The sequence below is a fragment of the Lycorma delicatula genome, chromosome 8 (assembly GCF_047948215.1).
Source record: "Lycorma delicatula isolate Av1 chromosome 8, ASM4794821v1, whole genome shotgun sequence".
NCBI classification, from domain to species: domain Eukaryota; kingdom Metazoa; phylum Arthropoda; class Insecta; order Hemiptera; family Fulgoridae; genus Lycorma; species Lycorma delicatula.
In genome coordinates, this window is record NC_134462.1 from 17,149,432 (window position 1) to 17,269,046 (window position 119,615).

At 29.0% G+C, this 119,615-nt stretch overlaps 1 pseudogene; it reads left to right on the plus strand.

Annotated features, from left to right (window-relative positions):
* Positions 1-5,704: 5,704 nt before the first annotated feature.
* Positions 5,705-102,102, plus strand: LOC142328993 (mediator of RNA polymerase II transcription subunit 27-like; annotated as a pseudogene).
* Positions 102,103-119,615: the final 17,513 nt, after the last annotated feature.

Consider the following 119,615-nt stretch of genomic DNA (forward strand, 5'->3'; position numbering starts at 1 on the left):
AGGTGATACACACAATAGGCATAGATTTACAAATAACTTATACAGTTCACTACTACTGAGAAAAATCATAAAATATCCTTTATCGGCAGGACATAAGTCAGTTAAATTTATCAAATGAATTTACTTCAGAGTAAATATTAATAATAAAAATTGAATAATTCACTCAACGGAGTAAATGATAGATTTGCATAAAATTCATGAAATAATTTATTTAATTTAATAGAATTTACAACTACACATACAATACATTTGGCTACCTCTGTTATAACTATTGAATTTTGCAGACCGTGATTATTAGTTTGCAGAATCATTATAATAACATCCATATTATACGAGTATATGCAGTTTTACCCATCATGCCTGATAAAGGTATTCTTTATAGATTGGTGGTGTACGTATGTCTTTTTGTCATACCGATATGGATCTTGAAGTGCAAAACTCTCAGTTTCCATTTCCTGAGCAAACATTCTTTAATAACAAACTTGTTCATTAATATTTTTAAGTGAATGGACAAGTGACTTGCAAAACTAAAAATGAATCTTTGAGCATGAACCTGCAGTCACAAATTAAGTTTTTCCGGTCACAAGTTTTCCAGTCTGAGGTAGCGAAAGTTTCCTGATATATTAAAAAGTATAAATGTCGGTGTCAAGTATATCTTTAAAGAAGTATGTTTTACTTCTACTTCCAGTCGGCTGGTTGATTAGATATAAACCGGTTTTTATTATAGTATAATTAATTTTTTTATACGTTAAATTTATTTATAGTTATTTTCAATAATTGTATCTTTTTATTTTAAAAATAAATTAATAAAAATAGAAATATAGTTTCCCTAAGTCCATTTATCCCGTAAGTTGTAAAATTTACGAGTAAAAAGTAAATAAAAAATTGGAGTATAATTTATACTTTACTTAACGTATTTGCTGTTTACAAGTGTAAAAAAATCAATATCGATCGTAAATTTTGATTTCAGGTAGATATAAATACAAAAATAAAAATACGTAACTAATTTCCTAATTTTTTAAAAGAATTAGCCGCTTTTTTATATATTATTCTCAAAATAAAAATCGATAACTTTCAATGCGCGTAAATACATAGATATCCTTATTAACGGACAAATTTAACCGAAGAAATAACCAAATTTTCTTTTTATGTCGCGTTAAACAGTTTCTGCTTTTAAATTTCACTTATATAATTTCTGATTCTACAGAAAGTTTTTTCCTCTCTGAAAAATTCAAATATTGAACCGCCGATGAAGTCTGATTTAGGGAAAACAAATGGTTGTCTGAGAGCTCTATTTATTGTTTTGTAATTTTTTGTATTCTTTATTACTTAAGATGATATTTGAGAAACCTAAAAAGGATAAAACCTAAAAGGATTTAATGCTCAAAATGTTTATAGCTTGCAATTGGTACTGGCATTATTGGAATCTAAGACTCTGAATTCATTAAAAAACATAATTAACGATGCAGGATGTAGTATAAAATACATGTTTATTTATTTATTTATTTTATATTTATTTATGTTATAAATTTATATATATATATATATATTGTTTATTTAGATGTAGAAACTACAGAATAGTATAAAAACTCTTTTATAAATTTTCCAAAAATTGCACTTTATTTTATGTAAAATATAGCTATTTCAGAAACGAGGACATGTAGCTTCTAAAATGGAGTATCAGGTTTTATTTTAATCTTTACATTTTAGGATCCGACTAGTTCATCTAGACTAAAAATACATCTATATGTATGTACACATACGCGTGTGTTATACTGCTTTTGCCTTAAACCTCAGGTAGACCAAACCGATTTTCTTTAAATTCGGCTCATATATTTCTATACACGGGACACTGATCGCATTAATTATTTTTTATAATTTGTTCAGTCGACGGGAGATGTCCTGAAAGACAAACTTTGATTTTCTTCACAGGAATTTTAGAGAAAACTTTATTAATGCTAATTTTTTACTAACAATGTATGTAAAATAAGCCAAAAATAAAACTCCACCTCTTAAAATTGAGGTATATGTTTTTTATTCTTCAGCTCTATCTTCGGTTTAAATATTTATACTTACGTTATATGAAGTATTCTTCATGTATATTACTATCGATAAACGTCTACAACCCGGATCTAAAAAGTCGAAAAGGTTTTTGGAAAATTCTCTTTTTCTTTTTTAACCTCTATCGAAGAGGTTGTAAATTTAGAGAAAACTTTACTTAAGCAAATCGAGACACACTCGCATATATGCGAAAAATAAATTAAACTTCTAGCATTCAGGAACTACATTCTCCGCGCGTACGATAAGTTTAAACCTCTGGGGATTTTGTAAATTGGAAAACAGAATTTAGTACATTATACATTTAAAGTAAAGTTTCACGAGGAGACAGCGTTAAAGAGATGAGTACCGGTTTGAACTATTTAATTAATACTTTGACAAAATCGTATAGTATATACAAAAACTGTTCTATCCTATATTCTCTGAATTTTAAGTAAATATCGGTAAAAGTAAAAAATAAAATTTGATTTAAATAAAAATAATTAATAAAAATTTGCTTCGTAAACAACCGGTCGAGTAAATTAAATAAAATGTTAAAAAAATTATTTTAATTTTATTGTAAAATATTATTGTATAATAACCAAAGAAGTAGTAATTAATAATCGCGGCAAAATATATTTAATCGGTGTAAATGTATAATCACGTGTTTTGGAATAAGTTGTCAAACTTTTTTCTTTACATTTTGTGTTTGACGAGTCAGAAATTACGGTGTACTTGTCGCATAACATCTGATGATACATTGACTTCTTTGCTTCGTTGACCAAAATTTTACTTACTGTAACAATATTTTAGTACCAATCGATCTATAAAAAGAGAGAAAATGAAACTAAATTTTGTAGTAATTATACGATAAAATTAAAATAAATTACGAATGTTAAAAACCTTTAATAAGAAAACTTATACCTGTAATATATAAGTTTTAAACCGGTCTTACGTACTTTTTTCTTACCAAATCGATTTAACTATTCGGTTTTCCATTAAACAATTGTTTTATTTAGATTAATATTTTAGAAATTTTTTAATACGATTCATAGTTAATTTCTTTTTATTAGTATTTTTAACAGCCGTATAATCATTTTAATATAATGTAATAAAAGTGCATTCTTACAAGAAAGTTGAGAGGGATTAAATAACAGCCGATTAAAAAAGATTAGAAGATGTATATATTTATTAATGTGAATATCAATCGTTACATTTCATTGTACCTCTGTTTTTGTTTTCGACATTATGGACTACGTTATTTTAACCGATTCACTTTTTTCTCCACAGCTCCCTCGTAATTTCCCTGATATATATGCGATATGATGTTTTTCAGTTCCTTTGTTTTTTATTCCGATAAAAATGTCGCGATGGCAAAGTACAAACTTGTTGCAAATTTTCTCGCGACATTTTTGTACAAAGTAATTAATGCCGAAGTTAAGTTACAAAGTTAAGTTAATACCGAGTTTATACTTTGGCATAAAATGTAAATTATTTATTTATTAAATACTTTTTCTCTTTTTTACATTTTAATTTTCTCGTAACGGTACCGCGTAAAAAAGTACAAAAATTAAAGTTATATTTATAATGTAATTTAATTATTATTATAAAAAATATCTTATAAGATGTATTCCTAAGCTGAAAATCGTGAAAAATGTATTAAGTGCGGTGAGACGCGACGAATTTCACCGGTTACGTCAGTTATGCCAGATTTTATCATCATCGTAATGTATGTCAAATATTCAAAGAAAGATTTCGAAAAAAATCTAATTTTTTATATTTTTTTAGGAAGGGGATAAACTCACCCCTAGATATAAAGTCTATAAAAAAAATCGGGTGGAGCTGAGTCGGGGCGTACGGCAGTTGCTTTAATGTGAAACATTACATATATATATAACCTTGGATGAAGTTCCTCCGAGCTACAGACCGACCGATGGGAGAGCCACCGTCGTACCTTTTGAATAAAACTGAAAGACTCCAATGGAAAATTTTAGTCCCTTCGTTTGGCCAACTCTACAAATAAATTAGTCGGTCTGTATGTCAGCGAGTCGCTTTTAGTGTATCGGATCGAAACAAAAACGAGGAGACATCGATTGCGTACTAAATTTAATTTTAACATGAAACAGACGCTAAATGTTACACGATATTTATTTCGATTAATATTCGACGACAATTTTGTTCAACATCGGTGTGTGATACGAGAAGTAAAAAGCATAAGGTATAATAAGCAGCGGTAGAGATGCTCGCGCCGTCGGCGTCGTTCACTGAGCGCGCCGTGTCGGCTTTGCGACGTTCCCGAAACAGTTTCACTTTCTCAGTACCGGACACTGGGGTACATGTGCGCGGCCCAAGGGAAAGGTTCCCTTTCCAACGATATGCGTAATTTATATTTCCGACTGGCTTTTGCGAGGGCTGAGGCTGACATATTGAATTTTTGTACTTTTTACACGTTAATATTGTCAAAAATACACTTATTATTACATAAATCGATCTATCTCGAAAAACTCTAAACGCAGACACACGAATCACCGCGCTATCACATCTAAATCGTCAGCTACACCGAATGGAAATGAGCGAGAGCGCCAGTTTTGGCTGTTCTGCGCTGTGCCCCCTTCCCGCCAACCCGCTCGCCAGTAACGCAAACTCAAATTCGTATCGGCGAGCTGACCGTGTAAGTTATAAAATGACAACGCACGAGACAAATAGTTAGGGAGTTATTAAGGCAGGACGATATAGAACTTTTCGTTACGCTACAAATTTCTGTTCTGGTACCCGTATGTTTCATTGTGATTTTAAAGATGTTTCGCGTCAAAAACGCCAAAATATTGTATAAATATATAAAAAATATCAAAATCGATCCGACTGTTAACGCCAAAACTCAGTTTCAGTCACACGACTTTGTGAAAACCTTTTTCTGAACATCTAAGACGAATTTTTAAATGAAAATATAGGCGAGTAAATACAAAATAAAAATTTATTACGTTAATATATATAATTTTTCTTTTTTGAGATGACGGGCACCGACTACTTTGATCATGTTGTCCTATGAAAACGGAATATTGTAGAGTATGAAAAATACTGTGCCCGGCCGGGATTCGATTCAAACCTGGGACTTTCGAGTGAAAGGCTGTAACCCTACCGCACCGCTACGGAGATCAGCAAAAGTTATTTAGAATATAAAATAATTTTTTTTATTCTAAATACGTCAGTTATAAAAAATACAACGATAAAGATTTATTCAAAATAAACAATCGGAAATTTATTAAATTAACTATTTTATGTTTTAACCGCTAATTATTTTTTTCTTAAAAGAGGTCTAGTTTATCCCAGCAGTTATTCTGTCCAGTTGTAAAGAACACGAGTCGGTATACAAGTCAGGTTGACGGTGTAATTAATGCGTAAAAATTATTGCGGTAATTAAACATTAAAATATCCTCGTTAACAAATTATGCGATTATATCGTTAACATTTTTAATATGTAATAAAGTAAATAATTCTATAAAATAGCAAACAAAATCGTATTATCAACTAAACGTAACTATGTATAATTAATACCCTTATGAAGTAACAACGTTATTCACTCTACGTGTGTCTGCATTTGTTAACTGTATTTCGTTCTTTCAAATCCCGCTATGAACGCTGTTGTTTTCGTGATTACTCTGCAATTTTCGGGTCGGTAGACGTCTAGTACTGCGTACGTTTTAATTTCAACTCTCGATGAGTGTAGTCGGTTTTTATTAATGTGTTTGTGCTTTGATATGAACGCACACGTTATGAATCTATCGTATTGTAAGTATATATTTATTTTATATTTGTTAAATAAAATTAATCTATTTATCGATAATAGATTAAATATGCTTTATTTGTAATCGTACATTTCTTTTTAATTTGTCGTATGAATTTTCTTATATTCTATATTAAACTATAAAGAATAGCGGGCAATTTAGTAGACGTTTAGACATATTTAATTACGTGAAAAACGTTAAAATAATTACGTATCTTTCTTTGTCTTATTTATTTAATTTCTTAACGTTTGAAATTTTTATTTTAAAAATCATCTTCGAGTAGAATATTTATTTCGATATAACGTTAATAACACCCGTTCAAAACTGACAAATGCCGTCTTCTGTTTTGCAGAAACTTTTAAAATAACATTTATACATGTAGATTTAAAATTTATCGTCAGCAGAGATTTTTATTACGTTATATCAAAACGATGTCTAGTCATTTTAAAGTAAAAATGATTCTACAAATCGGCGGTTATTTGTTTAACATAAATTCACATATTAACAACACCCCTTCAACGATTGTTTTATTTGTTAGGCACCAAGCGGTGGCGGCTCGCGTATAGGCACTGTGGAACTGCAGCACCCATATTTCTTCTTGATATCAATAACAGTTAATAAAACGAGTCCTTTTTTCTTTATACTTTTACAATATATAATCCTTAAGCTTAATGTCAGTAGTCATTCCCCCCGGTTTATAAAAAAAAAAAAAATACAAATTCCCAAAACGTCAAAACCAAAAATACAAAAAAGGCTTACTTGTTAAAAAAAAGAGTAGCGAAGCGGTTTCCTCAATACCTTCTTTTCAGAATTACACGAACAATTAATATCATCGTACCTTTTTTCTTTCTTTTTCCTGTTTAGCCTCCGGTAACTACCGTTTAGATAATACTTCAGAGGATGATATGTATGAGTGTGAATGAAGTGTAGTCTTGTACATTCTCAGTTCGACTATACCTGAGATGTGTGGTTAATTGAAACCCAACCACCAAAGAACACCGGTATCCACGAACTAGTATTCAAGTCCGTGTAAAAATACCTGGCTTTACTAGGACTTGAACGCTGGAACTCTCTACTTCCAAATCAGCTGATTTGGGAAGACGCGTTCACCACTAGACCAACCCGGTGGGTTATATCATCGTACCTAGCTAATTTAAATCGAATATGACACTTCCCCTGTGAAATAATTTATATTTTACCCTACTAAATTACTCGACGCATAATTACAATCTTAACGAGTAACTTACGTCAAAAATACGGTATATTCTAAATTGCATCTAAATCGGAGGCGAATCCATAATTCTATATAATTTATCGATGAGAAATTATACCCCAAAATAATTGTTTATAACCGGCGATACTCGTGTCAGTCTTCAATGAGGTTTCTTTCGATTATTAAACTATCGCGTGAATTAAATATCAGACATATTATCCGATAATAATAATACAGTTACCGTCATAGATTTACCCTTGAATCTAATCCGGTAAAAACATCGTAAGAACAATCATTTACGTCGGGCCAACTGTTTTTGATTTTTAATAGACGTTTATACAGAATGTCCTTAAAAGGTGAAGCCGAACTCTAGAAAGCGATTCTACTTAACATACTGAAGAAAAAATGTCCACTGAACGTAGATCCAAAAACGCATATTTTTCTGTACGTCCGCAATTTTGTATTTTTGAAGAAAAAAATTATTTTTCAAGAACGGTTGGAGATAACGAAGTAAAATTTTGTACTTTATTTTAAACTGATATTTTTTAACAGGAAAAAAAATAACGATATTCTTCGTTGATAAATTTAAAAATGGCGGTCGTTTCAATTTTTTAATCTTAAATATCTTAGGATTTATTAGATTTACCAAATTGTATTGTATTATAAGAATCGTGATGCATTTTTTTTGTGAACAAAACAACCTAGTCGTAAAATCCGACGACAAACAACAGAGTTATTCCAAAACGTAGGCCTAAATTGATAAGGCAGCATATTGTTTTTTTTTTATTATCGTGACTCACCCGATAACTAAATCAATTTTTCTAATTAAAATTACTAAAATTAACAATTTTAATCGTAAACCACGATAATAAATCGGTAAAAAAAAAACAAAATTGAAAAAGGTGAAAGGGGAAAACGGGAGAAGGAAATTGAAAGAAAAAGGGGAAAACGGAAAGGAAGTAAGGAAAAGCGAAATGGGGGAATGAAAGGGAAAGATTAAATTTTGTTAAGTTCCGTAATCTGATATTTATGGTATATAACATAACATTTTGTCGATAAAATATTTTTAATCATAATTTTCAGCTAAACCACAGTTTTTTTTTTATGAGAATAATTCAATTTTTTTTTTTAACAAAATCGTTATTATTTTACTTTTTCAAATTGCAAAACAAAATCGAAGCCAAAAAAGATTTTATAAAAAATTTCATTTAAAATCTAAAACTAAATTGCTCGTTTCGATTACTAGATATCAAATTTAATAACGTATTAATTGTCAACCTCTATGGCCGAGTAGGTAGAATATTGGCAATCGATGCGGAGGTCCCGGTTTCGAATCCCGGACAGGCAGGTCATCTTTTCATACGCCACCAATTTCCACCGGTTAATGACCATAGCTGTTGATGCCTGTTCGTTCATTAGATATATATATATATATATATACACATATAAAATAGTATTTACGTACGATAAAACTAATAAATATCAGTATTGTACGTTCCGACAAGTACTGTTTTATTTTTACATTTTTTATTTTGTTTATTTTTACATTTTTTTTTATTTACGTAGTGTACTGGTGAGGATTGTTTAGTAATTAAAATTACAATCTAGGTTTAGATACCAAGATCGGTTTTTTTTTTTTAAGTAATCTTGTCACCTAATTTATTTCAATAACCAATTTTACTTAATTTTTACATTCCCGGTTATAGCGATATATGTTGCTAGACCGGCTGCAGCTGTAACCGGTATACAGATCGTTAAAAAAAATTCGAATAAAACTGGTCTTTTTTAAGGTTTGGGCGTTAAGGAGATATTTAAAAAAAATTTAACAAAAATAAATAGATTTAAATAAATTGCAAATAATCTGCAAAAAAAAATAATCTGCCAAGTCCAAAAAATCTGTTTTTGAAAGAATGACGTTTGTGCGTGCGTGCGTACGTTTGTATTTACGTTGGACTGTATTTGGTCTTAATATGGATCCCGTAAACCGATTTTCTTCATAATCGGGAGATAAATACTACCTTTAGTGTGGATGGGTTTGGAAAGAATCAATTAAACTTTTGCAAAAAATTGGAAAAAGGGACAGGGGTTGTTCGACCGAAATATAATTTCAAATATTTACTGGGGAGCCCACCGGGCTGGTCTAGTGGTTAACTCGTCATCGCAAATCAACCGATTTCGAAGTCGATAGTTTTAAGATTCAAATCCTAGTAAAGGCGGTTACTTTTATGCGGGTTTGAATAATAGATCGTGGATGCCGGTATTCTTTGGTGTTCGGGTTTCAATTAACCACACATCTCAGGAACAGTCGAACTGAGAATGTACAAGACTACACTTCATTTACACTGATACATATCATCCTCATTCATCCTCTGAAGAATTATCTAAACGGTAGTTACCGGAGGCTAAACAGGAAAAAGAAAAGAAAAAGGTGGCGCTGGCGTCGAGATATTTCGAAAAATTGTATTTACGGTTAGTTTGCCTCGTATTCAGAATACGTGTTACTTACACGGAAAGAATTATCTCAGCAAAAAATGAACCCGCTAGATGGGACTGGGGTTGAGATATCTAGAAAAAATATATTTACGGACCGATTTGGTTCGTATTCAAATTTTGAATATTAGTTACGTGAAAAGAAATATTTTTGCAAAAACTATACCCGCTAGGTGCGGCCGGTGTCGGGATATTTACGAAACAAACAAACAAATATACAAACAAACCTTTTTATTCTATATATATATAAAAGGCATATTCGTATTTGTGTCCGCTAAAGACCAAAAAACGATTTGGACCGATGGACCGATTTACGCGCGGGCAAAAGGGAAAAAGAGGTAAATGGAAAACGGGGAAAAGGTGGAAAGAAAAATGGGAGAGGGAGAAGGGTGAAAGGGAGAAGTTGGATAGGGAAAAGGGGAAGGAGAATAAGTAAAAGGTAAAATTTGTGAACTTCAGTTTTTTAATTTTTTTACAATCATATATATATATGTAGTAATAGCGAAGCATTGCCGAGTCTGCTAGTTTACATTATAAAACAACATATCGTTATACATTCGTAATCAATGCTCTGCAAAAACTACTGAAGATAAATTGATGAAAATTTGTACACGTTATACTTATGGTGTAAATGCAGACGATGTAAGGAGTTTTCAAATTCCCGGTTTAAAGGGTTATAATAAAGTCACAATTTTCGGCAAAAAATTCAGAAATCACTTAACGATAATAAACGTATTTAATCGTATGAGCTTTACAACACTTAATAAAAGTAGCCTTAAAAAAAGGCCCAGATTTCTGGAAGTTAAATGTAATCAGCAATTCATCATATAGTCTGACGCCATGATCTTTTTTAATAACCCGAAATGACCTGTCGATCTGCAGAAATTTCACGTATGTTTCTGGTAAATAATGAATTTTATTCCTGATAAATCTTTGTGTTTTAATTTTTTTTTCTTTCGTCGTTTTTTAAAATAATGAATTTAACTTTAAATCGATCTCAATCTTTAACGATTAAGTTTTTGTTTGTCGGTACTTTTATTTATTTAAGTACTTTAATTTTTTTTAAATAGTTTTAATTTTTTAATTCCCGTTTTAGAGATAATATATAAAGCGGCTCATATACGCACAAAATTTTTTTTTTCTGTAAAAGGGAAATAAAGGTTTATTCATTTATTCATTACTTAATCGAATTGATTTTACTGTGTGTAATCCTCGTAGGAATATTTAAAACCGGTTTCTTGATTTTTCAAAATTTTATCTTGAAAGGAGTAAAGAAAGGAAAAACATTTTGAACAATTATTGTAAATTTTCCCCGTTTCCGACTATACTAAAGAGATATTTTCTAGATTTCCACTTAGAAATATTTTGCAGATAATTTTTTCCTTTTTTTTAACCTCCGAATCCACCGTTAGGTATCGCTTCAGAGAATGAGATAAATGATTTATAGCGCGTGTAAAAATGCCATTCCTGACCGGGATTCGAATCCAGGACCTCCGGATGAAAGGCCGAGACGCTACTATTCGCGCCATAGAGGCCGGTTAAATAAATATCAGATAAATATCTAAAAACCGTTTTCGTTTTTTTTTTAATTTCATTTTTTAATTTTCGTAATTTTTTAATGAAAAGTTACCTTATGTAAGTCACACATATAGAGTGATATTAAAGTATGAAAATGGCTTCATATTTCAAAACTAAGGAATACTAGAACGGAGAAAAAAGGGTTGGCCATTAATTCCAACAATAATTGTTTTAAAATTTGTTATCGGATGTAATTTGAGTTATAACGGGGTGTTTCATTTCGTTTTATTACTACCGCGAATTTTCTATTTTTGCACATTTGATCGCTTACAACTTGAAAACGAAGGCATTTATCGTAGAACGGTTTTCACCGTAGTTTCTCTATAGTATTCCATCGTATTTAAAGAAAACAAAAGCTTATTCAATTTAGCAGATCCAAGATGGGGAAAAAATTTTCAACACACTATAGAGAAGTAATTTTGTAACTATTTAGATGCACACTTCTTTCTTGTATTCTTCAGTTTTTAAATTTACTGTACTTTAATATTACTCTTTTTAAGATATGTATCTTACAAATATTAATATTTTCTTTTTTTTATGATCATATTGTTATTATGATTTCGCGTACAAAAAAGCTACCAAATCACAGACCTGAAACCCTCAGACGGTTACCCGTGTGAAACTTGATCTGGGATGCTCAAACAATATTATTTAAACATTAAAAGGACAGGTATCAATTGCAAAGGGGCTGAATAAATATTACCGATAACCAGAATAATTAAAACGTTGAGGTTTTAACTTCAGATACAGAATTTCACACTGCTGTATTCATTCGAGGAGACAGGCTAGTCATCCTTAAAACTGTTACATAAGCGTAAATAAATGTCACTCGCTTGTAACAAACAGAACTATCCTAAAATACGTACTAGTTGAGTCTCAATTCAGACTATACATAAAAAATAGAAATTAAATTTCTTCTCTGATGGGAAGTTAAACGACGCTGTGAAGTTATGGTTGAAATTATTAAAAAATAGTAACTTAAGACGAGACCTGGTACTATATTATGTAATCGATTGTTTTATTTCATTTTAAAAAAATAATTAAAATGTTGATTATCAATTATTATTTGGTTAGCTCTTAAAAAAAAAAATTGAAAAATAAACAGTTATTTTAAATTAAGGCGCTGAAATAAATAATTTCCTGATTCAAAATGAGTTTATCGACCTAATACATTTTTAGTACTATAATGAAGCTTCTGATGATAAATTGTTTTATATATTTTCATTATCTGGAATTTATTTTTTAAGAGCGGGTAAAAATCTAACGTACCTATGAATTTATGTGATCGCGTATTGTATATAATACATATTAAGAATTTCAAAATAACCATTTTATTGAGATATTGCAAATTAATAAGCGCTGCACTTCTCTTATACTATAAAAAGTTTATGGTGCTCATACAGAGTCGCTTCTAATCGTGTTATACCCTATATGAAATTCATAAAACGAAATTTTTTCATTAATTAAAAACATGTGCAGCACGCCGACACACATCCAACACATAAATACACACACCCGCGCGCGTGCACACACACACACACACACACACACACACACACACACACACACACACACACACACCACGTATCTAAGTCATGCTTGTCATCCAAATAAATATTTTAGATGTCTTTTTTTTAAAAACAGCTGATCTAAAGGCATTTTTCCCCTTATTCTATGGGTATAATCTTAAAATACATGACGAAAGTCCTATTTTCATTTTTAGTTTTGAAGTTTTTTAATGTTGAATGTTTACAGGTTTTAAAGAAATCGAATTGAAATATACACAATCCAGCCATCATTCAGATAATAATGAGATGAAAATGTCTAGTGTCCTCATTTTTTTTTTCTACTTTTGTATAAAAGAAAAATTTCAAATATTTCAGAACAGTTTTGGAAAAAAAAATTAATTATTTAGAGTGTTGATTTTGACTATGCTTCTCTTTTAACGAAAATAAAAAATTGAGTTTCTCTGAAAGATTGAATTCGAGTACTAAATGTGAATTTATCTGCGGATTTGAAATTGAGTTTGAAAATAAAACGAAACAAATTAATTTGAAGTAAGCATTGTAATGAATTAATTATTACGATTAGGGAAATAACATATCAGAAATTGCAAATTGTTATTTTTTATTTATTTTAAAAGGAAAACTCCAGAGGATGGATAAAGTAAAGTTGACAATAAAAATATGATAGAAGAAAATCGAGCAATCTAGAAGAAAAGAGGTCTCTTGTGTAAAATATTAATCTAGGTAACGGAAAGATATTTAAAAATATATATCTTTCTGCAGTTATTTTAATGGTAACAGAACATGAAAAATAAAATGAAAAACTATTTGAAAATGGAGTTACTAGACGATGTTGAAAATTAGATAGCTGTAATATATATGAAATAAAGAGGTTTAAGAAATGATAAATAGAAGAGATTATTTAATTGAGAAAATTATGTTCTCTTGTACAACATAATGCTTTCGCATAAAGTAATGAAAACGGTTAAATAGGCTACAATTCTTATTTGTCTAATTAGCGGTTATAGGATTTTTTTTTCTCTGTTCAACCCGCCCACCCATGGCCGTCCGGCCATGGGTTGGCGGGTTACGCTTTACCAGCATAACTCGGCCCTGGGAGGGAGTGCCACTGCCTCTAACCGACACTAATAGCCGTCGTTTCGAGGAGCTCGTTCCATTGGTTCTGCCCATCAGCCTGGTGACCGCTGCCACCGTCCTTCTCGCATTGTTAACAGCCTTGATCACGTGAGCCGAGAATGACCTCCTACTGTCGAGCCAGATCCCTAAATACTTGGCCTTAGTCACAGGGGCAGTATCAGTATCTTCTACCGCCGAGTGTTATCGGTCGCATGTGACGACGTCCTGCCACCACAATTAATATCGTCTTCTCCACTGCTAAACGGAGCTTCCTTTCTCGTAACCAGTCGTACACCAGCCGCATTACCTCTGGCCATAACCTCCTCTTCCGTCTTCCCAGTAACGACCAGGGATAGATTATCTGCGAACCCACAGGGTATATACCCTCGGTACTGCAGTCTGAGGAGTCATACGCCACATTCCAGAGAATAGGTGCAAGGACAGAGCCCTGGGGTACTCCAGCTTGCATAGTAACCTCCACATTAGAAAGTCCTATTTAAAATTAAATTACGGTAATTAGTACCTGCAATATTATTTAATCGGTACAAGATTTATTAAATTCTGTTTTTTATATATTTCTTAATCGAGAAGATAATTTTATATTTCTATTTTGAACTTTTACGTATCAGAATAAAGGATAATTAATTATTAAATGAATCGCAATTAAAATAATAGTATAAATCCCAATTACTGAAAAATACACATGTATTAACTAATCAAACAAAACCGTAAATCTTATTTCATCCGCTAAACTATTACATTTTTGTAAATAGTTGAAATATTAATTATATTTTCAATAACGTACGAGAATTAATTTTATCATGAAGAGTAAATGATTACTTTACTATCACTTTGATAAGCTCGTCTTACACAGGAAACTCCTACAAAATATACGCATATTTTTTTTTTAATTCAAGCGGAATATTGAGTTTGGTAAGAAGTGTAAAATTATTTTGCAAATTTCAATATTTTATGTTTTCAGAATCATAAGGTAATAGTTTTTTTATTTTCAGAACCATCGTTAGGTATTACTTCAGAGGATGAGAAAATGACAATTTTTTAGCGTGTGAAAATGCCATGCCTGACCGGGATACGAACCCGGGACCTCCGGATGAAAGGCCGAGACGCTAGCATTCGCGCCACGGAGGCCGGCAATAGTATTAATTTGAAATTAAATAAATTTACTCTATTTCTAGCTTCTTTAAATTTACTTGTGAATGGATTTAATATTATTCTTCTGTGCATGCGATGACGTATATTATTAAAAAAAAAGCGATACTTATTATGAAAGAGTAGACTTGTAAAACTTAAAGAAAGTTATGTACATGAGTAAAACACGTTTTTGTTCGATTACCAAATTTTCCTTCAAAGGATTATATGACACTTTTTTTACTTGAATGAAGGCACTTAACTTTTATTTCTTGTTAAAATATTAAACTGATGATATCAGTTTAAAGTGTGTTTAGACTTCCTTCATTATCACATTCAGTGGTGAACACTTGCAGACGCATGCTGTATGCACATATACAACATGCTGATCACGCACATACGCGTAGTTGTACAGCGGTTTTTGTATCTCTATTAGTGGGTATCAGCATGTTGCTGTTGCATGATGCACTAAAATATGCACTCATATTTTAGTGCATCAGAAACGTTTATATTTTGTTCCAAAGCAATTCGTTCCTAGTTACATCAAACCGACCTTTTTTGATTGAATTTTAAATTTACGTGAACTTTCATCACTTTTGAAAGAGGAATAATTTGTAATATATAAATTTATTTGAATTTCAGTTAGTATTGGTTAGATATTGTGTTTTGCTGTATAATTATATGTAGATATTGTTATTTTCATTTAAAATTAATACTTTTTGGCAATTAAATATCCTTTATAATAAAATGTAGGTTGCGAAAAATATTATTAATTTTATTATTATTATTCTTTTAAATAAAAACGTTTAACTATACATTGTATAACATCATATATTGTATTACGTGTTTAAAACATAAACTTTACTTGTTTGTCAGATTTATTCTAAAACGTTCGAGGAATTTACGTAAAAAATAATTATCAGCTCGTAAATAAGTCAGATGACTGATAAAATCAAATGAAAATAAACTAAATTAATCTAACTGACAAAAGTAAAATAAAAAAATTCTAAATTAATTACTTATATTCGGAATATTTTGATCATTTATTACTCGTAAATTTAACTCAGACCTATTATAAGTAAACTCCACAAACACGGATCTCTTTTTCTACAAAACAAAGAAATAAATTATTATCTAATTTACAACTAGAAAATTATTTTATATAAATTGCCAGCATGAATAAATAAGAAACTTACGAATAAGCTCAACAACGCGTGAGTGTTCAGCATGGACGGCATAAATCCAGTGCTTTTTCGTTTCCCTTGCGCACCACGCACTAATGCGTGATTTTTATTCCGATACAAATATGAATGTTGATCGCTAGTATACTTAAGTAAGTTAAAAACATAGAAATAATTCAGCGTGAAGTGTTAATACACCGATGAAATGCCATCAGTCGTGTTATCTCGTAAAGATTCTATTAACAAAAATTATATAACCTAAAATGTTATTATTAAATTAAGTGTAATATTTCGTGAAAGCGATTATTTCAAATAATTTAATGTAAACATTGTAAATGTTGATCTTTAAAATTAATTTAATTATGAAAATAATATTAATATAAGTATTATACATATACTTAGTGTGTGTGTGTGTGTGTGTGTGTGTGTGTGTGTGTGTGTGTGTGTGTGTGCGTGTGTGTGTGTGTGTGTGTGTGTGTGTGTGTGTGTGCGTGTGTGTGTGTGTGTGTGTGTGTGTGTGTGTGTGTGTGTGTGTGTGTGTGTGTACAAACACACACAATTTGGTTACCCGTAGTTTAAATGTATATAACTACTACTTAAGATTTTTAAAAAAATTATTTCTCGTAAAATCTTGATATAAGCAAAATTAGAAACGATGTTATCCGGTGTAAAGGTTTTGCATATTTAAATGAAACTGACAAAAACACGTACTATTATTTACCCGATGTCTATTTTATTTGATATTTATCTAAAATTATCACGACTTGAAACGCTTCTTATTTTTTTAAAAATTCGTCTGAACTCCAACCCTTTTCTTTATTTTCTACCGTTGTTGCTTATTGTAGAACGAAAAAGATTTCCACGTAAAAAAATCCAAACAAGATTTGTATCGTTTTGCCAAATGTATCGACTCGATTGTTATAAAACATACGTACAAACAATAAATTGTTTATTCCTTCTTATGTAGAGGTTTTTAATTTTTTTTTTATAACTTATCATAGAGTTTTTTTAAAACAGTTTACTTACTTTTTCTATAATTTAGTAACATTCATTTCCAAAACTCTATACTGATGAAAAAAAGCCTTCCGGGCTGGTCTAGTAGTTAACTCGTCATCGCAAAACAGCTGATCTCAAAGTTTATAATCCTAAGGTTCAAATCCTAGTAAAGGTTGTTACTTTTATACGGATTTGAATACTAGATCGTGGATACCGGTGTTCTTTGGCGGTTGAGATTCAATTAACCAAAAATCTTAGGAATGGTCGCTTCGAGACTGTATAAGACCACACTTCATTTACATTCATACATATGTATGTATGTAAATGACTTCTTTGAAGTAATACCTTACGGCTGTTCTGGAAGCTAAACAAAAAAAGAAAAGAGAGACTGATGAAAAAATTTACGTTCTTATAATTTGTGAATAGTCTTCTCCTATTTAAAAGAGACAGTATATATAATTCGTTTTTTTCTCAGCAAAAAGTATACTAATTTGTTGTTTTACTCTCAATTTATTTTTACAAGTGTAACACATATACAGCATATATATATATATATATATATATATATATACATATATACATATATATATATATATATATACATATATACATATATATGTATGCTATATGCTGTATGCTGTATGTATATGCTATATGTATCTATATGCTGTAAATGTATGTATATATATGTATATATACATATACATTTATACATATACATTACCTGAGATACAAGAGACCCAATCAGATAATACTTTCTCGTTTGTTTACAACAAATTCAGTTCCTATGTTGTACTGCTGAATATGACCTGATTTTTCCATATTTGACAAGTTATTACGAAGTAATAAAATTTATTATGAAGTACGGAAATGCACTTCGCATAAGACATTTTGTTAAGATTATCAGAGGAGATAGTCAGAGATTATATCAGAGAATGAGATTTGTTTTGAGGAATGACTTCCTGTATCACCTTACCCATATTAATTTGGTTACAGCATCTAAGAGACAAACAATAAAAATACGTTTAAAAATTGCTACAACTTATTACATAAATAACTTCTTTTAGTAAAAATCTGATGTGGACACCACCTTGTACGCCTATTAAATTACATATACACATTTTTTACTGCACTTCATTTAAACTAATTTCATTTTGAAAGAAACGGTGCTAACCGTTTAAATTGATGGTATATGATGAATCGTCTCAAAAGTGTAATAAAAAAATTAATTACGTATTTTTCTATTTTTTTTTAATCTTTGTAGATTTATCGATTTGCTTTTTTTTTCTAACAATTTAATATTACTGTTCTTTAAACGTTTAGATTATTATGAAATAAACATTACCAGTTTGTTTATATAAAAAATATCTTTTGTATGAATTCTGTTTTATTCTGATGTATTTTGGGTTAGTTGTATCGTGTACTTTGAAGAAAGTTAAGCATATAATATTTGTTTTTGTTTATTTATAGTCCGGCTTTATATTCATATTATTAAGGGGATTCCTTTATTTGTATTTTGCAACTAAAAATACTTATTCGTAATTTTGAGAATGCCTTACCTCAATTCAAATCGGTAGCATATTTTCTTGAGACTGGTTTAAAGAGAAGGGCATTTAATGTTCATCGATTCAAAACAAAACATTTTTTGTATCTTGAACAGGATAATATCTATCAATTTTTTTTTTGGCGTAAGATAATCTCATATACAACAAAAATATTTTTGTTCTAGGAGCAGTTGATAAAACATCGTTTTATTAATGTTTATTTTTAAATTAAAAAATCTTTTTAAACTGTTTCACTATTGAGCGATATTATTTAAAAGATAGGCCGATAAAATATTAAATTTCCGCCATTTTGATAAGATTGTCTTAACCCGAAATTACACATTTTTTTAGTTACCCTCACCTATTAAGGCCCTCTGGGATGGTTGACTTGAGTCTATTTCATAATGAAAACAAAAAATTCTGAAGTAGGAGCATTTACTAAATTTTAATTTTTTTTATGCTGAAATGCTGTAAAGTTATTTTAGGATCGTCACAGTTAATTAACACTGTATAAAATAGTATATTAATGACTGAAATTATCATTTTCTATACATTTCTTTAAAACACAGAACTGAATTAAATTAGCCAGCTAATTACATTTTCTTTTAGTCGGTCCACCCGTCTTGGGTAGCCCGGCTCCTACGGTGGGGAAAACAGGAACGGACATAGTCGGGCCTGGTAACCCTACTCTGGAAGTTACGAGGCAGGCGTTAATAGTTAAGATCCGGCTGGCTTATTACAGTAAAAGGATACTCCTACGGATTGTGGAATCCGATTCGGTGAGAGGGGAAAAAATGGTTTAATACAATTTTTGATGTGGACTACTATTTTTTTTGGATGATCATTTGAACTTACTTTTTCACAGGATCCGTATTGGAACACTTTATGATTTTTTATCAAACAAATATTTCAAAGTTTTGGTTAAGGGAAATTGGATATTAGCCTTTTTTTTATATTGTTTTTTTAATGTAAACTGTAAGATTTTATTAAAAACAATTAAATTGTCCTAAAAAAATCTCTCAGTTCTTTAAATTTCATTTTAATTTTAAATCGTTATTTAAATGTTGGTTAAAAAGAAACAAATTTAAATTGAATTTTTGCTAAATATACAATTTTAGGAAAAGCATTTAAAAGCTAGCAGTTAATTTTTTGATAAAATCTTTACATAATTCTCTTTCAGAATATATGCTACAATTTATATTTTCATACAGACACATATATATATATATATATATTTATGCATAGGAGGTATTTTATATGTTAAATTTGAACAAGAGTTTATGCGTTTCATTGAAACAAAACTCAGACGGTTACAAACTAATCCGTAAAACATTTAACTTACATTTGTATGCGGTGAGGGGAAAGATTTTATACGATTTTTTTATATAAAAAATCTTAAATAAATGAACTACTTTTACAGATATTATACATTAGGTGGTAGTATACGTAGATATTATACAATTTTAAGTACTTCATCAATGTAATAATAAGATGTACGTTTTGTAGCAACGAAGAACCGCCATAGTTTACGTAGAAAAAGAGTATCGATTATTCATTATTCCAAATTGTAATTGTTTTACAACATCAATACATCTTCCCGAGTCAACGATATGATTAGCTGCTTACTGTCGCCATAAACGAATATCCTACTGCTGTATTCAGTCAATCTTTTGAACTTCCGCTTGGCAGTGATCAACAAATTTCTGATAATACATTGCGTATTTTATTTACTCTTACATTTTTTTTACAAAGTGTTCGTAATTTAATATATTAAATTTTTTATCGTACATTGTTTTCTAGAATTTTAAAATTTTATTGAAGGTGAGAAAATTAAATTTGTTTGTTCATAATGATTTAATATTGGAAATCAACTACTAAATCAGCGTTTTTTTTTTTTGGTTTTTTTTTATAGGTCAGTCATTTGTTAAATTAAATATAAGTATTTTGAAACAATTTTTTTTCCTTTTATTGAATTTTTATCTAGTATCTTTTTTAACGTACCCAGCTTTAATATTAGCGCTGTGAAATAGATCTATTAATCTTTTAGTAATATCTAATTTGTATCAGCGTTATTGATAATAAACTGTGGCTTATTGAATAGTACATAAAGTTTTGAAAAAGTGTGATAATAAATTAGCACTATTACTTTCTTAGGTCATCTCATTTATACAAGATTCAACTTATTCTGTTGGTTTGAATTAGTCGTATATCTACTCGTACTAGGAATATTATAATATCTATCAATTTTTTTTTTTTTAGCGATGCGCTGCCCGCTAAAATTTGATTAATGTTGTATTAGTATTTTATTGACATTAGTATTTTTGTAATAAATTTACGTGGACAATCCTTCATGAAAACCCGTTATTTGAAGAAAATCGGCTTGGTCAATCAATCCTGAGATGTAAGAGCAAAAGCAATGCGACAGATGTATTTGTGCACGCACGCACACACACACATTTTATATATATATATATATATATACACACACACACACAAAACCCATATATATATATATATATATATATATATATATATGGGGTTTTTTGGGGGGTGTTGAACGTAAACGTAAAGATTTTCAAACAACCCAACACCCCATTTTTGACATGATCACCATATTTTCGCCATTAACATAGCTATTTTAGCTATATTCGCCGAGAAAGTAATGAGTTTTCAGATTATTTTTTGACACCTATAAATATGAATCACGTAGATAGATTTAGAAAATTTAAATTTTAACTTTTCTTTGCTTTAAATATTTAAGAATGTGCAAACTTTGTTAAAAACAATAGCCGTTTATTCTTAAAAAAAAATATTAATATCCAATACCATAAAATCAAACAACACAATACTGTTTTCGTATGACTAAACAGAATACTTTCGCTTTCGAGGAAGAGCGTTATTATGCTTCCGTTGCAATTTTTAATAAACTAACGACCCGTTTAAAAAGATCTCTTAAATTTATTTAATATAATGTTAAAAAAAATTATTTTATAGAAATCATATGAATTTGTCGATGACTCATTAAATAATTAAAACAGTCATTAAGTAATTTTCTGCAATTCCGTTTATATTAAGAGACACTGAAACCGTTAATTTTGTCGTGCTGTAGCACACGTAGTCATTCCTAACGTAATCTGTTCAGTCTATTCGTATGTTTCGATAATAATAAAAAATGTATTTATTTACATTTCCTACCGTGAAAATAAATTAATTTATAAAATAAACAATATGATAATTACATGTAATTCTCCGATTATATCATATTTCAGATATTCCAGGTCTTCGTAATTATACTGTATTCAAAATTAGTAGGTGTTTTAATTTACAAGAGTAAATTAAAACACATGCTAACTTCTCTAATCTCATTCTCAATCCAGTCAAGTATCATATTCCCGAATTTTTTTTTTTTACTTTATAAAGCTTTATTTATCATTTGTGGTATTTAAGCATCTTTATATCTTTCTGTACCACATATGACAAGTTGGGATATAAATCAACCTGCAAAATCTAATCCTTGTTTTTATTTCTATTTATATTCCTTTATGATTTTTATCACTTATAAGTCGTATCTTTATTCTTTTTGTTCACGCTGTATTCAAGAATATATCACTTTTTCGTTATTTCTTACTTACAGGGTGGTTATGAAGTTATTTTGACTGAAATTCAAAATTCAAAATTTTTTCAAGTTAATTAATCGTGTTTTAATATACTAGTTGTATTTATTTTTTTATTACAATATTCTAAATTATTTATTTTAGATATTCAAATATAAATCCATGATAAAGATATACATTTTTTATCAATCTGGATCGTAACTGAAAATTACGGAACCTAAGACTTGTATCAGAATCGGTGGTTTTGGATGTGACCTATCTGCGCACCCGTTGTCTTTGAGTCCCCGCAAGGAATAAATTGCGTGCTGTTAATATACATGACCTTACTAATAATTCCGTATTTCTTTGGATAATCGATTCTAGAATGTTAATGTTTAGAAAAAGTTTTTTTTTTATACTACCAAACTGAAATAAAATCCTGGTGTCTAAGATATATTTTAAATTTGAGGATTTTGTTAGCTCAGGTATACTAACTTATTAGAGAAATTCTAAGCAAGTTTCTGTACTTAAACTAAAAAAGATTGCTTCATTTTCTTTTATAGAAACATTAACGGTCGCAAGGGCTTTAATCTAAATAATTCGTATACGAAAATACTGAAGTCAAAACTAAGTAATAAATTTCAACTTTTCGGTGAATTAGAAAAAGTATTCTTGACAGCAAGGACAAAAATAATTTATCGAGACAAAAATTATAATGGGTAAAGATACATAATTTGTTATAGGCGGTGTACGCATAACTGGTGCGCATATGGGGTTTACTGTTTAAAAAATTCTCCAAAATGCTTTGAATTTTTTTCAAAATAATTTCATTTTATTAGAGTGAGGTAAATTAGTTTTACGTTTCCTCTGTTGCATATAACCTGACGCAAGATTTTGTGCATTGTGTAAAAGGTTTCTTTCATTTCCAATATTACATTTGTTTAGTTACTCTATTATAGTTTGATGAATTATTCCTAAAATTAGTATTACTTTTTTATGGTTTGAGGTATTCAATCTATTTCTAATTTCTTGCCAGAGCCATTAAAACCAGTCGCACATCTTGTTTAAATTCAATTTCATATCTCTGTTCGCGATATTTTTTTAACAACCGAATTAAAGTTAGTTTTATATATCGATTTCAACTGATTATAATTCCTTAGTCAGTCTACCGATAACCCAATTAAAAATATATATACTCGTCTATACACGAGTATTATTTATTTTAAAATTTACAGAAAACTCTGTTCTTTGCTCATAGTATCTTTATTAACTTAACCTTTTCCCATCACAATGCTCCGCGCTTCTTAGCGCTCCGCAAAAATAGTTGGTATCTGATTGCCTCTCTTCATAGTCTTATGCTACCCTCTTGTGAAAAAATGTTCAAAAAATTACAGTATATTAACGAGATTTAACAGATTCTGACAAAAAAAAAACCTTACGATTGGATATTTTTTATGCCTGTAACAACAAAAAAATTGAAACCTTATAAAAATTACGATAATTTAATTGCAGAATTTTTTTTGCGCATTTCTACCGCGTTTTTTATTAGCGAATTTTTTTTTTATTTTTTTTATGTTTATGAAATATAGTTTGCTGATTAAAAAAAAAAAATACTTTCAAGCAAATCGGTTGAAAGTTGGGCAAAATATGATGAAAAACCCGTGTCATAAATTACAGATTAATTAGCATATCAGTTTCGAGAAATTTTTATAGTTATTTATTTTTTCTTAGCGTTACATATAATGTAAAATTTATTTTAAAAATTATAAGACTTCCTTAGAGCATTTATTACGTAAAAAAACTTTTTTACAACAGAGTATTGCTGTTACACGCCACGGGTTGGGGGGGGGGGGGTCAATAGAGTTCATGAAACGCATAATAATTACCCCAGTAATTACAAGCTATTCGGTACAAACAACAGGTATTTTTTATGTTACTATGTATATAAAATCGTAATATATATTATATATATATATAATATATAAAATAAGAAATTACGAGCGCGCACTAGTTTTTACACCAACATATAAATCGCAATATGGGAGATTCCCCAAAAAAAACAAAAGAATGAAATAGATGACAAATAATAAATAACCTAAACAAATAAAATGAAGTAATAAATTTATAAATAAAAAGCTCTTACTAAACAAATAAAATGAAGTAATAAATTTATAAATAAAAAGCTCTTACCCCTAGTTGGTGTTATTTTGGCGTGTGTGATACACGAGAAAGCATCCGTCTATACAGAGTGGTACCTCACAAGCCACACACCTCCAGACTGATCTTACGCGAATGCCGTTTGCCGAGCACACAACGCATTGTCTAAAACTGTTTGTTCCCTCACGTTTAGGAAAATGTCTTGCTTCACAACTTTCAAGACGTAAAAATTCACGATTTCTTACATAAGATCCTCGTGCAGAAAATCTCGTAGGAGATGATGAAACAAGCCCTTTCAAAACCTCATTTCGAAACCATCAGAATGATTGGTTCTTCTCCATCTTATTGCCGTATTATTTATTATTTATTGTAAGCCGTATAAGCATTGACAAGGAGCATATCAAAAATGTGGAAAAAGAGCATATCAAAAATGTGGAAAAAAAGTTTTTTCGTCCATTCTGTCATGCGCCTATGTAAGTAATAGCTTGAAGACAGAAGATCAGATTGATCAACAGCCCCCATATAATTATTGTAATCTACAATCATTACAGGTCTCACGACATTTTCTGTACCGTGAATTGTTACACTGTATTTACCCTCTTCAGCAGGCCCATGAATAGAAGACAGAAGTGTTACCATTCGCTTGTCATTGAATAGAATACAAGATATTCCATCCAGTGTCGTACGACAGGCTAACCGGTGTCTGGTCAAACCTAATTGTTTACGTCTGTTTCGTGTGAATTCAGCTGGCATTCCAGCACGATTGGATCGAGCTGTTCCACAAGCTAGAATTCCCACATCTTTCAGTCGTCGATATAATTGCAGGGATGAAAAAAAATTTTCCATATACAAATGATATCCACAATTTGCATAACCTGCAATTAGATTGATAACTGTACGTTCAGTAATTGTTTCGTTTACATTTTGTTCCTCTCGTTGTCTCCCGAGATATACATTCATATCGAATGTGTACCCAGAATTATCGAAAAGTCTGTAAACCTTTATCCCAAAGCGCTTTCGTTTACTAGGTATATACTGCCGAAACAAGACTCTACCCTTGTAGGCGCATAAAACCTCATCAACTACAATTTGTTGTCGTGGATTACAGAGTTCACGAGATTTCTGACGAGCAATTTAAAATATTTCGCGTACTCTCCAGAGACGGTCATAGTTACCAGTTTGCATTTCTGATTCTATCGGTGGATCCTGGTTAGTGAAGTGTAAATACTTCAAAATATGAAGAAAGACAGTTCTCGGTAATGTATTCCCAAACCAAGCGAAATGGGAAACCTCGTCAGTCGACCAGTATTCTTGTAAAGTGGGTCTTACAGTATGACCCATTTCCAGGATGATTGCAAAGAAACGTTTCATCTGGTCAAGACTAACGTCACCTTGAATTCTGTCCTTAGGTAATGGTCTATCAGGTCTACGGCTTTGAAAATACAAATTAGTTTGTGATGTTACTTTTTCAAGGATAGCCCCAAAAAACAACATAGATACGGCAAACGGCGTCTGCCCATGAATACGGGGATCAGGAATATATTCAGGCACATTCTGTAAATTCCTACCACGCTTCTTAGGCCGACCTCTCTTATGAGGAGCGGATTTAGCCAAAAGGTCGGGATTCTTTACAAATGCACCTGGTTCCGGACCCGTAAAAGGCAAACTGTTTAGTGTGTCATATTTACACCTATCAGTACAAACTAACCAGGGATTTCCAAGAACCGGCAAACGACCTTTCAACTCGTAACCTTCGTCATCTGTAACTGTTTCGTCATTTTGGGCCCGGTCAGTTGGATTTTCTTGTAACTCCGCCGTGTCAAGTTCCTCATCTTGGAGAGGAAAATCAACAGCTGGTTGCATTTCAACATCCAACTGCACTGGAGAACGATAATGGATTTCATGAAATATATTACCGTTTCCTTCAGCATGTGGATGTAGAACTGAACCGGCTACATTTATTTTTTTGTTCCGTATCAGTATCACTAATCGAATGACCTGGATCATCATCGTCGCTACTAAAATTCAGGAGATGCGGTTCCGAAAAATCGATACTCCTAATTTCAGTATTTTTGATGTCGTCCAAGCCCTCAAGGTCGTCACTGTCATTTTCGTCATAATCTGAAAGTCCTTCGTCAAGAGCAAACCTAATCTGTTCGTCATTCATTGTCTCGATAAAAGAAAAATTACGGCAAATAAAAAAAAAATCACAAATTTAAAAAAAAACGCCCAATATGTGAAAAAAATCGCACTGAATAAAAAAAACCAATGTAATTTTGAAAAAAAATAATGAAATAATATATTACCAACGGAACGCCAGTTAGTTTGCGATAGTAAGTTACTTACTGCAATTCACTCGTACTCACTCACACAATAAAGTAACATATGTTAGTATAAATTAAAGAGATAAAGAAAACTACGTTTTATAAAAATCCCCACCACTTAAAAGGCTATTCAGATTGACGAAAAACCATTTTTACTGTATACTGTTATTCATTACGAATCGGTATGCATTTGATTGATGCCGATATCTTTTGTCAGAAAAGATTTATTAGGCCTCAAATAAAAGTGACACATTTATGACCACAAATTTCTTTTTATTTTGTGTGTGCTGTATAACATAATTTATTATGTGTTTCAATACATCGTTATTTTGCTAATATAATAAGCTATTTTTGTAACTAATAAATAAATCCGTAACCCTCATAGCAATTATAATACACTAGTCACACACACACACACACACAAGCACATTTGTGAGAAAAAAATGGTCATATTCTTTCTTATCCAAATAAAACATTTTACTTCGTATAACCATAGTTCAAATTGTATAATAAAACTGATTCCTTTATGAATATAAAAAAAAAATAACCGACTTAGATCCCACATAAAATGATTTTGTAACAGCGTTTTCAAACTGTCACCGCACAGAGCCATTTTACTGGCTTCCTGATCTGAAAAGGTTTTAATTTATTAAAAATTAGCTTTAATATATAGAATAATTAGATTATTAACCCGTTTTTTTTGTACTTGTATCATGTCTCTGTGATGTTGCATTACAAGAACGTTTATTTTATTTACTGGTATCATCGTTTGTAAAATGATTCGCATTTACGAGGATCGTTCGGAAAGTTTCCGGCTGACAGAAATGGCGCGAGTATGACCAAATATGATATGATATTTATCAAGTATGATCCTTTACACAAAGTGCTGCGAACTTTCACAGGCGTATATTTAGTTGCTTATTAGTGGCAAACGAGTAATGAAAATAACTTTTGATATTTTCTGAAGAATGGATGAAATTGATGTTCGACCGGGTAGAAGTACTTAGTTTTAAAAAGTTTTAACCCCGATGGACATACAAAAAGACTTAGATTTTACTTTAAAGAATTCTTCACCTTTGCTTTCCACTGAAAAAGTGGGCTGCTAAATATAAACGCGGTCTTAAATCCATTCAAGATTATGAAATCTCAGGTCGCCCAAAAACAAATTCTACGACCGAAGAAATTGTCACAAAACTCCAGAAATACCGTATTAAATGTTCCTTGTCGGAAGGTACGTGAACTTCTGATATTATAAATATCTCGGTGCCGGTCTCCGTGGTGCGATTGGTAGCGTCTCGGATTTTCATCTGGAGGTCCCGGGTTCGAATCTCGGTCAGGCGTGGCATTTTCACACACGCTACAAATCATTCATTTCATCCTCTGAAGCAATATCTAGCGGTGGTCCCAGATGTTAAACAAAAAAAGAAAAAATATATATCTCAGTAGATCGTGTCCACTACATTTTACACGATTTTTCGGATATAAAATGCTTTCCGCTGGATGAATGCCGCGAAGAAACTCATTTAAATGAGTTTAAAACCGTGGCTACAGTTTATTTTTGGGATTCTCGTGGTGTAGTATTCTCTGAAAAAAGGTACAGAGAAGGAAGCAAGTGTGCACCAGATGTACATATATATATATTAACTCCTTTATGCGAACATTAGAATTTAGTAAGGAAAATAATGAACCTTTTAAAATGGAATTAAAAAAATGTGAATTTTGCAGTTTTAAAACTGAATCACAGTTAGTTATGGCACATCATCTAGAAACTCCACATATGCGTAATTATGTGTATCGTTGCAATTTCTGTACATTAGAAGTTCGAAGTCCTCATGATATATTATTTCATATGGAATTAGAACATAATGTAAGAGGAAGATTAGAACGTGCACCAGCATTTCATCAGTGTCCTAGTTGTCCGTTTGAAGATAACCAAAAAGGAAAACTTACGAGGCATTTGCTGTCTTGTGCCAAAAAATATAGACCAGAAAGAAATCAGGTAACGTTTATAACTTTTTGTTTGATTATATAATTAACCATTTTGTTATGCAAAATTTTAGTACATTGTCTTATGCAGGTTAACGTTCAAAGACCTAATAATGCCAAAAGGAATGTTATGTTTGATGCATTTGCTATTATACAAACATTTTCAGATTTATTTTATTCCAATGTTCATGAAAATATGTATCAAAGCATTCATATCAATAAACCAAGTCTTTTTATACCCTGTAAAAAGCAATTGAAAAGTAGGAGATATATATATACATTTCCAATATATATATTGTCATTAGAGTATGAAGAGTTAATTTAGATGATATCAAAAAACCTACCGGGTTGGTCTAGTTGTGAACGCGGCTTCCCAAATCAACTGATTTGCTAGAGTTCCAGCGTTCAAGTCCTAATAAAGTCAGTTATTTTTACACAGATTTGAATACTAGATCGTGGATACCAGTGTTCTTTGGTGGTTGGGTTTCAATTAACCACACATCTCAGGAATGGTCGAACTGAGACTGTACAAGACTACACTTCATTCACACTCATACATATCAACCTCATTCATCCTCTGAAGTGTTATCTGAAAGGTAATTACCGGTGGCTAAACAGGAAAAAGAAAAAAGATTATATCAAAAAAGTAAAATAAAATTATATTACTTTGAAATTAAATTAATAAATACAGTTTACATTATGTTGTCTGTGTGAATTTTTTGGTCGTGTGTTTTCTGCATTGGTTTGTTGGTCAAGAACTTTTCATTTCAGTTTGTGTTCTACAATTCACAGTATTTTGAATGTAATCTGTAAATTTCTTTAAGGTAGAATTTCACGTAACGGAAACAGTTTTTCCAATTGAATTAGTCGTAGATAATATTATTTTTATTATTTAGCATTACTGGGCCAGTTATAGTAGAATATGTTAATATTTTACAAAAAATGAAACTGCTGAGCAGTGAACATTTAATAAAGATATCTTTCCTTAATGGTACATTCTTATTTTATGTCGGTGAACTTGTTTTCAAGGTGCATTCTTACTTATTTTAACAGAACAAAACTTTCTGGTTGTGTTGATTATGATTGAAACTCTGGTTTTGTACTGTTTCAAAGAATTTTCTTTGCCATTTTTTTTTTTAATCTTTGCAGCAAAAAACCAACATTTAATTATTTTAAATTACAAAATTTTTTTTGATATGTTTGCAATTACTAGTATGCTGCTTATGACAAAGTGAATATAGTACAAAACTGACTGCTTAAAATTTATTCTATTAAAATAAATTTTGTATAATGAATAAATAAAATTCTTTTTATAAATTAAAAAGAAAATCATGTGATATCTGATGTCTGAATTCTCTGGATTGATAATATCTTGTCTGTAAGGGTTTCATGAAAAGTAATATTTTGAATGTTCTTAAGTCTACTTTATATCCATCCAATGATACTACAGAGATAGGAAAAGAATTTTGATTTTATTCAATAAAATTTAAATTGTTAAATTTTCTCTGATTACTTTTTTCTTATTTTTCCTTTTTACTTTATATCAATTTGGAATTAACTGTAAATCACAAATATATGTCAAAATTAATTTTCAATGAGTTTAAAAGAGGAGAAGTGCTTTATAAATTAAATTTAAACTATTGTGCTGTTTGAATCAATTACCTTGCTAATAGAACATTCAATTCAGAGAGTTTGTAAGTCATTGTTAACATCCAGCTTTACAAACCAGTACTTGGAAATTTAATTGTAGTTTATTTAATGACTTATTCTATTTTAATGTTTAATTGTTTAATAAATAAATTATATATATAAAACATTATGCAAAAATATAAACTTAAGTTATTTGTAAATTATGAAAAAATACAAACAATAGTGAATGGGCACTGAAGTATAAAAATTTTTGTAATTAATGTAAAAAAAAAAATCAAAATTTTCTATGTGATTGAGTAAACTTGTTTGGCCTGAAACAGTATAAAAAATAGGTATATTAAGTTAACTGAGCTGGCTACATTATTTAACATTATGCTATTTATTCATAACACTCCGAAAGGATGAGAAATTTATGAATATTAATTTTAAAATTAAAATTTTGATATAGTTGACAGTTGACTATTTTTTTTTAATTATAACTTTTATTCCAAAATGTAAACAGCTCTGGGGATTTTATACTTTTTTAAAAACAATTTCCAATCAAAAAAAAATTAATTTTAATGTTTCCTTACGATCTTCAGTCTTTCTAATTTATTAAAAAAGGTCAAATTTAATTCTACCATTTTTTTTTAATATTTTGGCCAAATGATCTATAAATTTTAATAATAAAAGTTAGTTTACTTACTTCATATTGTTTTGTTCATAGTTACTTACTTATAAATAATCTCTTATTAATTAATCCTGAAATCTCTTTACAAGTACTTTTAATTTGGCTCTCCACTTGTTAAGTTCTTAATAATTAACATTTTTCAGTTAGGAAATAATGCAGTCTGTCTTGTATAATTTTAATTAACGTTATATATGTGATGTCCTCAAACTGTTAATTGATGTGAATCAGTTATACTTATTTCTTGAATCTCTGTGCAGCCATTTTACAGTTACTGATCAAACATGTGTTACATGTACAAACCTACTTGTACATGTTTTAAATTGCCAGTCATATTATAATCTATTTATAAACATTTTGCTATATCATGAGCATCATGTTTATAAATTTAAAAGTTAAACTTTATAAATTTAATAGTTTTAAACTTAAAAGTTTAAAACTATTTAAACATTAAGCTGGTGTTATATTTCATGGACACATTTCTTCTAGAGACCTAATAAAGCCCAGGTATATGCGGAATAGTTATATAATAATAAAATACTAATCTGTTACTTAAATTAATGATGTATCTTATTAATTTTCTGCTTGTAGTAAGTTTTGGAGCTGGGCTTGGATTTAAATTTGATTTAGTTGACAGAATGGTGAACTAAACTTATTTAGATGAAACTGATGACCAGTTTTCTCTTTTTAAATAGACCACACACATTTTTTTTTCATGTGTCATTTCTAATTTAATTATTTATTACACAGTATTTATTTTCAAAAACACTACATTTTTTTATATTACATGTAATTTGATTTTTTTTTTTGAGATTGAAACATAATACAGGTGGGCCAGATAAAACTAGCCCCAGGAAATAAAAATAAAAATGAAAAGCAGAATGTAATATTAAATTTCTTACATTTAATGATTCTCGATTACAGTGCTTTTGAAAAAGAAATGTTTATAATGTTGCGATGTAATTTTGTTCAAAATGATCACCACCACCCTTTATACAAAGTTCAGGCGTGGTGAATCATGTTCAGAAAAACTTTATGCAATTCTGCAACTGAAATCATGGGGCAGTCTCTTGTTGTATGCATTCTTTCAATGTCGCTTGGTTGTACACTATCCCTTTCAGAATGGCCTGGAGGTAAAAATCGCACGGTTATAAGTCTGGAGATTGGGGTGGGCACAAGTCCTTACTGATTGTTCTATCTTCATGGAATCGTAGTGGATTCAAGTGAGAGAACAATCAGAAGTGTGGCAAGTCACTCCGTTTTATTGAAAGTATTCATAAGAAAGTTCTGGAGTCAAATTAATTGTAAATTCTTTGTACAGTTATAAATAAACGTCTGTATTAACAGTCTCCTTAAAGAATATTGGTCCGATGATCTGGTTTCTAGAAGTTGGAAACCAAACATCAATTTTTAAATCGTGGATGTTTCTGATGGGTTTTGTATAGTCCATTACTCTGTACTCTGAGAATTAACATAGTCTGATAAATCGAACCATGCTTCATCTGTTGAAATGAAGAGAAAAGTATCAAGGAATCCTTCACTAGTATTCTGTAAGAGCCAATGGCAGTAATTTACTTGTTTACCCCTATCATGTTGTTTTAATTCATGCACAACACTTACATGATAGGCTTTCGTATGTAAACTATGCAATATTTGCTGACATGTTGTTTCAAGCCAAACAAACACCTGTTTGTTGGGCTCATCGTCGTATTGCCTTGTGAGGACTCTTTCCAGTACAGTTTGTTACATCAGCAACAATTTTCAGAGTTTGAACAGTTGGTTCCTTCAATCTCTTGGTATTGGTAACAGAGCCGGTTTTTCGCCACTTTTTCACTAAATCTAATTGTTGATTTTGCAGGAACATTATTTTTAGCATATGCCCATGAAACCTTTCACGAACCAAATTTATTGAAGTTGTGCAAACATATTCCTCCACAGTGAAAACATGCTGTTCAGTTGATTACAACATGACATGCAAACACTACAGACTTGCTGAATGGGAAGGAAAGGCTAGATAGGTTTTGTGCTTATGAGTGAGTCAGTGACCTTCAACTAATTTGCATGTGCGACAAACATACCATCTTCTGACACACTATGTGTCAGATGGTTGAATCTGGTTTTATATGGTCCACCTGATGTTTAAAATCGTGTAATGCATATGAAATGTACATTTGTTATATTGTTATAGCAAGTTACACTTTGTTTATCATAAATTCAACTAAAAAAAAAAAAATATAATAATTTACTATAGCATATAAATTGATTTTGCATGACAATTAAAGATTCTATTATTATAATTTTGGCAAATAATGTATAATAACAATTAAGACAATGTAATTATTCATGCAGTAAAAGCAACTGTACTGTTCTTTATGGGACATAACTCCAGCATACCTCATGACATGTGTCATGAAATGACAACAGTGCCCTCATCTAGATAAAAATACAGTTTGTAACATTATATGAGGTGAAACTGATAATCCTTTCATCAGTTTTAAGGCAAAGAAGGAATCCCTTTCTAGAAAATAGATTTTCACAGATTATAGAAAACACACTTTTATTTTGTAGATTTCTCTCTCTTCACTTGAAAGTATTTTCTCCAACTTATACTGGTTTTTATCTTTTCATGAATGTTACTAATATGATTTCTGAGGGAGAAAATTGTATAAATAATTTATGGTAAGAAGTTGGACAAGTTTCCATTTCTGTTTTTACTAAAACTAAAATTATCTCTTATTTTAAAAAAATTTACATTTTGTCTTTTGAAGCTGGCCTGTATAACAGAATAGTAGTCTACTTACCTAATGTAAAAATGCATATGCTCACTTAGTTCATCTGCACACTATTTTCAGCCGGTTACCTGTTGACCATATCTTTTTTATTTCAGGAATGGTATATAGGCCCAGGTTCAAATTCTCAGCCACAAGTTTTAGTTCCTACATCGTATCAGATTGCTGGCAACCATATATATCAGGTATGTCTGGTAGATTTGCATGTAAAATATTATTTGTGTATTCATCTAGTAGTCAGCTATTTGATTTGCATTATCAAATTGTAATTTTTTTTTTGTGTATGTCATCTTAGTATTAGTATTTTAGTCTTGTATTACATATTATATTTTTTAAATTTATATTTAAGTAATAAGTTTTAATTATTAGAATTAATTTTACACTTGAATTCACTTTTCAATTTCACACCACTTCATGTTGCTGTTTTTAACACTGGTGTTGGTTAACATCTTTTGGCAGACTTATGTGAATGTGTGTGTGTATATATGTGTGCGTGTGCTTGTGTGATTATATTTATTTGAGTGTTTCCACTAAAGGATACATTTTATATTTTTTTAAATTTATTACTGTTGTATTTATGAAATTTAATATTTTTTTACAATATATCATCTAGTAAAATTTCACAGCATGCTGTGCTTAAATTTATTATTCTTCTAATTGTAATTGTTTATTTAATGCAATTATCAGCCACCTATAAATTGGCAAGTGATAAGCTTCATTTGATATTTAGGCCTAATTATTTACTTTCAGCTTTATATAATATTACTACGTATAAGCTAGCTTTTTCGTTTTTGAAATTGAAAGGAGTGTTAAATTATATTGTGATCTAAATTTTACATGGAACTACTTCAATTCCAAAACTGGTTTTTTAATAGTATTAGATAAATTGTAGAAGTATGGTTTTCTTCTTTCTTTTGATTCAGCTAGTTATATCTTTTTGTCATGTTTTGAATTTTTAATAATTTATAATCCAGGATGTCCATAAAAAATCTTTTATTTATTATAAAAAATGTATTACATTATCCACAATTATGATTCTTCTACTGTAAGATATGATATGTAAAACTTTAATTTTTTGTTGGTATGAAATTTACAAGCCTGTGTTCTATTAGTAGGACATACAATGTCTAGTGACAATACAACTCTTGGAGAATACAATGTAGCACATCAGCATCAATGTTGGTGAATACAAGGATGATTTTCACTTTCAAATCTTACATATCAGCAACCTGATACACATAAAGAGAATTCTTGACAAAACTTCATATAAATAAGTCATAGGGTGATAGGATTGGAGATCTTGATGACCAGGCTATAAAACCATTACAAACAATCCACCAATTAAGATATCTGTTGTTCAAAAATTCATGAAAGAATATAGTCCATAGTCCAGTAAGACTCAAAAATTCATTAAAGGATATATAGCCCAATGTAGCATGGCATACATATTGCTGGAGGATGATATTAGGTTGTAAATGTTGTAGTTGAAGAGAGGCAAAACTTCCTAAGTATCTTAGTGCTCAGTTTGTTCATGAAAGAAAAATGGGCCGAACATTCTGTTCTTTTCATTCTTTTAGCTGCCTTTAATGTGTTCAACATTGAACGACAGGTTATCCAAGCCTGAAATTTTGACATTTTTTTTATTTACGTTTCCTGAATAATGAAAAGTAGCTACATCGAAAGCATCAATTTTATTAGGACAATTATCTTCCAAACAATCACACATTGTTAAAGCAGAAGTCTTATGAACAATCTTTTTGTGTAATTGCTTGCACGAGGTTAGTTAAATACTCGTTTTTAAACATTTCTTAACATGCTATTAACAGTTGAATGAGGAATGTTTAATTCAGGTACTGCTTGTCGTGTTTACTTGTCCAGGCTGTGAGTAAATGCCAGTAGCACTTATAAAACACTTTTGTCTGATAGCACTTGGCCACCCATAACCTTTCTTGTATTCAACACATGAAAACTTAAACTTTTCATACCACACACAAATGTGTGATATCACATACAAAGTGACAGTTGTGATCTGATATATCGACTTACGTTAAACTGCTGTCTCCAATTTTGTTTTATGAACCTTTCAACGCACTGTACTTTCTCTTGAGCATTAATGGCTCCTAGTGAGTGAAATTAACATATTTCTATTCAGGCTACAAGGCAGTAACCATACTTCACTTCAAGCAGACTGTCATCTGTGAAATTTTTTTATTATTTTTCTCAAATATAACTTGTCCTTAATCCTGTGATTTATATTTAAATTGTTATTAATATTAATGGATCTTTTATGGACATCCTGCATTTTATACGTTGTTTTTAAAATGCTTAGCTATTTATTATTACCCAGAACAATTAGTTATTGTTATTAACCAAACCAAATCTAAATCTATTAGGTGTACTTTAATTTAATGAAAATGATTTCAACTATTTCTATATTAATCATCAACACATCAGAGATGATAGTGTTCTAACAGAAATTATACTGGTGGTTTCTTTTGTCAGGATGTAATATTGGATGTATGTAATCAAACCATTTGTTTGATTTAATTTGTCTATTTATTTATTATGTTGGTATTATGTATTTCTGCTTGATATACTTTAAATATGGGTCTTTTTGTGTTTATTTAAAATACCTAGGATACAGCATTGTTAATTTACTTCTGTAAGATAGTTTGCCAGTGCCTACCCTACATTACAGGAGTTTTGTTTTAAATGTATTTTTTAATTTGAAGCTACTTCGCGGTTTTAATATATAGAACTTATGCAGTTGGAGTGTGTTTTAATTGACATTTTTAGTTTGGTGAGAATTCTGGATAATTTTTTTTTTCCACTGAATTCAGCTTTTGTATTTTGTTTGAGAGTGAATTAATAGTTATTATTTTATGTATTTGTATATTTTAGGTATTTTTAAGTTATATTTTATTCTTCTTCAGATCATATAGTTGTGTTGGTTAGTGTGTAATATTTATTCTGGAAAAATAAAACCCCTAACGTAAGGTTAGGCTAATTGGTTTAACATTTTTTGAATATGTCTTGTCATTTTTTTTTCCTTTATATTTGGTGACTTTTTTGTTCTGGTAAGCACAAGAACTTTCTTTCTGGTCATGTCTTGTTTATAACAGAAAGAAGAGTATTAATTTGTTGCTTCATCTATAAGTTTTCCTAGTACTGCTAGAATGTCTGTGCAAGTTGAATGTCTTTATTAAGGACTGTATGATGTATATAGGTATATAATATTTACTACTCAATATCTCGTATATTATCAGCTTAACAAACAAACTAATGTAGTATGTTTGCCATGGGATGGTTGTCATATTTTATAACTGTCATTCTTTTTTCAGATATAACTTTGACTTGTGTTCCGTCACCTTCAACTGTTCAGTTTAGCATGTTAGTCATTTAGCTCTGAAGTTTAATCTGTAATATACTGTGCCTAAATACTTAAAAAAAAATTGATTTTTTATTAAGTTGACATATAACCTGTTAGTCAACAAATCAGTGGTATTGTATATTGTTTTATGGGTATGTTTGTTAGTATGTTAATGTTTTATATACTGGAAAAAGATTTTTGTTACTATGTCTGGGAAAGGAGAGCCTATAGGAAGAGCATCAGGTTTTGTACAATTGTTGTTATTGAATGTAATTTAATTTTGTTTTTTGATGTTAATACATTTATTTGTGAAATGGGTCCATTTGGTTGATTATTATGTTGAGTTTCTTAATTCAAGAGTAGATTAATTAGTGTTTCATATATTTGTAATGCTTGTGTACAGGTTTCGTCAAATGATACAATGTAAGTTGTAAGATATATTGATTTTTATTTTATTTATGAAGTTTGCTATTTTACATATTTTCTGATTGTTTTGTTTACTCAATAATGTGTAGTATATATTAAATACAATTCATTTTTACATACTTTGTTATGTCTCTGACTAAGAATAATTAATTCAGCTAAAACTTAACTACAACAGTAACAATAGCATCAATGATGACTATGAAATTATTTAAAAATGCTGACAAAAAAAAATTGCATAGTGGATTTTTTTTGGGAGGTAAAATGTATTGTAAAATCAGATTGTCTCTGTGACATGATTATTATTTTGATTCTGGTGTCAGAAGGTTGGGGAACTTTTGCTCCATTTACTTTCTTGTTTTTAGGCTCAGGTTATAGTTTCATTGATTTTATTGTATAAATTATATACTTATTTTTATTAAATTAAGTAATTCAACGTGTAACACTTTAACAGCGTTTTTGTCAAAAGAGGGAAAAAAATGAAATTATGCGTATTGCTTCGCAGTTCAATTTTTTATAAGATGGGAGTTTATTTGCAGTATAATTTAACCAACACAGTTTTGAAGATTAAAGTGAAATGTTGCTGATTTTAAATCTCAGAAAATACAAAGAAAAAAATTTTAATTAACCATTTTTTAAATTACAAAATTTTAGTAATATGTGAGAATTTTGTAAAAGCATTTTCAGTTTGTAATACAAGTAATAATGTAGTAGAAAATGTGATTTTTCTTTCAATACGTTTCTATTTAGATGAAAAGAACAACGGTATTTCTGTTTACTGTTCTCAGTGATTCTCTATTTTCCACATTTTTTTCCATTTTCCAGCGTAATTGAAAGTTTTTCTTTTGTGGTAACTACCTTCCAACAGATTTTAATTAAGTTCTCCATTTTTCTCAGCTCTGAGCATCCATTTCTTTACAATCACTTCCCTTCCTAATCTCTGTAAGCAACCCAATCATTCTTCCACCCTTTCAGTTCTCTTTTTCCTTTATCATTCTTCCCTGAAGACAATTTCTATATAGGATGTACTCCAACATAGGTGGGTTTCATTTTCCTTAAGTAATCCTTCTCTCTTATTCCAAAATATTCCTCTTTTTTATCAAATTGTGGAAATGTATTACTGGTATAATTAAAAGTTCTGAGTATTTTATTATGCCTAAAAATCTGAATGAAGACCATTAAATGTTTTCATTATATACTTGCTGTCAGGGCCTGAGCTTTTAGGCTCATTTCTACACTATCACCCTTTCTGACCCCCCTCTGTTTATATTTTAAAATTGTGCAGTAGATAAAATTCACATTAACAAATATATAAAACTTTACAGTAATGAATTAATTTCAGTTCTATAATTCATTTGTACTTCTTAGGATAATTTTTATAGTAATGTTAATATTTTCATTTTTAACATTCCAGCACGCATTTAAATTCATATTTGTGTTTCTGATCTCGTCATTTTATCAGTTGCACATTCAAATGTTGCTAGTTGATTGAAATTAACATTTGCAGTATGCATTTAAGAGATACATTGTTTCATTACATGTATAAAGTTTAAAGTTTGTAAGTCATTCTTTGAAAAGTTAAAACATTAAAATTAAAGTATATCTTTGTTTAAATTTCAAGTTGAAGTTTGATTTGAAATTACAGTAATTGGTTTAGAAAAATTACTGGATAAAGTTTCAAATTTCTATAAGTTTCAAATTAAATAAGATCTCCATCTGTTGGAATTTAAAGTCAAGGACTTATAAACTGTTGCAAATATTTTATCTTTACTATTATTGATTAAGCTTTTTCTTTTTTTTTAATAAAAGCAATGTTTAATAAATGCTAAATTATTCTTCTGAAAGTTCACTGATTTTTTCCCCGATTTTCTTGGCTTCAGTGATTTTTTCTCCCGTTTTTTTTAATTTTTTGTTTGTTTTCTTTAATATGTTATTCCCTTCATTCGTTGTATTAATTTTAGTTAGTTTTTAGGATAAGTTGGATTTATTAGTTTTTGAGTTGTAATTGGAAAACAAATTACTCAGTTTATGAAAATAAAATCAGTGTAATTCATATTTATCTTAGACTGGTTTAAAAAATGTAATTAAAACATGTTTCACTCTTACATAATTAAAAAACTAACAATTTAATATAATTAATACAGATTAGGAATAATATAAACATATATGAAACCTGTGTGCAATCTATAAGAAGAAAATTAGGAACTGTAATATATTTTCTTTGTGGTTTATAAAACCTCTCTGTAATGATATCCTTTAGACCAGAAAATATTGTTTCACTAGTTTATTTTAAAATGAGGTTTGATTCTGTTTTGAAATAATTTGTATTTTATTTTACATTTAATAATACAGTAAACTGGAAATAAGCTTTCAAAACAAAATAAATTATGTGAAATAACTTAAAAACTAAACTAAAATAAATAATTTAAAAAAATAAACATTCTTGGTTCTAACAGTTATTACTTTTAAAATGGTCTATAAATTGAAAACTTTTAATTAATTGATTAACATCCGAATGTGTTGAGAAAAACAAGAAAAGACTACTTATTATAGTTAATTGGGCATATTTTTAGAATTTCTGCATATTTTACATGGGTGGGTGTAGAAGAATAATTTCTTCCAAAAAAAGTTTCTCCTCCTCTAAGAAGGAAAATTTCTATGAACTGAAATTGGAAATTTAATGGAAAACTGTGAAGTTGACCATAAAAATACCCTTTGCTTTTTTACCATTACTCAGAAGCAAGTTACTAAAGCTTCAGTCCACTATAACAAATATATTATACATCTAGTATAATTTGTTTTCAAGTGTTGATGGGGAGTGAGTAGGAAAGCAGGAAGTCATATGATGAGCATGACTCCTAAAAAAATATAAATGTATTTTTTAATAGCTCAGTTCCTTAATCTATTTCTGTAATTTGATGTCAATTTCTAATTCAGATAAATTGTTGAGCTGTAGTATAACTAAATAGTCACACTTTATAAATGTTTAATTTAGTTTACACCATACTTATTTCCTAATATTTTATGTAGACATTTGACCATTAAAATATATGTATGTTTTTTTCTTTTCTTTGAACTTTGTTCTAATGACAAAACTTTATTCATGGTTTAATCACATTATTGTAGGATGGACTATAATTTTACAGTGCTGTATTTATACAAGTGTAGTTAAAGTGATGAAAATTTGTAGTTTTAGAAGATTTTTGTTATAATAATAAAGGTGTTTGTAATTGTAGAGTTATTGTGTTATGTTTAGTACATAATTCTTTACTTTTGTGAATCAATACATCATTGACAAAGAGGGATATCAATTTGAATGCTTGCAGCTATACACTTCTTTGACGTAAATGTTATAAGTTGTACCGAGTGAAGTGGTTATCATCGGTCTAATCTACTACACTATTATTTTGTGAAAAGTGTAATTGCTAATCTGATCAGTGATTAATTTTCCTTATATACAAGCTGTGTTTTTTAAAGAAAAAAGTCAGTTTTGAAACAAAAACAAAACTGATGAAAAATATGAACAAACATTATTACATTTATTATTTTTCTACATAGATGCCTTCAACTTCTACACAATTTTCATAGCCTTTCATTTCTCTTCAAGAGATTCCATCTCCAGCATCTTAAATGACACAGTAATGCCATTTTCCAACTCGTCATCATTTTCAAATCTTTGTGATCATTTGTGTCTTGTGTGTAGCTTTGCAAGCTACTGTTTAAGAAATAGTCGCTGGGAGCTAAGTCAGGACTATAATGTGGATGATTGAAGATTTTTCCTACAATACTTTTCCAAGCACTCTTTTATAGCACTTAAGATTTTTAATGCTTTGCAATACATATCTGCATTCGCAGTATTTCCATGATCGCTAAATTCAACAAAAAAGACACTCCTTTTGTTTTAAGAACATTATCCATAAGCTTCTTTATCAAACATTCTTATTTGAACTTCTTTGGTTCAGATGAATGCTGCCATTGCATTGACTGTTGCTTTGTCTTGACATTCAAATATGAAATCCAAGTTTCATCTCCAATAACAATGTGATCAAACAATTCATCATTTTCATTTTTATGCCACAAAAATCATACAGTGTGGCAAGATGTTTATTTCCTTGTGTTTGTCAATTAACATTTTCGGCATCCATCTTGCTCACAATTTTTTGTAGCTTAATTTGTCACTCAAAACTAAATAAATCAAAGATCATGATACATGAAAGACAAATGTGGTTTGATGAAGCCACCGGTTTTCTGAAACATTTTTGATCAACTTTTTTAGTCAAATAATCACATCATCAACAACCTGCTGCTATGTTCATCATTAACATAACATTCACCCTTCTTGAAGTGAATGTTACCACTGCCTCACTTTAGCATCACCCATAATATTTGGCCTATAAATAACCCAAATTTGCCTGTGAATTTCAGCTACAGAATTGTTTTTTTACCATCGAAAATTAGATTACTCGTTGTACTTCACACTTGGCAAGAACACAAATTTGATGACAATTAACAACTAACAGCAAAATGACTAACTATTGATGATAACAGTTGATTTGATTGAAATAACTGAGCTATGCAGGCGCCATTTGTTTACATCTCTTAAATTCAAAATGAACCTCGGTTTAAAAAAAATCATGGTTCCTATTTTTAACATGTTTGATAAAGCCCATAGTTGTAAAGACTTGACGGATCCTACCTGCTTTTATATTCACAAGTCTGTTATATTTGGGTATTTCCCATTTGTTTGGCTGTGGAGGAGGATTAGGGTATGTTATTAATGGTTTTTCTTATAATACTTCTAATAGTAGTGAAAGTTGATATTTTTCACCATCTTTTTTTATTTAGAATTTCACTTCAGTTCTTATTAAATATGGCATTTATTTGTATTGGTTTCATTTCCTCTTTCTTATTATTTCAATTGTCAAAATCTCATAATGATGAAAAAATTATCACAACTGATTCATTGTTACAATCTGGATTTCCTGTTATCTGTTATTTAATGTGTTACAACTTGATAATACAAGTAAGTGGTATGTAGGTTTTTTAATATTCTGTATGAATTTTATTTCTTTTGTGTTAAGGAGCTTTCTAATTTTTTTTAATTAAGGAAGTATTATTTTTGTTTATCAAGTGTATTATACCTTTTTATCCCTGTGGCAGGAAATAATTATGTACATTCTTATTGAATAGAAAGGATCAGTTAAAGTTTTTTTCTTTTTTATTCACTGTAATTACTTTATCTGACTTAAAGTTTATAATTATTTTTTGAGTAATAGATAATTCTTTATTTATAGATAGCTTTTTATGCATAGAATATTCAAAATATAAAAAAATATACATTTAAATAAAAACATATAAATTTATTATATTGCATTCTATATTTCATAAAGTACTCTCATTGAAGCAGCAAGAAAGTTTTTATGCATTACTATAATAGTTCAAATGTAACATCTTGAAATAAATTTTCTAAATGTATGAGTTGTTTTTTTTTTATTAATTCTTGAAAATGAATTCTTTGTGTTACTCTACAGCTGTTAGATTACATCTTACACATCCATTTATAACTGTACATTCCTTCAAAAAAGTGTGTTTTACGTGTTATCTTAAATAAAGAAAATTCAGTACACAGGTAAATGCATTACACTAAAAAAAGAGAGAATAATTTTATAACTATTTATTTGGAGTGTATCAAATCATATAAAGGTTGTTATGTTGTATTGTTGCACAATATCGTAGTTGGATCAGTGTAGTATTGGGTACTTTATTGTATGTCCCTTCCAGTTTTGGTATGTGATATTATTTTACACAGTCATTGTGTTTCCTAATTTATGGAAGTAGTGTATCGTAGTTAATCTTCAGCTTATGTCTCACTTTTTGGCACAGGATCTGGAAAATTGTATTAAACTAATTGAACAGGTGTATGTTTTTTTTAATATTATGTTCCTAAAGTGTGATATTCTAAATGTTCCCTGCATTCCTAAAATGTTGCTTTCTCTATTGTAAAAAACCATTGAAGTAGACACCACCTCTGTGATCGCTTATATGTAATGGCAGTTTAGAACGCATATCATATTTAAATGAATTGTTAATTTTCACCTCTTTACAGACCTTGTGAAATTATGTAATACTGGTTCATCAAGTTTACTTCAGCTTATGTGTGCTGTAATAAAGAACTGTAATACGTTTTTATACCTGTTGTTCCATTCTGTTTGTAATTATTTTCATATCATCTGTGTGGCAATTGCTGATCATTTGCATATCATATTTGTCTTTTAATCTTAGATTGAACAATATTGTTTTACTTACTAAAAAATTGCTGCCTTTTCTTTAGTCTGGTTACCTTCAGTGCAGGTGAAATATACTTTTGCTTTTTGATGATTATAACTATGCTTGCAATCTTCATTGCTTTTAGAGCCGACCTAACATAACACTAGTAAGAAAAAAATAAAATCAGTCAAGGTATGTCCTAACCTGCAAGTTTATTCAACAGGGGAAAACTAAGTTTAAAGACCATTGTCTTTTGATAGAAAGACTGTATCCTTCATCTAGTAGAGTTTGGTTTACTTTCTTAGGTTGATATGACTTAAATTTAGTCAAAATTTTATTCAGGAAAGGATGTATACACCTATCTTTTTTACAGTAATTGTCATTCGAATGAAACATTAACGATATTGAAAGGAACCTGCCTTTTTGGAAAACATTGGAACAAAATGCACACCTAAACTGAAAATTTCTTGAATGTTTGGTTTTAAACTTATTAACATATGAAGTATACTAGCCAACAACTTCTGCAGCTCTAATAAAATGACTATCGTCTGTTTAATGAATTAGGTTTAGGGGTTAGGTTGTTTGTGCCCTGAGACAGGCTCTTTTATTCCTTTCATATAGTTTTTTTCATTTCTTCATAATCATTATTGTATGAATAAAGTATGTGAACGTACTCATTTCTGTGTTAGTTTGATCTAGATTGCAAGCTTATATTGGCCCATTCAAGCCTGAAAGAATGGTACAGTGAGTTCTAAATTGATTTCCGTTCACTGATATGAATCTCATTCAGAGGCTACTGCATTTTGTTCCACTACTAGTGCCCTCATCAGAATCAACAATACCACTGCCATTACATACAAAAATAATGCAACAGCAGTATTTTTGTAGTTCATCAGTTGTGTTGTATAGTTTGTTTATTACAAACTAATATTTTTGGACAACTTGAAAGAAAATTCAAAGCAAAAAACTGCTTCATTTCAGCATGTAAAGAAGTGTTATTGAATTAAAGAAAGAAATATTATTAGCAAATGCATTCAGTCACATTGACTTTTAGGAAGTCCTTAGTTTGTTTACAAAATTTAAACTTTACTTAGAATTCATCAACACGACTAATATGAAATAAATATAAATTCCTTTCAAAAGTTGGGATAAAAAATAAAGTAGAGTATACTGTTCAGTTACTCATTCATTTTCCTGATGTGAAATATGGTTCACGGTCGTCCATATTATTAACACATCACTTTCATATAAATCACAAATTCAATCATCTATTGTTTCATAGATTATTATAAAATTTTAAATCTATTTTTATCAAGAGAAGATTAGATTATGAAAAATGAAACTGTATCAATACAAACAAGAAGAAATTTTACTAAGTAATAATATAACAATTTTATTCATTACATCTGTGACTGCTACTAAAAGATTATGTTTTTAAAAGAAACTGAGCAATCTAACAGCAAAAAGGCACTCTAAAATAGTTAAATAACTGTTATTATTTACAAATGATATTATAAGTAGTACTGTTAATGGAAAATTGGCTTTTTATATTAGGTTGTGCACAAAAATCCCCCCAAGTCTGTCTTTCATAATTTCATTATATATGGTGCAAAGTGTCAATTACTTTACTGTAGATAACTTCATTTACTTAAAAATGTTGTATTTAATAATGCTTTTATATTTTATTTACTTTATAACAATTAAGTTGGTAAAATTCCTTAGATCAAGATCATGCCATATGTTAGGCTGATAAAAAAAATTTGTATAAGGATGAAGCAGTTTTTGATTGAAAAATGTTTTACTGTATTGAAGAATTCCTTTTCTTCTCAAATCATAACTTAATTATTTTATAATTTACAAAACTTTTGATTTCCTCATTACCAGATGTGTAAATATGAAACCTGAATTTGCCCATAGATGGCCGTAGCTGTCACTGTAGTTAACGTCAAACCGCATCATTGTGCCATTTTCTTTCTTTGACAACTGACAAAGATTTTCAACTCGCAACAATACAAGATTCATACAGCAGCATAGTTTTAATTAGCGTTGAACATGTCGAGTTTTGTACGTACAAACTACAGTTTGCAGACATCACTGATTTTCTGTTACCATTTAAAGAAAGCAGCTGCAAAATTTCTTAGAATGCTTGTGTCGAAGCTTACGGCGAGCATGCTCTTGGTAAATCATAGTTTTGAGTGGTAGAAAAAAAATTCAAAAGTGGCAATTTTGACATGAGAAATAAAGAATGTGGAAGACCACTGAAAAAGTTTGAAGACAGCAAATTGCAAGCATTGTTGGATGAAGTTGACGCTCAAATGCAACAACAACTCGCAGATCAGTTAAATATACACAAGAAGCCATCTCTGTATGTTTTAAAGCCATGGGAAAGATCCAAAAGGTGGGGAAATGGGCTCCACATGAACTGAATGAAACACAGTAAGAAAACTGAAAAACCACTTGCGAAATACTGCTTGTTAACTACAAGAGAAAATCATTTCTCTATCGAATTGTGACAGGTGATGAAAAGTGGATATAAAATGACCAGAATATAAAAAAAAAGGCAACAAAGTGATTTTGCTTCATGATATGCACCATCGCACACAACAAAACTGGTCAAGGAAACGATTGAGTCATTCAGTTGGGAAATAGTTTCACATGCTGCTTACTCACCAGACTTGGCTTCATCCAACTACTATTTATTTGCATTGATGGGACATGCATTTGCTGAACAGCGCTTCACTTCTTATGAAAATGTACGAAATTGGCTCAAGAACTGGTTTGCCTCAAAAGAGCAACAGTTTTTCTGAGTGTATTTTTTCATAACAGTTTTAGTGTATTTTCTGTATAAAAATTCCAGTTTTCATATTTACACATCTGGTAGGTTTAGGAAATAAGGATCAGATTTAAATTTAATTCTAGACTATATATAGAACTGAATCACTAGGGGGTGGTATTAAAGTACAGATGTACATTAAATGGTTTAATAGCAGTAGGCAACATGGCATGCAGAAAATTGACATAACCATTCTCAAGAATAACAAGCATCACATTATTATCAGGCTTTCTAAGGAAATTGGTGAGTAGGTTCCTATTATCATATTCACTGAACTAAATATATGATTGCATATTGGTACAGAAAGCCAACCAAAATGAAAGGGGAAATTCAACCCTGCCAATGGTGATACTGTTCATTACAGGGACTGGCTGAACAATGAACGTCAGAGAAAGTTATTCTGGTTAGTGCTTCTAGTACCTCAGGTGCTTTGCATGCATTAGTCATTACAGTGACTTGGGCAGATCGTATAAAGCAAGAAATAACATGTACCTTCATTCTGTTTTCATCACAGTCATTACAATGACTTGGGATAGATAGTGTAAAGCTACAAATATATACCTCCATTTTGTTCTGAAACAGTGTGTTTTAATATAACTGCCTTCAACTCTGCTGTTATACAGAATTTAATTGTGCTTAGAATCCAGTTTTTAGAATATATCTCATCATACATAATTTCTTTATTTACTTATTAGATTAGATTGAAAATGATAAAAAAAAAATTGCATCATTGGTTTTACTTATAAAAAGTTTGTTCAGTTAAGCCAACTCATCCAACATTTGGAATTTTTCATTTATCATAAAGCAGTACTGATAAAAATGTTCATAAATAAACTTATAATCTATTTATAATTAATGCCTACATACCTTGTATAGTTACAACAGGGATTAATTGACGTAAGTTTAAGTTCTTAATCTTTTAATTTTATGTTATTCCTTTATAACTCCAGTTTGAGGAGGACCAAAATTCTTTAAAAATCATAAGTTTCACTAATTTATCTGTTTAGGTGTTGACTTAAATTATAGTTGCTTATTCATTTCTATTTTAAATTGCTGATTTTTATTGTTTTCATTTATTTTGATAATTTTTTTAATGGATTGTTATAGTGAGTTCAGAATTGTTTTGTACAAGTCACTTTTATCAGTGTTTTTTCAACGGCATCAAAAAATGTGATGTACTTAAAATTTAAGATATAAATTTTTTCTATTTAAAAAATTCCCTGTGGTTAATAACAAAAAAATAAAATTATATTAAAAGTATATGAACAGTTTTATGCCAGTTTACGTGTTGAAATTAAGCGATTAAGACAGATGTTATGGTCAATTGAAGGTAGGGATTTTTTTTCGTGGTTTAAATTTATACTGTAGCTATTAGATTACAGTTACATATGTAATCATAATTTTTTATTAGAATTTGATCTATCAATAATGTATATTAATGATTTTGGCATGTTATTTTCTATGTGAAAATTATATTTCAAAAACATTAATAAGGTAAAATTTTCTGGTTGTAGATTGATAATGACTGAAAATTTCTTTCCCAATAAAATTAATACAGTATTGTTGTCTTCTTCCTCTGTTATTAATTGAAAGTGTGTGTGTGTGTGTGTGTGTGTGTGTACACATATATATTTACTTATTGTGCTGCTATTTATTTTTAAATACCTTATAGATTCTTCATTCCTATTTGTTTATTTATTTATTAGGATTTTGTTTTCAGTGTGTTGTATAAAAGTTTTTGTTCAAAACTTTACCTTTTTTTTTGTATAAAAATTATAATTGGATAGCTCTATTTGTCGTATAAAATTGTTTTTAACTAGAGTACTAATTTTGACTTCACATAGAATTGGTTACATGTGGAAATATTATTTTATAGAAATTAAAATGTTATTGTTAACGGAGTGTATTTTAAATTGAGTAATGGTGAAGTCAAATTTGTTTTCTTTAAGTGGTTGACAACACCTTGTATGTATTTCTGTCATGTGGAACTAAAAATCTTTTTTTTTTGTGAATTTATAATTTTCAAATCCCTTTTACTAAAAAGTGTAAAAAAAATTATGTAATAAATTAAAAAAAGATAAATAGTGGTCTAAATTTCCTCGCATATTGTTTTGGCAATAGAATCACAAGAAAGGAGATACAATTCTGTACATGTATTTCTGTATCCTATGACCATAGTCTTGAGGCCATATACCGGGTGTGTAAATATGAAACTGGAATTTTTATATAGAAAATACTCGTTTATTGTATGAAAATGATGGACAATATTTTGAATTAAACATTTTTTATTGCTAGTTATACATTTTTCCCATCTCTCTTGATAATTTATGAATGCCACGCCAAAAAAACTGTTGCTCTTTTGAGGTAAACAAGTCATCGAGCAATTTTCATAAGAAGTGAAGCACTGCTCAGCAAGTGCGTGTCCTATCGATGAAAATAAATATTAGTTGGATGGAGCCAAGTCTGTCGAGTAAGCCACATGCGAATGTATTTCCCAACTGGATGCCTCAATCGTTTTCTTGACCAGTTTTGCTGTGTGTGATGGTGCATTATCATAAGTAAAATCACTTTCTGTTGCCTTTTTTGATATTCTGGTTGTTTTTCACGTGATGCTTGATTCAAATCGATCATTTGTTGTCAGTAGCATTCAGTATTAACGGTTTCACTGGTTTTATCAACTCATAATTAAATCATACCCTTCTGATCCCACCAAACACAGAGCATTGTCTTCTTTCCATAGCGATTTAGCCTTGAAATCAATGTCGATGGTTGTTTGCCTGGAGTTACCCATTATCTTTTACGTTAGATTCTCAAAATATATCCACTTTTCATCACCTGCCACAATTCGATGAAGAAATGACTTTCTTTTGTACCTTGCAAGCAGCGTTTCACAAGTGGTTTTTTGGTTTTCTTGCTGTGTTTCATTCAGTTCATGTTGAACCCATTTTCCCATCTTCTGGATCTTTCCCATGGCTTTCAAATGTATGGAGACAGCTTCTCGTGTTACATTTAATTGATCTGTGAGTTGATGTTGTGTTTTAGCATCATCATCATCCAACAACTCTTGGATTTTGCTGTCTTCAAACTTTTTCGGTGATTTTCCACATTTTTCGTTTCTTACATCAAAATCGCCACTTTTGAATTTTTTTAAACCACGCAAAGCACTATGATTTACCAAGAGCATCCTCACCATAAACTTTGACAATTTGATGCAATTTTGTAGCAGTTTCAATTCAACAGCAGAAAATTAGTGCTGTCTGCAAATTGTAGTTTGTAGGTACAATACTTGACATGTTCAACGCTAATTAAAAGTATGCTGCTGTATAAAACCTGTATTGTTATGAATTGAAAATATTTGTCAGCTGTAAAAGAAAGAAAATGGTGCCAATAATGATGCGGTTTGACGGTAATTATATTGATAGCTAGGGCCATCTGTGGGCAAATTCCGGCTTCATATTTACACACCTGGTACATATAAATACTATGATTTCCCTTCATTATTATTTAGTAATACAGAAGAAGTACCCTTTTAGACGATTATATAATACTAAATAATTTTAGTGAGCAACTGAAACATTTTTTAAAGGTATTAAAAATGTTTAATTAAAGGAAAATGAAATCATATTTAATGAATTGGTGGCCGTAAATCACAATAAATAATGCTGGAAGTGAAAACCTTGACTTCATGTATTTCTTTTTATATATATAAAATACACACTTGCACGTGATATATAATCATATATATAAATGTGCAAGTTTATGGATTTGTTTGTTTGCAACAGCATCATATAAACGGATCGGTTGCTTTCAAATTTTCAGGATTATTTGTGTTATCCCAGGGAAGGTTTTAAGCCATAGATTGAGGCCCTAGTCCCCTTGGAGATTAAGATATTAAAGATTTACATTAAAGAAAAAAAAATTATTCTGTTATATTTCTGTTGCCATGGTAACAGAAGTGTAATGAAGTAAAAGGATTAATTTTTTTTTCTTTAATGAATATCTGTAAAATTCTCACAACCATGACAATAAAAATGCATCAGGGATCCAGAGGCGGAGCCCTCTGGCTAGATGGTCAGGCAAGCAAAGCAAACCCTGACCAGCTAGGATTTATATATATATAAATGAAGTCACCTGCATTCAACTGTGATGTAATTTTAATTTAGCCCAAGTTTTATATGTATACGTTTATAAATAATCATTAAAAAAAAAAAAATGAATAGGAAGTTCATTTTCATTGCTTTATGAAAAGTTTATGCCTTTTATTTGTACTATCATATATAGGGATATCAGTTCATTTTGAATGCAATAATTATTAAAAATGTTATTATTGTTGGTTTACGACTGTGTTTTTATTTTTGTATGAATATTATTGATAATAATATTTATATTATTATACAAAATAGAAAAACATATTGGATGTTGTTTATTTATTATTGTATAGGTGGTGGGTAATCAAGGGGCCCAGGGGCAGGTGCCCATGGTAGGGGGGGGCACCACGACTTGCCTTTGTGCCCCCATCCTCAGCCCCGTCACCCATGCCCACGCCTGTAGCCCTAGTGCCGAACATTGCGGCCAACTCTAATTCCATCACAATTCAGGTATCGCCTGCTACCTGAGCTGCATGCTTTTATATCTTTTTCTTCTGTATTAAAATTAACCTGTGTGTCTTAATCACTTCTTTAAATACAGTTTTTTTTGTTTTTTTTTTTATAAAAATTAGTTAAATTTTTGAGGAATAACTTCTCAACCTTTAAGTAACATTTTTTATGTTATAGGTAATATGTTTTTAACCCTTACCATAAACTTATTGTTCTGCATCATACCACTTACACATAGTTTACTTGTTTTAAGTTTTTTATTAGTGAAATTTTGTTGCATGTTTAGGTAATGGTAATTGTAATTTATTATTATAACCTCTTTTATTAATTAGATTATATTGTCATTGCATGGATTGTGAAAATGTCAGATTTTTTGTTATTTTGAATATTTTCCATTAACAGGCAGAATTTCTAAAACCTTGTAAAAAATGCAAGCCGTGCAATCACCATAAAAAGATGATCCCTTCCATAATTCTGTAACCACTTCTTTAAATTTATTTTTACCTTTACTCCCACTTTTAATGACATTGATTTATCTTTTCTGGCACAGAGGTCAACAAATTGGTTGTGTTATATATATAGAGGATAATAAAAGTAATTATGTAAATTATGAAATATTGAACTATTGTAAATTATAGTTTGTATAAATATTGTATTATAGTTGGTATGAAAATAATTATACAAAAATCCTTAAAACTTCATATAAATTAAAAAAGCTATCTTTAAACTGACTCCAGGACCTCTTTTTCTGTTTTTTTCCGATACCACTGTAATTTGTTTCACAAATGATACATTTTTTATGTTGTAAACTAGTTAAAATAAATATATAAGTTAATAATATATAAAGTTTTGTTAAAAGTAACAAAATAAATTTAAAAATTAATATTTGTAAAATAAAGATTAGACGAATTGAAAATAAATTTAGAAAAGTTAAACAAATTTAAGCTGGTGATTGCACTATTGAACTTCACAAGATGCACAATTCAAAGTCAACTAAAAGTGATGCACTTAATGTAAAAGATATTGTTTATTAATGGAAAAGTGCATTATTTAAGAATGCATTAATTATTTACAAATACTGTTTGTTTGGATATATTGTTTTTGTTAAGATGTTTGTTTTTATGTTAAAGCATACAGTGTAAGAATTTGGTTGGTATGCATTTGTGTTTACAATATATTCTCAATATTTTTGTGATGTTAAAATATTAGATTTTTTTTATGTTTGTTCCTTTATTTAGTGGGATTATGGATTCTTAAAGCTTGTTGCATAAAATAAATTAAGGTTAGATGTTAGAACCTAAATATCTGTTAGGTTTTCAGGTTTAAATGTTGGAGGGGAGATATTGAAATTAGAATACATGGAATAATAAATAGAAATGTAAGATGTACCAGATATATCAAAATTAAATGATTAATGCAGAGTAGAAGAAAGGAATGGCAAAGTGCATCGGATTGGTGAAATGATATTATGAACAGAAATTTGCAATTTTAGTTGCCAAAGTTTAACATATTTTAATTTTATATTTCCATGTTAGAAACCAAATAATGGTGTATATATATATATATATAAATCAAAGATTTGTTTTTAGTTTGATAAAAAAAAAATTGAATCTTATCTTGTGTATTAGTTGTAACAGATTATCTTTATTATGCGATTTTTTTTCAAGTTTTGAATTTTTAGAAAATGTTATGTCATTTACCTGTGGTTTTGTAGTTTGATATGAAAAAATTTGTGATGCGATGTGAAGAAAATGTTAGGAAAGGAAATTTTGTTTGTTTTTACGTATACATTCATTTAAATTTGGATTAATTCCTCACCTGATAACCCAGATTTGACAGAATAGTACAGGGTAACACTTAGGTTTTATTAATTTGGCTTCAGTATTGCAGTGTATTATGTTCTCAGTCCTTTTCCAATAGTGGGTTATGTCTTGCCAAAAGAGTGACTTTTAATAATTAAGTAGTTACCCTTTTGTAAATTATCAGGTGTAATCCTTCGTTATTACATATTCTTTATTACCCGGGTGGTACATGCAAGTTCTAATTGTAATAGGACAATAATTTTTGCCGTGTTAATTGTTTTAGCTATCAAAATGTTAAATATAGCATTTATACAGGCATAAAAATAGTTATAAATTTTTCAGTAGTACTGGAATAGAACAAATTGTTGAACTTGTTGTATTCTGTTTATAATGGGAGGTGTATAATGTATATGGGTAATAGGTATGGTTGAGGGTAAAATATTTTTGACTGAAAATTATACCAATATTTCTACTAGAAGGTGATCACTGGCAATGTTCTAAGGAGAGATTTAATAACAATCTGAACATATGCATTAGTACGTCAAACCATACATTATTTTATCTTGCTGATACTTTTGATCGATTGCCAAGTTACTTTAAATAATTTTTTACTTTTGTTAAGGATAGTAATTTAGGAAGTATTACATTATTTTGGTATTACTATTTTTCTTGTATATGTGTATATGAGTACATGTATAGTTGAAGATATCACTATGTGAATTTTGATAAGTTTTTTGCATTAAGTTCTTCTGGTTATTGTTATGTACACGATTACAAACCTTTCAGTGCGTAACAGAAAATTGATCTGATTGCATAAACTGTACACATGTTAATATGCGCCTACTAGATTGGCTCTGGCACAAGGAGCCTGTTATCATGCATAATTATTATATCATGTTAAAAAGTCTAATAATATAGACTAATTATTACTGACCTAATGTGAAGGTTTTACTAGAATAAAGCTGCTGAAAGTAGTTGTAGAATAATGATTATGAAGTTTCTAATTTGGAAAACAAACAGCTATGAAGTAAAAAGGTTATATAATTCTATTAATAATAAAAAACTGTTCTGATGTAAATTTTTTGTTTAAAAATTTTTTAGCATCAAGTAAACAAAAATGTTGCTGTTTATTATATGTAAGGATTAATTAATAATACAAATATATAAACTCTGTATAGAATGATTTTGTTTTATTTATTGAAACGCATTTAAATTTGGTAACCGTGGCATAAACTTAAAACATGTTTTTTAAATGTATGGCACTAAAAGTTAAGAAAATGTTTATTTCTATAATATAAAAAATATGGTGTGAATAAAATGTTATTTTTTTATAGTAGTCTTTTTTTTAAATTATTGATAGGTCGTAATTTAATGATAACTTAACCAGTACCAGTAATCTAATACAATTTTTATTCAAAAATGCTTGTAAAACTTATTCAAACAGATTTTAATGAATGATCTACATCTTTTTTGAAGAATTCATTTTTATTTTATATTTGTTATTTTTGTAAACACTATTGAAGAAAAAATACATCGTAGCAACATTTCTTCAGTGAAATAGCCTGTTTTTGTAGCAACAAAAGTTTATTATTTAGTGTGGTTAACCAACAGCTGTGATATCTCTTCTGATAATTTTCTTGAAATTGTGTGAGAATGACCTGTCACTGTAGTTACTTCAAGTGATGTCAACTTTCTCAGGACTTTGCAGATCAGTACTCACACTTTGTGTTGTTGAGACTTTGATGTACATGGTGCAGCTGGTTGGAAAAAATGGACCTGCACATCGTCATTTTCGAGGCTAATATCTACCGCTTCTATCCACCAATGATCATCATACACACAAGCAAAAGAGTCTTTTTCCTTAAGTGAAAGTGGTACAATACTTGACGCAGGATGGTCTTCATAGTTCTTGGAGTATGAAATAAAGTAACAACTTATAATGCATTCTGACAGGAACATACTTGTGGTAGATTCTAGTACCAACACCTCTTTCATAGCAGTCAAAACGTTTTTAGAGTTTCTGAAATCTTAGCTATCTGATCTGATTTAATCAAAAAATACTGATGTTTTTCAGCTTGTGGTTACAAAATGAATACATTTCATCAGCATTTAGTATTTGACTGATTTTGGTCTTCACATTCGTATAGTTCTTTGTTCTGCTGAGAAAAAATACTTTTGAAACGGTTAACACAAAAAAAACTTTCCAGGAACTAAATTAATATTTGGAAAAATGTGTTTTTTAAAGAGCTTGGTTTAATGTTATTTGTCATAAGTTTTTCTTAACACTTTTTTTTTATGAGTTCTCAAAGGGTCACAACAGAACTGTCCATACAGGTAACTGAATTTTGACAAAAATGTTTTTCATGATATTTACAAACACTAGTGACATCTGAATTAACATGTAAAAAAAATAAGTTGTTGGTTTTCATTACTAAATTCAGAAATTTTAATGAGTTCATTTGGCACTGAACCATACACTATTTTATGACATTCTTCATTCACATAAATTCCTATGGAACATTGTTTTATGTGAAATTACTTGAAAGTAATGTAAAAATTTAACTGATTTTAAAATGTGCAAATATAATATTAAGTAAAACTTATTTATTTAATAAATACTTCCAAACACAGGATAAAATTTGGGACACTGTAAAGATATGAACAGGTCACTGACTAATGTCAGACTGACCAGTTTGTAATTGCAAAGCTAAATGATGCAAAAAGCATAAATGAGCATGTTAGAAAATTAATTTTCCTGACATCTGGGAAATGACTAAAAGCGCATGTTATAACATGAACACTGCAGTTGAATTGTTGAAATTGTCAAGAAGACAAGAACCCCCCATTGGAGCGCTTATTTAGTGAGTCGAAATGGTATCGTATCACTTTTAACAGGTTTTTTGAGAGGTTATAACTTTTTTATTAGTACAATACACAAGAAAGGTTTTTATTTGCCATAAACATCTACAAAAACACTGCAAGTTGTACAAATTTGAGATTTTTATCACCAGGCCCATCAGAGTCATTTGAAGCAAAAGTTTGAATTTTTAAAAAAATTAGTTTTCAAAAATTTAAGGGTAAGTATATCACCATTCATACTACTTATGGTAAAACTACTAACACATACCTACATATAAAATAATAATTCAAACTGTATATGCCATCCCTGCCTCTTGAAAAAATTTCACTGTTTTACTTGTTCAACTTTATTGGTAATTTTCTCATAGAAAGAAGAGAGATAGGTAAATAAACAACTAAACCAATCTTTTACCTTGAGAGAAGATATGATTAAATTGCTTTTTGTTTCATCCTTCCAGGACCAATAGTTTTTTACATATGATTTTTTCCGTAAACCCTTACAATCATATAAAAAGGTGTGTGCACCATAACAAAAATGGCCGCCACAGGTAAACTCCTTAAAAAAAATAGTTTTAAGGTTTTGAGACATATAAGAAAAACAAATGGGTAAGTTTTCAATTTTTTTAAATTTGTCAAGCAACCACCCTTGGGTCACTTCAAATGGATTGACTGACCCAAACTTTTATTATATGTATAAAAACTAATATATGTGTGTATAAAATTAAATAAGTTAAGGTGGTCAAAGGTTTAATAAATTATTTTTACCTGATACCTACAGTGTTCAAAAATGCAAATTTGAACTCTTACTGTACATTTTCTGTAATTATAAGTTGTAATACTGTGTTTACTGTTCATAAAAATATGTATGGATATTTAATTGTTTGACTACATAATGTGTGTCAAAAGGAAAGATTTGGACTCTGGTTTCACTCAGTAGTAGGAACTTCAGTCAGTAGGATTATTGTACTGGAAATAAAACAGAGATTCTAGGTTCATTCATAGTCAAAGTTCCCTTTTCCCTAACCAAAATACGCTAAGCTTCAGCTGTACAAGCTATGGCATTCTTTGCATGAATTTTCCAGAGTTCAAGCTGCATTATAGAAGCTAAAATAGGGATAAGGAATCAAAAATATGGATAAAAGAGAATTTGAAGAATGGACCTGCAGAAAATCCACAGCATAAAATAAATAGCCTCACTTGGGGAGTGTTTCCCAAAGCTCTCCCTGAGCTGTAGGAGTAACTATTTTTTCTAAAATCTCTGAAGAGATCAGAGGGAGGGCCTTTTTATGCAGAATGGTGCAGCAAATAATTGATTGTTGACAAACTTTAATATATGTTGTAAGATAAATTGTTTCTTCCTCAGAAATTTTTGACCCACTTTAAATAAAGGTTAGGCTTCAAAATGAATAAACCATAGTGCCTGGAGGAACAATTTCAAGCTCTTAACCCATTGTGTGCCAGTGCAGTAAGTATTTGCGCAGCAGCTGGGCCTTGTTCAAGGTCATGCTGCCTGTCAGTGTGGAGCTGTAACACTGGCATATAAGCAAAGTAAATATATTTTTGTTTAAATAAACTTTTTATTTAATTATGAACCAGTAATAATGTATGTTTAATAAAACAAAAAAGAAATATTTTACAATTTTTTATAATTATTTCCACACACACACTTATATATGTATATTTTTTTTTTATACTTAAAAACATTAAATTTTATAAAATAAATTAAAATAACTCTTAAATCTTTTAAGTCTATAATTAACACAAAAAATAATTAATGTAAGTATAATGATAATGATAGATACAATATAAAAAATTTTTTAAATATGTACATACAAATATCTAAGTAAAAAGATATGTAACGAGTAATAATATTGAAAAAAATTATTCACAGTGTTTATTTTCTAATCAACATGGTATTTATTAAAACATAATGCCCATAGAGCAGGCTTATTTGGACACTGAGGACAGTAATAAATACTTAAAATCTGTTTCCCATGCTGTGAACAATATCGACATCTCCTACATGAAATTTCTCCCTTTCCATTTCTTTTTTCAATTTTCTTCTTTTCATGGTCTGTTAGATTCTTCAGTATCGGGACTTTTTGACGTTCAGGAATCTCAAATGAACTTGTTATAATAGCCATTCTAAAATCATAAAAATTAAGGTTTCGTCCTATGGTGTATCTGTAGTGAAGGTAAAATGAATTTAGTAACTATTTGAAATATATGTAAGACTAACATTTTTTTATATCACCTCAAACTTTTTCATTCACACCAGCAGTACATTATTTGTTCTTGAAAGTCTACCCCACCCATGTAATTATTATATTCTTTTGTTGCAAGTGGTTTCAAAATATTACCTTGATTAGTATGTACTTTGAACAAAACAAATTTGTGTTCAGAAGAGATCATTAGAAAATCTTATATATCCCACCTTTTCCCTACACAAATTCTTGTGGTAGAATATTTATAATTGATTTGTGCTTTGCATAATTTTGATTCAATTACAGTTTTTGGAAGGCCAGTTCTATTCATTTGTAATGTACCTGTACAATACGTACCTAATTGCAGTAGATTTTATCCAAACATATGCTATTATTATAATAATAATCTAAATAAAGGGAATGTCCTCTATTTAATTTTCTTCCATTAAATTTGTTACAACTTTTTCTGCATGTTATTTTCCTCCTAAAGCAGTATAATTTGCACCAGCATACACAAGAAGTTTATGCCATTCCAGTAGGTTCTGACAGCAAATATAATTTCACTCTGTATTTACGACACTTATTTTTAATATATTGCCTATATAAAATAAGATGACCACGCCAAAGCATTATGCTTTCATCAATACATAATTGTTTGCCTGGGTAATATGCTTTTCATTGTGTTGTTGAAGTGGTCAATGACAGGTCTAATTTTATATAAACTGTCTTAATATTGCCATCGTTATATGAAACTTGGAGGCATCGCAACAATAAATAAAACCAGTTTCTGCTCATCGACTTACTAAATATAGGTATACTGAAATGTGGTGACTGTTTCCAATAATCACTATTAATTTTAACATTCCCCATATGAAAAATAGTGCCCAAAAATGTTTTTAGTTCTTCTGGGTTACCAGTTTCCATACAGTAGTAATTCTTGAATGTTCAGTAGTTACACCTGCAGAAAAAAACATGGATTCAGCATAGAGTTTGGTTTCTTGCACAGTTAGGTCTAAAAATTTGTCTCAGAAAAATAAATTTAAGAAATCAATTGGTTCTATTGTTGGTAGCAGACTGAAAACTTGGGACAGCTGAAAAATGTATTATTCTTAAATTTTCTGTATCACTTCTTCATTCACTACCACAGTTCAAAGAATTATAATTAGAAGCTAATCCGAGTAGTATGACATTCATACAAAGAATGTGAAATATAAATTGCTTTCCAATTGTGAAAAAACCAAATAATTTATCCAGATCATCATCACTCCACCAAATCATTGAGGATTTGTGATATTTCTTTATCTGAAACTCGGTCAGATGAAGAGCGAGTGCTTGAGGGACCAGGATGCTGATCCATTATAACAATATTTTACACAAATAAATTCACTAAATATTAAAATGTATTTAGAAAAACATTACATGCAAGATGGTTAAACATATAAAACTTAATTATTTATTAAAAACAGTGAAACTACTATGTAAAAACAGGCACAATAGGAGGCGATTGTAAACAAAAATCATTCAAGAATGATATGGACAAAATGGAGTCTGATTTAGTAACCAGGATAATAAACGCATTCTGTAAACTATAATGAATGGTCACTGGTATAATGAAAAATATCTGAGACAGGCTGCTCTCTGGAGAGATGATAGAAAAACATCTGTCTAATGTATAAGTACCGATACGCTGGCCGCTAACATAAGCAGATGGATGTATCGGAGCCGTCAAGTTGACATGCAGTGGGTTAAAGAAACAACTTTGCCAATCCAGGTCATTTAATTTTTAGAGATGTACTGAACTTAAAAAAAATGTTCAGCTGAATTTTCCTTGAAGAGTGTAAAAAGTAGACATTCTGAAGAATGAAAGAAATCAGAATGTTAAAAAATAATTTATTTTAGGTCAACCTAATTCTGCACAGAAAAGATAGGATTGAAAGGAAACCCTGATTAAAATTCCATATTGTGTAATGAAAAAATAAAAATATGAAGAAAAAAAAAGAACTTGAACAAATAGATTTTTAAAATAGCAGCTTTTTTAATGTAGAAATTTGTACCATGTGTGTTGTAACACTAATAAATAAATTTAGTTTTAATTTGCTCACTTTTTAGGTCTTTTAAATAATGAACAGAGGATTAAATTAATGTTGAAGCATGTTTTTAAAGTAAGATCCGTTTTGGGGGGGGGGGATGAAAAATGTGAACAAACTTTGTTATGTACGGATAAAAACTACATTTATTTAATACTTTTCTGTATAACTTCTGTCGATAAATTTTTCTTTTGTGTTTCACTAGCTTCTTCAATCCCTCTTGAAGAAATGCTGCTGCCAGTAACTTAAGCAACAGTAACTTCATTTTTCAATTCATTGTCATCACCAAACCTTTGGAATGCATGCTACACTTGTTAAGGAGAAGAAGTCAGGGTTATTGGGTGGGTGGTTAAAGATTTTCCAACAAAATATTTCCAGTACCCTTACTGTCTGATTTACCATGTGTGGCCCCTAGACATTGTCATGAAAAAAAAACAAAATCCTGTTGGATATTATTACACTTCGTTTGTTTTTTATGGCCCTTACTCAGATTTTTAACATTTCTTAATACATATTGGCATTCTCGGTAGTCCTGCAATCACTAAATTTGACTAGCAAGATACCCTTTTTGTCTCAAAAAAACAGTAGTTATAAGCTTCTTTAACAAACATTCTTGTGTGAACTTATGTAGGATATCAGTGCCGCAATCACATTAACCGCTGCTTTGTCTCAACATTCAAATATTAAAACCAGGTTTTATATTTGGTAGTAATATGATCAAACAATTCATCACCTTCATTTTCAAAATCATATATTGTAGCAAAATGTTTTTTATTGTTTGTTAACATACTTTGCACCCATCTGGAACACAATTTTTTATTGCCCAATTTTTTAGTTGAAACTTTATAAATCAAAGACAATTGTAACAGTGAAGTGCGCCTGTTTTCTCAATTTTTGTTGTCTACTTTTTCAATCCAATCATCACTAAAGGGACCAGGTGGTGCTATGTTCTTCAACATATATGTTCATTCACCCTTCTTGAAACAGATGACACACAACTCTTACTTTAACAATACTCGTTATATTCAGGTTCTAAACGTCACAAATTTGACTGTGAATTTCAGCTGCTGAATTATATTTTGTCATCAATACTTCACATTTGACAGAGTAATATAAACAACATAATGGCTAAACTTTTGATGCTAACAACTGACTATTGATAGAAATAACTGAGCTATTCAACCGTCATCTGCTCATATTGCATATATAGCTGGCAAATTCAAAACGGATGTTACTTTTTTAAAAAATACAACTCCATGAACATAATTTCTGTAGGCCTATTGTCACTGTTTCATTTTACTTGTTAATTAATCACCATTATCAATTTTGTTTTATTGTATGTAACATTTTATCAAGTAATTGTGGCTAATCTATTTCATGAATTATGACTTTTCGTGATCAACCATCATAATTAAAAAAACCAACAGAGGTTACAAAATACTCTTCAGTAGTAAGTAATTTATAATAGAGAAAATGAATGAGATTTAGTGTACAAGTCGATCTCTGTGGGAGAGTGGTAGTGTCTCGACCTTTCATTGGAGGTCACAGGTTTGAATCCCAGTCAGGCATGGCATTTTTTATACGCTATAAAATTCCATATTCATATCTGACAGGCAAGCTTAAAGTTTGTGGTTTGTGTGATAATATCATCAAGCAAAAAAAAAAAAAAATAGCATTTATTACATGGGTGGTTTGCAAGAAATATACTTTTTTTAGGTTTGATTTTCCATTCTGTTTTATTTTTCTATATTACTTTTTTTTCACTCTACTATTTTTTTATTTTTCTTTATTTAGGGGGATTCATTATTGAAACCTTTGAAGATCAATGATGAGATTACTATCATTCCACAACCTCCTCGCAGCTCGAAAACAAAATCTGGACCTACTACAAGAACATCGTCGTCCAGTGGTAGTAGTGGAGGAAGTAGTGGCAGCAATAACAGTAATAAAGGAAAGGTATGTATTTAAATTTAATTTTATTTATTAATCTAAATCGATTAGTAAAACCAAAATTCTACATAATTGAAGTTAGCAAAAGAATAATAAAATTTCACTTTTATTAAAAACTTTTATGGCCCCTGTCCATGATTCGCTGATATTCTTGGTTATTCCCCCATTTAATTCCTTTTCACGCTTTGTATTTTTATTTTACTGCTGTTTATATTCATCTGTTTTATAATTCCTCATAAAAGTCTGACACCCCAAAAAAAGAGATTATCTGTCTCTTAAAGTATTTGATAAATGCTTTCACTTAAAATTTACCTTTATTTAATATTAGTAATAAGTTAGACTAAAAAATGCATTCAGCATTCAGCAATGTATTAAAAACTATTTTAAAAAAGAAGACATAAGATTCAGTTGGAAGAGAAAAAGATACAGTTTGTTTCAGTTAGAAGAGAAAAGTTAGGGATTTATAATTCTTATTAAAGATTAGTAAAACAATAAAAAATTTGTGTCACATAACACTTGTCAGTAAACAAATAGTTTTGCAGCAAAATTTGTAGCGAATTTAATTCTGGAAATCTATCTAATAACATCAACTAAACATGATGAAGAGTTTGAGGAATTTTAACTATTATTAAAAATAAAGACACAAACGTAACACTAAGATTTTATATTATAATTTTAAACCAAAACAAAAATAATTCAAAATATCTAGAAACAAAATCTATTATTAGAAATAAATAAATAAAAATGTGTAACTAGCTTAATATTACAATAATTTTTCAAAATACCCTCCATTATTATACATTAACCACTTTATTTAAAATTCCTTCGATGGCTTTTAAAGCATTGGGACTGCTTGAATAATTTCAACTGTGTTGAAAATTCTTGTTCCTAATTCTTTTTAGATTACTTTTTGTTCATATACTGACAATTTCATAGGACCAGGACCTCTGCATATATAATTTATTGATTCTTTCATCAATTGACCTTGGATTTTAACTGAGCTGCCTTGCACAATCCAGTTGTTCATAAATTCTACATTCAAATTTCGTAACTTAACAAAAATTAAGAGGACCCTGTCATGTTGAAATATATTTCTTGGCTTGTTAGTATAGAAACATCTAAAAGAGGTGGAAAATTATTTACTAAGATATTTAAATATACATTTCCTGAAAACAATCTTCAAAAATAAAATGGTCCAATAATATGTTCATCAATAATACTAAGCAAATTCTGATGTAAAATCTGTGTTGAAAATTCAAACAATCATTTGGATTTTTGAAACTCCATTGATGATTATTTTGCTGATTATTAATACCATCTGTTGAAAAAAATTTCCTTATTGGTCAATAAAATATAACCTATTTTGTGAGGTTGTTTTAATGTAAAGACCGATTTAGTGATTTAATTTTTGGTGCATCAGAAAGCCTCCAGGTAGTAAATTTTAGATCTGCGAGTTGTGCAGGTTGAGATTTTTTAAAAATATTCACCATACTGTGTCACACGGCAAACTGGTGCAGTTTGTTTGAAATTCATCTATTCTTGAGCCCTGGACTTTGTTGAGCTAGCCGAATTTTGTTCTGTTCTTCATCTACATAACATTGTTATTGGCATTCAACAGAACAAACATGATGGAAAAGAATCATTTGGAATCTTCTGTTAGGGAATCTTTGTTGATGTTTATGTGTCCAGCTAGCATATTTCCAGACAATACCTGTGTGCAAAAATTATATTTACATATTCATTTAAAAACTGAAAAGGGATCTTTATCTTTACAAGGTGATATTTAAGCACTCTAATTTTCTTTTATTTTGAAAGCAAACAAAACTATTCAAATACAATACACAAATTTGAGTTATCGGTCAGCTATTAATAATTCTGTTAACTTAAGAAAATAAAACATATTTCTAAACATTTTGCAATAGTGAAATGATTTTTGTTTCAGTTTAAAATAATGTATTTTCCTGCCACAGTTTGGTTTGTTTTGTTTTTAATAAAAGTCAGATTTCTTCTTAAACATTTAATATTAGGTTGAGATTTATATACTTTCTCATAATTAATTTCTCCACAAATTTTACTGTAAAGTTTTATTTGTGGCTAGCAGTTGTAACAAAATTATTGTACATCAAACCTAACAAATTATGTTTTACAATTCCATTTTTTGTGTCACAATATTTTTTTAAAAAGACTTGATTTATTTAATTTTTCAGATTAAGAACTATGAACCATAAAATTTATTGAATAATTTCCATCAAATTTACCCCATAATTTCAGTTGCAAGGATTTCAGTATGTCTTCATTTTGCCCTTTTTTGAGCAGAAAACAGGACAAAAATTTTTACAAGGTATAACTTGAAAAAAAAAAACATTTCTAGACCCATACATCTCCAAAACTGTTCTCCAAACATCTCCAAAATTGTTTCAAGATTTTTGTGAGACTGTATGTGTGTGTGTGTGTGTATATATATGCTTGATAAATACAATTATAAACTATAAAATAGAATTTTATCACCCTTTATATACATTTTAAAAAACATCCTCAGATAAGTTCATTTATTGTTTATGTAAAATTTTCTTCATGATATTTAGAAGGAATAAAACAGGAGAGAATTTCATTATGACCACACTGGGAAAAATGAGGTTGACAGAAAAAGAGTGAAGGTGGGAGATTATGGAATTAAGAAAAAATGGTTAAGGTAAGGTGTATGGGCATATAAGGCTAACGAGGAATTATCAGCAGCCCATTAGTTTATGGAATCTGCTATTTAACAGAAAAGAGATGTGGAAGACCACTAAAATCATAGTTGAATATGCAAAGCAATGAATAGACAAGGACTCCACGGGTCTGTCTGATGTGAAAAATAAAGATATGTGTGGCATTTGGAATTAGAGTAAGTGACAGATATATCTGTATAAAGGTGGTAATAATGTAAATAAATTAAAAGTATTAAGAAAAACTCTTATATAAAATATCATTTCTTTTCATTTCACACTGTTCACTCAATACATATTAATCATAATTAGAAACTTTCCTTTACAGTATTGAATAAAATTTAAACTAATAAATTAAGAATTATACTTTTAATATTTTTCAACAAATTTCTAGTCTAATAGTTAAAACTTCACTGCACATACATTTATTCAGCAACTACTGAAAATTATTTAATCAGTAGTCAGTCACATCATGTACAACACAGCTTTCAAATAATTAAAAAAAAAGATCTTGCCTCACGTGTAAATAACACAATCCTCTCACTGTTGGCAAATGCTTGGTTTATTACTGCATCCTTTTCATAGTTACTGCAATATATTTACAAATAGGAGCTTTTCATTTTGTTTTGTTTTCCATTTTTTAGTTGGGGAACCCTTCACTCTTAAATTTTTGTGGGGATTTAATAAGCTCAGCTCTATCTGACAGGGATTTCAGCCATTAGGCATATTGTTTGTATACTAAACTGGAAGTAGAATTTCAAAGTCTGTGAGCTGGCATCCCCTCTACTAGATAATAGGGCTATATTGGCTTTTTAAGTCCTGGTCTGCTAAGCATAGCATGGAGAACCTAACAAGGTCAGACCGGCATCCACAGTGCCAAAAATGAGCAAAGAAGGGACCAAGGAGTAAAAGAAAGGGCTGGGTGATGAGAAAAAATAGTCTAAACCCATCAGAGTAGTTTACAATCTGTTGTCCAATTTGTTCATTTGACAGAGTTGCAGTCTCTTTTCTTGTTTTCTGCTTATATTTTTTATGCATATATGTAAATGTCCATTTTATATGTTAACTAATTTTGTGGTGGTATTACCTGTGTTTGGTTTGCTACCCATTTAAAGATTATTATGTTTGTAGTATATTTCTGCAATTCTGTATTATTGTTTTCTTTTGATTGTAGGTTTGTTCATGTAGAATATTTGTGAAATTTTATGTCATTCTTTACCACCTTTTTTCAAAATTGTGTAAAGAGTGTTTGTATGGCGCTGCCTTTGTTGTTGTTTGTCATACCGTAGCCCTTACAAATTCATTTCTTCATTTGCCCTTACAAAAATATATATATATATATATATACCTGCACAATAGTGATTGTAATTTAATATATTTTATTGATGTACATTCTACATTATATTTTATAACAGTCAGTTCAGCAACAATAAGATATTACAGATTATTTAAAGAATAAAAAAGGCTGTTATCATAATGTGAGTTAATAATAAATAAATGTCTGCTGGTGCTGCTGCTTGATGGTGATGGGGGTTGTACTCAAAAGATATATTTTATCGTTCTGCCCGTCTGTTAAATGTGTACATCTTAACTTCTTTCCCAGTAAAACGGCATTAATAAATGTCATGCAGTATTTTTATTTTCTGTGTGCAGACATATTTATAATTCACTATTCACTTACATCGTCTGTTTATATATCGGTTAATACATGTGCATATATAAAATGTATTCCGTCTGGTGTTGTTTAATTTTAATATTATTACTAATGTAATGTACTTTTGTTTCTTTAAAAAAAGGAGTTTTTATACATATTTTATTTTAAATATTATTTATTGTATACAGTTATTTTTTTTCTTATAAAAGATGAAAATATAATTTATATAATGAAATTTTTTTGTTTATTGTTTTTTTAAGTGATGTATAAATAATGGAAGTAGATTTTCCTACTATAAACATTATATAATATATAAATAATTATGTTAAAAGTAATTAATAGTTTACAAGTATATAAAATATCGACTTAATTAATGCAATTAAATAATTCATTGTCATTCTCATTTGAAAGAAAAAATGAGACTGGGTAATAACCAATGATATTTTTAATGATAATTATTTATTATTAATAAAGAAAAACAGTTAATAAAATGTTTGTGATGATGAGGGTGCGTAAAGAAGAAACAACATTGCGAAGACGTGAATTACGTTATTAAAATATATATAAATATATTGTGTGTAATTATATCATTATACGAGATAATAAATTAATGATAAACATTTTCTCTTTTAGTAAGACCAAAACTTAAGTTATTTTTTTAATTACGTAATTAGTTATGTGATTCGGATGAAAGAGTGATGATTGATAGTTGTTTGATCTGTTGTAATATGGAGGACTGATATATTCAATTATAATTATAAAAATATATATATATATTTGTCATCAGCATTGGCAACACTGATTACAATTTAAATAATTTCTTTGTAGATAAAAATAAGTATAATATGATATAATGATAATATATAAATGAAACGTTCATTTAGTTGTGTATACACAGAATGATGATGAAAAACATATTGGAATTTGTAATGCATAAATAGATTTGGGAATTTGGTGATTATTATTATATTATATTGTAAGAAAAAAAATCAATTGAGATCATTTTTCTGTCACTGTTATAATGATGGATTGTATTATTCATTGTTATAATTTTTATTATCACGTATTTTTTGTGAATAGTTAGAGATTTTTCTTTTGTTTTTGTTTTTTTTTTTCAGTGCCTAGGAAAATCTGTCTGCTATTATTATTAAATATTATAGTAATTATTGCTAATATTTATATATATATTATATATTTACATTATTATTAGCTGGAGAAAAATTCAGTGATTTATAAATAATTGTTTTATTTATGTACTACAACAATTTTTTATTGCGTACAAGCCCTTTAATTTCTTTTTAATTGTCTTAGAATAATTTATTTATTTTTGGATAAACTATTGTGTTGCATATTAAGATTATTTTAAAATTTTTGAGTTTTTGTTTGTTTTTTAAAATTAGAAAAAACTGAGAATAAACTTAATGGAGAAACTATCTGTTAGCTCATGACCCAACTGTAAAAAATTTTTTATCTTTTTTTCTCACTGTATTTTGTGTTCAGTTGTAAATTATTGTATAAAAATTCTTAGTTCCATTTTTTATGTATTTTTATTTATACAATTATATATGAACAAAAAAAAATAATAGTATGTTGGTCAGATATATAAATCATTAATTTTAAGACATATCTTGAAATTTAATTTTAATTTTAAGATCAATTTTGTCTCCAATAATAAATTTGAAAATTTATTATTATGATTATTATTATTATTATTATGATATTTAGGCATTATTAATTAATTAATTATTAATATTATGATTATTATTATTATTATTTTACATACCCAATGATCGTCAATAAATATTTTATTCCATTATAAAATATTATTTATAAAGCTTTTATATTTATATCCATTCATTACTACTCTCTATTCTTTTAGGTACCTACTAACAGTAGTTGTGTTTAATATAATCCATTTTATGTAATTTACTTCCTTGATTGGTCTAAATTTAATTTACATTTATTACAAATTTGGCAGAATTATTTCCATATTTTTTCAGAGAATTCTGTTACCATATTTGTATTGATTACTGTAGTGGACTCCTGACAACTCCTTATGATATGTCTTTCTCCAGTGACCCCCTCTCACCTTTATTTACTTAAGAGAAAATCACTAAAAGAAAATTTAGATATTAATTTTTATTTACTTATCCTTGTAATATATTTACATTACCTCTCTTTAATCCTAAAATTTATCTCTTCTAACTTTTGTTTAATACTAACCATTTCGCTTTTATTGTATTATATTCCGCAATACAGTGGCTATAGTGAATAAAAGTAAGTAAAACCTTTTTCTTATTGTTTTTCAAGTAATCACTGAAGAAAATGAGAATAAAAAATAATAAGTATTTACTGATAGTGTTGATTGTACTGGACTTCCGCCAGTACTTACTTGCAACTCCAGTATTCACTTATAATTACCAGTGGATACTTGCGGTATTCAGTACTTACTTGAAATTGTGAGAATAAAACAGAATATTGATATTTTTCAGTATTTACTTGCTCATAATTCAGGTTGGTCCTGTGCTGACTAAACTTTTTTATACAGATATGGCAGCTTTTATGAAAATGCGTGAGTGTAAAGTGTACAAAAAGTGACGAGAAATTAGTCCAAGTAAATACAAACAGTTAGTTCGCTTTGAAAAACAATCTGTAGCGGTTTTAGCACAGGCATTTTTAGATGAAAGTAAGGAAATAAGAGGTGGTGCTTTTAAATCGGATTGGAAGATGGAAATATTCTTGCGATATCTCAGTGATCCTGGCTATCAGTCAGGTATTTCTGAAGACTTCGGGGTTAACAGGACGACTCTTGGAAAAATGTTTAATTACGTCCTAAATAAAGTTAATGAACAGGCTGCGGAGTGAATTCATTTTCTGAAACTATGGAAGAAGTTAATGAAGCGCAAGAAAAATGGTTATTGCGCTTTAAAATTCCTACTGTTATAGGTGCCTTGGACTGCACTCACGTACAAATTACAAAACCATTAAAATTAGGAGATTCCTATATAAATAGGAAAGGTTATGCAAACATTTAATGTGCAGGCAATCTGTGATGCTACAGAAAGATTCACAATTGTAGATGCATCATAGCCTGGAAGTAAGCATGACAGTAGTATATGGAGAAGAAGCTCAGTCCGTAAAGTTCTATCTGCCCATATAGGATCAGTGTGTGTCTTGAATGACAGTGGGTATGGGATTTCGCCATGGGTGCTCACACCATTATCTTCCACAACAAGTAGAGAAGAAAAAGTATATAACAGTCATCATTACAAAGAACGAGTTATAATAGAAAGAATGTTCGGTCAGTAAAAAAAAAGATTCCCTATACTTTGATATCTTGTGTGAATTAAGTTAGAAAATGTTCCCAAAGTTGTTGCTTGTGTAGTGCTTCATAATTTCGCAAAGCATTTAAATGATAATTATAAGATGGAATTTATAGAAAATGGATTTACACAGGAAGCATTAGATTACGAAGAAGAAGATGGGGAAATAACTCAAGACGGAGAGGGTAGGAAAAACGAAAAGAAATTGCTGACATACTCGCACATGCAGCTGATAATTAAAATGTAAAGATAACTAATAAGCCTTATTTTATTCCTTAAATCCCTACCTCCTAAAAAAAGGAAAAAATAATAAAATAAATGATTACAATTAAAAAAAAAATATTAAATACCAATTCATAATTTTTGTGGTGAACAAATACACACATACAAAATTCAAGTTGTGTAACCACAACTTGATACTAACCCAGGTGGGTTAGGTCAATCGTTGGGGACTATGCATGACCTTACCTTACCTTACAACTTTGAACGTGCACACTACTTGTGAGTGAGGTTTGCAAGCACATCATTTTTTGATTGTGCTGTAACAAATGCTCAGCTACAAAGATCACGCGCATTCTTTTTTTAACATGATTTTGTTTATTTTTTATCTATTTATATTATTTATAATTTTAAAGGAAGGTATACAAGAGTTTTATTGGTCTATTTATTTATTGAAAAATTACAAGCTTCATTCAGCCGATAAACTATAGAGTAAGATTGACAGAGTTCCTGTTTTACTTATGGCTCTTGCTTTTTCTCAGACTCGTTCAAAAATGTCATTATACGTTCTTTTTTCATCTGCAGTTCTATCAACTTAAGTTGTTTTAGTAGCACCATTCTCTGCTACTCTGGCGTAGTTAACTTCAAACTTTCTTCAGTCTCAAAGTTTTGAGTTTTTCTCTTTCTGATATTTTTTGAAGAGTCCTGTCCAGAAGTGGAAGAATTGTTGCTACTTGATCCAGCAGATACATCAAAGTCTACATCTTTTGATATACCAACACATACTTTACCAGGAACTTTAAGGGTTAGTGGGTTATCTTGGAACTTCATCATTTCAATAAATTCATTTTCCCTGTCGCACAAACTGATTTTTCTGTTGCCTGTAGCAGTTTTGTCAGTCTTTTTTTTCAGCTTTGTTTTTTTTATATTGTTAACGATTTTCCTAAGTTTCTCTGTATTTTCTTTTTGTCTAGTTTTTTCTCATATTCTAACAATATTAAAAAATTCCATGCTTTTTCTTTAGCTGATACTATTTTCGGCGTTATTGATCTGCTTAAAACCACTCTATTGTTTTTAAGAAGACTAACTACTGTGTTCATTTTTTATACCAGAAAATAGGCTCCTCAAACTGAGTTTCATCATCATCACGCTCAAAAATATCATCACTGCACGCTTCCATGGCTAGATGTTACACATGAAACGCTACCAAGATCCGTAACATATGAATATTTAACAATTGTTTAAAATATAAAAAATTGGAACAGGAATGATTTAACTTGTTCGATAACGAATACGTGCTTACAATGATGTCATTCAATCAGTGTTTACTTATGTTGCAACAAGTAATTACTGATTGTTACCAGTACTCTCTTAATCCATAAGTGATAACGTGTCAGTAATAGTAAATGTTTATTCTCATCAAAATCAGTACTTACTTTTTCATTTCAGACCTTACTTTACTTAATAAGTACTCATAAGTACCTGATTTTTATTCACTTCACTCACTATTTTAAAGATTTTTAAAATATTAATCGTATGTTTCCTGACCTGCTTAGCAAATCTTTTTTGTAGTATTTATATATCAACATATAAGTTAAAGATTTTTGTAACCATTCTTTAGTGTTAATGAAAAAAACTTGATTTAAAATTATTACTTTTTGTAATTCATCATAATTATTGACTTTTGTTGAATAAATTACTGGCATAATGAGTACAAATCATATATACACAATTTTAGCAACATAATGATAAAAAAATGGCTAATCTCTTAAAAAAATCCAAGAAATGCTTTAGAATGAAGAGATTCATTCAGGTGTAAAAGTAGCTAAAGAATGTAAATTTCAATATTCTTCATGTTTCAGTATTACTTTCCTGTCTAGATAGCACTACATCTCTGGAAGGGAAAGTATTGTAATCTGTCCAATTTGGACATATGTAGTTTTCACTGGATCTTGATGTTTTGACATCTAGTGAACCCAAACAACCAGATAAAATTTTCTGGTTGTTAATGTTCATATGTACATGTGCTCAGTGTTGGCCTCTAAATCACATCTCCAGAACTACCAAACTGAATTTGGTCAGAGTACTTCTATATATGGGGCATTGATGCCACTAAATTTTCAACTTAGAAGATCAAGGGAGTGAGGCTGTACAGCAAGGTTACCCTCAGTATTTCGAGGTTTTGCCTAATTAACATATTTTTCTTAGGAACATTTTTTTAATTAAAATATAACAATATTTGCAAAAAATAGTTTGATTTAGAAGATTAGTGTGATTTCACAACATTTAAACATTAGATGAAGCTTTTCAAATGCAGATTTTACTATCTCGGAATATGTTAAAATATCTGCTAAAATAAAGAGGTAGGTGAATGCTCATTTTCTTTAATCTCTTTCTTAGTCAATGAAGTGGGCTTCTATTGAAAACATGCCATCACGAACATATACCTAAGAAGAAAAGAAATACATAGTTTCAATTTTATATAAAATTACATTACCTTCATTTTTTATAGAAAGAATTCTATTCTTAATTTAAAATGTTGCAATCTATTTTTACCTTTAAAAAAATTCCTTAAGGTGAGTTTTTTGTAACCTCCTCAATTCTTCTGTCTTGTTGACTCTACTTTTTGGTTGGTCAGCAATATAATAGGTGCTGTTCATTGGTAAGGGTAAGGGTGTTCATTGGTTTTGGTAAGTGATCGCTAGATATATGCTGTTAGGTTATGATGGGGAGTGCTGTGCAATTGTTATATCGTTATTTGTTTCTAATATGAAAGATATTATACCTGTAGAAAATAATAATAATTTAGTTTCCTGTCATTCTAATGTTTGGACTTTGTTATAAACTTCTTTTTTTTAAATTATCAGTAATGATGAGAATAGAGTTTACCTGAAACCTTGAAGTTAAATAATCCATCCATTTTATTAATTAAAGACTTTCACATGTTCAATACTTACTTTTGAGAGCCAAACATTTTTATGAGTCTCACAAACTACCGATAAATTTATTTTCTGTCTTCCAGAAATTCCAACCATTTTTTATTTGTTTGAAAAACACTTTGTTCTGTTTAACAATTAAGATAGAAATGTGGTTTTTGAAGAAATAATGATATTAACAAGTTTTTGGTTTAAAAAATTTGAACATTTTGAATAATATTATTTAAATTTATTTTAACCTATGGAGAATTTTTTTTTGCAGGTGCAAAAAATTTTTTACTTCCTTGTACAAAGTAAAGGAAGTATGTGATAATGAAAAATTTTGGTTTTCAGATTTCAATGGAAATATCCATTTTGACAAGTTTTGGTGTGACATCTGTATGTACATACATATCTCACATAACACAAAAAGGAATAACTAGGATGTCAAAATTTTGGATTCATGACTGTTGTAACATCTAGTTGTGCACCTCCCCTTTTGATTGCTATCAACTGAACCAAAAGTGTCCAAAAAAGCCTAAAATCCAAAAAATTTAGATTTTGGACTTTTTCTTAACTACAGCAATAAGCCCTCATTGAGAGCTTTTCAACGATATATGATAAGTGGTACTTATTTTCATTGGTTCCAGAGTTATAGCCAAATAGAATTTTAATTAAGTATTTGAATCAAAGGGAAGACTTGTACATCAGTTCAAATCAGACTTCATCTCTTATATCGATTTATTAATTATTAATATCTAAAAAAAATTACGATTAGTAATTCAATAATAACAATTAAAAAAATATCAGAAGTTATTAATGAAATAAAATTTTATGTACTTTTCATTTAAAAAAATGCATATATGTAATTTAATAGGCGTAAAGGAAGCCATGTGGTGGTGCCCACATGATTTCTGACTTTTGTTTTTGTGATATTTTCTCGCTTAGTAGTACATAAAATTTGAACTAAAACATTTTGAAGTCTGTGATAATTTTTTTGTCGAGTTTGTAGCATAAAAAATATAGGTGAATATATCTGCATTAAGCTCTTACAGGCTTAGATGAGACTACAGCATTGCAGATATATCCACAATGAGTCCTTGAAATAAAAATGAGATCTTAATGCTATAATTTATTTTGGTTAATGTGAACAATATTGTTTTATAATTATACATTTACTGTGTTTTTTTATTTATGTAAAATGTGATAAACTAATATAAACAAACAGTTTTGCAGATATAAAAATGTTAAAGAAAAAAGTACAAATAAACAGGGACAACTACAACTCCAAGGAAGTTGTAGGATAGAGGGTACGTCAGGAGTTTTTTCTTCATCACAGATCCAGTACTTCTAAACACCTCAACCTATCGGAGTATGGTGTTTTGATCTGTAACTGTGCCTCGACGTTTGAATTAAAATTTTGACAGAAAATATGTTTAACCATGGCTACAGAATCATTGTTTTTAAAAAATGCTTAATAGCAAACACAGGATGTTCTACACTCCACAGCAAGTGAAACTGCATAATCTGAGCTGTCTGCCAAAGGTCAATACCCCACTCGCTGCTGAATACTAGCAGTTTAAAAGAAGCTCTGTTCCACTCTGTATGTGTTAACAAAAGTCCTTTATCAATTGAAATGCGATTTATTTTTTTATAAAACACCCAAATAGTGTAGTTAAGTAAAGCAGTACAGAATCCATTTAAAATAATATTGTGAACTTGGTAGTTTTCAAAAGCTTTATGATTTGTTATATGGACTGTACTTTTCAAGAATCGATTATGAAAAGTTTCTGTTTGTGTTTTTTTTTTAATATTATTCTCATCTTCAATGTAGATAGCAGCCCTTCAGTCTTGCCCATCCCTCACTACAAAAATGTTCTTTAATAATTTACACTGAGTAAATGCTTTTGCCAATGTTTATAACAGTTGTAAGAATTTCTGGAATCTGTTACTGGGAATCACTTTCAATTGCTTCAACATACCACTGAAAATATCATTGACATCTCTTACTTTTATAGTTCCTTTTCAATTATGAAAACTATAAAAATCAGCTAATTCCAACTCAGGATAGTATGGTGTTTGAATATTATAAAGGTACTTGCCCAAAATCATTTAATCATTTAAGTGTTTGCAACACTTTTATAATGATGATATTTATATGATGCATTCTCAGATTAATTTGGATATTAGTGTGGCAATTTCACACTTACGTTGCTGTTTTGTTCTACCACTTAAAACATGGTCAATGTTTCCATAATTTGTCATGATATACAAGGTCCTCAGTACATTAACCCTTTGAAGACCACTTGACAATTTTTTGTTAATCTCATTTTATGGTCAAAGACAATTTGGAAAAATTTTCTCACTTAAAATTATGTTTCGTACATGGCAGTCTGCTTGATAGAGGTTATTGTTTAAAGTCATGTGTGACATCACAATTAATATTCGGATATTGAACTTAACGATTGTTGATTTTTTTTATTTTTAGAGAACCTTTAATTGTATAATACGTAAATGTTGTTTGGTTTTTATTACTTTGAGCTGGATGTGGAATCATTGTTCATTCGAAATGAAAAGTAATGCTTTCTTTCATTTATTTATTTTTTTTACAATTTTGTATTTATTGGTGTATTTACTGTATTGGTGCTCATCTACAGACGAGCCAAGAACATTGTTTTTAGTTGTTTGTGATGTTCAGATCATAATATACTTATTTCATCTTAGTGTTTTGTTTTATTTTTTCACGGCAATATTTATTGGCGAGTTGCTATAATTTGCAAAATGTGCAGTGTGTTTAAAACAAGTGAAATTGATCCGGAATTTAGGAATGTTCAACCTGATAATGATTTGTGTACTGGCAGTTCTAAAAAACTTAATTTTACAAATGTGATTAAAATTTATCAATTTCTTGCAAAAAATCATAAAATTTTCACATTAACACAAAACAGAACAATTCTAAAAATCATGATTCCCATAGTAAAATTGCTATTTGATTTTGAGTCAACTCATTGTTTTTTTTATTTCTTTTCTTTAATCTGTAGAAAAATGCTTGAATAAGATATGACCATAAAACCATTTCTAGTTAATAGTAGTGCGTTGTTTTCCTACAATTAAAAAAAACAGCTAAAAAATATTGGTAATAAAAATTTTGTTAATTTTTTTAACACAAGCTTACAAAGACACTATAAGACATTGTACAGTTTTTTTACCAATAATATAAGCAGGCTATTTTTTTTCAACTATCTCCAAGAAAGGTTTGGCCCTTTAAGGGTTAATAACAAATTCTAATAGATCTTTCTGATTTTTTTTAAAATTAAAATTTAAATGAGTACATTGTTAAGTTCACATGTAAGCAAGGCTGCTGCTGGCTATTGTTTGAGAGGAGACAAAGACATTGTGCTAGTCTGTTAATATGATGATTATTATTACACATTCCAGAGAATTCAGAATACCACCTAATGGATGTATATATATGTCCCTGTAGATATCTTTTCATTCCAGGTAAATTAAGCTCCACCACAAAACATAAACTGGAATTGTTGATGAAAATTTTTTTTAGAAGATTTATGTAATGCCAGAACATAATCTTCCTGTATTATGCAGCATTATATTCAAAAACAGATTCTTGAGCAGGTATTTCCAAATGGTTTTTCATTTTTTTTTACAATTAAAACATTTTTTCCAACAAGTATCTGAAAAAAGTTAATGAAAATAAATATAAGATTAAATATTTATTAGTGTAAGGTACGATGCTGTTCAGTAGGAGGAAAACAATCTCTGATATAGACACTAGTGTTGCATCATGGTTTAAGTCTTAATTCATAGAAAGTGAAAAATAGAGTGAAGTATTCATGTAGTGATAGCTGAGTGTAAACTGAAAATGATGATGACATCAGGAGTGGAATGAGACCACATTCACAGTTAGCTACAGTGGCATAGTGACAAAAACTTGCCACTTGTCCATACCTGTGCTTGCAGTGTGTAAAAAAACAAATGCCATTTTGAAATGGAAAATTATTTGATAAACATTGTTCCATGTAATGTGAAGGAACATTACAGCAAAAGTTTCATTAAAATTTAAAAACACTTTGGTATTACTGTATCACAAACATACATAAAAATAAAATAACATAGTCCCACCATTTTATTCATTCAATTTGTAATTAATATTCTAACTGAATTCACTGTTAGTTAACAAGCAAATAAAGACTATAACTTTCACGTATGTATATTATTATTCAACTAAGATATCGTTTTACTGTAGAAAAATTGATGACTATATTTTTTTAGTTTTCCTTATTTATGTCACGTAAGTACCAGTTAAAGATGCTTTCTTTAAGATAGATAACGTTCACTACACACCCAGTGTTTGTTAATAGAATAAAAGTGTTTTATTGGGTTGAATATTGTACATTTAATTGGACTGGTATTCTTAATCGCATTTAACACTTTGAAGGTGGCAACAGAAGATACCGCAAAACTATGGAATTATTCCTGACTGTGTTACTGGGAGGCTTTTTAGTATCTAGAGGAAAGGTATTTTGTTATGCTTATGTAGTTATTTAAGGTAGTCACACAAAATTGTTAATAATGTGGTGCTGCCTTGATCTCCAGAGGAATTGTGGACAGGATATTTGTCCACTGCATGAAGAAGCTTTCAAAAGGTTTGCTTTATCTTGTTTCATACTCTTAGTCTGTAGGTCATACATTCTTACTACAAACCTATTTCTGTATGCTTCATATCTATCTCCTAAGAGTTTGCAACACCCACTAGAAATATGTTTGGTATTGGATTTTTTTTTTAGTAGCAACTCTCCCTGCAGGTATTTACAGGTTTCTTTTTTACAAATAATCCAACCTGAACTTATCAAGTGAATTCAGTTAATCTTTAAGTTTGCTATGCTATTTTCAAATATGTATGTTACAAAACAACATGATAGTTACACATTAAGAAAGAACTTTTGTCTCGCTTGTCGTTAAATAATGTAAACAAGTATGTGTTTTTGTAGCAATAATAAAAGTTACAACAGAATACATTACTTACTTTCACACCTCAATGCTTAGTTCAAATTGCCATTTTTTTTTTTTTGAGGATTTTGTAGCATGTGAAAGAATCCCAAGCCTACAAAGACTTGAACTCGGAGCTTTATGTACGAAAGAAAAATACATTACCACTCCACTACAGAAGTCAGTTTATAACTGAGAATATTACAGAACTACTTTGATATTTGGAATTATAGTTACAGTTCACTAAACAGGCAGCAGTTGATGACAACATAACTTAACAAAGGAACAAGTTATAGCATTCCCTTTATTTATGGTAGATGATAAAATTTAAGTCAGTTTTATATATTTTTAAAAAATAATCATTTTTATCATTTACAAGTTATAGTTACGCAAGAGAGATCATACTTTTTTCTGTGGATGATTAATTCAGCACATAAGTGTTACGTTCTGCTCTGCTTGGGAATATGAAACAGAAATTTATAGTTACGAAAAAATGTCATGCCTGATCTGGATTTGAACCTCCACCTTTATTAATTTCAGTATTAGTTTATAAATTGATTATTATAAACATAACTACATATCTTATGTTTATGATTTACTTATAACAAAATGGCACCACAGTAATAATATGAACTGCCTATGCCAATTTGTAGGACAGCATACTCGTATTATTACGCAGCAAATACTATTGTACTGCTAGAGTAATGTTTACGAAACAATTTTTGCTATCAGTTAACATCTACTAATTAAACTGTGCGACCAATTGTCAAGAGTTCTAAAATATTTTTTCCAATTTTTTTATAAAAAGTATAGTATTAGTTTTGGTCATGTTGTGCAGGTGGGGGTGAAAAGAGTTTTATTTATGTTTATACGTATGAGGAATACTAAAATATTGTACACTTAAATTGTTATTTCCATATATATTTATTTATAGGCTTTTGTCGAACATTTTATGGCTTAAAAGAAAGTATGATTTCAAATATCAAACTTTTTGATATTTGAGTTGTACAACATATAAAACTCCATAAGTTTTATTACATAAAAAGTAGTGTTTATTTATTTATAGTATTTATGTTCACTATGAACTAAAACAGTATTTCATTAAAAAATAACATTTAAAATAAAATATTTATTTATACTTAAAACTTGTTTATGCCTCTGGAAAAGTCACTCTCACTTTCCCTAAAAAATTTGCTTCTTACTTTTAAGTGCTACATTTTATTTTAAAGATACATGAATCTCTCATCAATCTTATGATTGCCTGTAATCGTATGGTTATATAACCCAGCATACATTAATTACTTTCTTTCTTAACTGTGCTAAAAGATATTACAGAGTAAAATTCCAGGACCTAAACAAATCTTAGTTTGCCATGTTAATGCGTAACTACAAATAGATTCATTTATTTTGGTCAGTAGTAGATTTATGGAACAATGATTAAATTTATTTAGTTTGCTTTTACTGAAAATAAACTATTTCATGGTTTTTATGGCATGTATCATTTCTTTGGTTTCAATATGGGTATCAATTTCATACGTGTTTTTCTTTAAACAGTGCCCGACAGGAATTTTGTTTGTAAAAAAGGTTTTTTGTTTACCTTTCTCTCAAGAATAAGTTTATAGACATGATGGAAAAATTATTAATACTTAGTCACTGGTGTGCTACTTGTTAGCTCTGTTTGAGAAGATAAACAAATACTACAATTAGCGGTCATACGACGGTGACTGATAAGATACGTCATATGTTAAAATTTCAAGTGAAGGGAGGGGAAACGTGACGTTTAATAAACGTTCGTACATTCACAGTAAATAAGAAAAAGGTGTAAATAATATTAAATTTGTCAGCATTATAATTTAATGAATTGAAAGATTTGCTTCGATTGATTTGTTTTTAAAGATAGAGAATTTGAATTTGGAGCCCGTGAGAGATGAAACTGTAGGTTATCGCACTTTATACATTTTTAAACAATACATATATTACTTATTTCGTTTTAAAAGAGAATGTAAACTTATCGACTATAACCAAATTTTGCTTAAATTGAATGAAGTTGTAATTACAACATAAATAAATCGGTTAATATTCATCAGAATATGGAATACATTCGTAGTGGTATTTTATTTTGTTCGTATTTCTGGAGAGAGAAGAAAATTGAAGATTTGTTATGTAGTATTATGAATATCAATAACGTGTGTTATATAGTATTTATAGAGTAGTTTTTTTAATAAAATGACCACCGATAACAGGTTGTGGTAAATTGATTCGTATTTGTATTTTAATATTTATTTTTTATATCATGGAGTGATATATAATATTTTTTACTTTAAAGTATTTTCCAGGATTGAGGTTAGGTGAAGTTTTAACGGTAAATTAATATTTACGAATCTTATTACTTTTTAAAAAGACTGTTATGTTTAAAAATAGTAACTAGTTGGAGAAAGTTAAATTTCGTACAAGAATTGATGTATGGTAATAAAACCGTCGTTGTATAAAAGTGATTTTCGAAGTTACTCTAATGTTTTGTTTGGGATTCTAGTGTGCAACTTTTAACAGAGCTGAAACTATAATCTCATTTAACAGTTGAAATTAAGATAGTTCGTTTTTTAAAATCCCTTTTTCAAAAATTATTTAAACGTAAAGATTAGTTTAAAGGTGCAACAACCAGTTGCCTTGTGTATTTAATAGGAGCAGAACCATGCAATTAAAATTGTTTGTTCATTAAAAATAATCAATTATTAAATATAACTGTTGAAGGCGATTTAAAATGTATTATCTGAGGTTATTCCTGTATTTATTTTAACAGACTAGACTTTGCTATCAGGTTGAATTTACGTCTGATGCTATAGTTGTATTAGTAAAATTCTAATGTTATTTAACATGCGATTGAATGAGTCGAAAATTCTTAAGCAACCATGTATATTATAATCCTAAGTTTTCTTTTTAATTGCACAGGGCTGTGTAGAGCTTTTCTCATTTTTGTAGCTGTGTAGTTTATAAATACAAATATAATTTTACAAAGTTTTAAAATTATTGTAATATATATATATATATATATATATATATATATGTGTGTGTGGATCATGGATTGTAAATATCCTGTCATTTTTTTTTAAATTTGTAGAAATCAAGACATTTTTCTGAAAACATTTTTGCTTTTAGTTAAAATCTGATTTATTCATCTTTCTGGGGAATCATAACAGGGTCTGACTGTGCTCTGTCTAATTTTTTATCTATTAATTTTCTATAAATTACATCAAGTTTAGGAAAAATGTGAGCGTGAACTTGCACAGGTTTTACAATCATCAATTTTTTCAGACTTAAAAGAATGGAATAAAATATATAAATTTATTTAATTGATTATTTATAAATATAATAAACAGTATTGATTTTGAAATTTAGTTAATCTTTTTCTATTTCTTGCACGTCCCCTGTATTGGTTGTTGGCTCATCATCATTTTTGGTACAGTATTCTTTTACATTAGATGGAATATAATTTATTAGTTTCTTTAAACCTATTCTTATATTTTTTATAATTTACTGGAATTTTATCAGTATAAAAGTCTTGTGAAAATGCAAAAGTTGTAGAAAAACCACCTTTCTTTATGCTGAAGTAGAAACTTTATAAACCATCAATCAACTCTTTACATTGAACTTTTCCCTAAAAACAAACTGTAATGCTTTAATTCAAAAAGTTTGATATTTGAAATCATACTTTTTTTTTATTCTTACCATAAGAACAATCTGATAAGCAAGTTCTTAAAAAATTTTTGGGCACCAATTTTTTAAAAATCTAGTCTTTATAACTAACATTTTTTATTGTAAATTTGTCTGATAAATTATGTATTACTTCAATATAATCTTGTACTGTGAAAATGTGATCAGTTTTATTTTAAATAACCCCCTATCACATGCCAAAAATTAATGTCCGTATGTATGGAAGTACTATACAATTTCTTCTAATCATCCTAATTCAGCTAGTTCATTACAAACACAAACAATTATATTATTTTTACATTCAAGGTTGTTGTCACTGAATAATGTTATATTTTTTACAGTACAGCCAAATTTCATTATTAGTATATTCAAACAGGAAAGAAGTAATGTAAACTCAGTTATTTGTCCAGCAGTATTGTACTATGTTTAGACATTGCTGACAAAGTATAAGTTCTTCAGGACTTGATAGATAGCATTAGTAGTTTATATAGCCGTAGTATAGGGCCCTACTGGGCATATAATGAAGTTTGTTTTCCTAATATTATATATACAATTAGAACATTAAAATTAAACAAAAATATTAGTTTGATGGAATTTAATATTTAAGGTTAATTAGACAAGGTTAGTTAGCAAGGTGAGCATTAGGTAAGGTTGATATTGTATGAAGTTCAGTATAAAAAATTTTTAATTACCTAATCTTAACCTAAACCTAAAATCTTATTTTAAGCTTGAATTACAGTAATAAAATGTAATAATAACATACTGTCGACTAATGTGAACAGTGATTTGTTACTAGATGGTTAATGTCTCTAATGGAGACTTACAAAACTGAGAAGAGTTTTTGTAGCAGATGTAGTACGTATGCTGGATATATAATGGAGTTTAACCAAAGCAACCTGGGCATTTAAGCCATTGTGATATCTATAAAAGTTTGATTTGTTGATGTTAAAAACAATAAGCCCACTGCCCCAAAAAATAAGAAATATAGATATTTCAACAACCTCAAATTATGTCACCATTATCAATTGACTTTTTTAATTATTGACTGAATAAACACCATTTGTTCAATAATTTATATGACTGTGTGTTATAATCACATTTTTAATATCTTACATCTTTAAAGAGAAATAAAATCGACATTTATAATAAATTGTGTATTTAAGTAGAATTCTAAATTGGGAAATAAGTGAATTTCCCCCCCCAAAAAATATGACACTTGTGGTGTTTGAACAATCACCGATTCATATGTATTGAATACCTTTTTGAGTAGTGATTCCATAAAATATCGCATTATAGGTAGTTCCTATATCATATATTAAAAAATTTCATTTTTTCATAATTTCTCTTATGTTTATGTAGAACTCTGAAATGTACTTAATTAAATTTAATTTGTATTGCCAACCATATTCAAGACAAAAATATAATAAAATGGCCACTGCCGACCATTAAAAATATTTATTGCAAAGATTAACGTTTCTTTTAATAACATTTGTAGTTATTAAAATATGTTGGTTTATTTTGAAAACTTCTCTATTAAGAAACTTACAGTCCAAAAAGTGAGATGCTATGCAAACTGGCTTGTTTTATTTTGGATGTAAGAATAAAGTTAAAACTTAAAATTGAGTTTTTTCAAGTTTAAATTAATTCATAAGGGACAAACTTGTATGAACTGATATTTGTTAATTTGTTTTATTTTCTGTTTGTGATAAAATAGATTATTTTTAGGGTTTATGGAGGTCCAATATCTCTGTTTTGGAATATAGGATATGGGAGTATGGAAACCCATTATTTTTACCTTCCTTCAAATAAACAAATTGGCCTTGAATGTGAAATTTAAAAAAAAATTCTGTTTTTTGATGGCATAACCAAAAGTGGACAGAACACAAAATTCAAAATTTACACAGAGTGATCTAGCATATGAAAACGTATGGTACATTTTTTGTTTTGTTGTTATATGACAGATATGTTATATGCAAATAAAAAAAAAATCCAGCAAAAAACATAATGTTTACTGCAGTTTTAACATTTTAGATAATTTAGTTTTAAATATATTAGGTTTAAAATAAGCTGACATCAAGAAATTTGTTTAAATGTCAGTGCCCACAGCTTCTTTTACATATTGCAATTTACATAGCAAAATCTTGTTTTTGATATACAAAAAGTTCAGAATTTTTGTATTCTTAATGTTATCTCTCTTTAATATTTTTTTAAAAAAGAGTATGTTGTTTGGGATGTTGTAAGCACCTTGATTTTGTGTGCGATTGTATGCACGTACGTGTGTGTATATAAACTATTTATTCATCTGGGTAGATAAGTAAATTGATGCGAACATTCATTTATTGTTTAACAGTTTATAAAGATATTTTGCAATTATTATCATACCTTACATTATTTCTGAAAATTATTAAAGAAAAATCAAGTTGTAATTACTTATTTTCATAATATAGATTTAATCAGAAAAATTTAAGTTTAAGTATTAATTATAATTAATATTATTTAACTAGTAAGTATAATATTTAAAAAAAAAGAACTTATTTAAAATAAATTTTTCAGAAAAGACACGTTTGATAGTTAAGCAAGTGATAGTAAATGGCTTGAATCGCTTTTAAAACAAACAAAAAAAATATACATATATGTTTTTTTATGTATAATATATATGATATTATATAATAATATATATTTAGTGGTATCAAACAATGTTCTGAACCTATTTAGTTTCATAAGAGCTTGCTTGTTCTGACTTGATGAAGATGACTTAAGACATATTTTAGCTGGAATATTTGGTGTAATAATAGTAGCAAAAAGCTTTGCATTTTGTTGAAATATTTTCAAGTAAAATTTTTTTTAATATATAAAACATAAAGACAACCTACATATTTATGTGAATATCTACTCACTAAGGACTAACTGTGTAATGAACTGCTCTCTACCTAATGATCTCACTATCATTAATTTCAGAGAAGAGATTCTAACTAATGTTGCTTCTAACTTGGATTTGCTTTGGGTGCCATTATAAAAATATTAGACTGTGTAGTGAGAAGCATGAAAGATTCCATTGTTCTGGAAACATTGCTCTAATTATAGGAGAGTTATATATGGTAAACAGATTGAAAAATTTTGTAATGGTTTGTTTTAAAACTGAATAAAAAAAAATTAACTGGGAGAGAAGAAATGGAGTATGGAGAAATTAGTAATAATAATGGAAGGGTAGTAGTAGTAGTTCTTATTAGATAACTTTTAAATAGCCAGGTTAGGTTAAGAATTTTGAGTGGTTACAGATGAAATAATATTAAATAGTTATATAATTTTATTAATTTTGCTTTATTTAAAAAAAATATAAAAATAAAATTTATTATCAATTAATGAACTGTTTTTTAATATTAAGTCCTACTATTAAAGTTTTTTAGTAGAAAGTAGTAATTTTTTTCTATTGTTATTGATAATCAATGAATAAAAACATAATGATTACTCAAAAAATAAATTAATATTTTGCAGTATTTTTTTTTTTTTTAATAGCATATATGTACGTTTATATGTTGTATACTCTATTATATAACATTAAATAGTTTGTATATTTTACATTCTAATTACAGTACTCACATAAAAATGGAGCCGTTTTATACGGCCTTAAGTTCGATCAAAGTGCTTCGTTGCAGTGTTGGCCAGGTGTTTAGCAGTTTGGCCAACGGATTGGATTAAGAGCAGATCATGGTGAAGAAGGGAGAGAAACCAAGTTTCTTCTTGAATTGCAAGAATTACTTAGTGCAGTTACACAACATTTGAGGTAGATAGATAGAGTTTGTAATTTATTTTTAATCATTTTTTTTATTTTGTCTTGTATTAATGTATGTTATGTAGCAAATAATTAAAGATAGCAAAGTATATCCTGATTTTGTGTTTTTAAACTTAAAAAACTTGACCAAAACATGTTTAATCCCATAAATATATTTAACATGTGATTTGATTTCGCCTTTTTGAAATTTGAATTTATTAAAAAGCTTTTTGGTGAAAATTTTTTTTTTTTTCAAAAATGTGGTCATCTCTGGTTCACAAAAATTGTAATGAAATTATTTATCTTTAATTGAATTTACAGCAGAAAATAAAAGAAACAAAGAAAACTGGCAATGAATTGCATGTTTTTTCCCTGCTATGCTGGTCAAGTTACATTGTTATTCAAGATCACAAATTAACAGATATTATTATTTAATGTTCACTTCCTCTTTCTTAAAACTCTGATGTGGACATCACATGACTTATTGTTCGCTTATTAAATTACATATACACAGTTTTTGCTGCACTTCATTTAAACTTATTTCATTTGAAAGTGAGATACAATCCTCCACTTTTTTAATAAAGTGGACAGTTACACAATTTCTAAAATATTAGTTATTAATAGACTAAAATCCAAAAAAATTTGGATTTTGGACTTTTTCTTAACTGCAGTAATAAGCCCTCATCGAGATCTTTTTAGTGGTGTATCATAAGCAGTACTTATTTTCACTGGTTCCAGAGTTATAGCCGAATGAAATATTAATTAATTAAATATTTGGATCTTATAATGGAAGGCAGATAAGTCCAAATCAGATTTCATCAAATCTAACTGATAACGGTTATTTTGAAATGTTATATCTTTGCAACCGATCTTCCAATTTTCAAAATTCAAGAAGCGTGTTGGCTAGTATAATACAAAACCACAATGGATCCAAACCAGAACAAAAAGTAACTGATATACACAGAAATGGACATGTAATAAGAAAGTCCATTTCTGTCATTTTGGGCAGTTATACAGGGAGCGGCAGAAATAACTCTTGAATTTGCCACTGTCGTAGCTCAGCGCTAGTGGTAGTAGGCGGGTCCGGACTGGTTCCATAGTGCATGTCTGGTGTTGCAATTTTCAGTCGCCAACATGGCGTGGAGCGGTGAACATTGTGAGTTCGTCATCGAAACTTATTTTAAAAATTGTGATTCTGTAATCTGTACGCAGCGATTTATTTCGTACAAACTTCGGGATAAGTCGACACGGTGCAATCCCTGACAGGAAAACCATTCTAACATGGGTTAGAAATTTTAGTTACGAGTTCAGCTATGAAAAAACCACCGCCAGGTAGACCTCGCAGCGTTCGAACTCTACAGAACGTTCAACTACTCCAGCAAGCAGTTACACGATCTCCAAGGCGTCCGGCCCATAGGCACGCTGACAGCTTGGGAATATCTGATCGAACAGTGAGAAGAATTTTACACCAAGACCTGCACTTCCACCCGTATAAAATAATGGAACTTAGTGAATGTGATTGGGCCAGTCGTATTGCATCTTGTCACGCTATCCTTGAAAATGTTCCAAACAATGCAGTCGTACTCTCATCTGACGAAGCACATTTTCATTTATCAGGTTATGTCAATAAGCAAAATTTTCATTATTGGGCAGAAAATAATCCTAGACAACTGCATGAGCGACCCCTCCATAGCCAACATGTTACAGTTTGGTGTGCTGTAGCAGACTTTGGAATCATAGGCCCGTATTTTTTTGAGGAGGAAGGGCGAACAGTTACAGTTACGTCTCAACGTTATGTACACATGCTAAACAACTTCCTGAAGCCAAAACTGAATGAAATTGGAAATCGTGTTGTATGGTATCAACAGGATGGTGCAACCGTTCACACAGCAAGACAATCTATGTAAGTCCTAAGACAAATGTTTCCAGGGCGTTTAATCTCACTGCGAGGTAACATGCCGTCCGTGGCCAGCTCGTTTACCCGATCTTGCTGCTTGTGACTTCTTTCTATGGGGCTACTTAAAGAGTAAAGTCTACAAAAACAAACCGAGAACAACCGACGAACTCAAAGCTGCTATCCGACACGAAATCACGGAAATTCCACAAGAGATGACGACGAGAGTAATGCACAATTTCCGAGTGAGGCTTCAGTCGTGTATAGACAATGACGGTCGCCATTTAAATGATATTATTTTTAAGTAACTGAAACTAATCATTTAGATATACAATAAATGGCAATGACAATTCTTATTATGGTATAATAAACGTTTGACTAAAATCTATTACGTATTTTTTTATTAGCCTTTCAAACTGGGTAGTTATTTCTGTCACTCCCTGTACAATGACTGCCCAAAAAAGAGTGAAATGTGTGAGGGCTGTTTTTTTTCAACCTCCGATGTGCTGTAAAAATAGACACTTTGATATAACAAAATTATTTTATTACTAAAAGTTGAGTAGCATCTAACTTATTTTTCTACATAATCGCCAAAACGATTGAAGTATTTGTCGTATCGTGACACCAGCTTTCCGATGCTCTCTTCAAAGAAGTTTGCCGCCATGAGGTAAGGAACTTCTTGACAGCCTCCTGAAGTTCTTCTGGTGGCAAAGTGTTGTCTGCCCAACCATGGCTTCAATTCTTGAAAGAGGTGAAGATTACTAGGTGCTAGGTCTGGACTAAACGGTTGATGGTCAAAAACTTCCCACTTGAATTGTTTGAGAAGGTCTTGCGTCACGTTGGCACAGTGCGGTCGTGGATCAAAACCATGTCAGATGGGAGCATGCCTCTTCATTTATTCTGGATAACTCTGTGGTGGCAATGTAAAGATTCACAATAAACTTCCTTTGTTATTGTTGCCACCTGCTCCATAAACTCCACCAACAAGATAACTTTATGTTCCCAAAAAACTGTAGCCATTGTTTTTCTGTTGCTCAGTATCTGTTTGAACTTTTTTGGCTTGTTTGGAGAAGTGTGCATTCACTGCTTAGACTGTTCTTTAGTTTCTGGGTTGTCTTACTGGATCCAAGTCCTCATTACCAGTAATGATAGACTTTAAAAAGTCTTTTCTGAAGACTTAATGCCTTAATGCATGAGAAACATTAAGGCTGATGCCATTTGCAGCATTTTGTGATCAATACTCAACATTTTTGGGACCCAGCGTGTACACAGTTTCCGGTATATTAGCCTTTTTAGTCGCAATTGTGTATGTGTACAGAGAAGACCTTGAAATTTCTGAGAGATCTGCAGAAAGATCACTTATCATAAATCTCTGTTTGTCATAGAAAAAAATCATCAACACGCTCAACCAGGCGTTGACGGACTTGTGTCCTTGCCCACCTTCATGGATGTCTGTTTACCCATTAAATTTCCTACATCATTCCTAAGACTACCATCATTTATAAAGTTTTTACCAAATACTAAGCTCATTCTACAACGGATTTCAGCAGTGCTACATCCTTCTGCTTGCAGAAAACGTATCACACTTTGTGACTTGCACTTGGCGGGAGCTCATTTATAGCGGCCGTGTTCAATTGTCCATAGCTCAACTCAGACTGATGCAATGGAGCCAGCAATGGCAGAGGTTGCGGCAGGGGGGGTGCAATCCCATGACACGCAGACCTGGCTCCCACCTATTTCTTGTTTACTTAGATGCACAATCAGAGGTTTAAAAAAAATCATCCCTTGTATTTAGCATGTGTGTATATATGTATGATTGTTCCACCATGGCAGCTCAATGGCTGAACCAATTTAGACGTATGCTCCCGTATGTTGGAATTCTTACGTTACCAGGAATGTTATAGGCTATATAAATATATGTTTAAATAAATTTAAAAAAAAATATGTTCCATATACAAATACTAATACAAAATTGTCATTCACGCACTCTTTAGTTATCCTATATTAAAGAGCACTGTTTGTCAACCATGTTTTTTGGGTCGTGTTTTTTAATTTTTAATATTTATCTCTTGTTTTTATAATTATTCTTTGGACTCATTCAGCAAAATTACAGTTTTATTATATATCTAATTTAAGAAAATATATTACATTATATTATTTTTTCAAACAAGAAAAAGAAGAAATGAAGGAAGTTTTTAGTTAATTAAAAAAAGCATTAGAAATTAAAAAAGCAATATTCAGTCTGGATTTTGATATCAAGGCATTGGCTTTAAAAAGTTTTATGATTTATTGATATGTTAAAAAAATATAGGTTTTGAAGGTTAATTTATTAATTTTTTTTTCAGGGATGTTGAGCAAGCTGTAAATTCACTGACACCTCCTCCTGGACCTTTTAATCTTGGTAACACATCATTATTAAGTCAAGAAAGTGCACAAGAAAGACAACAGTTGTATAATCAAGTTGTTTTAAGTTACAAATGGACTGATAAGGTAATTTGTGTAACTATGAATTTATTGTAATATGAATTCAAACCAGAACATAATATAGTAAAATGGGTGTTTTAAAAAAGGATACTGTTGAAGATATATGATGCGAGTATGGGCAGATTTTATGTTACACTGTTTATAAGTTGCTACTGTGATCTAAAGGTTTAGTAAATGTCATGATTGAAGTAAATGTGTCATTTCAGTTGCCATTCATTTGTGTTTGTCAGCTATGGCAATTTCCAAGAATTATGCTTTATTGTAAAGACTTATTTTGAAAATTTCATCTGAAATTTCAATTGGAAACATGTAAAATACAGAAATAAAATCCCCGTTACCTCTTTTATTGTTGCTTGGTCTTGTGAACTGATGGAGTGAAAAAGTTGATTAATTTTTTTCCACTAGAGTAAATGAGCTTCGCCTTCATGAAGCAAATGATGGACTAATTTAATTCATTGTTCATGACATTTAAAACATTTCTGTGTTAAGTTTCTCATTATAAAATAGGGTACTTACGTATTAACGCCACCGCAGCTACAGCTGCTGTTTAGGTTATGTTGACTTCGTGTACTGACAAATTGTACGTATATCAAAATAACCTAACTAAATATAACCTTCGCTTGCTAATCTCTTATAATTAAAATTAAATATGCATAATATATACAACTTATTAATAGTATAACCTTAATGTTACAGCACTGAAATCCGATTGACTACTTTGTTTTTAAATAAAGCTGTGTAGCTGCAGTGGCATTAATACGTAAGAGGTTAGCGAGCGAAGCGAGCGTAGGTTATATTTAGTTAGGTTATTTTGATATACGTCTGATTTGTCAGTACACGAAGTCAACATAACCTAAACAGCAGCTGTAGCTGCGGTGGCGTTAATACGTAAGTACCTAAAATAGTTTTAAGAAGTCATATTTTTCTGTAAATTACCTTTCATTTTTTGTTGAACTAATTAATACAGCCAAATTAAAATTGAGTTGTTTATAGTTTCAGTAACTTATATGTTGTTCCTTGTAGAGGAAGGATATTGCTGTTGAATTGATGTATATGTAAATAATATATGTTTATCTTTTGTTCTATAAGGATTCCATGTATTTTTATTGAATAAACTTCAGTTGAAGAGCATGGATATTGTTTAAATTTCACTTTTTTATTACTTTTTTAGGTACATGAATATAGTAATTTAGCTGTTGCGCTTCTAAGTCAGAATTCTCTTAAAAGATCATACACTAATTCAAGCACAGCAAAACGGAAAAAGACTCTGACAAGCAGCCATAATGTGTCTCCTCAGTAAGTAGTATACATTTGCGATATTACTGTTCTATTTATTATTAGGTTACAGTATGGTTTATGAACTATGAAATTTGAATTTGAACTGTTATTATTTTGTGACTTAAGTACTTTTGAAATCAATCTGTGATTCAAGGTAACATTCCTTCCTCATCTTGCCTGTCCCATCAAGCATGGTTATTCCCCTTGCCACACTGCTTACTATTGATATAAGCAGTGCACCTGTATTATGATTAGTTATTGCTTTATTTTTTGTGCTCCAAATGTTTGATCTCTGCATTAAGATAGATGATCTTTAACTTTTACCACTAACGTTTTTTTGAAGAGATGAATTTTTCAAAAAAAAAAAAAAATAGACTTAAATAATACTAACTTCAATCAATTTGATGTCACATGTCAACAGTATTTTTAATTTTCATTGAATTGTTTATGTTTAATATATGGATATAAGTGTTATTATGTCACATTGAATTTTAATGAATCCGCTGATTTAATATTAAATAAACGTAAACCTTTTATATTGTTTGAGTAGTTAAACTAGAAAAACCTTATTAATTTAATTCATTGTTATTAATGAGTCGTTTGCTTTACAGTAATTTAGGATGCATGATGTAAACAAAAAAATGAAGTGATTGATTTTGATTAACTATATAGAAATTAGTAATTACAAAGATTAAACAGTATTTATTGAATCACAAGCACTATGAAACAGCAATGCCCAGCAGTATGGAATAGTGTGCTGCTAACACTAAATAATTTTATATTATTTCATTAAAACAGATGATCAATTTAACTACGTTTCTGTATTAGCTTTTGGTTGACCTAAGCTTAGTTTTACTTTTCATCCAGACAGTTATTGCTTGTGCTTTATTTATGAACATATTTTTTTATTTACTATATTATCAGTTTTTTACTAAACATTTATTTTATTGTTTTATTAAATTATTTGTGTTAAGACACAGATCATCCTTAAATACCCTTATTAATAATTATTATGATATGGCTTATTTTCATTCTTATTTTTGTTCTGTTTACAGAGCAGTTGATACAGTAATAGCAACTATTGATCGTTTGTATCCAGATATGAATGTATCTGTATCAAGACCTTTTGCTACAAATGTGGTATCACAGGTAATTGATTAAAATAACATATTTTGATTTTATATCAATATTTAGATTATTGTTAAAGGATGAAGACGTATTCTGCTCCTTATAAATTAAAATCTATCTTTAAGACAAACCATCTAGAAACATTCTCAAGTAAAATTGTTCGCCTAAGAAATATGATATATATATGTAATATATATATATCATATAATATATATATATATATATATATATATATATATCATATAATATATATATATATATATATATATATATATATATATATATATATATATATATATATATATATATATATATATATATGTAATATAACTTGTGTGTTTACCAGGACCAGAAACAAAATTTGTTATTTGTCTGTTGCAAAAATTATTATTCAAATATAGAAATTTTACCAAAGTATGTCTAGAACAAGTAATTATTGATACTTTTTCTTGATTAGATGTAATGGAATTATCATCTTTTACACTAATTCTGTCTGCAAAATTTAGAAAAGAATTACACTTATGCTTCTTCTTAAAAGAGAGCTGCCAATTTCCTTAATAACTCAGTAGATGGTGAGACTACCTGTAGGCCTGTTCTGGGATTCTTCTTTTTTAACGAAGGGTTACAAAAAGGGTCAAACAATTCAAACAGTAAAGCTATGTTATATTAATGTCCTGATTTTTAACCAGGTTTCATTTTTGAATCCCTGTTAGGTTTTGACATTTTTTCTCAAACTACAATATATTCATAAGATATTTCCATGCCCTTGCCTTAAACTTAAAATCAAGTGAATTAATTACGTAAAAAAAGAGAAAATAATGCTAATATAATTACCAGTACAGTTTCTAAGTTTAGAATTGCTACTCAAGGTTTCAGGATGTTTCTGCCACCATTTCAGTCGTAAAATGCTGCTGACCCTTTGTACCAGTGAAATTTTTATATTATAATAATTATTTGGGGATATGTTTTGCCTGAAATAGCCGTAAATACTATAAAAAATGGCGTCAGGTTGTTTGACAGTGGCCCACTGTGTTTAGTGGTTCGCCACTAAATAACCCACTGTCGAACATGCTATGGCGACTCTTAATTTATTACTTCCATCTATTAACTCAATTTCTTTATTAATCTCTCAAATTGACGACTATTTTAATAAGTAAATACAGGTTTTATGTTTGATTTTGGAGTTTACTGATCTAATTATCTGAATTGTTTTAGAAAATATTTATTTTATTTGTAAACTTATGCTCAGATGTATAAGTGATATACTTTTATAAAAAAACAAGTTTAAACAAAATAAATATACACGAGTGTATACATATACATAAATTTTCAAGTGTGAAAAACAAAATAAATAATGAAAATCTATCTAAAGAATAAATAATAAACTAACAAACATTATGTAGCAAATTTACATTAAAAACAGAACAGACAAAAACAATTAATTTAATTCCCATAATCTCAGACACTTGGGTCATAGTAATAATAATAACATTAAAAATTAATTTTTATAAAAACAGAATTGTTTCATAAGGACAAAAATAGGAACCAAATAAAATTAGATTTTATAACAAAGTAATTTGTTCTTTATGTTTTCCAATAAAGGAAGAAAACATTGAAGGTCAAGGTTAATCCAAATTAGACGCAATAACTAACTCTTAAAGTAATAATTGTAATTCTTTCTCCTTCAGCCATAACTGAAAAAATGATATTTATAATATTATTTATTCTCTGTGACTTTCTGTTTAACTACGGTCATCATGTATTCATATCATATTTCACAGGGTTTGCAGAAGGAAAGTTTTCACATATTTTCCAATAATATGTAAATTGTGCTGAAATAATATTTTTTAATAAAGGAATTGTCTAATAAGTAATTAAATAAAGGATCTTATTTTACTGAAAACAAAATTTGCAATCTATGCATAATAGATAAATGTTAATATTTATGTATTATTAATATTGTATAATACAAAATATTTTTCTAAGGATGCAAATTTTTTTTATACTGTATAATTTAAACTGGGTTTTTCATTTATTTAGAATATGTGAAATATTTTTAAAATTATGTAATATTCTAATTTAGAAATTAAATTAAAATAAGAAAATATATTTATCAAAGATGAAAATTATTGAAAAAAAATCATCTTCATAGGAATTCTATTATACTAAGAGAACACTTTTGTTCAAATTAGCATTAGTGATGAAAACAGACGTCTCACAATGTCGGAGAAGTTAATAAACTAATGTAAATCTTTGCTGCTAAAAGTGAGGTGCAACAGAGAAGGATTTTTATTAAATTAATTTTTGCTGTTTGGTTTTAAATACATTTAAAAAAAATTTATTCTGTTTTTATTTATTTTAATTAAATCAAAATTTCTCAAGATTAAATTCTTTAAAATTTTGTCTTAAAAATTTTATTTAGTTTATTGGCAATTTAACAGAGTAAATTTATGCCAAATTTAATTTGCTTTTCAACTCAAATTTTTAAATTTTACAACAGTTTTCTGTGAAACTACTGAAGGTATAGTTCTGGGACTCTTTTTAAAATTTTAATTTAAGATCGCTGACAATGCTAGTAAGTTTTTTTTTAATAATTTTGTTTGTAGTGTTGTAGTGTAGCATTATTTGACTTTTAGTGCAGAAATCTGGCTAAAGTCTTTTGCTAACCGTAACTTGAAAACATAGAATTTCCAGATATATATTTATATAACCCACCGGGTTGGTCTAGTGGTTAACGCGTCTTCCCAAATCAGCTGATTTGGAAGTCGAGAGTTACAGCGTTCAAGTCCTAGTAAAGCCAGATATTTTTACATGGATTTGAATACTAGATCGTGGATACCGGTGTTCTTTGGTGGTTGGGTTTCAATTAACCACACATCTCAGGTACGGTCGAACTGAGAATGTATAAGACTACACTTCATTTACACTCATACATATCATCCTCATTCATCCTCTGAAGAATTATCTAAACGGTAGTTACCGGAGGCTAAACAGGAAAAAGAAAGAAAGAAAGATATATATTTATATGAACTATTTTGATTATTTTGATGGGAGCAATATGTGTATAAAATAAGACTGAAACACCCAGTATAATACTAATTTGTTACCTATAGTGCTATATTTAATAAGCATTATAATTGTTTACCCATATTCTATCAATGTTGCATCAAAAGGTATTTAAACAACAAAGAATACATAAATTATAGTTATTTAAATAATGTATTAATTGATCAAATTTAATATGTTGACATTACATTAATCACATGAATAACAACAAAGAAGTTTTAATGGATTTTTCAGTACTGCACCCAGTCATGTTTATATACATATAAATTTTTTCCATCCTGTCTGCCAAATGCAAATCTTAACCAGTTTTGAGAAAACTTGATGGAGGTCATGTAAACCTAATTGTAATATAGACTTATTGATTTTCAGATGAATCGGTTCACAGGAACCAGAGTTAGAGCCAAAAAAAGGGTGTTCTGGTACTATTAAATTGTGCAGTTAAACTAATGCTTTCATGAAAACTATAGCTCCATTTATAAGTTTACATCAAATATTAAGCTAAATATTTTAAAATGTATAGTAAACATTATTTTTAAATTTATAACAGTAACATAAACAAAAGAACGCAAAATAATTAGCTTAATATTTAAATTAAAGATAATAAAAAATATTTCAGAAAAAGGTTTACTAAAATGTACTTTTAATAAATTACATGTGCTGCAGTCTAGCATATTTGATTTATATTTAAGTGGAATTGTAGTTTTGAGTGCATTGCATGATTTAATTCATTGGTGATAGATAATGAAAATCCTTTTTTGCCTTAAATTGAGTGTAAAACCTTTCAGATACACTACTACAGCATATCTAAATTTCAATGAAATCAATTCTATAGTTTTGGAGATTTTCAAGCCATAAAATTTTATTCATAGGCCTATATATACATTTTATACATAGAATTTTATATATATATATATATATATATATATATATATATATATAATGGAACCCCAATTTAAGGGATTGGTATTTTTGTACTCATTTTACCTCAAATTAAAAAAAAAGATCATTTTCATCTACACTCCTACCATGCAACTGAAAGTAATACTATACTTTTCTTCAAAAAGTGTGTAAAAAATGCAATTACATAAAAAAAAAAGCTAGTTTGCTGTAGTTACGTTAGTTTCACAATAATCCAAAATGTGATCTGGTATGAAGGAAAGTAGTTTTGAAGTTTTAATTGATGATCAGAGGCATGTATATGTAAAGTAAATCATTTAGATTCATTGTCAGTCCTCTATCAATTAATTATTAATTCATTAATAAATAATTTCATGATTAAATTAAAAAAATTAGTAAATAAATTGTAGTAATACAAATATTTTTCTTAACCACTTTCATGAGGACCATATGCCATTTTGTGATATATATATATATATATGTGCGTGTGGACCATTTGTGGTAAGTAACCTTTCTGAATGTGTTTCTTTAGAAGCCCACATAATTTGTAGATACGTTCTAGCAATTTTAGTAAGTCAGTTCATTCATTTAACCAGCTGGGTTAATCTAGTGGTTAAACTCATCATTGCAAAAGATAATCAGCTGATTTTCTAAGTCGAGAGTTCTAAGGTTTGAATCCTTGTAAAGACAGTTGCTTTTATATAGATTTGAATGATAGATTATGGATACCGGTGTTATTTGGTGGTTGGGTTTCAATTAACCACAAGTCTCAGGAGTGGTGGTCACCCTGAGTCTGTTCAAGACTACACATTTACCGGTATATTTATAATTATATGCCAGACTGCGTACAGATGCCTTGGCATCTGCAGAATATCATGTCACTGTGCTGTTACTCTGTAATCTGGTATTATATAAATGAAACAAATAATTTGGTGATTGTTTGGAAAGTCATAAACGTTTCTTTTTCATTTTTTAAAAAATATTTTTCCATAACTAGATGATACAGTAGAGTCTTGCTCTGCCAGAGCCCATAAATGGGCTGGCAGAACATCGCGGATAAGCAAAAATGTCAGATAATAGGGAGGTGTTAAGAAAAATCCTATTACACTTCAAACTACGTTTAATTTTACACATTACATTAACAAACCAGGAAAATTAACTGAAAAAATAAACTTAATTACAAAATTGTCTGAAGTTTAGTACAGTATATACAGTTCTTTGAAAATTCAGTCCTGTGATGATTGAAAAAAACTTTTGAGTGAATTTTGCTTTCCTGACGAGTGCCGTTTCTTTGTTGCCAATTATTTTATATGTATTTAGCCTATTATTACTAATTATTATGAATTTGGATGCATCAAGCTAATTTAAACTTATTAATTTAATTTTACAGTGTCATAAACTAATTTATACTTTGTTGGTCTGTTGTGTGTTGATAAATGGTTAAATCACGGGTACCAAAGTTTGTAGTATTTAAAAATTGAACTTGGATAAATTTTCATTTTTTTAAAAAACTTTTGTGCTTGCCTTTCTCTAGTATGTGTAACATCCTTTTTCTTTTTTTATGTTAGCTGGAGTTTTATACAATAAATCAAAAACATGTACTGTTATTCTCTGTAAACATTACTGAAATCAATTTTTTAGAAATCACCATCAACAATAATTACTGTAGTAAAATGTAATTGTGAATGTGTTAAGATAACATAACCAACTTAATACAAACACTGTCATGTAGCTGTTAGTTTCTTCTTCACTAGTTATGATTGCAGTTGAACACTTCAAATTACCTATAATCATGAGACTTTTAACTGTAATTAGTCTTGCTCCCTTATAAGAGATTTTCCACTGTTGTCAATGTGCATTGGTTTTTGTAGATTTTAATTTGAAGTAAAAATGCTTTTGTTTCATGAAGTATATTATTATAAATAGTTTGATGACAATTTATCATTAAACAGCCTAAGGATGTTTGATGAGATGACTACATTTTTTTTTTAAGTTGATACAAAAAAAAGATTCTATTATTTGATATATTTTTGTTTACAGGTTACTTTAGGACGAGTATTACAGGCTGTAGTAGCCTTTAAAGGTTTAATGATTGAGTGGGTTGGTAGTTAAAGGTTATGGTGAATCTCTTGAACTGTGGACAGAGTCTAGGCATAAAGTATTTAGCAAGGTTACCGAACATGCACATGCAGCAATGTTACATTTCTATTCACCCACTTTACCTGAATTGGCTGTTCGTTCTTTTATGGTGAGCTTATAATATTCTTTTTTTTAATTATACACAAGCCTGCAAAATTTGGGTTGTGGAATATTTTTTAACTTTTGATAATTGGTTCCTATGTATTTTTTAGCACTGAATCTGAAAACAAATTTCACTTTTTTCCATCACATCTGGATTTTTCCCAAATTTCAAAATTTGTAAAAAGTTTAAAAATGCAAAAATGTGAAGACATTAAAAATAGACATACGAAGATTGTCAGAAACGTTTTGAGCCTAACATAGAAAGACGTATTTTTTTCTGTCAGGTATAGTTTTCTTTTTCAACAAAGTCTCCTTTCAAGTCTATACACTTTTTCCAGCGATGTTCTAACCTCTTTAACTCTTCCAAATAGTAGCTGGTGTCTTTCTCCGCAAAATAGGTGTTTATGTATGTGATAACCTCCTTGTCCGATGAAAATCTCTTTCCTACAAGCGAAACATTAAGGTTAGGAAACAAGAAAAAGTTGCTTGGGGCCAGATATGTGAGTGGTCAACCAATTCTAAGTGCAATTCGTAAATTTTACCCATGCCCATCGAAGTGTGAGCAGGCACATTGTCCTGATGGAAAAGCACTTTCTTCTTCTTCAAATATGGTCATTTTTTTGCAATTTCTGCTTTCAGCTTGTCAAGTAATGGTGCGTAATACTGTCCCGTTATTGTTTTACCTTTTTGAAGATAATCAATAAAAAAAATTCCATTACTATCCCAAAAAACAGTCTCCATCATCATCCTGGCCTATGAAACCGTCTTCGCCTTTTTCAGAGCAGGTTAACCCTTTGCAGTCCACTGTTTTGACTGTTGTTTCATGTGAGGAGTGTATTAGTGGATCCATGTTTCATCTATAATTATGAATTGATGAAAAAAATCTGATTCATTTTGCTTAAACTGCTCCAGCAGAGCTTTAGAAATGTTCATTTGAATGCACTTTTGGTCCAGAGTGAGCAAATGTGGCACACATCGCATGGATACTTTATGTTTATCCAATTCTTCAGTTAATATATGACAAACACATTCTTTCTGATATGCCCATAGCCTCTGATATCTCTCTAACCTTAATTCGTCTGTCGTCCAGTACCATTTGGTGAACTTTTTCATTGATGTCTGTGGTGGTTGCAGTTTTTGACCGTCCCAAATGCTAGTCATCAACCAAGCTGGTACGACCATGTTTAAATTCAGCGGCCCATCTTTTCACGGTGGCAAATGATGGGACAGAGTCCCTGTAAGCAGCATCTAATTCAGTTTTAATTTGCATAACTATATTGCCTTTCAAATGCAAGTAGTTAATCACAGTATGATATTTGATTTTTTCCAGTTTTACAAAAATACATACAGTAACTTACTCAGATGATTATCAAACAACTGAGCATCCAAAATGGTTAACATTTTAATGAGTACCTTACAATGCAAGTGCAAATACATTTCTAAACTTTTATTGACAAGTGCTAACATCTTCATCTTGAGGGACAAAACTTTTCAGACACTGTCATAAAACATTTTTTTAAATAATAAATTACTTTCTTGGCTTGTAGTATGCATACTTATACCTAAACAGTTGGGTAGTCTGAAAAGGTGGTTGGGGGTTAAGATGATGAGATTGTGGAAGAGTTTGGCTGACAGGTTGTGACAAGACTTAACAAGATGTAACATGTTTATTGGCGGCTGTTTCAACCATCAGCTTGGTAAATTAAGTTTCTGTGATCAAACTCATTTTTGGCTATAGAAAATATATTTTCAGGCCAAAAAGCAAACTTTCCATTTTCAGAATGGTTTCAAGAGGCTGCAAAAAATTCTGCAGATTCTTTTTGTTATATTTGTGGTGAGTTAATGGTGGAAAGGTAAAAAATAAATATAACAAGTTTCATATTTAGTATTTTAGAGTGAAAATAGGAGATCAAGATGCACCCCACTACATTTGCTACACATGTGCTGAAGGTCAAAGGATGAACAAGAAGCTTTCAGATTTGGAGTTCCAGTGATGTGGCAAGAGCCACAAAATCATACCAATGATTGTTACTTTTGTTCGACTGATGTTTGCAGTTTCAATTTGAAGAATATAAAAAGAATTGTTTATCCAAATATGCCATCTGCTTTACGCTCGATTCCTCATGGTCCAGACCTACCAGTACCAGCGCCAGTTCCACCAGAAAATTTACCTGAAATAGACGGTTGGTTCCACAAGTAATCTAAATAAAGATAACTTTGAGGAGTATGAACCCAGAGATAGGTGTGCACCATAACTTTACTTACAGTCTGAACTAAACAATTTGGTTCGAGACTTACATCTAACAAAGAAAAGTTAGAATTGCTTGGTTCGAGGTTTAAAGAGAAGAACCTGCTAGCAGCTAGCACAAATTAGGCTTATTTTGTGGCATTTTTCATTTGAAATTAAGAAGTAAATAACCCCCCTCACCATCACCTTCAGACCACTCAATAGTTTAGCTATAAGAATGCATAGTATAAGCCAAAAAAGTGTATATATTATACTAATTTATTATAAAAAATGTTCTATATCTATTTTCATTGTTATGTATAACAATTTTATGTATAACAATTTTTTGAACGGTACGAGTTTAGCATTGTATTGACTTGTTACTTAATTGATGGTTGAGACATTTACAGTCACAAGTGTCTGTTTTAGAATTGGACTAAGTGCAGGATTCGCGCTTCTCCAGATTCAGTTAGCTAGTTCAGAGGATGATATTGTAGGAAAAGAAGTATGAAGGTGTTTGACAGAAGACTAAAGCAAAGGCACTGGCTGAGATAATAAATTTTACTGATGTAACTGTCGGCAGAGGCATTTGCATTGTTGGTATCCCAACTGAGGCCTGGCTGATGACTGTGAGATGTAATCGGTTAGAGGGTCTAAAGACGACATCTGGTAAAGCACTTCAGGGCACGGAACAGAGGGTGTGGTGTGGCGACCAGAATTGCCACAAAGTGGGTGTCTTCCACTATGGGTTGGGATGAGGGAACAATGAGCCATCATCAAAGTAGCAGTAGTATAAGATAAGAAAATCCCTCTTAAAGGAACGCTCAAAGCTTTCTTTGGGCAGTAGGTGCCTATCTCACCTAGACTTCATCTGGAGATTGGGAATTTTGAACCTACTTGGGAGCGGCGTGTTCTGATTTAACATTTCCTGATATACTATTAATTTTCAAAAATGTTGAATTATTTAAAATAAGGTTAAGTTATGATTCTGTAACATTTTCACTGATAATTTAGTTTTTTTTTAATTTTATTTTACAGATGTGGTTCCATAGTTATATCAATTTATTCAATGGTCCTTGTAAACGATGCAATAACCACTTGTATAGCGCTTTACCGCCAACATGGCGTGATTTGCGTACGTTAGAACCTTATCACGAGGAGTGTAAACCATAATTGTTATCTTTTAATTAAAAGAAAAGTGTAAGTTAATTTTATCAGTAAGAAATGTGTATTGTAAAAAAAATATTGTTTTTCTTTTTAATTTGTATTTTATATTCTTAGCTATTTTATTAACTCCTGTACTTTTATTTTTTTATAATAGTTCAAGATATTTTAGAATCATATGAGAATACCAATTTTAATAAACAGACATTACATTAACTGAAGTAAGTCCAGTAATTTGTTTTGCATTAAAATTCTTTTTTTGCTGTATTATAAAAGGATATATTTTTATTAAATGCATTTAAACCACCAAAACACAGTAAATAAAACTTACCATATTAATTCCAAGAATTGATTTGCACAGGATCCTGCATCTTCAGTTGGTATTTAATTCTATAATTACAATATTACAAAACAAAATAATTAAATACTTTAGAAAAATAGCAAATACAACAAAAACAATAACAATAAAACCAACTACAAATGAATAGCTGAAAATATTCTCTGCCAGAGTAAATACAGCACTCTGCCCAACAAATAATGTTTTTGGTGATTTCTAATAATTTACAGTAAGACATCTACAAATACGTTAGTTCCATAAGGAAATAATTTAAATTATTTGACTCGTATGGCTGACTGGTCACTATCTTCACCACAGGAATTGCCTATATAGAAAATATCATTGCTCTCAGAGAAAATAAATGACTTTTATCTCTTTTACTTAAATTACTTTACTTGCATTCATTAGATTGGAACAGATAGTGTAAAGCAGAGGTTCCCAAACTTATTTTTCTCATAGACCACTTTCAAAATTTTGCTGGTCCGGTGGACCCCCAGCAGCTACATTTCTACCATATTTCCAGTCGATGGAAAATGTGAAGATTAGATCTAACTATGAAAATTTGCGTTACTGCTGAGTTCCACAAACTAACAGCTTCCGAAATAGTAGGGACAAAAAATTCAACCTTTCTCGGCTTTCTGTTCTTTTAGGAAAGTCTCTAATAATGGCTCTGTTCAGCATTTAATTTTTAATACGTACCTACTACACGCAAACATTACAAATATACTTATTACAACATAAATATATCTTTATCGCAGGTGGGTTAGAAAAGATTTCTTTTAGGAATAAGCCTCGCCTTTTGTACCTACGTATTTTTTGTAATTTGTGCATTTTTTGTTTACTGACGTGTACAATAAATTGTCAAATAAATAAATAAACAATAAATAAAATAAAAGTAAGTATAACAAAAAAGCAGGTAAGTACTTAATACTTTTTCCGACACTGGCAAACGCTAACATCTATTCACTTTACTTTTCTTTTCGAAATTCCGGAAACAAATGAGTAACATTTATCCTTGGCAATTGTATTTATATTAGTGAAGAATCAAACAAATTCATGCAAGATTGCTAGCACACACACCACAAGTCGTATTTCGTCCCTTTGCACGTCTGAACAAGCGTTGCGGACGGCGGCGGCGGCAGCGACGGCGCTTTGCAAGTCTCGACACGTTTGTTGTACTGAATATGGAATATGCAAGTTTTTACAAGTAACAGTCACTGAGCTTCTCAAAACATTATCTGCCTAGATTGATACGCAAAGTCAAGCCAACATTTTAGTTCTTCACTATCGAAACCAGATGAATTTTCGTGGACCCCGCTTACGAATTGTGAACCCCCATTTTTTTGTCACGCCAACATAGACCCCCGTCGAGTCTCCCGTGGACCCCTGGGGGTCCACCTGGACCACTTTGCGAATCAATGGTGTAAAGCAATAAATTAATTTATCCCTATTCTATTATCAATGAAAAGGGTAAATTTCTTTGTCAATTTGCATGCTTCAACTCAGCGGAAAATATATAAAAATAATAACATTAATATGTAAAAATAATAATTATATGAAATAATTTTAATTTAACTATATGAAAATAATAAAAATAAGTACAAAATAAAATGCAAATAAGATCTCAGATTTTAACAGATAAATTTTTTATATTAATGACATTATAGGATTTTTTCAAAATTAGTTTAAATGAAACAAGAAACTGTTTAGGAATTGATATGTTATTGTGATAGTGAAATATTAAAGTCTAATATAACATCAGAATAACCTAAATTCTAGTTACATATAAACAAATCCTTTCATTCCATATTGGTGACAAAACAACATTCAAATTTCGTTCATCAAATCCTCACAAATCAACTAATTATTATAACAAATTATTTAGGTTGCTTATTTAATTTAATTTACTACAATACAATCTTTTAACTTAGATTAAATGATACAATAAAATTATTTATTTTGAATATTTTCTGATAAAATATTTTACAAACTTTATCATTTTGTATTAATAATAAACCAAATAAGTAAGTATATCCATATCTATATTTGAATTTCATATCATTTAATTTTATTATTTGACCAGTTAAGACTAAAATCACATAAATAATAAATGTCTGTAGATTTAAACAGTGAATAATAGTTCTACTTTCAGTACAATGGATTGAAACTAGACTTAACAAGCAAAGTTATTAAATTATCATCACTTACACAAATTAATTGTGAGATATAGTTGAGATATTATTGCAAATCATATTGTTTATGTAATATATCAGATGTAAAAAAAAAATAGATTACAATAACAATAGAATAATTAGATAACTTTTCAGTTAGAAAGCATGTTTTTTCATTCTGTAATTTTAAAAGAATTTTTAGAGCTTGAAGCTTTTTTTAAAATATAAAAATTAGGATTCATCTTTAACAGTTAGTAATGAATTATAACAGCATTCGCCTCCAAAACAATGAAGAAATAAAAAAACAAAACGCAAATAAACATAAAATCATCATTATCATGTGGTAATCTGACCTGAAAAAAGTCATCATCTCTTGCATCATGATGTCTCTAGTCTCTTTTATTTTGTACACATTTGATTTTCTGATGGTTTTAATTTTTTCTTACAGATCATCTACAATTTTTACCCTTTAATCGCCTCTTTTTGCATCTTCTATTGATTCTTTAGCAGTATTTTAATCAACCCTTCTTTCTAATAACATATTATATCCAGTTTGCTTCCCTATTCTGAGTTGACTAAATTTCTTTCTCATTCACAATTTTCAATACATATTCATTTATCACTTTGTATCCATTTAAATTTTTCCTCCGTGTTAAAATTTCAAATGTCCTTATTTTTGTTTATCCCCTTTTCATTATATCCATATCTGTGATGCAAGTTCATATAAAATATAAAATTTCATAAGTTTAATTCCATCTTACTGTATAATAATTGTTTCACTTTATTAAATTCTTCCTTAATCATCTCTATTCTGGTTTTATTTTCCATTCCCTTTCATAGTATTCCATTAACAAACATTCTAAGGTATTGCTTTTTTGTTCCCTACTTTCTTTTTCTGGGTAAATATTCATTAATGTATTATTATCTCCTGTTCTATATATGTTTTCTTAACACTCATTTTCATCCTGTTATTTTGCTGCAATGTGTTCTAAAAAAAATCCTATGCTTCAATTTCTGAAGTACTATGAACATTATAAAATGCATTTTCCATCCTCTAAAACTGGTTTATCATCCTTTTCTAAAGCATATTTTATCATATGATTAATGTAATTTTTAAAAGGATATTCTTTTGGGTAAAAACAGCACAATATATCCAAATAAATAAATCGTTTATTAAGTTTATTTCTATTGTTACGATGCATTATAAAAAAATCTTTAATAAATTTTAAAAGACATTAACCTCTTATTGCAATAAGAGGGTTATTTATAAAAAAAAAAAAAAACATTAAAGAACTGTATAACTTACCTGGATTTTCCCTTGTTAGATTTTTATTTTAAATTCAAAACAGGATTTTTAAATGGTTTAATTATACAATAGAGTGTAACTGAAAAAAATTGTAAAATGTTCAGTAGAAAAATTTGGGTCTAATTCCCATTTCTCTTAAATGACATTTTTATCTTAAAAGACTATACATTGGTAAAAGTATAATTGCTAAAAGAAAATCAAAATGTTTAGTAAAAAAACAATGCGAGTCATCTCATTTGATTCTCTTGCTAGCAGATACCTCATATAACATTTTTAATAATAACTGCGACTTGAAAAACGGATAAAATATCAGAAATTATAAAAAACTTAAATTCTTAAGTAGGGTCCCTGAGACCTAACTTAAGAAATTCTCTCTTCTTTTAAAAGTTTCCATATCTACATATCCCCATATTTCCGTATCTACACTAATACTCTATATACAGTTGGACTTTCAGTCATGAAAATTAAAGTTTAAAGAAATGTATATTTTAAGTATGGATTCCATTAAGCCTCCTTGTCTTCAGGGATTAAAAGTTTATTTATTAGAGTATTATTTAAATAAGTAGACCCAATTTGGTGTAAAATTACTCAATAAGACAAAAAAATAAATTATAGTTTGCTAAAAAAAATTATAGGAACTGTGGTAACCTCTAAGTCCAATGGAGATGAAAATCAGCCTAAAGATGGGTTTGTGCTAAATTTCAACTTTCGACAGGTTTTTGAGATATGAAGCAAAAACTATTTTGAAATAATGTTAAATATCCCTTCACTCCTACATCGAATTGGCTTAAAAAACTTTAGAAATTTAAATAACTTAATTAGTATTTTCATTGTATTAGAATTTTCTATAACCACTACACAAAAGGTAAAAGAATTAATAAATGGGGAAAACTAACCCTCCCCTTTTTTTAATTTTGCCCATTAAATTTTGAGCTATATAATGGCATATTTGAGGAAATTCGGAGATATTAGTCAAAACACAGCTCAATTTGTATATATATGCACATCATAGCTCTTTTGGAATCTTTATTACTTTTTTGTTTTTTCTGCTAAGGGGGATCTTGAAACATTGACATTCACTTTCTGACCACTTTTCCTTTCTAGTTATGCTTCTGCAGTAGCCAAGAAAGTATATTACAAATCTTTGACACTAATAGTTTGAAGTGTCAAAATAACACTTTGGTTATACCACATATAGTGTCTCTATTTATTCATTAGTACTTAACGACAGTGTCATTAATGCAATTAACAATAAACAAGATATAATAAAACAGTATTTTGAAAAGAATTATACTGAATTTCTGTTTCTATAAAATTTACTGGCAAAAAATTGCAAATGTTTTGTGAGAATTAAAACCAATATTAATTATTTTTCATTTTGTTGAGAAATCAATGATATGGATGTATATGTATATATATATTATACACATATAATTATCAAAAAATTAAAGTAATGATTAAAGATTTATTATACAAAGCCTGCAAGTTATTAAACTGATACCAGTTTGTACATACAAGAAGAACGGGTGATATTTTCTGCTATATTGTTATAATAACAAGCATTGTATTGTTGCGGCTATATTTCTATACAACTGGCAGCAAATTGATGTATCACTTGGGTAATGGATGATATATAATAGAGAAAAGATCTTCTGAAAGCATATTTTTGGTTTGTTTTAAAACTAAGAACCAAATATCTAAGTTTTAAAACTATTAATACTTACTGAAATATGATTAGTTTTATTGTCTTATATAGATTTTTAAAATTAGCCAAAAATCTAAATCAACTGCATTACACTTTAATTTATGATGAAAATTTTACCTCAATGTAAAATTGCTATAATTCAACTCAGACTTTTACTGGAAGCACTGTCTTGTTAACAGGGGAGTGGTCTTTGAAGAGCTTGATTTTCAGCAAAAGCTAACTGAAACTTAAGTTTATATAATTTTCACCCTAAATTAAAGTTAATTGTAGTACAGCTAATTTTAAAGAATATATTTTTTTATTTATAAACATGGTGCATCATGGAATCCAAAATTCAAACATTTAAATCTCATTTCATTATGCTCAAATTATTTTCATTACACTTGAGTAGTGAATTATTTCATAGTTATCTTTTATAATTAGTATTTTCATGTAATTACATTAATATTATTTAGTGTATTTATATTTTACATAACTAATATTAAATTTAATCAATTTTATTTTTCTTATTTTTTTGTTACTAAAATTAGCTTGGTGGAAATTGGTGGCATATGAAAAGATGGCATGCTTGACTGGGATTCGAACACTGGAACTTTACATGAAATGCCAAGGTGCTACCTACTCATACCAACCATTTTCATTCAGTTGAATTAAGATGTTACTTCTGAGAGGAGTTGAATGACCCAGGCAATTCAATTAGTTTTACACTTGAAATATGACAGTATGTTTGGTTTACTGAAGACAAAAAAAAAACTTAATCTCTCAGTTTCAGCACCTAAGCCTGGCATAGGATTTTTTGTTCTTGAGATAGCTATGCTAATTTCACAGGTGGCTGTGTTCTTATGTCATGTCATGTCATCAACAACCATTGTGGTTATCATACATTGTGGTAAGAAAATGAGGTTTTCACCACAATGTTTTGCATTCTAGCCGTTTTCTCAAAAACCACAGTTCTAAAACCTATTTTATTCAATTTTTCATGTCAAACCATAAGAAATCATTAGATTTCTTATGGTTTTTACCCCTTAATTAGCTTACCTCTTAATTTGGTTCCTAGAATTTCAGTATGGTGTTATTTCACTCTTTGCCTAGGAATCATGGGAAAAGTTTTTGCCAGCCATAACGCACTAATGAAGCATTTTTTCTGAACTCATTTTTATCAAAACTTTTTCCATTATCTTCACTGGTAGAACTCATCCTGAAATTCTTTCCATTTCTTCCTGAAACATTTTGTATAAATTTTTTTCCATTTTTCATGCACCAGGATTAAAAAGAGAAATTACTATCTCATTTACTTCTGAGACGCATAAAAGTCTTCCGTACTTGAATTGGTGTTAATCGTTTAATAATTGAAGATTTCATTTTTTAAATTATCTGATTTTAAGTCATCGTTCCTTCAACTGAATAGAATACATAATTAAACATTATTACATCATTTAAATGACCATTATTCACAATTTTAATTCATTATTAGCTATTCTTCAGAAAGATCTACGACATGATTTTAAAGCTACTTTTTCAAGTTGCTTTTTTTCAAAAAGATTCTTTTTCAGTATTCACTAAGCTCTGGAATCTATATTCTTCACCATTATTATTTGGATGCATTTCCACACCACAACAGAAATAAAATTTCATATCGTAACACCTATGGTGCATTGAGATTGTTTTTTAACGAGTTAAATAAGCACATTTTTATTTATCAGTTAAGTTTATAAAAAAAGTTACAAATGATAAATAATTATAATTTATAAACAGCTTATTTTCACTTATAAATTTTCAAATTAACAAAAGTATAAATAATATTTATATTTTGTATATAATATTTATATATATATATATATATTTATTTATTTATTATATTCTTTTTTTGAAGAACAAGTTCAATCAGGAAGTTGTTCATTCTTATAGAGTTAATAATAATCACCATCTTCGTTATTGGAATTTTGGTAGCATTTTCATTAATGCACTTATCTCAGAAATGTTAGGTATCATTTCTTAAGTATAAAATCATTTAATATATTCAATCTGTGTTTTATTTGTTTGTTACATTTTTTTTTACTAACAGTCAAAAATACTGAAGAATATATTGATTTTTTAAGTATTGAGTTCTTTGATGCTGTTATAGCTGACAAATATGTTGTTAAGGGATATAATCTGTAAAAGAGAAAGCTTTGTACTGTGAGGGTATTAGATATGTTGTAGATAATAATAATGAATTCAATGCAGTATCACCTCTGGCATAGTTTAATGGCTACCTACTGACACTTTTAGAAAAGATACTTCACAAATTACAAAAAAAATTTAAAAACATACCTAATGATAGAATAAACAGTCTTACAAAATTACCAACATTTTTAGGAATGGAATTAGTATACTATGTTGCTATTAAAACAACAAACAAAGCAACTCTGGAATAAAAAGATTAAAATGTAATTGTATATATATAATGTAGTAATATAATATGTAATCATACCATTAATTCAAGAAAGGGTCACAATTTAAAAAGACAGTTCATTGCATCTTGCATTGAAGTAAGATCAAAGATGGTACAACACCAAAATAAAATTCTTTTCATTATAATTGAAATGTAAATGATCTAAAAATAAGGATGTGTAAGGCGATGTTTTAAACATACTAGCTATATCTAATACTGTTGTTGTTAATGTTATTATAAACAAGATCCTGGAGGGATTGTAGAAAAAGACAAAAGAGGATGGCATACACCTGTCACTAAAACACCAGAAGAAATAATTAAAAATGTAATTCAACACATAAATGTTATCCCAGAATATGAGAACTATTATTCACGCTTGAAAACTAACAAATTGTTTTAAGTCCCGATTTAAATTTTGAGAAATTGTATTCATTGTATCAAGAATTCTATGTTGAAAATAAAAAAGTGGCTTTACATTGAAATATTCAACAAAAAATTCAACTTGTGTTTTAAGCGGCATTATTGGATACTTGTGATTCATATCTAGCAAAATTAAAGGGTGAATTAACTTCAGACAGTAAAAATTCTATTCAAGGAAATTATGAATTGCACCTTAAGGAATCATAGAAACGGTATGAACAAAAAATATATTCAAGATGCAAAGAACAGCCAAACAGTAAAAGTTTGGCAGTTGATTTACAAAAATATTTACCAACACTACTGTTAACAAACACCGAAAGTTTTCTACTGCAGGAAGTTGTTGACGTTCAATTTCACAATTTATGATTCCAATGATTGACTTCTATTTGATATGGGATGAAACTAAGGCAGGACGTGGTGGGAATGAAATGACTTCTTGCATTGTAAAATGGGCTGAAAACAACATTCCCAATTCAGAAATTGAAGAAATAGTATTAGGCTCAGTTAATTGCTACAACCAGAACAAAAAATTGACAATTGTTCATGTGTTTTTTCTACATTGTACACCAATATCCACTGATAAAGTGTATTAGTCATAAATTCTTGTTAAAAGGCTGTACCATATGGAAGTGAACAATGTCCATGCGCTGATAAAATGAAACAAGAAGAAAATAATGAATTACTTTCAGATTTTGACAATAGCTGGTTTGCCAATGTTCAAAAAAGGAATATGTTGCAATATGGAATTACATGATTGCAAGAGTTTTAAATCACTGTCTGTTTATTAATCTCCCTTTATTTAAAGGAAAATTTTTAATAACCAGTCAATATTCCTGCACAATTTGTTCACATTAAAGTTCAGCAAGAAAATACTGGTAAATTATTTTATAAATAATGACACTCTTTATTATTTTAATAATAAAGAGTGTCATCAGTTTTATCAAAACATACGTAACTGCTGTGAAGTAAATGATTTCCCTGAATAAGAAAGTGATGAAGACTAGAAGAAGTAATTATTTTTAATGAAAGATTTAGTTTAATGAAAGTTTTATTAATAAATCGTATTTATAATTTGCACTTGTATGTGTAGTAGTTATTCTACTATTTAACCACTTTTTATTATTAATTTTGAATATTTTTTGAAATTTTATCTTGCAGTAGATAATACTACTGAAGAAATGATTATTTTTTTAGTTCTTTGTAAATTTTTTTTCAGGGTCAGTAACAATAATACGTTGCATTACACATTTTTGTTTGAGTAAAATAATTTTATAATAAAGTCTTTTAATTACATTTTTCTTTTCATTGTAACAGTGTTACAATATTGTACAATCATTTTATTGCAAAATTTATTTGTCTCTAGGAAAAAACAGAAGATTGTGTTGCACTAATATTAATTTTTATGAATGGTATTTTTAATAAAATACTTTTTTGTAAAATAAAACGTAATTTTCATTAGAATTATTGCTTTTCTTTCATGAATGACTGGACATTCATGTTGTTAGAATTCATTAAAGAAAAAATGTTAAGTACATAAAGTACATCATGCCCATTTTCTTAAATATAAAACAAAAATTAATAAATGTGCAATAGCATCTATTATAAAATATAAGTATTAATAATAATACTAATATAACAATAATAACGTATAATAATATAGGTATTAAATAAGGTAGTTTAGAAGAAAAAAATATGATGGAAGGATAGCGATGGGCAAAGGAAACTAGAAAAAGTGAATTTCAAAACTTCAAACTCCTCTACTGTAAAATTGTAAAAATGGAGATGATGTCCTTTATTTCCGAGCTACAGAATAATTTTTTAAACTTTGTTATTCATTTACCAAAAATATGGACCCAGTACATCGAAAACATAGAGAATTATTACTTTGTTACACCATAGAAGTTTGTCACAGAGATGTTGCTGAAGAATGTAGGCTTGGCTTACTGTAAACAGAATTTTAAAAAGTTGAAAAATACTGGTTCTTATCCCAAAAGAGAAGGAAAATGTGATCTTAAAAAGAAAACCACTGCTCAGACAGACCATTTATTGATTAGAAAAAGCAAAATGAATCCTAACTTATCTGCTGTAGATTTAAATAAGAAAAAGATAGTGTTGATATCCATTTGAGTATTGTTAAAAAAAGACTCTGGGAAGTCAGAGAACACAACAACCGATGAAAAACCCACTGTTTACTGCAATAATGAATAAGAAACATCTTCAATGGGCTAAAACTTATAAAGAATGTGCAGTAGAAAAAAGGAAAAGAATTCTCTCTTTTAATGGATCACATTTTGAAGTTGATAGGCATAAAGTTTGTATATAAAAGTCCAAAAGAAATTACATCATCTTCTCATATCCTGCAAACATCAAAATGTGGACCAGAAGCATTGATTTCAGTAGAAGGAATGATGAATTCTGATAAATACATATCTTATTCCTTAAAAAAGTTTTCCTCTTATAAAAATTGTTTCCAGCTGGCAACATGATTTTCCGGTAAGATCTTGCACCTTGTTGTAAATCTAAAAAATGCAAAAACTTCTTCACTGAAAATAAAGTATAAATGTTCTTCCACTGCTTGGCAATTAACCAGATATAAATCCAATCAAGTATCTGTGTCAATTCATAAGCAAAAACTTGCCAAAGAAGACCAATTAAAATTTCTTGATTTCTTCAAAAATCAAGATAAGGTTTCATGACGATCAACCAATAAAAACATGAGAAAAACTAGTTGAATTAATGCCCAAACATTGTCAGCAAGTAATAAAAAACAAGTAAGGAGATATCAAATATTAAAATATAAGTCTGTACTCTTTATTGTTAACAAATTGTTTATTGAGAGGAATTTGACATTTTTCATTGATTGTTCCAATTAATTTGTGCATTACTATACATACAGGTACTGCACAAAAGAATAAGCTTTATAAATCATCTCACAGAAATTGGATACACATAAAATACAATAATCACTATATTTTACATTTATCAAATAAATAAAAAAATAAGATGGCATCATACCTAAGCAGTATGAAATTTATAGATACATTGAATTTGATACCAAAATATCGAATGAACAAACACAGTATGGATGAATATATTACTCAAACATGTATTTAAGTATTTTTATAGTATTTTTAAGATGTAGGTCCTACTAATAAACAGCATTGAAACTTCATTGAGGAATTTGCCAGTAATTATCTTTAAAAAGCTTTTGAAAGAACAAGATCAATTAATTTTTGAAAGTGAGTAATAATTAGATTTTTAATAATTTTAAATTTTTATTAATTTGTTACATTCCAGTAAGGTGAGTGTCATTTTACTTTATTTAATTCTGTAGTTGGGTGGATCAAGTTGAGTTATATATACAATAATTATTAGTACAGAGGTAATATGGATCTTGAAAAGATCGATTTTAGAAAAATTACGTATAAATATATATATATATATATAAAACTAGCCTGTCAGAACAAGGAAAGCTTCTCTTCGGTAGAGCCAGGAAGCTCTACTCCATGGACCGCCCTTGAGTTCATTAAACTCATGCATGGTAAGAATAATAATGATAAAAAAAAATTAAAGCCTGTTCAATTTATAAAAACTATCAGTGTACTGTAATTTCTTCAGAGCAACAGTCTGGTCAGTACAGGATCTGAAACTTTCATGATCTGGTGAATTTGTGTTTCAAAATAGTCAGCCTACATCTTAAAAACAGTAGTTATAGCTGGGGTTAGTCATCCTCTGTATGAGTAAAAACATAATTTGTCTGGTTCTTAGCATTATCCAACAAACACCAGTTGGTTTATCTTTTTTTTTAATTTTATGTTTTTTAGTCAAGTATCTAGAAGCAGGTACAGCCAGTCGCATTTTACTTACATTAACAGTGGCAGTGGCTGTTACCGGTTCAACCGAGTTGAGAATTGTAATCTTTTAATTTTGTGAGTTGATCTTGTAATTTTTGGAGTTGTAATCTTCATGTGAATGTTGTAATTGAGTTGTGAGTTGTAATCTTCATTCAAGTGAAGATTACAATTCCAAAAATCAAGTTTATATCTTCATTTGTTACTAAGAAATTAAAAAAAAATAGTAAAATTTAATGTTACCCTTAAACTTAAATTTCAAAAAATCCTTTCTTGGTATGCACCATAAGTATATAAAAATTTTCATTATTTTATCTTCAGTAATTATTGCTGGCATTGATTAAGAGTCAAGTCATGACATCTTGTTTTAATAGGTACAGATAATGCAGTTAGATTAATAACAACAATGTTGTGTTGATCAATGTTAATTTATAGTGGATAATTATTTTAAAGTACTTAAATAGATAAATATTGTTTCATTTAATTATGTAATAATGTAAATATAGGTATTTATACATATTTTATGCCTGTAGTTTTATTTTATTTAATTTTATGTGTAATCAAAAGACTTTAATATTGTCTTTACTTTGTTTTGTATCAATTCAAAACTGATAAATATTTTTAAGAGAATTATGTGACTGGGGCATTTCATAGTTTCTGAAGATCAAAATGGGAATTCAGTATTAGAATAATTTAAAGAGATTTAATTACTACTTATTTTAATCTGATTTTTTTATTCTGTTAAACTGAATAATATCCTAAATCTAAAATTCATCATGGCATAAATAATTTATTGTTGTAGATGTTTCAGTAAGTAAAATGATGCACATTTTTAATATTTATTTTACTGACTATCATACTATATATTGTAGTATATATATAGATGTCCAACTATCTAGATTGCTTACAACCATACTAAACAACTTTTTAAAAAATGGATATGCTATTTAAAAAGTCTCAAATACTAACCAAATAAAGCTTTCAACAGGAAATGAATGAATTTTTATAGATGTTTGTTTTACTGGATTTTTAATTTACGTTTTTGCATTTTATGTAGCGAAAAGCATACATTAATTTAGGTCTGTGTTAAAATAATTATAAAATTATTTTTTGAAAAGCTTGTGAAAACATTAATTAGTCAAACATTTACCTACGGTGTAATGATGTAATGACTTGCACCCAGGGCCATCACACAAAAAACTCATAAATGTTGGTCCACTATGGACTGGTTAGAATTTTTTAGATATTGCAGGTCATAATCAAAGTTCATTGTTGAAGTACAAATTTTTTTAAGAATAAATAGTGTTTTTAAAGATGTGTTTTGAGTACTTACTAAGTTTTATTCTACTACATGTATTGTAATTTTCTCAATCTTTTATAATTTTTAAGAAATAATATTTTTTTAACACAAGTAACTCAATTTCTCCTCAATATATTTTTTGTATGCTCTTTCTTATAAGTTTTTTAAAGGAAATATTTTATAAAACAGTATGGTAATAAATATTTATTTCTTTCAGATAATTTTTATGAATATTGATTCTTTTATAGCAAATTTCTATTCATTAGATTTTTGTAAATTATTACTTTATTTGTTTTTGTATTCTGAGTATCTTTTTAATTTTACTGAAATACATCATTATTTTTTTATATTTTTGTATTTTTATTTAGTAAAAATATCCATTAAATATTAGAATTATATATCCAGTATGTATGATAAAAAGCTTTTCTAATTTTCCAATTATTTAGTTTTATAATTATCTGGATTTGGCCTTGTAAAGGTCTATTCAGATAAAATGAATTCCCCTATATATATATATATATATAATTAATTTATATTTAATAGATCAACCCAAGTACGAGATAATTGAAATAGAATGACTTACCTTATATTATTACATAAGCAGAAACACGAATTTAATTTCCATCATCAGCTGCATTATATTTATAAATATATATTTCAAAAACATCATAAATTCGCAATACATAATATCATATAACTTATTCATTTATATTTTATGATAAATTTTTTAATTAAATTTAAATTTACTTTATCATGCTTTAAAAGCTTAAACAAAAATTTTAAAACTTTTATTTAAATTAAAAATTATAATCATAACAAGCTTAGCAAGATAGCACCATCTGTTTTGATAATAATGTTGCATAATTGATCTTCCAACTGGTTACTGGAGTAAATTCAGTGAACTGGCTAGCATATAATTTTTCTTTACTTAGATTTTGATTTTACTTTAAAAGTTTTTAATTTTCTAATTTTTATCTTTATTTTAATTTTAATTTATTTTTTGTATTGATGTCATATTGTTTACATAGGTAAAACTTTTTACATTTTTTAACTTAATTATATAAATTTTAATTAATTAATCTTTATAATTTTTAAACAATATTTTTACATTTTACATCTTGTTTTGATTATAATTTTTAATTTAAATAAAAGTTTTTTAAATTATTGTATAAGATTTTAAAGTGTGATAAAGTAAATTTAAAAGTTTTTAATAAAATATAATTAGTTTAAAAAATTTTAACATAAAATATTAAATTAGTGATATGATATTATGTATTGCCAGTTTATGATGTTTTTAAAATATATTTATATAAATATAATGCAGCTGATGATGAGAATTAAGTTCGCGAAAGCGCTTCTGCTTATGTAATAAGCAGAATTTTGCTTATGTAATGAAATAAGGTTAAGTCATCCTATTTTAATTATTCTGTACTTGGCTTGATCTATTAAATATAAATTAATTTGTATTGGTAAAGACAGGAGTATGGTTATTAAAAGAATTGATATTAAAAAAATAATATGCGTATATAAATGTATATATATTTTTTTTAATATTCGATTATTGACCACTGTTAAATCCAGTAGTAGACAGCAAAATTTACATATACGCTCATAATATTATTAAAAATATAAAACATAATTTCAAATAAAATGACAAAAGAATGTTTTAATTTAATAGATACAGAATTTAATATCAACTGAAGATGCAGAATACCGCAAAAACTATTTATTGGAAATTAATATGGTAAGTTTAAATTATCTAATTACTGTGTTTTAGGGATTTATATTTCATATAATTTTAAATATATATATATTTATACATATACACACACATTTATGTGAGTATTGTTTGCTAATTTGTTTTGTTTTATGTTGATTTATATCTGTGTTAATTTGTATGGGTCAACTCCCCTAAGTTTATGATACAAAAATAAATAATAATTTATATGGAATGAATAGTAAATATTTTTTTTTATTCATTTACATTTTTAAGTCCAATAAATTTTAATAGTTAATATAAATAAGAAAATGCCAATGGTTCTTAAACCACAGCAGGGGAGCTGGGAGTCAAGGTATCTCAGTTAACTTCGTTACTAGTTGGTTTATTTTTGTCAGTAGCATCTGGGTGTTGTTACTAAAGAAGGTGTTCTCAAACACATGCTTCTCATTACGTCACTACCCATTCACTTCATGCATCTTACAATTAGCGTACCAAATAAGAAAGACCTTAGCCTAGTTACATCAGTTGATATTATTGGCAGCTAAAAATGTTTTATAATACTAAATAATGTTATATAAAGATTTTTTAATTATTTTTAATAATAATTTTTTTAGAACAAACTTGTTTTTAATTCTTTTAATGAATATTTGATTATGAAATTATTTTTTTACTAGAAAGAGAACAATTTTTTCATAAATTTGTAAAAATACGTATTATTTCTATGTTTATTTGTGTGAGGGAAAAGTTTTCATGAATGGTTTTGTTAATTATGTTATTATTCTTTAAATTTTATTCATGAAATAGCCCCCCTCTCATTGCTATTGTTGAGGGATTTAACATTTATTAAGGGCAGTCACACTAATATATTTTTAAACATTAAAATTATACATTCATTACGTATGACAACCTTTTTTCATTTTCCACTGTTTTTCTCTTTTTTAATCTCTATTTGACTGTACACACACACACACACACTTTTATATATATATATATATATATATATATTTAAGTACATTAAGTACTACTTAGGCTATGTATAGCAAATAATGACATTTAGATTGCCTTTTTTAAATTATTTAAAAAAATTTAATATTAAAGTAACAAATTTAATTTTAAATATTGTATTTATGCTGAATAGCTAAAACCTTACTTTTAATTTTATGAATCTAATAAATCTGTTATACAAGCATAAAAAACAACATAACCGATCCAAAATCATCAAGTAGAAAATTAATGTTATCATTAATAAATTGTTTTTCTTTCATGGTGCAGGACCGTGGTTCAGATATAATTATGTTTTATTGGATTTGAATTATACTGTTATTGTTGTAATTTAGTTATTATAATTCAGTAAATAGTATTGTCTAAGGAATGTTTAGCTGAGATTATGTGTGATTAACTTCTAAAGTGTAATTTCATATACTGTTGTTCAGTATAAATATTTATTATTTTTTAACTTTTTAAAAATAAAAAGTGATTCCAATATTTATTTAACTTGATTCTTTTTTTAAATTATTATATAATAAATGACTCATATTCAGATTAATGGAAATTATTGTCATAATTTGACATAAATAATGAATTAAATTAAACGATTAAAATAAAATATTAATTAAATTTATCTTAATAAGTTATGTATTTAAGGTGTTTCAACACTGCTGCCACTGAAGTATTTTATTGCTTGTTTATTTATTTATTTTTTATTATTGAGGAAAGAACTGATAAATTGCTCAAAAGTTTGAAAGGCTGTGGAAAAAAGGCTCATCAATTTCAAATGGAGTGGTAAATATTTAATAATTTAAATGTGTTATCACAATTATAATTCTGCAATTATACTGCCTCATTAATGGTTGTAAATTAAGTTATTTTTTTCATAAGAGAGTTGTTCTTGTTTAAATCCAGGCTAATCAGATCAGATACGTAGTCATTAATTATGACTAATGTGGTCTAAGCAGCCACATTACATCAATAATGAAAGCAATTAGAATCTAATTAAAAGTATCATTTCCCTTTAAATAAGTTTGAATTAAAAAGCTACATCTTCATTATCTGCTAAATGATAACGGTATAACTCATTCTTCTTGTCATTGCTTAATAATAATATTATTCAGAATAAATAATTTCAAATGAAATTTAGGTTAGTTTTTTATTATAGTAAATTTTTTTTCTTTTTAGTTAACTTCAAAAATTACTTTAAAAATCAGTTTTAAATATATTTTCATCAATCATGTGCCAGTATATTATATCCTCTAATTAATTTTTTTTTAAAAAAGATAAAAAAATAGAATTGATAAAAAAGTTTTATGTAATTAACTTAATATCATAAATACTATTTTTAAATTTATGAATGAATTGTTTTTAATGTAAACCCCATAATTATTTTCCTTTACATTTAAAATGTACTTGTATGATACAAATTAATGGTATTTGCTTCTTTTCTATAAAGAAATTAACAACTTTCCATCATATTTTTTCTTTTTCGAAAAAAAACCATTATCAAAAGTTTGCC